The following is a 144,179-nucleotide window of genomic DNA, read 5'->3' on the forward strand; positions in this document are numbered from 1 at the left end:
TTAACACAAGACAGAGTGTACCTCTTTTCTAATTCTAATATGCTGGCTTTTAATCAGCAGTGGTTTGACGTCTGCTGCTGAATAACAGTGAAAGAAGAGAGTTGCAGAATCAGGGCCCAAGTTTCTTAGCTATTGTATCTGGGGACAAAAGAGACACGTCAGGTCACTTTAGAGTAAACAGTGGGGTTGGAAAGTGAGGTGAAATGGAGAAAATGTTTTGGATCTTCATCAACCCACAGAAAAATCTCAGCTGTTGAGTCAGCAGTAGAGAGGTTTGCACCTAACTTTAGCCCTTTTTTCCTTCCTGCTGTGCTGGCTCAGCTGCATTTGGATGTACCATGGAGGCTTTTCTCAAATGTGAGGTTTGTGCAACTGTCTCAGATTTTTCTACTTACTATCTGCAATTGCTGCCTCTTATTCCCTTAAACAATAACCTTCCCTACCCCACAATGCACATATATATGTGTGTTTATATGTATCTACATCAGCTCCCCATGTGCAAAGACAGTGTTCACACTCCGGTGTGCCGGTGTCTAGACAGGTCAGTTTATAATTGTCTCTAAGTGCTGACTCCTGCAAATGGGAACATTGTTTATCTGCTGCTTGGTGACAGTCAGAGATTCTTCTGAAGCATCATAGAAAATCAAATAAATTACTTCAAATCTTATCCTTAGTGGTAGAATGTACATTGATCAGTGTGAGGAGCCAACACATCCCTGTCGGCAAGTAATAGCCTCTGGGAAGTAATTTTTTTGAACCAAATAGGTGAACAAACCCTGTAAATGGTGATCAGTAAACAACAAAATTCCCCTGTACTTCAATATCAACAAGGATACCATCAATTCTCCTGCTGTTCATTTTTACCATCTCTATTATTCTGTGTTGTGCTGTCCTTGCCTCATATGGTGGCAGTTCATTGTGTCAGATATTCTTGCTTTTCAGTAAAAGTAAATAGATTTTTGATTTAGGATAATTTATGTTTAGCAATAGAAGAGAGTGTTTTATTTTCTCCTTCTCATTAGATACAATTTTTTAAGGTGTTTGCATTTGAAGAAGAACTTTTTCCTCTCTCTTCACATCCTCCTGCCTGTTCAGGCACTTGAGTGCCTTCTCATTTGAAATAGCTTCTTGTTTTTTTGTTTTTTTTTAAAAAAAAAGAGGTCTTAAAGGCTAATAACCCCCCAAATTACAATTATCAGTATTTATCAAAGTAAAACGTGGTGTCATGCTGCATTTGATACAAAAGCATCCAGCTGAATATTCTATTAGACAGGTCCTGTGAAGTTAAAAAGAGGACCGGGTTGAGTTATCTCACCATGGGAGGAAAAAGGCATGCACAATCAGATATTTAACACTCCTTTGCAATTATGGGAATTTTTATTCTCTCCCTGGTAGGGAACATAGCATTTTACTGCAGTGTTTCAAGTTTGCCTCCAATGGTATCTGATAGAAGTGCTTTTATCCCCTGAAGATACAGTACAAAATACAAATCATCATTGGTTTTATCTCAGCTGGAGCTGCCTATTTTCTAAATGAGCTTACTCTGTGCTACTGCCCATCAGGCACATTTTTCATCCTTCATCCCCACTCTTTTACTATAGCTGGGTTTAAGTCCTTTCTTCTGTCCTTTGTTCCTTCAGCTCAGCGAAGTAAACAGCAGGATTGATCTTACACTGCATTTTGGTATTGTTCCAACTGCTCATCAATAGACATGGGCTGGGAATGCACTGACTGGAAAAGAAGGGCAAGATTGAAATTCACTTTTTGTTCTTTGTGCCTTTTAGTGTGCAGCGGAATGTCCCTAATCTGAAAGCTGCTACACTGACTGCCTATCAACATGCAAATTAATCATCAAGTGACGAGTCCCATATTTGCTCGAAGTAAAAGTCTTTAAAGGTATCTGTGCAGAAAAAAGTGGGGGCGCACCCCCCCAAGCAAAAAAGCCTTTTTTTGTTTATTTGTTTTTCTAATGTAGTTGCCTGTGACTGGTATGGGGAACAAACATGGGTTTTGAATCTACTCCCTTGTTTAGTCAGAAGCCTAATGCTTTGGAAGCATCTAGGTAGGGAGGGAATCTTTTGGTATCCTTGTAAGCAAGACAACTTAAACTAAAGATTACCTGTGGTTAGCAGCAAAGCAAAGGAGGGATTGCAAACAAAAGCAATATCATGACTGCAAATTATTTGTACCTGCTTTCCTGGGGAAAGACATTAGAAATAAACTTACAAATGCCGAATGCCATCGTTTCTCATTTTTTTGAGCACACAATGTTTCCGCTTGTAACTTTTCCCTGGGGTCTTGAAGGATTATAATTGAATTCGGGGCTGTAGCAAGAATATACAGTACTACTCTGTTTTAATATCCATTGACTTTTATATGGCAGTTTGATAGAATGTTTGAATGCAGGAAAAATGTAGGTATTCTTTATGGAAGACTAAACAGCTGGCAGAGAATAACTGAGGGCTGGAGAAGAGCTGGCTTACATGTATGAGAGCTGTTCTAGTGCGCTTATCTGGCTGTTGAGGAGCAGTATTTCAGACAAGGTTTCACGTTCCATCACTGTTGGACTGATATGCCTATAAATACATTGCGCAAGAAATGGCGCCAACCTGTGTCCCAAACTGAAGTAGTTCAATTAATTATCATAGCACTGGATGTATTTCATCTTCCTGTTCTTACTAGTTCTGCAGGATGTATTCTTCATCCTTGCCTGTGTGATTAGTCCCAGCCACAGAGCTGTAGGTATTCTGAAATCTCGAAAACTTTATTTATTTATCTGCCTTGCCCACTATATGATCTGAATCTCTATCTGCATCTTAGAAAGGAGGAAGAAATAAGAAAGGATTGCATGCTGGTCTCACACCAGAGACCTACCCACATCCAAAGTTGCTCATAATTTTTGTGTTAGCTTACATTTCTTTCAGCCTTCTTGTTCTGCACCCAGGGGTAAAGTATCCTTTGCTATGTAGATAGGGTTGTAATTTTCATTCTTTCTTGGAGGCAAAAATGTTTCCTCCTTGTCTATCTCTGGAGGAATCTTTCAGAAAAGGGGAAAGGAAAAAAGAGAGAGAAAACCAGAATGTTTTATGCTGAGCTAGGTCTGAGCTGTGAAGTACATGTAACAGTCCCAAATCTCCCGCAGTCGGGGGGTGAACACTCTGCCTTGTGCCAGGGTGCCTGGTTTCTGGGCTTATGGAGAGCCCCAGGAGGGGAGGGAGCAGTGTGGTGTGAGATGGAGGTATGAGCAGGGAGGCCAAACCCAGTGAGAGGAATTAAAGTCCCAGACTGGACATGGATGTGAAGGAAGGTGTGAGTAGGTGTTTGTCCCTATAATAATCTGTTAATAGCTGGGGCTCTGCCTGCAGGCTCTGAGCTCACCTTTGGCTTCCCACTGTTGCCTGGGCTTGCTGTCACCCTGCTGCATGGAAGCAGTGGTGGGTGCACAAGTGGGTTTACACCTGGGCAGCAGGAAGAGTGTTGTCATAACTAACCTATTACGGCACCAATTGGGAGTGACTTCCAAGCCAGCTGAGAGCCTGGCTGCAGGGGCTGGGGCTCTGCCTCAGTGCTCATTGTGGGGGCAGGCGGGGCTGAGGGAGAGAAAATCTGAGCACACTGAGGAGAGTCTCTCTGTGGCTCTGGGGCCAAAAGAATTAGTGCCTTTAAAAATATAAAAGAGATTTCTTCTTAGCACAAGAATAAAGGCTCCTGAAGATTTCCATGGGAACAAATTCTAGTGTTTTTAATTTGTAAAGCAGTGGCATGTTATGCCTTTGTTCAGTTTTAGGGGTCTTTGGGGTTGTTTTCTTGTTTGTTGTTTTTCTTAAGTGGAGTGGCCAGCTTTCTCTTACCTACCACCAGCTCAAACCAGCAAAGTTTGCAGCGTCTCTTTTAAGCTGGAAGTAGCTCTCTTCATCCTCCCTATCCCAGTGTTGTCCTTTGGCTGGGCTGTAGCTGAGCTAGAATCCTAGCCTCCTTCCCAGTTGTCAGCAGGTACTGCAAGGTCCGTATGCAATGGGGAGAGCTCCTGCTCATATGTGGATGTGTGGGCTGTTGTGGTGGAGCTGCATCCCAGTTCTGCCTGCTCAGTGCCCCACTTCCAGAGGGCACCTGGCTGCTGCCCAGGACAGCTGAAGCTCTTCTCAGCTGTAAGTCACCTTCTATGCAAGACACCAGGCTCTTGACTCAGCATGAAAGGTCACAGGGTTTGTTTGCAAGCAGCCAAGCCAGGTAATATCTGTACATACACAAACACAGGTGCATGCTGATTTTCCTCCTGGGGGGGGTTTCAGGCAAAGCTTTGGTTGCAGTAGCATGTCTGTAAACTGATGACATGCTGGGGAGGAAGATGTAAGCAGTAGCATAACCAAGACCTGCATCTAGGCTTGTTGGAGTCCATCAGTGCTTATAGCCAGGCTTGAGGTTTGAAATGGGCCTCGGTCAAGGCTCTGACTAGTCCTTCCCAGCAAGGATGTGCTCTCTGCTGAGAGAAAGCTCATTCAACAAGGTTGGCAGGACAACAGAGTGCTGACACGTCCATTAAAATTAGTGAGATGTCCTTCCCTCTGCCTCTGCTGCTGGCCTGATCCTTGTGAGCTGTCTTTGTCAGGAGCACCATAGTGATAGGAAAATCAGTGCTGCATATTAAGAAGGATGTCACATAAAGCCGGAAATCTTACAGGATCATTGCCTATGCACTCTTTTGCTTTCCTTTAAGCATATGGGTCATGCTCTAAGAATGGTACTCCCCAATTTAGTGCTCCCACTGAGAATCTCCAAACCATGAGCCGCTTGCTCCCTCCTACTTTGCTTCCCTCTGCAGTGGGATGGAAAGGAGAATTGGAGGCACGAAAGGTAAAGATCATGGATTGAGAAAATAACAATTTACTGGAAACAGCAATGAGATAAGAAAATAAACAGCAACAGTACTAATGACAGAGGGTACAAGAAAGAGATGAATGATTCCCAAGGAAACCCTCTGACAACAGACAACACCCAACTGCTCCCTCTCCATGCTATGCCAACTGGAAGAGACCCCTTTTCCCTGGAAGAGACTTCTTTTCCCCCAGCCCCGGCAATGACATGAGGTGGTATAGAATATCCTCTGGGTCCTGGCCATGTCCTCTCCTGGTTACTGCAAAAATTAACCCTGTCCTGGCTGGAACCAGGACAGTATGTTGGACTAGGAGAGAGGCAGGCATTACTAAACCCATCCCCAGATAGGAGTAGTGGGAGTAATGAGCAGTAATTTTACTGTCTGCCACTGTTTCCTAGACGTTTGAGTGAAACAATGACGTTAGATGGCTTGTGGTACCTGGCCTCAGTGCACTGTCTCTAAGCCTGCCTGGTTATATACTTTCTTAAACAACTGCAGGCATTTTCCACTTACTTGTGCAGGGTCCTTGTTTCTGTAACCTCTGAATTTTGTGCATGCCAGTGGCATGGAGCTTCCTGGCTTCTCTCCGAGATGCATTAACCCAGGAGTGCTCTCAGTCGTTACAGCTCAGCATGTGGGTATTGATCGTTGCTGCCTGTCCCGGAGCCAGTGTGGATGAAAGCAGGTTGAAGAGGGCATTGCTAGCTTGTGAATGAGTATGGGTGACATTCTGGCTCTGTGACATCAAACTTGTCCGGTGAGAAGGGGTCTTCTGCTCTTTTGTATTATTTTGTGAGTGTTGCCATGCTACTTTTATGCAGAAAACACTGACTACAGGTATCTGTACTCATGCTCTCTTTTCCCTGTGATTGATTGTGTGCTGAAGTACTGTCACTTGTAGATATGTGTATGTATATAAGTGTACACTTACCCCATACAGGGGTGAGTGTCATCCTGGCTTGCATGAGAGTTGGATTCATGCATGCTTGTGTACCGGTCCTGTGATTTTCCTTTTGAAATTTTATAGGTGGGTGGGAGCTTTTTCTCCTCTTACCTGCATGTGCTGCCTATCCCTTTTCCCAGGGAATTGGGCAGTGATGGTGAGGGTTCAGCATCTTTAGATATAAAGTCAGAAAGGGAATCCTCCTCAGTTGCTGACTTGCTGAAGCTGGTCACATGCTGAGCCAGTAAGTTTTGCTCTTCACCTTGATTGACTTCAGAGGTCAGTAACTTGGGGCCAGACAATTGCCTGGGATGTCACATGATGTTCCTGTAGCTCGTGGGAAACTTAATTTTACAGTCGAAGCATTTCACTGATAGTAGCACAACTTTTTTCAGTTAAACAGGATGCTTTTACAAGAGCAGGGCTTTTGAAAGCAATGTGGTGCTTTTTCTTTGACTTTTAGGAAACGCTCACTGTGAAGGCTCAGTGTTTGTAGAGTAGGTTGGCCTGTACATGAATGCAAGAGGTCAGGTGCTAATGGAATCAGCTGGAGCTGCATTCAGGTTCCCTGTGGCACTTGGCCTAGCTGGTCTTTAAGAGATGTTTTGGAAGACTTGTAGCAAGTGAGAATGATAACTGTGCTTAGACAGCACAGGCAGGTAAGCTCACTCTCTACAATTTAGTTGTAGCTGGGAGTTTTCCACCAGAGCAATGTGTTGGGTCAACCAGTCTGCTGACATCAAAATGTTTCTGCAAAAATGTGGCTTTTTATTACAACCTTCCAGAGCTATGAGGACTGTGAGGCCTTCTTGGTTGCTCTGCCTCGTCTCATGTCAGTGCCAGGCTGCATTGGTAGGGTCCAGAATGGAAGCTGAGCTGCCCTGGGAGCTTGGATATTAGGCATACAGCCTCTGCTTTTAACTGATGTTTTAAAAATGTCAGGGTTTTCTTTTTGCATGTATGTGGGTTTTTTGTTTGTTTGTTTGGGTTTTTGTTTTGTTTTTAAATACTTTCTTCAGATCATTAGAGGTAGAGTGGGGGAATCCTACAGCTCAGCACAGCTTAAAGCTAAAGGAATCTAGACAGATCCTCTGACTCCTTTCTTCCATATTAGCATGAAAGGTTTGGTTATATTTGACTTCTGCTCATTGAAGTTATCCCCAGAGATGGCACGAATAGCCTTAAATGTTACCAGATCAGCCATTTAAAGGTCACTGTCTTCTACAGCCTGTCACCTTTTCTGGGCCTCTAAGGCTATCATTTGTGCTGGAGTTTTCCAGTGTGTCTGGGATGAGATAGTAACCAGCACCAACCCAACCTACAGCCTCACAGGTGAGGACCAAGGATTCAGCTGTGGTGGTCTGCTGTGATGAATTTAAAAACCAGACAAAAATCTTTTGGCAAAACTAATTTTCTTCTAAAAGTGTCCTCCATTACACTTACCCCCTCATTTTTATAATGGAATGCACACAACAGTACGCATATTGACTTATGTTTTCAGTCAATATCAAGATTTATTGTCCCCTGAGTTAAATGAATCACAATATTGACCTCATTGTAAGCCAATACCAGCTTAATGTATTTTTTTAAAGTATTTTGTATTCATTTTTAGTAAGAGGGCCCATACAGTAGTCTATAATATTCATTTGTATTCCCCTTCTTGCTCTTTCCCCCTTTTTTTTTTATTTCCTCATCTGTCTCTGTTGATGGCTATCACAGCAGTAGACACTGGATTCATTTAATGAATGAGAAATAAAGATGTCCAATAGCTGGTGTATCTCCGTTACAGAGACTGAATGAGTCATTTCCACAATCAGCTTGCCTTCAGCTTGAGCCAGGAAAAGCAAGGTGCAGTGCCTCTAGCAGGCACTGATATAAAATCAATAGCCAAGTGTTGCTTGTATCTTACCACTCCTTTCTTTCCTTCTCTCTCTTTCCTTCTTTCTTTCTTTCTTTCTTTCTTTCTTTCTTTCTTTCTTTCTTTCTTTCTTTCTTTCTTTCTTTCTTTCTTTCCTTCCTTCCTTCCTTCCTTCCTTCCTTCTTTCTTTCTTTCCTTCTTTCTTTCTTTCCTTCTTTCTTTCTTTCTTTCTCTCTTTCTTTCTCTCTTTCTTTCTCTCTTTCTTTCTTTCTTTCTTTTTCTTTTTCTTTTTCTTTTTCTTTTTCTTTTTCTTTTTCTTTCTGCATTTAAATTTTCCACAGGAGGGGAAAAACCCAGTACTTCTTTAATATTGAATTCCATTTATCTCCATAAATTGGTTATGGTATACGATCTAAAGGACTCAGCTGTTTTTAAAATAGGTTTATTCCTTTTCCTTTAAGATTATTTCAGATTATTTCCACACAGTATAGGCGAGTTATAAGAAGACTCATTTTGCAGACTTCAGTGAGAGCTGCACATTTGCAGTGCATCGTTTCAGATGTGGAATGTTGAACAAAGAAATTAAATTTATATGTATCACCTAAATTATTTCAGATTCATGGTTCAGCAAAGAGTTCAGATCCTAATCAAATATGTAGTTTGCATGGGCACTACACCTTTTCTCAATAATAATATGGCAGTTCTATTTACAATGCTTGACTAGATTTTGTAATAATGCTTTTACTGAAATTTACCTTTTGTTTTTTCTGCTGCAGTCTTGGCTGCCCATTAGACATGTGCACTCTTAAAGCAAAGGTAATGATTGCAAGTAACTTTTCTTGAGAGAAGGGTTGAGAGAGTGAAATCAGGGCTTCTGTCAAATATTCCTGCCTCTCAGACTTTTCCTATGACTACTAAAAGACATGCTCATATGGGGGCAAGTAGATCTATATTCTGTATTAAAAGGAACAGTTTGAATATCGAGGTCATGAGAAATTATCTGAAAAGCTGCCTCGCTAGAATTGCCCCAACTATCATCTCATCAACATCTGCTGCCTCTACTGCGGCATGAAGGAGAAAAACACCAGCAGAAGATGTAGAGGAGGAGAAAGGGTTGGGAGAAGAGGACTAAGACATTATTGGAGCTGAGCCCAGGGTGGGAAAAGGTGAAGGAGCATCCTTCTTTCATGTGCTGGTCCTGGCCAAGAAAGGAGGAAGCTCTGAAATGCCTTCTTTTGCTCTGGCCTTTGTAACAGTCCATCAATGGACTTCAGGGTGTTCTACAATGCAATCCCCTGCAAATTAAGAATGTAGAAGCAAGTAATAAGCAATCTTCCCCATTTTGTTGACTGCAGCTTCCCCACTTGTCTCTGAGCAGAGCCTGGATCTGTGAGAATTTGGGTGACTGTCCAGGGGAAAATCAGTAGCCCCACTGAAATAGTACTGAGCTGAAGCTGGGCCACAAAAGGCTGCACTTCAGTCTTGCCTGAGCTTAATTGACACACAGTGTTTGTTCTAGAATTGAGATTTTTAGACAGCAAGGGAAGAATATCAGTTTCCATATTGTTGAGGGATGACTACAGGTGGATGCTGTGTCCCAGCATAGAACACCTGCAGAGCTGGGAATGCAAACACTCCAACCTGTATGAGCAAATCAGTCACGTGTGTTCCCCTGAACAACATTTCTCTGATGGGCAACGTGGATTCGCAGACGTGCCCCTGATGCAAGCCCTGCTGGAGTCCCTCCAGAGCCTTTGAACGAGACCCAGATCTTCACTTAGCCCACACTCACATGAGCCAAGGCTGCCAGGGTGGTGCCTGAAGCATCCTTAGGATAGAGATTATTGGTGGGGTCACAAGAGTGCGAGCGTGCATGTGTGTGCTTTGAGAGAGGAGTTCTGGGGTGTTGGAGAAACCCTAGGCAGCATGAGAATTACTTGTGGTTTTGTTTTTCTGCACTGAGGGTTGCTGTCTTGTGCTGAATGGTTCTGTGCTGCACTCTGAGCTCAAATCCTGTAACTGGTGTTTTGCTGGGCTCTTTTTTTGTTTGGTTGTTTTTTTAATGACAAAGGAAAAATTCCTGCTTTGAAAACAGCATTGTGCCTTATTTTGGTCCATTACTAAGAATAGGTTTAGGTTGTCCTGTTCAGTGATTTCCACTGGTATTACACACCTCCAAGCCTGCTTCATGCCCTGATGGTGGTGGTTGTATTATTTTAAAAGATCTGTAATTTTGTTTGTTATTTGGAACATGCTCTCTGTGTGCATCCAAAGATCTGAAAAAAAAGGACAAAATTATCTTCTAATATGAGTTTTTTGCTTCTCCAGTCCTTGTTAGGAGGAAGTGGGAAACCCAGAGGGGAAAGCAGTCTCCCCCAAAGAAGTTTTTACTCAGACTTTTATCACTTTAACTTTCTCTTTTTTTTTTTTCTGTGGAGTTGCTTGTCTAAAATTCTTATTCTGACACTGTGGGTACAGTAACATCACTGCTTCTGAATTTTGATGCTGAAAATAGGCGGATGGGGAACACATGAGAAATTGTTATCTGTAAGGCTAACTTCCTGCTGGAAAAGTCTTGCCATCTTGCTGTCCCAGCGTCTTTTTTGTTTGAAGAGCTCTGACTCCCTGAGCAGCTACTCTTGCTTTGGCATGCATTCTTATCTGGAACCAAGTAATCCAGAAAACAGCCAAAGGATGATGTTCTACCCTCTAAATCCTTCCTCTCTTCTGGAAATACCGCTTCCTTTCTCCTTGGTTGGGTGAATGAAGACTGAGAGAGGAAGTAGATACAAACGAGATATGAAGTTCCTCTGTTTGTTTCTAATGTTTTATTTTGTTCAGGACAGAAACCACAAACTCAACGTTCCCAGAAATAATAAAATAGAACAGAGAAATTACACAGGAAGGGAAAAAGGAATTGCTTGGAGATGACTGCCCCACCTTATGTATTGGGGGTGAGATACCAGCTGTGTAAATCTTTTTGGCAGAACTTCCCCATTTCAGAGGTAGGAAGGAATTCTTCCTCTCCCTCACAGCTTAAAAACTGCAAGGTGAAAATATAAATACAAGTTTATAATTACATTTTAAAAGTTTCCTTCTGAGTCATGACATTCCTAAGGCTGCATGAGCAGTGAAGGGTTTCCTTGAAGCAAAGAAAAAACCAAAACAAGTGAGAAGCTTGAATAGTCAAGCAGGGAGTGAGCTGTGGTGATGCTGACAGAGAAGCTGTGAAGGAGCACACTAGAGAGGGCATAGAGAATTTGGATTGTGTATCCTACAGCAAAGAGAGTAGATCTCTGTTAGCTGTACATTAATTGGTACAGGAAGGCAATTAGATGCCAAAAACGGCAAAATGCTGGGCTTGTAAATTCAGTTTTCTGTCCAGAGGTGCGTCTTTGAAAAATCCCTGGCTTGTTCAAACTTTGATCTCATTGATCAGATGTTAGCACCAGGTAATTAAATGATAAAATAGAAAGAGATAGTCCAATAAAAGCTCCTTTTTTTCTTAATGATGATGAACTTAACATTCTCAGTAGCTGTTTTCAGGCAGAAGAATTACATTTGATATCTGGTCAATAGTGCATTTGCTTATTAATAGAGTGAATGATTTAAAATTAAACAAATGACCATTCAGATATTTATTAGTAGGCATGATAATGCCTGTAGTTCTAATACAGTGCTTAATTTATTTTAAAAAGTATCCTTCTCCTACTTTGTAATGTTTCTGTAATGTAGATGTTGCTTTACTGGGAGAAGGAATGGCAAAAGAAATAAAGTGGTTACAGCTCCATCCCTTTTATACATTGCTTGCTTGGTCTGGCACAAAATGCCCTTTTTTATTTGTGGTTTTTTTTTTTTTTTGTACTATACCACCATCTGTGTACTGGGGGAAAAAATAATTTTTAATCTCAAGAAGGGATTTTTAGAGAGGAAACTAACAGGAGGCAAAAATAGCCAAAACCATCAGTTCTTCTAGGTGTGGGATTCAGCAGAATAAAAATATTCTGTGACTTTTGGGATTGCTGAAATGAAGTGAGTTCAAAAAGGCAAATACCAGTCTCCCACAGACTGAGTTAAGCTTTGGGGGGTTAATGTGCAGCTGATGGCAAGCTGAGAGGGGAGGGGGCCCAAGGTGCTGGGTGTGGTGCAAGGGCATGCAAAGCGCTTTGCAATTTTGAGATCCTTGAACAGTGCCGGCTCATCCCTGTTCCACTGTGGAGGTCTGCTGGAAAAAAATGCTCAGGAAGCACTCGGGGGCATCCTGTGCAGCGGAGGTAGAGGCTCAAGGCAGTAGAAGTAATACGAAAGAGTTAAGTGGAAAGCTTTTTCAGTGGAGATGCCAGGCTGAACAGACCTGTAACACAAGGTGTGAGTCTGTTAAAGGAGATAATACCACGGGAGCTGGGTCATGCCAAAAAGCATCATTCCCTCTTTTGCCCTGCCTGTGTTGAGTCCTGGTTCCCCTTTGTGTCTCTGCTGTGATGTTTAGAAGCCCCAGGAAGGGCTTTGCCCTCCTGCAGAATGCAACCAACGCTTTCAGTGAGCGCGTGGAAGGAGTTAAGCATGTGAGTTCAGCCTGAAGCTCGGTTTCCTGGCTTATGTTGGTTGTTGCCAAAATCTTAATGTTGTTTTAATGCATTTTTGTGTTCATGAATCCATTTTCCAGAGCTGCCGATTGCACACACTAACCCTTTTTATGTGACTAAAAGCCAGCTGTAGTATCCTTGAAGAATCAAATGCTCTCATAGCTCTGGAAATTGCTCTGGGTGTGCATGGGTGTTTATTTGTGTGTCAGCTCTTTTAATCTTTCTACTGAAAACCTAATATACTGTAACTGGGACATTTTCAAAAAAGAGAACACTTCAAAACAATTCTAAATATAAATTAAATCCATTTCCAAATGGCTTGTTAAAAAATGCAGATGGTTTATATTTATTATATCATTTTTTTGCTTTATCACCTTGCAAAATTTTACAGCATAGAATCTTATTTAATGCGGGGGCATTTTAAGCAGCAATATTAGACAGCTGTACGTGCGTCATACTAAGAGATTTTTACAGGATATTAAAGTTGGTTCTGATGTAACCTGGTGTTTTGAGCAGCATTGATTAGGCATTTTCCATGTTTGTAGGTTTTTTTTAAGTAGGTGTTGTTTTTTTTTTTTTTGCCCCTCCCAAAATAGCCTTTTAGTCCTTGATTCCAATTGTTCTCAAGGTGTAAGGGAATTCAGGCCAGACTGATTGAGAAACTGCTCTCTGAGCTTATATGAATAACAAAGCGTGGCCCAGATATTATCTCAGCTGAAATTAGGGGTAATTATACTCTATAGCAAATTATATACATAGTTAAAATAAATAACAAAGCACAGTGTTCATATTCTGGTGATTAATTTTTTTCCCCCAAGTTCTGTTTGCCTTTACAATTTTTCCATTGCAATCAACATGCGAATATTGCTGGGTAGCAGCAGCACCTGAATAAGTGCCAGCCCCATTTGTTTTTTTTTTTTCTTCTCAGCCTCCAACAGGCACAAGCAGGTTTAATGCTAACTCAACTCCAGCTCCTCTGCTGGTTCTCACACCCTCCAGGTCAGAGCTAAATCCCCTATTAATTAAACAGAAATTATATCCGAAATAAATCACTTGGCGCAAGAAACCCACGGTGGAATTTTTTGAAAGATGTTTGCAATAATTAAACATTCTGTGACTGGTGACATTTTAAATAACTCTTAAAATACCAACCTGTGTTGATATTTAAAATAGGCTCTTCAGTGGAAAGACAATGATCCCATTGAGCAAATAAGATAAACCACGTCATCGTATAAGAAGGGGAAAAAAAGTCATCCAACAGCAACAAAAAACTCCCAAATGTTTTCATATGGCAAGAGTCATAAAAGTGCTTGGAAGATGGAGGTTGGGGGTGATTTTGTGGATGCTTGTGAAGGAAGAGCTGATAAACTTTCAGTATCTGTGCACTCCATCCCCAGTTGTTGAAGGGTGTGAGGTGGGTTTCCGGGCTTATGGGCACTGGTATGGGAACAGAAGGGATCATGGATTTTGGCTGGTCTTTTAGGGTTTTGCTGTCTATCACCTCATGCACTGCACCTTTCCTCCTGACCTGGCAATTTCAGGGGCATTTTGTGCAATCAAGCTGAAGCCCAAGTATTTCATCATTGTCCCCAGGCAATGTGCCACTTGGGCTGATGGGAGCTCGCAGCAGTGCTGCTGCACACTTACACGGGCTTGCCTCACCCTGTGCCCACTGGCTTTGGAAAACATACAAACAAAAATAATACCTCACCACTACCAAAAAAATCCTGCCGTGGTTCCCTTCTCCCAGAGTATGTGGGGGAAATAAATAGTGAATCTTGCCTGAATGCAGGAGGAGAGGAGGTGGGGGAATGTTGGTGTAGGAGCAGAAGGAACTGTGTGCCTTGTTGGTGGGGACTGGTCTTTGTGGTCAGTTGGAACATCTCTGTGCAACGCCTCTTGCAGGCTGGAGAGAGGGAGAGGATTGGGTGTCTTGCCAGGTTGGGGATCAGTGTAGGTGAAGTGGCTTTTGCACTTCCTTCTTGTGCTCATGGCCTGAGTGAGTGTGGCCACCAGCTGGGAGAAGGCAGAGGAGAGCGGCCATGCCCTCTGCCCTGAGAAGGCATGGAGTTTTTCCAGACCTGGGCAGACCTAGGGACCTCTCCAGGCCTGTCCTTCCCCTGCCCTGGTCTCTGTGAGCTCCTGCAGTCTTAGGGCAGGCAGGGGGTGCCTTGAGGTTAAGTGAAAAACCAGCATGGGAATGAGAAGGGTCTTCCTGTGGGAAGTACAGGCATCTCACATGGGTCTACTGCTAGACTTTCATTAAAGGTGCAACAGGTTATGTAGAAGTGGATTGTATCTATACAGTGACTGAAGACTGTCACACAGTATAGCTATACTCTAATTTCTTCAAGATGCCTCATGTCCGGCCTCTTTTCCAAGCAAACTGTCACTGCTGCGTGCTCTCTTAGCTGCCTATTGCTCTCCATCTAGGTGGACCATGCCCTTCACCTGTAATCTCTGCCTAGAAAAGGACCGTGTGTGCAGCCAAACCTACTTTCTCAAGGAAAAGTCAGAAAGTCCTGTTTGTCTTGGTTTAGTCTTTTTTTTTTTAACTGCATTTTACATTCCACCTGGATTTTATAGCAGGCAATTTCAGTGAGAGGCACAGGAACCAAGAGACTTGGCATGTCTTTACTTGAGGAAAAATTGTCTTTCCTACTGCTGCAGCAGTCTGGCTCCATGTCTGGAGCTTCCTTGTATTTTGCTGGAGCTTCTCTCCTGGCTGCTTGCAGGGAATGCAGCTGAGGAGTGCATGGCCAAGGAACACGGGCAGCGTGCTGCTCATTTGGAACAGTCGAGTGGCAGCTCAGACCAATGGCTCGTACCTGCGGGTTGGATTTGTAAGCATTTGGGAAAATACAGCTATTCTACCCAAACCATGGCTTTGCCAGTCTAATCCTGTTTTCTCCTTGAAGGATTAGTTTCTAAGATTGGGACAAATCTTTCTGGGGGTAGAAGAGGAGGAGTAAGCAAACACAACTGTCACTTGGAACAAGAATTAAGAAGATAAAACGTGAAGAAATGCTGACTTAGACTGATCTAGTCGCCAAACTGTAGTTCAGGGATGTGAGCTATGGAGCTGAGGCTTGGACTACAGAAGCACCTGGACAGGTAAATACAATAATTCCTCTCTGTGCTGGTGAATGCATGTCCTCCTCCTGGTTTAAGGCCTGAAGGTCTGGCAGTCGACGGCTTGTGACTGAGGTTACAATAGTGCCTGACAGCTGTGGCACCACTGCTCCAAGCTTCTGATGGTCTGGGAGGGTTTTCAGGGTCCAGCTCTGCCACTTGTGTTGAAACCCAGCCGTGATGCTCCTCCTGCTAGGGAAGGTGGGCTGGGGAGAGTGGGTCGCCTGCACCTATCAAAGTGTTCTTTTACTGTTTAATAGTTGGTACCGGCAGATATAAATTATTGCTTGTCCCAGTTGCTTGATGCTTTTAGGTGGGGGGTGAGGACTGTATCCTGAGTGACGGCGTGGTGGTTTATTACTCGTCGTTGTTAATTATTCGGGAAGCTCTGGTTAGGCTTGCACTGTGAGCACTACCGCAGGGCCGGCTGCGTGACGGCGGAGAGCTGCGGGGCGTGGGCGCGGCGGGGCCGCGGAGCCGGGGCTCGAACCCGCGGTCCCGCTCCGGGCCGCTGCTGCGGGTGGCCGGCAGAGGGCGCCGGGCCCCCAGGCACGGGGGGGAGCCCGGGCGGGGGGAGCCCACCGGGGCTGCCCCGAAGCCTGAGACCCCTGGGACACCGCCCCCTTCTCTCCCTGCGCCCCTTCCCCGTGGGCACGGCGCAGAAAGGGGGTGGGGGGAAGGATAAAATAAAATTTTAAAAAATGTAGGGAAAAGAAATTTAAAAAAAAATCCCAGTTTTAGCCAGACCAAACTTTTTTCCCGTGGATGCATCACCCTCCGCGAGGAGCGGCGTGGGGAGCGCTCCAGCACGCGGCCGTGGGACCGCAGGGCTGCCTGCGTGGGCTGGGGGTGCACAAACTCATCCTCGCTGACGTTCACTACGAGGCCGCGCAGGGAGGACTCACCATTCTATATATTCGTTGGACCAGGTTTTTGGCACGTTGGGGCACTTTAAACTTGAGCGGATTCATGTACAAATCAATTCGGAATTGGGAAACCATCACTTCCCTTATGTATACATCTCTCCTGCATTACCAGTTTTCCAGCTGGGAAGGCTGGCAGGCAGACGGCTTCAGAGGTGGTTGCCAATGCTGATTCATGACCCAACCCACAAAGGATATTAATATGGTACCATAGGAACATTTTTCCCTCAAAGACAATGAATGTGTAACTTCTGTGATGCAAGTGGAGGTCAGTCTGATGCTGCTCTCTTGCCAGTAAGTTATACAATAAGTTTATAAGTGTACTTGTTGGACAGAGCCAAAACCTCAGAATCGCTTTCAGAGCCAGTTTTTTACCCCATTTGGTTTACTGTGAGCCCCTGGTTTTTTGGCCAGCTATAGTCATACTATAAATTAATTTTATTCTGCAATTTTAGAAGGCACTATAAGGTTTAGGAATATTTTTTTCCAGTTGTCACGTTTCTAAATATGCTGTCTTTTTTTTTGCCATATTCAATGCCAAAAAGCACAGCTTAGGAATGTAGTAGGAACAGAGGAATTGCCACAACAGTCCATCTTGTCAGTCTCCTGTCTCTGTTGGCTGCCCGTGCCAGATGCAAATTCTTAAAGCAACTACGTAAAAGAAGTTCTCCTAAAATAAAAAATACTGAGATGTGGCGGGAGGGTAGGAAAATAAGAGTTGCAGGAGAGACTGGGCAGAAAGCCTTTCTATTTATTTTATTTATTTATTCATTCCAGCTACTTACAGATTTGTTTTACAGAACTTTAAGCTGATTTTCATTTTGCCTTCACTTGCTTACTAGTCCTCAACATATGGGAGGTAGCAAAAACAGATCACGGAGCTTCTTACTTTCTGTTTCAGGAGGAGGGAGCTTACTTTCTGTGTTAGGAGGGGACATAAAAGGCTTCAAAAAATGCCAATGATTTGTCAAAGATCACGGGAAGATGCAGCAGATCATTTAGCAGAGGCGACAGCGAGGATGCTTTGTGCAGCGCAGTGCCAGGAAGCAGGATATGCTGAATGTATTTACAGCAAGTTCATCTAGCCTGTCTAATGGCTAGTTGTTGTTTGAAGTGCTTGCATGAAAGCACAGCGCTGTGTGAGCGCTAGAAAATTCAATGGTACAAGGGAGTTATTTAGCTTATGCCCTTGAGATTAATCACAGGCTTGGTAACTTAACTCCAGAGCAATCTCTTCCTGCTGTAATGTGACTTACTCAGATAGCAGCTGAGCAGCCAAGGACTGGGCACTTCGCAAAAATCATGTCAAATATTTTTGAAGTGGAGTGGAATGCCCAGTTTCCGAAGAGCAGCTTTGCAGCCAGCTGAGCAGCAGGACCTGCTCCCTGCCTCAGTTAATCCGCTGGAAAACAGTGTTCCTTATTACCCTCGGGAGCCTGTCGGCCTTCAGTGGTGACGAGGCACATGAGGGAGAAAGCTGGAGCAGGTACAAATCTCGGGGACGCTACTGTGAGGTGTGAATGTTCCCGCTGATGTCTGTGGAATCATTTTTTATGCTGCAATTTAGAGTGAAATATTCTCCAGGTGCTCAGTGTCGAGGATTGTGACCTGGTCTTTTAGTGGGTTCATTAGCTGGACAAAGGGGACTCTTATGGCATTTCCTGGTGCTCTCGTGTGCAGGAGGCTTACTGGAGACTTCAGACGAGCATTCAGTGTGAAAGAATACAGACAATGCAGTGGATTAGAAGAGGCTTGTGTATAAAAGTTACTAACCCTATGATGGGTCATATTCATAAAGGATTTTAGGGATCAACATATTCCTCGCCCAAGAATCTTTCCATCCTCACTGATAAGTGTACTGGATGAAGGACATCATTAATTTAAATGAATGTCTTGTGCTTATGTCTGAAGCTTATCCTCGTTCACTGATGAGGAAAATAAATGCTTTTTTCTTCTCTTTATTGCAGCTCTGCGTGGTGTGGGCCACCAATATACAAGGAGAGATTTTTTCCATACACATGTCCCCCCAAAATGTCGCCCTAAATGATCAAGAGGAGAAAAAAATAAAAAGGACATTCCACATACATAAAATATGTAATTAAAATGATGAATTATTGTAAGATGGAATATTAGCCTTTTGACATTTTAATCTGAGCAGGAGAGAGTGAGAGAGTGCATTTGGAGCCGCTCAATTAAATTTAGAATTTTTTCCCCTCCATTGTTATGAATAAATAGAAAGATTCTGTAGCAGTCTGCGGAATTATTAATTGCAAGTACTGTAGAAGGTGCATGCACCGTATCATGAAATGGAGTATCATTGTTAGTGACTATATTTCTTGGTAATTAAGGCCCAGACTAATGATGCAAGTTTTCTTCAGCATGATTTTCATCTGATTATGAGGCTGCTTCATTAAGAGCACTCAGACTAACGAGCTGTAGCTGTAATAAAGTAATTTTCTGTCTTGTGCTCTGATTGATAAAGAGTTTCTATAGCTAAAAGGAATTGAAAATATAATTATAATTAGAAATGGTTGAATAAAGTTATTACAGGATTGCTGAAGGGTAGTGCAATTGACACCATAATGTTTTTTGGAAGTGTGCATCTTAAAATTAGACTTTATAAAAGGAAGGGGAGAAAAAACCCAACCCGCAACCCCAAACCCTCTGTGCTAATAAATGGGCAGAATGTTGCTGCTTCCATAAAATGAACTGCTAGATTAAAGTAAAATGAGGTTTTCCCACATTGTTCAGAACAAGAAAAACATATGCAGGAAGAATGCTGTTGCCTTTCTTCCCAGCATTCCTCTTAAGTGAAGTAAAGCTTATGAAAGTGCTTTTTACTCCATTTATAAAAATTTTCATGCTGCCATATGTTGCAAAAAAAGATCTTTTTGATTAAGCTGATGTGTTTTGAAGCATACGGTATAATTTCGGTGTTTCCCTTTAAAAATGTGCGAAGAGTTATGCGAGTCTTTTCTGTGTATTTGCATACAGTAACTAGTGGTCTTTTAATACATGTTTTTGAACAGAGTGGTTTTCCTTTCTTTCTGTCTTTTTTTTAGTCTCCTTGCATTGGCCAATATCAAAATATAACTGGGTCAAAGACAAGGTCTTTCTTTTTTTCTCTAGGGGAAGCAAATCAACTTTTTATCCCAGAAACCTTATTCTTTTTTATGATGTTCATATTATAAACAGCACAAACTCTGTTAGAGCAATCCTTTGTGCGTATGTCATAGGATATATATGCTGTATTGATAGAAAAAACTATAATAAGGGTTTTATTTAGAATTAGCTGATGCACTTTAGTACTCAGAAGTTGTTTGACTTATTTAATTTGGAGGCTTTCTGTATTGCTGTATCTCCCTCTTTGGAAGTCATGCATATATTTTAAGGCTACAGTTATGCACATTTGGTTATGTAAATCTGTCCCATGCAGACTCCAAGGAACTTTATTGTATTGTATTGAAACAAACAGTAGATCATCTAGATGTATATTTATGCTAATTAACTTAAAGCCAGCATTTTGCGTTGATTGCCCAGTCATAATGCTTTTTGGAAGATTTTTAGAATTTTTGAAAATCATTCTTAACACATTATATGGTGATAAAAGTGTGTTATTGGAATACCATTAGCAGGAATAAAAAAAGAGCACAATTTTATTGGTTGTTCATTGAAAATGTTAGCTGTGATTAGTTACATAATCCTACATTAACCTGTAAATTAAAATTCCTTGGTGCAATTTGATGGCTGATTTAATTTTGTCTTTCTTTGTTTGCCGCAGGCTAATTCCATTATGAATTCTTTATACAGCCTTTTCCCTCAATGATTAGCAGCTTCTACTCAAGTTCTGATTACTATTGTACACTTAGCACTACATAAAGCTGGGGATTAATATTCCCCTGAAGAATTGTTGCTATGGATCTGCTCTATTCCTTCTAAGAGATGTTTCTGCAGCTTCAATTGTCCATAAATTATGATCTCTAGTGAATTATCAGTGGGAGTGAACTAAGCTTAACAAGCTGAAGAGAGCACTCTAGTTCTGAAAGAAAAAGGAAGAGAGAGATAAAAAGATTCTCAATTATTAATTGCAAGGTTTCCGTAATACAGAAGTGGTGATATTTTTGCTATCTTCATTCCTGTGAGCATGTAAGAAATCAGGGTGAGTCAGAAATACTGAAGTCCTTACCCCCTCCAGCACTTAGAGATTAAACTTACAGGAGGATTTTAATTATGTGGAGACAGAGGTGGAAAAACCAGCCCCGTCATCCTGGGTTTTAAGTTTGTATTTTGGCTCTTCTCATTTCTGTTTCGCCATCTCTGTCCTGCTGGTATAGTTTTCAGTCTGTTGATAGGACTATTAGTGGCCTGGCTCAACTGCCTTTAAAATATAGTCAGGATTAATAGGGGATTTAATTGCAGATGTCTGAGGAGCTTTCATATTTGGAGAGGTTTTATTAAGAGACAGCTATTCCAGTTCAAGTTTGTGAGCACTTTGCTATGCTTCCATCTGTTCCCCTTTGTTAGGGCTTTAAAGTCATATTTCTCCTACTGATTCATGGCTGTTTTCCTTCTCCTCCCTTGAAAAATCTGTCTTGAAGGCTGCACTGCAGCGTTATTCTTTCTTGCCGGGTATGTTCGATTTCCCTAAATGAGATGATCCTGTCCTTCTGCCTTCCAGCCCCAGCCAAGCCCCCTCTTGCTCAAACTTTAGGCTGCAGATTGTTGGGGTTAAAGACTGCTGCAGACGTGAGTTTGTGTGTGCCTCGTTTTCAGGGGAGTCCTCGGGGGGCACACAGCTGGCTCTGAGCCACTGTGCCTGGCTTCCGCCAGGCTGGGGAGGCAGTGACCTGGCATCACTGCCCAGCAGAAGCAGAGCTGTCTTGCCTTTACTCAGGGTATTGGGTCAGAACATCTTTGGCTATTCCATGCCAAAGGGAACACAAATCTCTAGACTGATGGTGTGTTTTAGGTTGTCTTGAGACCCGAAGGCATTTTTAAAAATTTTCTTTATGCTAAAAGCACTGTTGGATTGCATCTGCTAAGCTACCTCATGCATTGTGGTACACTATCTATAGTGGTAAATCATATTTAGTAACACACAATGTTAGAGGGACTCTGTAACTCTAGGAGTTACTGTACTTTCTTGAGGCCTGTCTGATAACCTGCCCTAACCCAAAAGAGTTGTTTAGCCGCTGGAGCTGACAGTGTTTCAGACCTATTTCAAGAGAAAAAAAAAGACTTCTGACACGTGACTAATAGAAGGTGTTTTTTCATCTCCTTTTTCAGAGCTCCACTTGATAATATTCAGCAAAATCTGTCTATGTTTGAATTAAAACCAGCAGCTGAGTCCAACTGGTGTTTTGTGCTAGGAGCTAGTGACAGAAAGAACAAAGGTGGGTTAGTTAGGTTACTGGATCTGAATTCTGTGGTCTGCTTAGTCCACTTTGTGCTGCCTACTGAAACTGCTGGGGACGCCCATCAAAGAATTCACTGTGGAAAACCACAGTGTTGCCTGTTGTCTCAGCCTGTAACACAATCAACAGAATATGGTGTTTACAGAGGAGTTTTTGACTATCCCCAGGTGCTAGAGTTGGGGCTAAGAAAATTGAGGAGATTTTAGGGTGGTCCCTGCAGAAGGGCAAACTTCTTGATTTTTAAAATTTTTGTTTCTTTCTCACCTCTGTGTTCTCTGGAGTACTGAAAAACTTATTGTAATGCACAATTTGGCCTTATAGTTTCCATTCAGTCTGTCGTGTTGAATAAGCACTTAACAGACTATTCTTGAAGAAGCTGATCTTTCCACTCTCTTGTCTTCATAGCCTCCTTTTTCAGTGGCTTCCTCAATTTAATTGAGAGCTGTTGAAATTTTACTCCTTTTGCTAGGACTTTGACCTGCCTGGTGTTATTTGGGGGTTTTTGGAGCTCTGTTGTGAAAAACAGCGTCTCACACATTTGCCTCCTGAGTTCCCATCACAATTTTAAATTTGCTATGTCTCCTTTAGATAGCTATTTTCCACCCTGAAGATTACTGCCTTCCTACTCTGTCTCCTCCTGTGGTCAGGAGCTGGTTTTCCTTCTTTGCTCCTTCCCTGTTCTGTTGGATTCTTTTCCAGGTGGGACAATCAGAACTGCCTGCAGTCCTCTAGACTTGGATGTGTCGTGAGTTTGTCATAATCACATTTTCTTGAATTTATTGGCATTTTGTTTTCCAGTGCTGAACAAGTCCTTGTGGGCTTTGGATGGGGTAGTCCTAATATTTGCTCTCATGTGCAGACAATGATCTTTCTGTTAATCCTTCTATGTTGACAGTGAAGGCAAAAGAATGAATGTAAAAAGTTCCTTCATGTGAGTGTTTGTTACTCCTGTTAATTGATGTTGTTATAGCAAGGGTCTTCACTTAAGCCTCAGGCACAATCATGTCAGTGAGTTACTTACTGACATCAGTGCCATACTAGGCTGTGGTGGCCATTACTTCTTTGCCTTTAATTTGGCAATGGAAATCATCATTCTCCTGACTTCTCTGTTTTCCAGCTGAGATTCTAGTTATAGGATCATCTCTAGCACATCACTGATCAAATACAAGGAAGTGAAAGAGACATTAGTCTCTTACTCATTTTTGGGGGTTGGGTCTAGCTGTGACTGAAGCTGGCTTTGCTTCAGTTTCAATTCAGTAAGATTTTTACTAAGATCTGGATCAGTAGAATAGGTGAAATCTTGGTCTGAGCTTGTTTTCAGTTCAAGTTTATTTCTCCAGCAGGGATAAACCCCTTAAGTTCTCTGCTTGATCCTCTCTAGCCATCTTCATTTGAGTGCCTGATGTCTCTGCAATGTTATTACTGCCTCTCTCTCATCTCCCTGAAGTGCTGGCTTCTCTCTCTGCTCTGCTGTATTCAAATGGACTAAAAGTGGTGAAAGAGGGCAGCAGAGATCCTTTCTAATAGTGTATTTGCCTCAGCTATGAAAAGGAGAGCTCCTAAACAGAGAGTGTTTGTAGCAGCCTGGTGCAGGGCTGGGGATGATGCCAGTGGAACTCCAAGGGAGGAAGTGTGGGGATGGAGAATGATGCAGCACAAGGCAGAGATGCTTGTGTGCACTTTTGAAACCAAGTCAGCACAAAGCTAGGTCAGTCCTGAATAAAGTAAAGGTCTCAGAATTGTACTGATGATAGAGAAAATGGGGTGCAGCCCCAGAACGCTATAAACATTCAGGTCTAAATGTGTGTATCTATTCTACAGGTGTGCCAAGCCAAACTGAGCACTGAAAATGATGTTCAGTGATCTTTTCCAACCCGAAAGGTTCTCTGAATGTGAAGGTAAGGATGACCTAAAAGAGGGGGAAGTGTGAATAATGTTGGAGAGAAAGCAGTGAATCCCCTTGACTCATTGCCGGGGGGGTGTCCTCCAATTCCATGGAATACAGAATCCATTAAACACTGGGCTGGAAGGTATCCCTGCTGTGTGTGTGGAGTTAACAGCAATCTAGGTAGAATGGTTGGATGCTTTCCTGTGGCATGTTTGCCCAACCCACTCTGAGGGGCAATCGGTGATGGAGGTTATGTAGCTGCTCTTTCTTTTGTGGCACTTCTTTCTCGTGCTTTGCAGTGTTTGCTGTAGTCCTTACCTTTCATAGATGTGTCTTGAACCTCCCAGAAACGTCATCCCATTGCTGCTCAGCTGCATCCACTCTTGAAGTCGATGCAGTGTTCCTGTGAAGCCCTACTGACACTGCAGAGAGCAGGGAGATTATTCTGTGTGTTTTGATACCTGTTTATCTCTTCCAGCATTATGTTTTCTCTTTTCTCGACAGCAGAGCCATGTGGACTCTGATCCAGTAACCCCTAAACATGTTTCTGGAGAACTGCTGTTTAACCACATGCCTCCTGTGTTTGAGCAGTTAAATACTCCAACATCATTTTTTCTGGTCCTGGTTTAATTTTGCCCTATTTTTTTCTGTCTTTTTCTGTGATTTATCAGGGGCATTTGAACCTTCTTCCTTCAGCTCTCTGCTACCATGAAATGTGCTAAACTTTATACAAATGAATTTTTCTCTTCCTTGATTTTAAATTGGGCCATCAAATCATAATTATTCTTCTTATACCATGAGCAGCTGACATACATTGTTCTGTAGGTCCCATTGTCCATGTAACCTTAAAGGAAAATTTTTGCTCCTTTGTTGATGGCTTTAACTCTTCCTACGGGAAATAAACCTGGAATTTCAGGGCCAGAGGGCAATTTTTCATGTTTAAGCTGTCTTGCCTAATTTGCCATTTTATTTGTTTCTAAGTCAGATCATAATGACACTGTGGCATTTTTAATTAAGGGTGTATCTTCCTGTCAGAAAAGTCATATGCCAGTGAAAAGTGACTCCCTAGAAAACTTCATCCACACCCTTGACTGTCTTTCTCAGACATTTTTGAGTTTAGAGATTTACTTCACCTCCCCTCCTGTCCTCCTTTCTAGCAGTGTCAATGCTTTATGAGAAATCTACATGGCAGAGGTACTCCTTGAAAGTTTCTGGTTGAGCACCAAAAAATATTTAAGCAATATGACACAGGAGCCAGTGCATTTCGTAGGAATCATTGCACACCTCACATAGAAGTTAAGGGCAGCAGCCCCTAAACATCTCAGTGCCCAAGAAGGGCACAGACTTGCTGTACTGAAAAACAGTAATAGAGACAAGAAAATGAGAGAGTAGAGGCAACCTAGGCAAGATGATTTACAGAGTGTTGTAGAAATAAATACGCTGCCAACAGCTTGTCACATGCTCCATTCACGCATTTACTGAACTCTGCAGAAATAGATGTGTTTAATCAAAGAACTGGAACTTTTTAAGATCTGTTGGCAAGTGAACCTCTGCCAGATCTGTTTTCTGGACATAGAGCTATGTCCATAGCAGGGTGGAAAATATTCCTTGATTCGAAGATTTACAGCAAGGATGAATTTACCTGTCAGGTAGATATTACACCACATTTTCACATGCATAATCCAAAGATTATATGTCTGAAAATGAAACTTCTAAACTTTGATTCTGAAATTTTATGGGCCTTATAAATGACCTATTTGGCATAGAGATGTTTACTTCTACTGAATCTCTTTCTCCATAGATGGTTTAACCTAAAGGTGAGGAAATCTTTTTGTGGAATAGTACCTCTAAATGAGAGTGGATGATTTGGAGTGCATGAAAATATGATAATTCTCATTATTGCCTTTCCTTTATTTTTATATTCAGTAGCTCCCACCCCTCTCTGCAGCAGCTCTGATAACCAAAGACCTACATGCTGATTGCTGTGGACTTGGTGCTAACTTTCATTGATGAAAATAGGCTCAGCGCCAAAAGTCCTATGTGAATATTTGCAATTCCTGTTAACCTCAGCAGTGCGTAGCACACATTAAAATTCCTTCTGGGACCTTCACCATCTTTCCTATTAAATTGCTCACTTGTAATCTGGTGACTAGTGGTGTTCCCCAGGGCTCAGTATTGGGCCCAGTCCTGTTTAATATCTTTACCAATGATCTGGATAAGGGGATTGAGAGCAGCCTCAGTAAATTTGTGGATGACATCCAGTTTGGTGGGAGTGTTGATTTGCTGGAGGGCACGGAGTCTCTGCAGAGGGACCTGGACAGGCTGGATCCATGGGCCAAGACCATTTGTAGGAGGCTCAACAAGGCCAAGGGCCAGGTCCTACTCTTTGGCCAAAACAACTGCCCTGCAGCACTACAGGCTGGGTGGCAGAGTGGCTGGAAATGGGCCCAGTAGAAAGGAGCTGGGGGTGTTGGTTGACAGCAGCTGAACATGAGCCAGCTGTGCCCAGGGGGCCAAGAAGGACAATGGCACCTGGCCTCTATCCGGAATAGTGTGGCCAGCAGGACCAGGGCAGTGATTCTTTCTCTGCAGTCAGCACTGGTGAGGTCACTACTCAAGTGCTGTGTCCAGTTCTGGGCCCCCCAATTCAGGTAGGAAGTGTTGGAGTGAATCCAGAGAAGGCCAACAAGGCTGGTTGAAGGGTCTAGATGATAAGTCCTGCAAGGAACGGCTGAGGGAGCTGGGGGTGTTTAGTGGGGAAAAAGATGGCCCAGGGGTGACCTTATCACTCCCTACAGCTCCCTGAAAGGAGGCTGCAGCCAGGCAGAGGTCAGGCTCTTCTACCAGGCAACCAGTGGCAGGATGAGAAGACATAGTCTCAAGCTGCTTCAAGGTGGGGTTCAAGCTGGACATCAGGAGAAATTTCTTGACAGAAAGGAGTTTTAAACATCGGAATGGGCTGCCCAGGGAATTGGTGGAGTCACTGTCCCTGGAGGTGTTCAGGAAATTACTGGACATGATGCTTGGTGCCATGGTCTAGTTGACAAGGTGGTGATCAGAGGTTGGACTTGATGACCTCAGGGGTCTTTTCCAACCTAAAAGATTCTGTGGTTCTGTGTAATGGCTCCCTATTAAATGTTAATATATTCTGCTCCTTTTTATTGGGTATTGTTCACCATCTATTGTCTTTCTCCACTTTTCAGCTTCTGTCCCTATATTTTCATATTTAAAGATGAACTAAGTAATGATCAGAATCTCCACGGACATACCAACAGAATAAAAACCATTGTGCCTCTTCAGACCAAAGGTTCAGCAAATCCAGCGTCCTGTTCCCATTGATAGCTGTAAATGGATGCTTGGAGAAGATTAAGTGTGTAAGTGTTGAGATTGTTTTGTCCTTACCAGTACTCTCCTAATGCTATAGTACTTTCTGATCAAAAGATTTCCTGATCAATATGTGGTATGTACACATGGAGCTTTCACCTTGAACCACTGAAATATTATGTAGTCCTGGCATCCTTTGCTCAGGAATTGTCCAGGTGGCTCTTCGTACAACAGAGGTGTTAGACCTCCTTCACTGTGTTTTAAATTTTGCTTCCACAAGCTTTATTTGATGATCTAGTACTGGAAGATTTGGTTAATAGTCCTTCCCTTCTGTCCTCTTGAGGTTGTGTGCAATTGTTTAGGCTCTTACCACACCCAAAATAATTTCTCTTGCCAGACTGAAGTGTCACAGCCTCTTTTGTTTTGCATAGAAACATTGTTCAATGTGCAAGTGTGTGTGGGTGAAACCTAGCTTTCTGCCTGCGGTGGATGGCAGATGACTGAGCCGTGCATGAAGGCTGTTGCAAAGGAGGTGGCTGAGTCCAAGTTTCATTCATTCTCATGCCTGTCCACTCCAAGCAACTAATTTCTGGAATTAGTGAAGTGTTTGCTGTTCTTTCCCTCAACATCATCACAGTGTTTGTTGTTGACCAGTTCTCCTGCAGAGAAGCTGAGTATTTTGTTTCTGTTGTGTTCCTGCTCTGAGCTGGCATAGAGGAAAGAATTGTGGACAGTCAGCTCTTGGGCTGATATCAATCAGCACAGCCCTGTTGATTTCAGAAAAGCAGTACAGCTGGGTTAGCCAAGTCTTTTCATGTGCATGGGAACTGCTTAGTTTCCTATCGTAAAAGTAGTTAAGAGTGTGCCTGACTTTAAGCATCTTCCAAAGAATAGTGCTGAAAAGGAATTGATGCAATAAACCTTCTCCACAATACTATATTCCTCCTCTGATGTTTCAGTATATGCAGTAGTCAAAATGTTTGCACATGGGTTATTATTATTATAACCCCCAGTGAACTTGTCTCCCCAGCAGGAGCTCAGATATACAAGATAAAGTTAATTGGGCTCCCTTTCAAATGGAGAATTTAGACCTCCTTCCGGCTTTTCAGGTAAAGGAACGTGTTTTGGACTGTTGTTATCTCTCCCTTCTCCCTTGAGCTATGCTAAGTCAAATACTGTAAGCTGATAAACATTATTCTAACGTTGGTAACACTTGTATAAACTCTAGTGCCGTTCCCTTCTTAACACCTCCCACTTCCTTGCATCCGTGTAAATTCTTTGCCCCAGCATGGTGCACAAAGGTCCGATACGGATCGTGTAACATACCCAATACAATGAACGCTTTCTTTCCATCTTTGCTGGACTCTGGAACTCTTTTGCTTTCCTTCTGTTCAGCGGTGAAACCCAGGCCAGCTTGCCAGTGATTTATTGGGTATTCAGGGTTTCCAGTGATTTACATTTTCCATCTTCCCTTGAAAGCATTCGTGCTGCTTTAGGAGGATGTGGTGTTTGGCTTTAATGTAAAATATTCTTTGCAGTGATTTGACTTCTGAATTCAATAGTCTTACCTTCTTTGTAGGAGTTTTAAAAGCAGTACTACCAGCTGGATTTGGGCTTGAGAAAGAATAAAAGGAAAGTTTCTATTTGCAAGCATATAAAAAACATAACAGTTTTGCTTTGGTTTTTCTTTGCTCTGGAAAGAGAGGAAGAAGCCTTGGTTTGACAGACCCCAGTGAATTCGTTTGGAGTATAAAATGAAGTCCATCTTTTCATAGATATTCATCTAATTGGAAGATGCTCTTTCTCTTCTGCTCAGGGTCTAGGCAACAAGTAGAACTCTTCCCTTCCATACAAAATCATTAGTGAAGGATCAACCTTTCTATTTGGGAGCATTTCTAGGAATATTTATGAAGAGATTGCATCCTTTGGTTAAAAAGTACGATCAGACCATTCCTTTCTCTCCCCCTGCCCCCTGTTAATTTCCAGGTTAGTTGAATGAAAGTTGCCATTTAGCCTTTGGTTCAGGGAACCTGAAGACACTTGTTTTAAGGGATTCACCAGCAACTTCTAAGTCTTGTCTTTTGTCTTGTCTGATGCTTCAGGCAGTCAACTGCCACAAGAAAACTCCCCACCCTAAGAAGAGCTACATTCCTAGGAACAAAAATTAGAGCTTCCTGCTGCAGTAATTAAAATCATTTTGGTTTTCCAGGTAGCTGGGTGTCTACAGGACACACCTCCCCTTTGTCTGGAAGGTCCAGCTGACCCCAGCATTTTGAACTGCTGGGGAAGTAATGTGGGCTGCAGAATACATGACTGAGGCTGTGCTTCCCTTTCCCTTCTGCTGAGGTGTGTCTTCCCTACAGGCACTGCATGCACCGTTGGAGAATGATTTATACATCCCCTGAAAGCATAGGAGACCAAAATGGCAGCTACAGCATAAGGTTTTGACCCTCCCAAGATACTGGCAGCCTTGTGGAACTGGCTGTCCTCCCAAGCTTTCTCTCTTTGTGCCTGAAACCTCCCAAGCATAAATTGGTTGGGCTCTGCTCCAGATACAAGGCACATCTTTCAGGTGTGACAACTACTGCCCTGGGTATGACTGTAAGACAAAGTTAGCTGCTGGTGAACCTCTTCTTGCAGTCAAGAGTGGTTCAGTCTCTTTTTTGCTGTTGACAGACTCGTGAACATAGAGTAGAGGGCGTAGCAGGAGAAGGAATAAAGGGAGAAGGTGGAAGTTAGTACCATGGACTAGTGCTGTTCCACAGTAGCATTTGCTTTCATTGTGAATCCAACAGCACTGAAATGAAACCACAGGAGAACATGATTCTCCCTCTGTGATGGTTCACCTGCTGCAGTTCCACTGGCTTTCTCCAGCCTCATGGCTCAAGCAAATGAAAAGATCACTTAGGGCATAATGTCAGTTTGTTTTATTTAGCTGTAACATCCTTGGGCCCAAAGTGAATATCTCAAATCCATCAGACAGGATCACTTGTGATAACTTTGAATAAAGCTGTTGAACTTAAGCTCCTGTAAAACCTATAAAGCAGTTTGTCTTTCTCTTAATATCATTGTTGCATGCTATAATTTTAATTGCAATGTTCTTTCTTGTGAGGCTTTTAAGGATTACTTCTTGAAAGGTGTTGGAAAGGTGAGAATGACAATTAAATCTTATCTCAAGTGTAATTTTATGGTTATATTGTACTATTCCCCAGAAGTATGGTTTTGAAATCGTTGTGGGCTGTGAGCAAATTTCTGGGGCATAACTGAGAAGAAAGTGTTTTAACATGACTCTTTAGCCCAATTATTTCTATGTCTGCATTGGAATGAATTTTCAGCTTCTGGAACGTCTTTGATCATTTCACTAGTGTCATTAAGTGATTATAGTAAAAGAAATAGTCCTATCCTTAAATGTGCTGTGTTTATCACAAATTGTTGGAAACTAGAGAGCTGAAAGGATTCTTTCTGAATTTCCAGAACCAAAACTGCATGTGTGTTCAAATGCAGACTTGCATAGGCATCTGAAATGTGCCTTGTAGTGACTTCAGTCCTGAGCATGACTTATTCTTTCTTGGTGTTTCAGTTAGAATTATTTTATTTTTCAGGCAAGATTATTCTCAGCTATCCCAAAAGAGAAATGGAGATTCAGTTTTGTGGTTATTGAAATTATTTGCAAGTCTGGATGAAATTCAAATGTTAGTTTGGGCTGGGTAAAAGGACAGAATCTTGGGAAAATGTAAAGAAAATGTTTTAATGTTGATCTACAGAAAACTTTTCTTTCTTTTAATAACATTTTTTCATTCTTAAAGAATACATTGTTTTAAAAATACTTTTGGTGCAATGTGACGCTTGCATTCTACCCCCAGAAAGATTTTCTTATTTATTCATTTTTGCTGAGAAAAATTTGGTTTCTGGTCATCGTGAGCCTATGCATTTTAAAACTTTCTTTCATATTCATGTAGCTGCAGTTAAATCTGCAAGGTTAGATCATGGGGATAATTGAATGAAAGGGAGAGTCGGAGGACATTGCCTCTGCAGAAGCTTCTCACAGCATGGGGCTTCCTTCAGATAGGGCAGTTTGTTAGTTCATGCCTGCAACCAGCTGGACCTTGAGCCAAATCTACCTTGAAGCCCCTCCACCCTGTGGTCCTGACAGTGTCACTTCTTTGTGGGTGACCTCTTCAAACTGGAGTCAACATTCATGACCAAGCTCAAGCTTTTTTTCTGTGTGCAGTCTGCAGGGGCAACTTAAAAGCTGAGGTTAAAAGGATGACTGAGCCCAGCAAATGCATCTGCAGCTCCTGAGCAGAATGAGACTTTTGTAGAAGGATTGCCAACAGGAGATCCTCTGTCTTGCTGTGAAGGAACTGTCCAGGAACTAGCAAAGATGGATGGTAAATCTCAGATCCTGATCCTAGAAATGATCAGACCGTACTGGTTTCAGAGCTTACTCATCTGTCAGAACTTACTGGTTTCAGACTCAGCCCTGGGCAGTATTCCTCTGAGAGCAGGAGGAAACTTAGCATTTTGGAATGATTCTGCTTGCACACTTTGGAAGGGTGTATCGTATGTACCTGCCTGTGAGCTCAGCCTGAACAGGTCCCAGGTAGAAGTACATTTGGAGAGGCAAAACCCCAGGAATTATTCCAACACTTCTAAGCATAATTTGCACAAAGAACAGGAAACAAACTGAATGTTTCTGCTAATAATATTTAAGCCTGCATAGTATTACATTTTCATCAAAAGCTCATGTGGAATGTAATTTATTCTAACTTTTTTCCTTTTCTTCTTTGTATTTTAGATAGTTCCAAGATACTGTCAAAGTGCTTTACAAATCGAGGGGGTTTTAAATTATTTTTTTCTGAAGGGATTTTTGAAATTATGTGTGTCTAACTCATATTTTTTAAAACTTCCTAATGAAATCTAGGTCTAGACAGAGGTTGATTTTGTAGAAGTTAGGCCATATTTCTTTTTCCCCCTTTGCAATCTCACAATTGAATGACTTCTTCCTGACATTAACAGGAATTGCACATTCATAAGGAGAAAAGAGCACATTCCCACCCTCTTGCTTTAAAATGTATCCAGGAGATAATATGAAAGGCTTTATAGTCCTAATGATTTTTTTTCCCCTAATGTTTATTTTAAAAAGTGTTCCTCTGCAGGGGGTTGATCCAAAGCCCATTGAAGTCAGTGGGAATTTTTCCATAGAATTCAATGAAGTTTGGATCTGGTCCTTAGATAGCTCCGGGAGGTAGCCTGCTCATTTTTTGCAGCTGTCCTTGGGGGTGTTGGAGGAGAGCTGCTGCACTGGCAAGTCCATTCAGTGTGGAGCATGCTATTGATTATAAAGCATAACTCCTGCAAAATTTCAGCTGGAAGGGAGTGGGAGGTTCCACATAATAATCAATAGCACAATATGAGACTATATCAAGGAATTGGCTTTTTAACAAACACTTTTTAGAACAACAAAGGAGATGAGATGGTTTTCATTTAAAGGGCAAACTCCCCTTTATTCTTGAGATTCCAGGCAGATTAGCCCTGGTATGTCCTCAAATGCTGTACTGAACATATTTGTGATGCTTTCTGTTCTCTTTGCAAAAGCAGCACATGAAATGCTTGCCTTTCTAAAAGTACTGGTTAAATTGAACTTTCTCGTTTGCTTTGTAAAGCTGCTCAGTATCTTGTGAGCCAGAGATACTCCAGCAAAAACCAGAAACAAATAGTTCAGAGGGAAGCAAACTGAAGAAGGTGATGAACCTGTACAGTATCTACTTCTTCCAGTTCTATATTTTCCCAGCATCTAGTGGCATAAGAGTCCTCTGAAACATCCATTTTCACTGCTTATTTGTTCAGTGCTTACTTAAGTGTGCTAATGAAGGGAGATTCATAAGGGCAGGTAATGCATGTGTACTGTTAGAGTGTATTAAGGTAAAAATCCTAATTTAGACCCAATGTTAATCTTGAAAGAGAAAGTTGGGCTCATTCTGTTCATGGCAGCTCCCATACACATTCCAGTCAAGGCAAACCTCTGTAAGAGTTTGCATGGAGCAGCTGGATGGAGAGGTTTACCAGCTGTGCGTAGCCAGATCTCTGTGCCTGCAAGGAGTCCCATGGATTTTGGCCTAGCAGGTACTGCTCAGGTTCAGCACCAGGTATGTAGCTGAGGGGAGAGGACGGAGGACATCTAGAAATGTATTCTTGTCTCTTATCCCAAGGGTTAAATGAACAGTTTGGTTGTGGTGCCATTGATACTGAAACTATAATTAGTCAAACGCAGTGGTGATTCCATCCAATGCAGGGTGGAAAAACCCATTTGTTTTTCTCTGCACTACTTGTTTTGTATTGAAACATAATCACACAGGGCCATGGATTTTTTCCCTTTTCCGCTACTCATGAAAATATGTAACTAAGGCCCCCAAACATCTGGAGATCAAGGTGATATGGGAATCTGAGGCTAAACAGCAGTTAGAAGGCAAATACTTAATGGTGATAATCTTCTCAAAATTAATTGTATAAAACATGATAGTCAGACAAGGCCATAGTTCAGTTCCACGTGGTGCAGCTGCTTCTCTCGGGCAGCGGGAGACAGTGTGTGAGGAGGCATTTCCTGGACAGGTTCTCCTAGCTTACACCAGATTGTTGTGATGGGATTTTCTGAAGAGCTAGCCTTTATTTAAAACTCATCAGCGGGGAGCTTTTGTCCCTTTGTGTCCTCTCCCATAACTTTTCCATTCCTTCTTTGGCTGTTAGAGTTGTTGGTGTCCTGGGGCAGGACCACCAAGGTGAGAGTCTCCCTTTCATCTTGTACCACTTCCTTTGAAGTTCATTTGGTATCCCTCAATTCAGGGTTGGAAAAGATTGACCATCCTGGTCATCATCTTCATGACAAAATTTTATCTCTTTTTCCAAATATGCGAATGTCAGGAGAGTGGGAATTGGAAGGATCAAGTTTAACACTTTTATATGTAGGCTTGTTCTGAAAAAAAGTCATTATTTTGAAATATTAGTGATTCTATTTACAGAAATCTGTAGTAACTGTATTACTAACTTGGACTTTTGTACTAAAGTTTCTTGTAACTTAAAACACATTTGTTTTTGAAATTTAGCTCTTGGGAGTTTATTTAGTTTTGACTGAGAAACTGTTAAATTCCTTATTACTGTCATTTTTTTCTCATCTGATAGAAAGATTGTCCCATTTTATTAATGTTCTTATTTGTCACAGCAAAGGTATATACAATAGATCTGTTTGTATCTGTTTTGTATTTCTGCTTCTTAAGTCACCCAGCCTTCCATAACAAATGTTCAAAACATTTCTTCTCCTCCTCTCTCTCTTTATCTGTCTTGGGTTGAAACTGAATAGAGCTGATTAATGGTTGTGGGAGTGTGGGGTGATAGGAGAAAGGACTGTGTGAAACCTCTAATTACTTTAATCCCTTTTCACATAAAATTTGGAAAAAAAAATAGACTAATTCCCAAATGTAAAATGAAGAAAGCCACTGGCTCAGAAACAGAAGAGCTGCCCATAGGGCTCTGGGTGGATGGATGCAGGAGACTGGCTTGGCCTGGTGCTCCACCAGTGGAGTGGTGGGGTGGTCCTAGGTGGTAAAATACTTGAGTAAGTGCTTTCGGGGAACTGGTGGTATTCCTGCTGGTCACTGACAGTGGTTGACATTGATTTATTAGAGGTGGGTTTGGTCCTTGGGGCAGGGGAATACAGGTAGATAAGCACAGGTTCTGGACTGCATTCTGTGTTGAAGGTTACCAGATTACCAGGTTCTGGACTGCAGCAATGATTGGAACAATGCTTCCAGTGGTTGTGTGTGTTCTCCAAGTCCCAGTGAAGATACATGTGTGCAGATGTTGCAGAACAGATGTTGGTCAGTGGGGTAAAGTATTCCCCAGTGAAGAGAGGGTGGGTGCTGCAGTACTTCTGAAGGCCTTGTGCACCTTCTACGTTTCTGCCCTGCAGCTGAGAGGGCGTGCATTGTGCTTTTTCCCTTGATATTGCATGCTTTTAACATCTACAGTGTCAGTCTCACCTTTGTGTGCATGACATACCATATTTACTGTATGTCTGCCTGTGTATGTAATATATAGTATCTGTATATAATAGGCATGAGGTATGTTTTGGATTTAGCCTTTCCCTAAATTTGTTTCTGTATCACACGTGGCTCTCTGTTCCTGTATGTGCTTGGCACGGTTGGCTATGTTTTTATTTCCCAGAGATGAGTCTTTTCCACCGTCACTGTGAGGTGTGAAGGATCCTTGCTCTCAGTTGTGTTTAAATGGATTTAGGGAGCCAGTTGGCATTGACTGTTCTGGAAGTGTGATAAATATTTACTTATACCTATAGATACATTTAAGTCTCACTCCTAAGACCCTTTTCCCCCCTCCACTGAAGACATAAATGCTTTTTCTTTTTTCATCAATAGTTCTACAAAAAAAGGAAATTTATATTTAATGAGGGCCTGTCTCCTGGTGTTTACAAATTCCTCTGCGACGAGACTACAGCACTAGCACATGGAGACATTTATACTCTAATAGGATTTACCTTTACAAATATCTGAAAACCTTTTAAAGCAGAGATTAAATTGTTTAGCTCAATATTTAATCTGTTACTTCCTCTTTAAAGATGCCCAGTGGAATTTGTCATACACTGAGCTGATAACACATAATATTGATCAGTCATAAACATAAAACAGAGAAATCTCAGGAAGTCTTCTGCAATCCTTTTCTTTTTAATTAAATTTTGATCTGAACTGCTTTTGATTAATTTTCTTATTTGTAAGTATGTGAATTCTGGGGGCCAGCAAGTTTCTTAAGTTGCCTGGCATTGGTCTCTGGTGAGTGGCTTAGCTCGGGAGCAGTATGATTGCATTTTTATGGTTTTCAGATATTTAATAGCTTCTTCCTGTCATTTTCTGAATGAGTGAATAAGGTTTAGCCCTCTGGGAGCCAGCGCAGCATCAGAGAGTGGAGAAAATGACTCGAATCTGTGTACTTGACTGATTGCCTTAGTCTTAATTGTTCTCTTAATTAGCTGCAGTAGCAACTGCATCTGGGGAGAGATCACGGTATTGGTAAACAGCTCCACCTTGGAGCCCTGTGTAATGCCTTTTGGAAACATGACAATGAGCTCTGCATCTCCACTGAGACACAAACCTGCCAAATCTTCTGCCCCTGAAGTCTTTGGTTTCCTCGTGTGATCTGTCACTCTTGTCTGTGAGATGCAGGCCCCCAACTGTTTGTTCTTAAACAAATTAAGCTTTAATATGCCAAAAGCCAGCTTTATTGAGCAGAATAAGGGAAGGGGAAAACAAAAGAGTGTCGGTAGAGGGTTGTTCAGACAACTTGAGGGTGTTATCCAGATTAGAAGTGGGAGACAGATGTGCTTTAGGGAGTCAAGGCAGGCTTGAAATGTTTTATGGTGGGAAACGCAGGCAAACTGAGGTCAGAGAAGATGTCTCCTGTCAAAGCAACCTTCTTCCTGTGGGGGTCAGTTTAAGCCTTCAGTGTGAGCTGCTGGCACAGCCCAGCCACAGCCTCCAAAGGGAGCTATTTGGCATGTCTGTGGAATGAAAAATATTGGGTGGTGGTGGAATTGCCCACCAGTCCAACTTCATTTCTCATACACTCAGTGATTCTCTGAACTAAACTCTGGGACTTGCAATGAGAGGTGTGAGGTTTAAGGTTGTATTAAGATTAGTGTAATTCAATCCCTACTTCAACTTTGTAATGTAGTCTTGCTACAGCACAGAACCTGCAATAATAGGCATGGTGGATCACTAAAGCCGGTGGGTTTTAAGGATATCTACTAATTCTTAGGTACTTTCATTGCTGAATAGGTGGCCCAAGATTTAGACTGAGATTAAACTGGGTTTTATTCATCACTGCATCCACACTGTGAGTGCCCATTACAGCATGTATGGCATTCCATGCAACAGGGCACTGGCAGTAGGAAGTGTGAATTAATGGGATTTTTAAATCTGACTGAGGCAGGTTTGGTTTTGGAGACCAAAAATGTTTTGTTGTTTTTAATTAAATTGCTGCTTCTTTAATCCTGCAAGCAAATAAACTTACTGTGATATTGCAATATTCCCTTTTCAATAAAGAGCGTATTCCTTTTCATGTGCCTATCCAAATGAAGAGAATACTGCTGGATTGTTTAGTTTTGGTGCTGCCAAAAGGAAATGCATGGAAAGGCATGAAAAGGTTTGTTGCTGTGTCTCACCTGGCTTTCAAAAGGCCTGTTTTTAGACTAGTGAGTATCTCTTTCATAAAGGCCATCAGTGCCAGAAGTTGGGTGTTTTCTACCTCTTACAGAGGTTTAGCTCATAGCATCGTCTGTTGTGTTACTGTAACTCAAACCTGTTTATTAGCAAGATTACACTTAGTCTGCACAGTTCACCTGATCCCTAATTAGCAGCAATTTGTGATTATTTTGCATTGTAGAGGTGTTAGATTTGGAAGACTTTTTCTGCAGGAATATTTTAGACATCCTTCCTCTGGAAGCTTCTCTGTGCTTAGATACTCTTTGTAACTCTAAATCTTCTATTGAACCTTTGACTGAACTTTAAGCTGTGGAAAGAAGGCAGGTTCAGGTGAATGATGAGCAGATAATGTCCATGGGATAAAAAAGGCCGTTTAGTCAGGTTTGTAGTAGTTAATTCTGAAATTAGTAGTGAAGGTTAAACTACATTTTATTATATTAGGGGCAATAAAATTCTGTAGGGAACTATGGATGCTGGAATCCAGTATCAGCAGTGGTTAAAGTTTTATGGCAAATTAACTCATCCTATGAAACAAGCAGAAATTAAATCTAGGTAGCAAATTCAAGCTATTTATTCTAAGCATGGATTTACTATTTTTAGACTGCTGTGGAAAACTGAAAGGGCAAAACAGATATTTAAAAAAAGTATTGTTGAAGTGAAAAAATGAATGCATTCACTGTAACTGTAGCGAGTATCCTTCTTGCTGTTCTGCGAGCAACATAAGCATGAATGCCATTTGCAGCTGCAACAGAGAGATGTGAGGTGAGAGAACATCCAACTGGGCATTAGAATTTGGAGAAATGTGATTCTAAATGGGTCATCCTTTCCTTGTTACTGCTTAGCCCTTCTGATCAAACATAAGACAGGTGTGAAGGTGAGTAGTAGACACTGAGGGAATAAATGAGTGGATTCTGTATCAGGGCTCTCAGATGAAGTTTTGTTATATGGGATGTGTAAAATAGAGGTGAATGAAACATCAAATTCTGATTTTTATTAAAAAAAAAAAAGTTAAAGTGCTTCCTCCTGATACAGCACCCGGTTATTTCTGTGTGTATTCACTCTTGAAAGACACTTATGTCAGCTCATTCTCTCATGGTGACTAATGATAATATTAATACTCTACCATTTAAACCGAACCTAAACCCTCAGAGCCAGTGAGCAGACTATTACCACAACTGTACCAGTATAAATCCAGAGTTACCCCTGCTGACTTTAGTAAAATTGGGAATTATTGGAGAAACTTGTAGCAAGATCTTAATGTGATCTAACGTAAATACCACTTTTAAAAGCCTTAGTTAAAAGCCATGGGTTACTGAGTAATGTCATCTAAGGCCCAAAGATAATTAGCAGCAATACACCTAAAACTCTGTTTTCTAATTTTTGCTGTCAAACTGAGATTGCAGTTTGCTTTGCATTTGTCCTACAATATTTTAAAGCTAACTTGGGCAAATTCCACTTTGAATTTCCTATTCCCAGGTGGGTGAAGATGGCTTTTGTTGGAATTAGACACTTGTGCCTATTAGAAGTTTTTTTAATAAGGTGAGATTAAAGTGAGATTTAGAAATAGTTTGCTGGAGATTTCTTGTTGCTTCATTAGCTATGTGCCTTTCTCACATCTCTGTCTCAAGATGCCCCTTTGTGTTAAAGAGGATGATTCAGAAAAGTTTTGTCTGCTCTGTGAAACAAAAACCATCTGTGCCTGCCTAGTTTCCTGGTTTCTCCAAGCCCCTTCTGGATGTGCTTGTCTGCGCTGCTCATGGAGAATTATGCATGAAATCCCACAGTGTCTAGAAACCTCAAGGGCCATAATCATAAAAAAAAAAAAAAAATTGACAGTCAACGCTTGATTATTGGGAATGCCAGATATGTTACGAGCATAGCCATAGATTCTTTCCCTGCCTGTGGTCTGGGAGCAGCAGAGCCATGTTTTGTGGGTTGCTGTGCTGCCTGGTGTGGCTTTGGGGTGTGTTCAGGGATCCCCACGTTCCACAGTCAGCAGCATCACAGATGTTCTTTCTCTGTTGAGTGCTCACTGTATGTGCCAAATAATGGGTCATGCAGTTAACCCTGTTCTTTTTCTGGATTATTTTCTACTATGTTATTACACAACTTATTGAGAGTTCACCATAGCTGAGAGTGGTATTTCTAAACCAGTGTAGTAATCATAAATGTTAGCTGCAAAGGCAGAAGGTGTAGGTTTATCAAGATGGGAAGTTAAAAGCTGCTCTTTGTGATCCTGTTTTATAAACATGATGCTTATTGCTAGAAGTTAAAGTCCCTTACTCTGGCTTTCAATCTTACTATTTGGTGTTCGTCTTAAGCCCTGATCAGCCCAGTGTGTTTATTCTCCTGCTCAGAGAAATTATCTTCTTTACAGACCTGGGCAGCTGAGGCAAAATGAGAACAAATGAGCTCAAAGTTGCCAAGTTCACCCAGAAGGTTCTGGAGGGCAGGGAATGCCTTGAAGGGCATGCTAAGCAAATCCATACAAAACACCTCTTTCCTATCCCAGCTTTTAAAGAGAACAAAAAGCTGATCATATTCTCAAACCTGTTTTGCATTTGTTTCTGCAAGTAAGGGCTATAAATATGTGCAGTTATAGTCAGATTTTCTCAGGGAGTCCATTAATCGCAGGTATCTGAAATTCCTCTCATATATCACTGTGCTTCTAAAACACCCAAAATTTCACTTTATGGTAAAATAGATTTGGATTAGATTATGGTTTGAATGACCTCAATATCTTTCTGTCATGTGTTGACTACTTCCAGTAAAATTATAGGTAGTGGATACATTTTAATTTACACCATGGCAATAGAATTAAGCAGATTTTTGGTTAATCTTCATAGTGACTAACTAAAAAAGAAAGATTCAGATCTGAGTGAATACTTAAATCACAATTAATAATTTATTCAATAAATTGTTTGTGCAGATTGCAGAATTCTCTGATTTATTTGCTGTAGGAAGTTGCTCACAAAGTTCTTCAATTAATAATTAATTGTTTGAAGATTGTTCATAAATACTTAGAAATAGTTTGTGAGTTTCTGATTTGCAATTAATATTTTATAATTGTTAGTCTTTTTTAGCCTGCTGTCTGGTTGGACAATCAGCTTTCCTGATTAATAAATGTAACTTGTGAATATTGCAATTCTGTATTGAGGTAGGCATAGAGATGACTTTTTTATTGTTTTGTTTGTTTGGTTTTTTTACTTAAAATGTGGTATTTTCAATATTTGATCACTTGTGCCATTCATGTCCAGGAATCAAAGTTTGTCTTTGAATGCCTACTCATACACTCAATTTCCATGTGTATATTACGCTGAGGAAGGATGATACAAAAGGTCAGTTAAATCAAAACCCGAAATGACAACAAAGGCAGCCAAAAAAATTAGTAAATCTCCTTTGCTGCATTGAAATGCATAGTCATGGACAGATTCCCCCCACTTGCCACTGTCTATTCAGGTCTACAAGAATCATATTCAGGTCAGCATAAAACTCTTTAATTGTCATTAATTCACAGGTTGATAACAAAGGTGACTGAGGTTTTGCTCAATGCTTAAAAATGAAAGTGTACTTGGTAACACTTTGGTTTTTTGGTGACCTTTATGTGTCTGGAGATGAAAATCTGGCATCACCGAAGATAACAGCAATCATCATGACTTTCGGGCTCCTCTTGGGTGCAAGAGTAAGGACTGATTATCAAAGTCATGTAATAGCTAAATTTATGTAACCTGCACAGCCTGGGTTCTGAGAATCCAAAGTTTTTTACTCAAATACTGATTGATACAATTTTTTTTTTTAAATATATGCTTAATGCCAATAAACTTTGCCAATGGGAGCTTGTGGAGTAGGATTTCCTTTGTCTGTGACAGACCAAATCTCCTGGGTCTTCGAATGTGCCCCAAAAAGATCTCAGTTCCAGTGGTGTTGATCAGAAGCCAGAGTGTTTTCCTAAGATTTAATAGGAAGAAGAGGTGTATTAAAAATTGTCCTAGGTGTTTGGAAAAGATCTCCATGAATTTGGGCATAAGAGACTTCTCAAAAGAGTTCTGATTAGCTTCCTACTAAACCAGAAGAAAGATGTAGCATCTTTTTTACATCCAAATTTTAATCACTCGTTGAATACTATTAATTTTAGATAAGAATGACTTAACCTACTAATGTCAATCTTCTTTATTTTGTCAAGAACTGATTTAACTCACATACTAATTATATAAACAACTGTCCACTCTGGGCCAAATTCCATCCTTGACTGAAGGTGCATTTGGGATACAATGGCCCAGAGCTGTTCAGTGTAAATATTCCTGCAATTCTGAGCATTACCTTTTTTTTTCTCCTGACTCTCCATTGTATTATTTTTGGAAGGGAATAATGTCAAAAGCCTTTAAAATGTATATATATTATTTTAGTAATTATGTTATCAAAACCCCTCTGGGATATCCTTGCCTCTCTCTCTTTAACACACTACTTCCCCAGGTCTCCCTCCCCCTGCTCTCTCTGGTGTTTTTTTCTGAGAAAGCAAAGTAAAAATTAAATAATAGTTGACATCATTTGGTTGGACTTGTGCTCAGATTCTCTCTATTATTCATGTGATCTTTCTTATTATTTTTCTTTTTCATTCACTGTTATATTTTATTTACTTTAATGAGCTGGATGCTGGGCTTCAGCCTGGGACTGGAGAGAGACCTGGCTTGCTTTCAAACTATTGTTTCCCTGTGGTTGAGATTAACGTCATCAGGATTTTCCTCTCTGTTATTTATTAAATCTTTTTCTTCCTCTCTCCCTCCCTGCCTCATGTGTGAGGAGCACCTTGGTGATGGTCATGAAATAGAAGATGCATAAAAATGGTGAATAGAGGTTTGGAGTCTTTCATTCACACCTTTGTTTATGGAGACAATGTTAAGTGTAGCAGATCTCCAATTTTATTTGTTTCTCTTTTCAAGTCTGAGTGGGAGTTTAGCAGAGGAAATATGTACATTTAAATGGCACTTGTGTAAATTCCCTAAATTCTCATTTTCTGTAGAAATTTCTGGTCAGCAACAGCTCTGTGCAGAGGTAGCCCTCTCTAATAAGCCAGTGTATATGTGCGGTGCTAGTAAAACAGTGACAGAGGGCAATTAAAGGCCTCCATATCTCAGCTGCAAAGGGCAGAATGGAATTGAATTGCCTTTGCAGATCCCGTCTGCAGAACAAGTGTGTCTTTTTGGTCAATTTGTTGAGCTAAATATGCACTTGAGGCTGTTGTCAGGTGCCTTAGATCCTCCCACCTGCTTTTTGCTGGCTCTAAGCACTCAGAGGTGCCTATCCAGGAGGAAATGTTACTCAGTTTTAGACAGAATACAGGCTGTTGTGGTTTTTTCCCATAAAAGTATAATTTTGGAGAAGGAAATAGTTAAGCCTAAAATTTTGGTGTTCAAGGGATAATTTTTGTCTGAAAGCAATGTTTTCAGTGTGTCTGACAAGGTGGAGCATCTCATTTTTGGTTGATGGCCATGAAAATTAAGAGGATTTATACCTGGGAGTTCAGAAAATATTTCAGTTTTGCTTGTTCTTGAGATAGACTAGATATTAACAGCAAAAGGAGGCACATGGGTTGAGTGCAATAGCTGGAACAAGGATTCTTTCCTCTGCCTGTGCATGCCTCTTTTGAAAGGTACCTGTCTGTGCTGGCTTTTTTTATTTACTGCATCAGCAGTCTTCAACACTAGAATAAAAGGACAAGCTGAGAATGTAATGAAGTCCATGGCACAATTTCTCTTCAATGAAGACATACTCAAACGTTTTTTGGCTTTTTTTTTGTTGTTTGTTTGGTTTTTTTAGGTTGTTTATCACATAAGGTTCTCAGATGGGTTCCAGCATCCAAGTTGTTTAAATCAAGACTGTTTTTTCTGTTTTCAAAGAACTTGGTTCCTAGGGAATCTACTTAAGCCTATTCAGGGGTGTTGAAACACGTTCCCTTTTTCTGTTGAACTACATTGCTATCTGAAATTTCAGTCATTGTGGAAGAGTATTTTTGATTTTGTTTGCATTTCCTCAGAGTTAGTCTTCATCCTTAACCCTCGTTCACCTGGAAAGGTGTTTGTATTGATCCCAACATGTGGGTCTCAGACTGTGAAACTTGGGAGCTCAGAGCTGACCTTTGAATGTCTAGTGAATCCATCCTCATTTGTTTTAGCACAAACAGGGACCTGAATGTCTGTTCTCATTTATTCTTTGGAATCACCCATTTTTCTCCAGCCACTACATCTGGGATAGATAATCTTTAAACTCTTCCCGTCTCTGAAAAACTCTCTAGGCTTACCAGTCCTGTGGAATAACATGAATTACAGATCTCTAGTTAAATGTGCACTGAGTTGGGGCTATGCTGTGAAGGCACCAACCCCAAAAGAATTTTAAGGCTTTAAGAAAATTCAGTCTAATCCATGCTCTGGAAAGCATCTCAGAAGGACTCTTTTGAAGGGTTGTTTTGAAAGGGATGACTCAGTGGAAGATCTGTCAGTTGAGGCTTTCCTTTGTGAAAACTCCTTTGCAATGTGATTCCACAAATGTTGCTTCTGCTTGCCATGTTAGTATAGAATAACTCTCTCTGATTCTTGTGTGTGAAATTACAGATAAGTTGATCCATAATAATTGATCTATACTGCAGATGGACCAAATTTGCTACTCAGGAAGCAACTCAAGATGCTGCCCTAAAGTTTCTGCCTTCAAGAGATACAGTTAAAGGGAAAAGCATGGTAAGGCTGTTTGTGTTTCGCTAAATACACATTGTCTTGGGCTTGGCACAATGGAGTTCTCAGGTCTTAATGGCTTTGCTTTATCCTGACTACATTTGCCGGTGTCTTATGGGCACCTTCAGTAGTATCTTGAGCTAACCAGGTCATGCACCAGAGTGGTCCATTTTTTGGCATTAATTAATTTAAGGGGTGCAAGGGAGTGACTGCAGCAGCAGTTGTAGAACTAGTTCATAAAAAAATGCCATTTGTGCATTAACTCTATTTGTGGATAACAACCTGCCATCCATATGTTTCTGGCTTATCCTTGCAACTCATTTTCTAAATAAAGTTGGAACCTAACTAATATGGTATTGAGTCTCTTGCTGTTTCGGTTTGTCAGACTTTCCAATAAAAGGCCTGTGTATGATGGCTTCATGCTTTTGGTATGTGTCAGAAACAGTTCTATGCATATACATTACGAAATTAGGATTTAATTTTTGTTGTGTAGCCATAAAAAATTAGATTATATAATTATTGTGTTTTCCTTTCTTATCTTTTATATTTTTAATATAATTTTTGAGGATGCCACAGGGCACTCCTGCTGTGAATTAGCTGCAATAAACTCTCTTAAACAGATAAACATCAAAGAGCAGTAATGTTTTAAAACGAAGCAACCTGCATTCAAAATCCAATTGCTTTATGTTGTAGATCTTGAATGCTTCAGCTGCTAAAAGTGGATGGGGTTTCTCAAGGGCACAGAGGAGTTGCATTACTGGGATTTTAATGCAATAGGGATCATTTGAGTGAAGTTGCTAGCAAAATACATACGTTTTCATAGGAACAGGCTTCCTTCTATTTTTCTTCTTCCTTATGGAAAATATCAAGATGTGAAGAAATTCTCTGCTACCAGGAATCCTACAGTTGTATTTAGACTGTTCTTATTGAAGGGGTTCACAAAATCTTGTGGACTTCATGGTGAATTCTTGTGGATAATTGATTAGCTGCAAACTTCAGTAGGAATATTAACTGAATAATTCCTTTTTAAATAGTTTAGAGGGTTTTCTGTAGTACGGCATTCATGTTGAATCTAGAACTGCTACTAGAATTAAGTACCAAGCCTAGATTCTGTTGAAATGCTGTCAATATGACAAAAGGTCCCAAATTTGGATTGTCTGCATTCTGGACACCTACATCATATAGCTAGGGCACTCTACCTCCTGAGGCTAAGGCTGCTTGGAAAAGCCACCTCCTGATGGTAATGTGAATACAGGATCAGAAAAGCAGGCACCCATGTTGCCCAAAAAATACTCTGTGAAAGTTAGTAAGACCTCACACACGGACTCTTTAGGGTCTTACCATCAAGGGTTATGTTTGGCCTGAGCTCTTCAAGATTCTCCAGTTTTCAACACGTCCTTGGTAACAGTTGTGCTTTGCAGGTGCAAAGGTAAAAATATTTATATTTGCGTACACAGCTGCATTTGGTTGCTCTATGCTTTTGATACTGCTTTAGCTGTGTTGCCTCTTTCATATAGTTTTCTGATGATCTGGGGTCCTGAAACAATGGTTGATAAATTGGTACTTTGTTTAGTTTTAACTTGAAATAGATATGAGGCTGGGGCAAAACCAGAGCTGAATAAAGCTCCCTGTTTCTTCTTTTCTTCTTAAAGCAAAACCTGTGTTGAAAGATCCAACCTCCCTGATACAGTAATTACAGGGTGCTATCCTTAGTGATGTTAAATAGCTCCCTTTAGTGTATCTGTTTGATCTTGAGCTGTGAATTCCCATTCTCTCGTGGGTGTAACTGTAAACAAGAGGATTAACATTGCTTCAGTGATGTTTTGCTTAAGTGAATCGAAGTTGAAAGGGTGTCTTGAATATCTGTAGAAAGCTTTGTGTGTTGCAGGATTCCTGTTCTATATATATGCACAGTGCACCTTTCATGGTAAACTCCAGTGATGCCTTAAAGTTGGAGTTCATTTTAAGCTTTTTATATTTTGGTTGTTTTTGTGGAGTTTTGTGAGTGGGATGCTCTGTCTGTGGTAGTGGGTGACCACAAAGAGGCTGTGAAGTTCCAATCTATTATATCCATCCTTTCAGCTACATAATTTATTTCAAGACCTATCATGGAGAACAGATTTTCACCATAAGATATTTGCCAGATTTTAGGCTTTCTTATAGTGCAGTGATGGCAAGTAGTTACTACACCAGGGATGTGGGTCTGTAGGTGAGTGGAAGTCCTAAACCACTGTCTTCTATTGGTGCTTGGAATGCAAGCAGAGGAATATTGTTTTTTGACAGGAAGATCTGATGGCATCCCATGGCTTGGTGCCAGTGTGTGTTGTCCATCATATCCATAAGACTCCTCATACGTTGTTGCTAACCCAGTGCAGGACTCTGAAAAGGAAAAAAGAAAATGGGGAGAGAAGAGTGTGAATATTTTCAGTTCAGTCCCTACCTGACATGGAGAGGCTTCTGTGTCATTGTCATCAGCTGTGAGAAAGGAGAGGAAGGAGCAGCATCTCTAGAAACTTGTCCTTCCTCTGCAGGGCTCCCCCCGCTGCTCTTCCAGCCTTCAGCAGCCAAAATCTACTGTTAGGGCACCCTTTGCACATGCATTTTTTTTATCAGGACTCTAATTAGAAAATACAGTCCTCCTCCCTTCCCCCAGTTATCCAAGTAAGAGCCTAGTATCTTGATTCCTCTTTTTTAACCTTAACTCAGCCAGATTCTTACTGTGCATGACACCTCTCTGTGACATGATTGATGTATTGAGGGTTTCCCTGTTATCTCCTACCTTCATCTGATATGACACTCAGAGCTTGTCAGTGCCAGAAGTTACATCTGCCTCTTTAGTTGTGGCAGGAGCCCAAACCATGTCTCTTGGATGGAACTCCTCCATGATTCCTTTCCAGGTTGTCAATTAAGTCTGTTGTTTTCATTTCAGCACGCCTGGTTGCTCTGATCTGAAGGAGACGCTCTGCTCTGCTGGGAAGCAATACTTCCGGGAGGACAGCAGCAGTTATGTGGGCCCTGTTTTCCTGCCTGAATCCTGCGGAGGAAGAAGTGTTCATGTTCATACGCTATTCGTTGTTTCAAGATTATTTAAGAAACCACTGCTGTTGAACTAGCAGGGGATCTTTCCTTCAGTGACCTTTGCCAGAACAGCTGATTGGTGTGCCCCAGCTGCAGGCCATCATTTTCTTGGGAAAGTTTTAAGATTGTCAGAAAAATGACCATCGTCTTTCCTAGCCCTTATTGACATGGATGGGCTTTGCTGGCCTTTCCAAATCCAGTGTGGGAGGGGTTGTTTGTTTTCCTTTTAGATGTTATCCTGCCATCCTCCTTTTTTTAACAATGCTGTATATACATGAAGACTTGCTGCGTATTCAGTGTGGCGCATGGATGGAATGGATGCTTTGAACTGCTTTTGCAACAATGGATTCTGCTTGACTGATAATGAAACCATGGGACAGACCTCAGGGAGGTGAGTCATATGTTAATTTATTCTTGACGTTTCCTTGGTATGTTAAAAGCTGTGATCTTTCAGAAAAATCTCTTATTTTATTATATTTTTTTTTTTAAAGCTACTTCCTGGGGCCATGGCAGATGCTGTTTTGGAATGGCACCCAATGAGTTGTTCTAATGTAGTTCAGGGCTTGGTTGGCATTCTGCTATTGTGCGAATATTTTTGGTACTTCTTTTACCGCAAAGATATTTTATTAAGAGTGGCACATTGTTATACACATGTGGTGCTATGGAGCTCCAGAATATGCATGGGACATAATGTTGAGCTGCAGAAACACAATAGCAATGAGTCACTGAAATCCCTTGTTGGTCACAAGAGTTTGAACAACTGCAGTGATAATCTTTTGAGACAATGTACAACTCCAGTGGTATTTGCTATCTGCTCTGTGGTCTCCCTCAGTTAACTGCTTGATTGGCTTGGCTTTGTGGGTATCCTAATCATGTTGGCACAGTCACTTTGATTAACAGAGACATGCAACTTGGAAATCTCTGGGCTTACACCGACCTCAATAAAGTTGTGTGCTTTTTCTCTTTCCAAATTTCAGCAGCTTCCTGAGGGCACAAGAAATGTTTTGCACAGCTTTCCATGATGGCTGGTGAATATCAAAATGTGGGGTTCAGAGGAGTCCATGTGCTTCTCTGTAAATTGGAGGTTCAGAAAAAGGAAGAGTAAATAAAAAAAGAAGGAAGGGAGGAATGCAAGATTCTTAAATCTGTGGGGTTTTTTTCATGGCCTTTCATATAGGTCCCAGGTCACTTTAAGCATTAGCTTTAGTCCTTTCTTTGGTAGTACAAGAGAGTAGTCTCATCAACATGACTTCATTTGTGCCTAATCTGGCCAATCTTCTCCTGTTACATCTACAGTATATTTCTAGGCGTCATGCTGAATGCTCTCTTGATCTTAATTAATTTCTGTACTGTTCTGTCTTCTGAGAGAGTGGGCTTGTTTTTACAGTCAGGTAAACAGCCTTGCAAGTCCTTTGGCAAAATGAGGGAAAGCTTAATTTCTGTTATGCCTCAGACAAGAAGAAATAGGTGTTTAGTATCTCATATTACACTTACGGAAACTGAGAGTATATGAAATCCATGTGATGGTTTTACTAGTGGTTATTCCTCTGCAAGTTGACTATTTTCCCCAGTCTTCTGCTGGTGTTTTTTAAGGAAATACAATATATTCAATGGCCATCATCTACTGCTATGTGGTACTTGAATTACCATCACCACCACTGAAGGTAAGGAGGTCTTCTAAATACCCTTCAGTCAAACCAGAAGGGTGTTTAACTTAGATACTGTGAAAGGTGAAGTGTCTAGTGCTGAAATTTGAAATGAAATGCAATTTTCGAGGGAGACATCCCCATCTATCCACAGACAAATATTTTTAAAATATGTTTTATATAGGGCAGTGCTCCCAGCTGTTGAAAGTGTTGTTTTAACAACAGAGAGTTTGTAGATCCCTGCAGTTACATTTAAGGTAGTTTCCAGGACCCGTTTGCATGGTCTCCTTGTTTCCAAAAACCTCAAGCCTGTTTCTTGAAACCCTCTCTCCTCCTTAACTCAGCTCTGCCTTGTCTCACAGGGGTTATCAGGTCACATGCGCATTTCAGGGGAGTCATCCTTCAAACTTAAAACCTTCCCATCCCTCTCTGTGATGTTGTTGTTAGGGGTCAAACCTCATGCTTCCATTTCTCATTGAAGAAAATGTTACTTAAAATATACCACAACACCTGCTGCCTTGACCCACTTTGCCTTAAGCCCTTTTTTATAAGATTTTTTTTTTTCATTGTGGTAAAGAGATGAGGGATCCTGAGGTCACTGTGCCATGTGGGACACCAACTGAATGTGCCAAATAATGTGAACATGAGTCTGCTCACAAGTGAGTCATTTCCTGGTGTTGAAATTTCACCCATTTACATTTATCCTCCCATTCCTCAAAGATTTTTCAGGTCTTTAAAAAAATTTTTGTTCTTTAGTTGGAACTTACAGTAATAACCTCTTGTCCAAAATAATTTTATTAGTAATTACTTTACTCTAAAAAAATTAGAATCATTCTAGGAGTAGAATCTGCATTTTCAATCTTACAGGAAAAGGAAGGGAATCACATTTTTTAGCTTGTTTTGCCTCATTAGGAAAAAGCCCATTTCATTTTGTCTTTTTCTCTCTCCTCCTTCTTTTCTCTCTTAATTCACAGGAACATTTGGACTTATAGACATAAGTAATTTAAAAATAATTTTGGTTTTTATTGTTATAGAAGCTGCTGTCTTATCATGCATATTAATTTGACATTGTTAATCCTATACAAACACATTTCTGGTACTGGTTTCTTAGGAATGCAAGTCTTTAAAATGTATCAATGTAAATGGAGTTTGCTAGTCTGATGGTGTAGTGCATATGTCATTATTTCACTTGACTCTCCTGAGACACCACTTATTGCATATGACACCTTCTTTTGTGTTCTAAATTATTCAAGTTGGGGGAAATTTAAGCGCCCAGTAGCTATGAAAATTATCTTTTTTTCGGCTACAAGCTGGGTTTTTGCCTATGAGACATTTATTCACTTTGAAGGGAACTGGTGTAACACTATAGAAGAATTTAAGACATTCGATAACATAAGCATCTGTATGAGAAGATGATTGTTTCTTTGTGAAAAGATCAAAAAGAGAGGAGAGGTTTCCTTTGTTTTGTTTCTGCATGTTTCCAAAATGAACTCTAAAATAACGTGAACTGTAAAACAATATTAAAATTGGTGGTGGTGGTACTTGATGCCCTCATACTTCTCTGCCTGCTGCTGGCAATACTTCCTTGCTTAAGTTAATGGACCATTTACCTTGGTAAGAGGAGTGTTGAAAGACTCCACCTGGAATGCTTCAGAGCAGAAACCCCGCGAGGATGCTCCCTTCCACTCTGGGCAGGAGCCCGTCTGCCATAAGGAACAGAAAAATCCTGGGGGAATCCACATGCACAAATTCAGAGGATTTTGTAAGTCGCTTTTGTCAATTGAAGCTGGAATTGCCCCTTATTTTAACAAAGAATATTCTCCTGTTACTTTGGCTGGGAGTTGAGTGTGCAATTTTATCTCAATGTCATGCTACTGCAGATGCCGGATGGGAAAAGAGGCCTTTAGATGGAGTCGAAAATACTGCAACCAAAACACTGGACAGCTTGGGCTGCTGAAAACCTTTTGCACGAAGCCCTGGCTCCCTTAAAGTAGCTGGCAGTGCTCCCATTGAGTTCAGTACAGCCAGGATTTTGCCTTATATATTTATTCTGATTTATGAAAAGCTCAGTCATCACGGTATCTAAGCACTGAGATACGGTATTTAGTTACAAACAATCATTTTAAGAGTGATGCCAAAATCTACACATGCATTAGACTTGGAGATTAAAGAACATGGAGCTTTGGTTGCATGGTGCTTCTCCAGTTTTAATTATTGTTCATTCTAAACACTGCAGACCTCCGTGCTGTCGGGCACAGAGGGGCTCCAGACTGAGACAAATCAGAAAGATTATGTGATATAGTAAATAGCTATAAATTAATGGATCTTGCTGAGGTGCCAATAACTACCTCGGTTTCCCTGTCAGCCCCAGAGGAATCAGTAATTCCTCAGATTTTAGCCAGCCATTGCAGGAAAGGATTTTAATCTTCTGCATTTTTTAGCCAAAACTGTTTACCTTGCAGTAATTTGTAGAGCACTGTGTGCTCTCCACTCTGATGTTGCATTACAATAACTTGCTGCAGAAGAAAGCTGGTTGAGTTCAAGTGAAATCTATCCCAAGGAAAGAGTATCCAGAGCAGCTGGTTTCATTTATATATTTTATTTCTGAAGCTCATGAGCATTCCAGTGAGAGATGGTATAATTGATTTAAATCAAATTATGAAACACTATACTTTTTATTCTAAAATCCACTTTTCTGGCATTCAATTCTGTAATGCATCACTCACAGGTAATGCTGGTTGAAGTTGAAGAGGCTAAAAAACACTCCTCTGCACCATGCAGTCCATTGCTGCATGTTCTTGCCTCGGAGCTGAAGTCAAAGTTCCTGTTTGTAACAGAATCATCATATCATTAAGGAATTGAGGCTCCATTGCTTCGGGTGAGATACAAAACCTTATTCCTTGAATTTCTTAGTAATAGAAATGTTCCTAGGTTTTGGGAGGAACATCTTGGTTCAGTGTTTTCTTTCAGCTGATATAAATGTATACAGAACAAATACAGGGCAAGCAGAACAGAGCTGTTTTCAGAAACGGATAACGTTGGACATTCATTGCAGCACAGGTTAACCTGCATTTTAAAGGTTCAAAATATTCAGTGTTCAATTGTTCACTCAATTTTCTAAGTGTTTGCTGAGGTTGAAGGCCTTGTTAGTGTGTTAAAAGCTTGCCAGAGTGTTTGTTTTCCCTAATAACTTCTGAACTGGCCGATTTAAACCAGATTTTATGGAGGTTATGAAATTCCTATAAATTTTCTGAAAAATTTTGGCTCAGAGGAAAGAAGAGGGAACAACTGGTGCTACCAGTAATGGAAAGGCTGCAGCTGGAGCTCAGCCGCTCCCTGCTTAGGTTTGGCCACCCAGCTTGGCTGGCTGGGAGAAACATGGAAGTGTGGTGCACGTGTGCAGCTCTGATCTAGGGCCAGCAGATACCTGCCCGTGCAGGGCCGTGGAGGAGGGATCAGCTGTGAGCGGGTAGATGTGTGTGCAGAGGAAATGTGTCCTCCATAAGCAGCACAGCACAGGAACAAAGGTTCTGGAGAGTATCCAGACAAGGGCAACAAAGCCGTGGAAGTGTCGGGAGCACAGTTCTGATGAGGAGCAGCTGAGGGAGCTGGGAGTGTTTAGCCTAGAGAAAAGGAGGGTCAGCAGAGACCTTATCACTCTCTACAACACCCTGAAAGAAGGTCGTAGCCAAGTGGGGGTTGGTCTCTTCTCCAAGGTAATAAATGATAGGATGAGAGGAAATGGCCTCAGGTTGTGCCAGGGGAGGTTTAGATTGAACAATAGGAAAAAATTTCTTGCAGAAAGGGTTATAAAGCACTGGAACAGGCTTCCCAGGGAAGTGGTGCACATCCCTGGAAATGTTCAAAAAATGACTGGATATGGCACTTGACATGGTTTAATGGTGAACATGGTGGTGGTGCTGGGTCGATGGTTGGACTTGATGACTTAAGAGGTCTTTTCTCACCTTAACAATTCAGTGATTTTATGTGAACCTTGCACAAATGACAATGTGATGACACACTTTACAGATCTCTGTAATTTCACTATTTCCAATGGCTGGTTTGAAGCAGCTGCGGGAGGATGACTGGGGACATGTGCCCTGACCTCACTGGCACCATACTGCTGCATACAAGCACGTTGGAGCTACCTGTGACTCACAGCCTGGGTTAAGATACAGGACAGCAGATTGGAAGGTGATATTGCAGCCTGAGAAACAACTGTACCTAGAGGCAAATTGCTTCATTAGGAGGTGAGTGTTACTAGCTTTAAGGAGCCGGTCATTACAAAACACCCATGACAACGGATTTGTATTTATTTACTGGCAGCCACTCAAACTGAATGTGCATCTCTGAGCAGTGTCAAGTTTCAGAAGTGCTGGTGCTATTCCATAGAATCCAAGCCCTGGCTGGTGTATGTGGACATGGTCATGGTTCTATGTTTTACGCTTCTGCCCTTTGCAGGGCCTATGGGTTTGGGGCATTCGTTTGCGTGGACAGGCTGGTAAGCAGGCAGGAGATTCCAGCTTTCAAAAGCATTTTGCTAGAAGCTGGTAAATCAAATGCTTTGTGCTCTGAACTTACCCAAAGCTTGATGTGGGATGAAGGCCTTTTCAATGCTTCTCCTCTGTTTTTGTTTTCCCTTCCAGTAGGAACTTTTCTGCCAGGCTATGTCCACTGTAAGTCAAACTTACGCTACATTTCTCAGGTGCTCAGTTTAAGTGTGTTTGAGAACCACACAGGTTTTGCTTAGTCCTCTAAGAGGAGTCCCTATCAGGGATGATGTATCCAGATTTCTTTCACAGCCCCTCTTGATGATGTTGGACAAACATTTATCCTGGACAAGGTGGTTCTCAGCTCCTGTAACTCAAATCTGTACTTATTCAGAGGGACCTTTCAAATAAGTGTCTTGGTGGTCATTAATTGTATTAGCTATTCCTCTCTGCTTAAGAATAGACTGAGACACCTGTTTTAAAAAAGGTCTACAGATATAAGTAATCCATTCTGATCAGTGCTTATGCCATCACTAGCTGGATTTGAACCTGCTTCCAGTTCAATATCTGATTGCAAATGCTTTGAACTGTCTTTCAAGGTCAGTGAAGTGGCATCATAAATGAAGTATAAAATGTATCATACCAGTGGTTTACAACAAGCCCACAGCACAGCTCAGCTGGTTGATGGGCCATCTCTGTTTATGTCAGCTGTTAAAAACTCATGCACACAGCCACTCTAAATACTGATGCCATCAAATGTGGTCAACACAGACAGTTCATCCTGTAAAGTGAGCCAGAAAAGGCATTAAAATGCTTAGTCTATTACATACTTCCTTATTTTTGTCATTTTGACATTTATGTGTTGTATCATTGAGTCTTTTGAGAAAGAAGACCCAATTCCTGAAGCAAACTGAACTGAGATGTTCAGTTTATAATGCCACAGCCGTCTGGTTTGCATTCAATTCCAATTGACCACCTGCATGCTGTTAACCTCTGTAAGGTTACTGTGATCACAGTTGTTGTTGTTTATTTAAAAGTTTTGTAGCTCAAGGAAAATATTAGTAATCAGTTACTTAACCTACGCTGTTTACTGATCTCATTGAACTTGCAGATGCAGCTTTGCTGGCCAGTGAAAACTGGGAGTCGTTTGGTGCCAGTAATAGCTTGCACTTATTTTTTAGGCAGGAATAGGTTGAGCAATTAAAAGAATTTTTTTTTCATAAATATGCTCTTTGTCTGTTGGCTATTTGTCTTAAATGTCAAAATCCAAAATATAACTTAGAGCATGTGGAAGGTAGCTCTAAATAAGCCAAACTTCCACAGAGGCATGCTTGAGTTTTGAGTGCTGCTGGTTACACATGCAAACCCCCAGAGCTGCATGTGAAAACATACAGGAATTGCAGAGGTAATTCAAGTGAACAAGACAGATGCATTCATATTAATGTTCTCTGGACAGGAGTACTTAAATTGCTGTAATGAAGCATTTTACTAAATGACAGCATTCAAAAATTAGGAATTACTTCTTCAAAAGTACCAGCATTTTTTAAAAATATGCTTTTTGTCAACACCCACCTAAGCCTGTGAATAGAGACCCTGTTGCTCCTTCAAACCACCCCTTTCCTCCAACAAGAGCAAAATGCCAGGACTTGGTGACTTTTAAACTGTGACTTCAGCTGCATCTGTATTCCTCCAAGAGCTTAGCACAAGATCATAGAGTGGATGATCTCCAAATAGATGATGAGTGTTTGGTTTTATTGCAAGCATCACCTAACCTTTCAGTTTGAGGACACTCTGTTGGTGTGGGCTACTGGAAAAGCTTTTTCAGGTAGGACTGATTGGGTGTATAGGGGGTAAGGGGAGACAGTTATTTCTGCCTTCAAATTCTTGAATTTTAATAACAAATCAAAGGCTAAAAGTGGTTTGGTCTATGATGGTAAATATATATTCTAGCTCCAAATCCATTTCTCTGATGAACCTGGGTTTATCTGTCATCCTGGTTGTCCCTGACCATAGTGTGCTGGGCTAACTACTTGGACTGAAGACTATGAGGATATGTGATGGCCGACCAAATAATACTGCAGCAGCAGTTCTAATTTCTAAAAGAAAGGGAACTCAGTTTCCAGCTAAAATTTAATAACACTGAATGTCAACACCTTTTTCAAAGAGACTATGTAGTTGAAAACCAAATTTTCTACCAAAAAGCCATGAAGTAAAACTTTCTGCCAACCTCTCTTAACCTCTCTACTACTTTATTGGGTTTTTGTTTGCTTGTGTGAGTGTCTGTGGGGACACTTGGGCATGTGGATTCAAATGAGCTGTTCAAATAGATTAAACAACTTTAAACCCCTCTGTGGTCTTTGGAAGTGAATTAGATTAAAGTGAATTAGAGCTATTTTAATTCTGAATGAGTGAGTCCACATGGGCTTAATATAGTTGTATATAGAAACCCACATTAAAATCACATCCTTAGTTAACTCAGATTGTTTCCCGTGTAGACAAACCCATCCTGTGTCTGTTTAGCAGGGCATACAGAGCTCGCTTCATCCGTAACTTGCGCTATCGACAAGCAGAGGAGCTAAATCAAAAATGATTTCGTACCGGTACAAATGGTTCCACAAACAATCGGTCGGTAATGCATCTGGCCTGGGATGTGTCCAGAGAAAGAAGCTGGGCCTGAATAGCTTTTAGCTCTCATCATTGAAATCAACAATCCTTGCCAGAAGAAAGCCTTCAGCATTAATTCCATAAGCTATAAATTATTACGGGGCTCTGATTCCTTGGAATGAAATGCAATAGATAGATGGCAGAGAAATATTATTAATGGATGGTTTACTACGTTTCTAACCGCACTGACTTCATGAGAATACATTATATTACTATCTGGAATAGCAATACTCGGGATTTATTAAAATGACTGAATACACATTGTTAGCTAGGATACCAGGCTATATTGGAAACATAAAGTATTCTGCATCAAAGCATGTAATCTACATCTTTCCTTTTCATCCTTAATTTGATTATGAACTATTACCATGCTTTGTCATAAAATAGGAAAGTTGTACGTTTTGATGGTTTCTCAAATGCTGATTTTACTTTCTGCACAAATACTTTGTATCTTTTCAGCATAATTATTTAGCAGCCATTTCGGGTTAATTATTGTCATTAACAATATGAGTCCTATGAGGGAATATCAATTAAAATATGCACAGCTGAACTTTCAAATGAGTAAATAATTTAGTTTTTGAAAATGACTGGAAACAGCAGGGTAACAGTCAAAAGGGGAACAATTATTTTAATGCTTATTTGACAAATGAGTAATTTTTACAGCAAATTAGTTTCTTATTGTAGCACCCCTACTGGTAACAAGAGAGAAACTGTTAACACGAGTTTTAAAAATAAAACCTGCTAAGATATGCATGCAAAGTTAAGGAAATCATTTGTATGAAGAAAAGGTGATTATGATACACATTGTTAGCTGAAGAATGTTGCCATGGGAATCTAATTAGGGATATAAATCACACAAAATTGTGTTTATATATAGGGCTGGATACATTAAAATCATATGCACAGTTATACATCAATTTCATTCTTTGTCAAAGTATTGAAGATAGACCCTCATTGCTCTTCATTCTTGACCCCACTAAATAGAGCAATTGAAAGTTTATAATTTGATGGAATTGCTTATCACAGTAGCAATGGTAAGAAAAGTTAACAAATGAAGCATGGAATTCCAGGTGTGAATATATGATGTTCGGTCATTTGCATAACAAAAAAGAATGTAGAAAAACTTCACAAGGTGATTGAGTTTATCCCTGTTTTGGGGAAAGTTTTAACATACACGTTGACTTTTTAGCAATGCCACCCTGATTGTTTATATAGTTATTTGGGAGGGGCAGGGTGAAAAAGTAAGAAAAAGTGTATAGAAATCAGAGCTATTGAAAATGTTTGCGGTTTTTCCAAAGCACTGAGAAGGTGTTTTGAGGCCTTCTATATGAGTTAAAATGGAAAGGGAATTTCAACAAAGATGTCTTTTGTCTTTCTCTTATTTGCATGCTCTGTTTCATATCTGATTTTCATGTTCAGCGTGATTACTGCCTGTAGTCAGCCCCAGTGCTGCTGATGGTTTCCCACAGCTATGATTTGGTGCAAGTGGGTAGTTTATAGTGAAACACTGATTACCAAAGACAATTCAAAATTTCTCTTAGGTTTCAGTGACTTTTTTTTTTTTAATCCCTCTATCGAGTGTGTCAAACTGCACTGCTTAGTTCCACTGAGTGCTACTGAGACTTGTGCCCAAAGGAGTTTCAGTGAAGGTGACCAAACCTTGTAATGATACTGGGGCTTGCTGGACCAGGGAGTGCAAATCGGGTGGCCCTGGCATGGTAAGGAATTAAAAGAAATTTGGGAAAAAAATGCAATGACAATGAAAAATGGAACTTGCCATTTCTTGACAGGAGTGGGGAGTTGTTCCTACTCTCACCAACTGGTCAAATTCAGTTTTAAACTTTGTTACCACCAAATGTTTTGCACTCTGTCCGTGCTAGTCCAGAGGCACATTTTGGGACCTGATTCTAACTTGCTAGGAAGTAATCTTCCTTTTCCACATGACCTCTGTGCAATAAAGGGAATTGCAGTACCCCTGGTGTGGTTACACACTTTCTGTTGACATCCACAACTGAGCATGTAATTAAGTGTGTAGATTTAGTGCTGTCTCATTCGAAAAGCTGCTAGAATTGCAATGTCGCTTTGACAGAGATATTCCCTTACTGGGGTATATCTTCCACATCTTTTTTTTTTCCAGTGATGTAATGAGACAAAAGAGAAGAACCATATAAGTTGTTGAGAAACTTCATATTGTATGCTGGAGTGGCTACGGCTGTTGAAGGCTGGAGTCAAGGAACGGCTGTGAGCCAAGGAACAGCCTGTCTGATCTGTTTTTAAGGAACCTTTCCAGTATTTGTGTAAACATTTATTTCACAGTAGAGCCTCTTTAAGACGGTTTTACCTTTTTTACTCGTCCACTTCAACACAGCATTCTCTCACCCCACCTCAAGCCACCACACAGTTTCTCCCTGAAATCTCACAGCACAGAAATTCCATAGGAAAACACAATGATGTCATTTCAGTCAGACCATAATTTTCCAGCTGTTGGAAGAAGGCACATTGTGGTGTTTATTTCACTACTTATAAAGATTTGTGGCAAGGAGGGAAATACTTTACTTCCAAGATCATTGTTCAAGCAATTGAAACTGTTCATCAGGCGCTATGTGCCAAAGTGGGGGGAGGCAGAAGGGATGATGTGGGAGAGCGACTGCATGCATGGCCTGTAGGTAACTGCATGGATGAAGCCTCAGAGGAATTAAGGGATATTTTTCATTTTTGTTCTTGTGGCAAGAAGGAAAGAGGCATGGAGTAGGCAGCTTTTCAGCATATCTGTGCCAGTGTGAACTTTTGCAATTCCCATTACTGGCTTTGCATTTGACAAGGCTTCACGTGGATCAAGCAAGCTCTCACCTGGGCTGGTGTCAGGTTGTCTCTTGCATCTATCATGAACAAGCCTTTGTCCTGAGCTGCTGGCTCTGCTGTAAGCCAGAGCTCTATAGGTGGTAGAAATGGCTTATTGTAACATTGGTCAATGTAGATTTGAAAGCCTCGTGGCAAAGATTTCCAGCGTCAGCTGGGAATTTTAACAGCTTAGATTTTACTGAAAATGAAGATCCTTGGAGGTTGCTTCAAAAACCCAAACCACCAATCAGTCCTGAGCCCTGGAATATCTCCTCTGTTCAGAGTGGCAAAGCTGCATTGTGTTGTATTAGTGGCCCAAGTGCTCCTCATGCTTTACAAAAGCCCTTGCATGTGTGACAGTCTAGAGACATGCCCTCTCATCTTTGGAGATGACCAGCTGTCCTCAGGCAAATGAAGGGGGAGGAAGCAGGCAGGTATCTGAGAGACCTCACATACTTTGATCCACTCATTTCTCATTAGTTAAGTAGCATAGGGGAAAGTGGGGTGGCTCTGACATGTGAAACTTTTGGGACAGTCCCTCTCAGTACTTCTGTCAGGAAGTGTTAGCCAAGCTCGCCCTCCAGTTCATCTGAGAACTCCAGAAGGGCTGGATGCAATAACAAACAAAAGCCTTTTGGATGCTGCTGTTGTTCATTTTTTCACTGTGTGGGTCCATTAAAGCACTGCTGCCTTTTGGGAACTCAGCTGGAAGAAGAAAACAGGCCTGGAAAAAATAACTGCATTATGTGAGACCACTGGCTACTGCTGGAATTGTGTCAGTTTGTAACATGTTAGGCAGGTTCCCTGTGCATCCGCTGTGAAGCTTCTGCTGACAGGACTTGAGCTCTAGCAACGAGAGCAGCCAACAACAGCAAAAAAAACCTGTGGGCTCTTGGATCCTGTGTGATCCCAGAGGTTGTGGGCAGCGTAACTCAGTAGGAGAGAAAATGAAACTGTTAAAATATTCCCCTGATGTGCCCTGCAGTTTGTAAAGACAATCACCTGTTCAAAGGTGGAGGTTTCTTAGGTGGAGGGAAGATGTGTAGATGAGTGATAGACAAAATAGCTGCAGGTTTGATTTAGTCCCCAGATTTTTCATTATGGTCAATTCCACATAATTTAACTTCACTCTTTCCCTGCTCTATGTGCCTTTTCTGTCACGCTTGGCACCACACCTACCTCTCAAAATGCCAGTTTAAGAGAATAAAAGTAGTCTAGCACAGAAATGTTTGCTAGCTGTACACACAGTAGCCACCCCTCACAGCCTATTGAAGCATGTACAGAAGCAGAGCTGAAGTTTGTCATTGATTGGGTCTAGAAATTGAAACAACCTCTTGAACCTGACACATAAGTATAGTCACTTCAGCTTTTAACCCTGCTCCCCATTACCTCATCATATTTTACCATGAAGGAAACATATACTATAATGTATTCTTTGTCAGATACAGTCTGTACCCTTATGTAAACTGCATTTTCAGTCCTCTTCCCATGCAGACACATTCCCCAACAGGCATTCCTCAGACATGCCAGTTAACGCTTTGCTGCTTAGCAAATCTATCGGATTAACACAATTACAGTAAAAGCACGGGACAAAATAAATATTCCCCAAAGAACCTTTAGGAGGATTTTGCCATTTCTTGGTTAGTAAGAGATGATCCCTCAACAGACACCAGGCTGACCCTGCTTTCGTTTCTCTTATTTCATTTGTCCCAATGGAGCAAGAAAAATATATCACTGTATGGGCAGCAGGAGAATGAGCAGCCTGGTATTATCTGTACTTTTTGATGCAGTCTGCAGGGAAAGCTGAGAGTCAGGGGAAGAATCAGGGAACTTTGTGTTCAGCCAGATTCCAAAGCCTTTGGTGTCTGGCCAAATTTACAAAACTTAATTGTACATTTGTATTGTGTGTTGCAATATCTTGGAGATTTGCAAAGTTGTTCTCGTGGATCCCTTTCAGGTGCTCAGCTACTCCAGACATTCCCACTAAACACGTGCACAGCTTCCATGCTTACAGTACAATGTCCAGTGTCCCCACACTCCCTGGTATGGTGGTCCCTTACCTGTCTAGTCATCCCAAGGGAAACACAGAGAGAGGCTGAGTTGCTCAGTTGGTCAGCCTGGAGCTGTTCTGAGGCATGTTTTTCCCCAGGGTGTTGGCATCAACTCCTGCTTCCCCATCAGGAACGTAGCAGAAGTGGGTGAGAGCTCATCGTACCTGCCGCAGTGTTCTCTTCCAAAGTGCCCTGAGGCAATGTTAACCGTTTTGGTTGTTCATTGTTAGTATTTTCCTTTGAATCTTGTTGCAGCGAATGGCAATGCTGCTTTTTCCTTACAGAGGCACCAGTGATGTTTTTTTTCCCACCACTCTTAACTTCTTGGTCCAGTTGAGTCATTCAAGCTTGGAAATCTCCAGTGAGTTTGGATCTGAATGTGACTGGATTAATCTGTGCTACCGCCAATACTTCTTTAGGGGATAGGGGGAGAGAGAAAGGGAAAAAATGAAGACAAACATTGAATTTATAGCACTCCAGATGTCAGAGAAATGAACATAAAAGTGCAGATGCCTTATAGTCAGGCAGACTGCTCAAATGTATGCAAATGGGTGACAAGTTTATGTGAATATGGTTGAAAAAAAGAAAAAGTGAGGGAAAAATGCTTAAATAATCCTGTTCTCATTGCGGTAAGTCTTGGAAATTGGGTTTGGTGGAAGTCAGAATTGTGATGGCCTAAAGAAAGCCAAAGCTCTGGTAAATGTGGCCAGCTGGATAGACTTTGATTGGTCTTAATGTTCTTGGACATACCATTAAAGTAACATAAATTCATACGTTCTAAGTTATGGGGCCTATTGATCAAGCTTTTCCTTGCGCAGCAGTATTTAGATTATTCTGCAAATCATCTTCATGGCTAAGTGTGAGAGATGGCTACAGTGTCTTCAGTTAGGGTGGTGTAAATGTATGGATTTAAGTGAGAGCAGATGTACTTGCACGCACATTTCACATAGGAGCTTCTCGATTGTTTGGGGGTAACAAAAACAATTCTTTCTGTCAAATGTGCTTCCAACTTGTGAATTAATTATATCTGCCTTCCTGCAAACTGTTTAAGAGCAGCTGGTCTTCCTGGCATTTTTATTAGCACGCGAAGAAGCTTCTCCAAAGCATGAAATGCCAAAAGGAAAAGCCTCTGGATAAGTTCTACCATGGATACACAGAACTGAGTGGTGTTTGTCTGCAGCCAGATGAAGGAAAGAGCCAGTGGTCATCAGTCTAAGGCATCCCTCTGTGCAGGGCCTTGATTAACTTTCTGTGCCTTTTTGCTATTGGATAAAAGCAACTTAAAATTATAGTCGTAAGCAGCCATAATGTTGAGGAAAACTGATACAGTCTGGATAATCTGCTGCTAAACAGCTTGTGTGGGTCTGTGTCCAAACCCCATTTCTTTAAATAATATTTCAAGCCAACTAGCTTTTCTGGATTCCTTTGCTTAAAATGCAGAAGGGATTTTTGGATGGCAACTGCTATTAATGTTACTAAGCATTGCTCGGGTGTGTTCTTTGTTCATTTGTGCGGGAAAAGACCTACTGTATCCATAGCCCCATGATGCAATACTAGAACCTTTTAAAAAGTTATTAAACAGGTTGTAAAATCCCCTTTAAAAATATCCTTCGATTTGTACAATTTTTAGAAATGGCAAAGGACAAAACCACATCCTTACCCCCATTAAACTCCTGAACACCCCTGCTACCCTCCCCCCTATGCCAAAGCCTTAATTTACAATATCTTGGTTTTACTGTATAGGAAAGGTGAGAAAAACAATACAAGTTATACAGTACACTTACAAATACCAGCTTATATGAGCTAACACTGGCAGTTAACATCTTAGATTTTTCTCAGCAATAAGCTACATCTGCAGAACTTATGAGTTGGGTTTTATAAAGTTCACAATTCAAAAATGTCTCTGTGCTAAAGGGCTTTGGCTTCCTAGCTCAGGGCAAATTTTATATGCTACAGTCTGTAACCATCTTTGTTTCTAGAGACATATATGCATGGATCATGGATTAAAACATTTTACTATGTGCCATGTGGGTTTTATTATCTGAATAGATCATATCCTAAACAGGTCAACTGCCTCTGATTTAAACGCATGGAGAATGGGAAACAGCATTTATTCATGCAGTGGGTTTATCATGTGGTACTGCAGCTATTCTTCACTCCCAGCCGCTACCCAAAAGGGAGAGCAGGATGCTGGGCATCCGAAATCAACATCAAATCTAATCCCACTTCATTTCAATAGATGCAAGTGTTGGTATAAAGAAATAAGTCTCAGCAGTCATTGTGATAAGGCATTATATATGAGGCATTGTATATGAGGCATTATATATGCCATTATAGTGTTTTTTCTTGTTCTTCCTGTTTATAAGATCACCTCTTTGACAAAAGTTTGGCTCTGCACCAAGAACCATACTAGACACCAACGAGAATGTGGTATAACTGCACCCAAGAAATAGATGATCAGGCGTTCCTGGATGCTCCAGGAATCTCTACAGATGCTAAAGTGCATTGTGTACAGTGGAAAACACAAAAAGTGTGAGTATTCAGAAATCAGAGGGGGAACAGAAGAGTAAGTAGGTATAATATCTGTGCATGGAAACGGTTGTCTCTTTGGGACAAGGCCAGGAGGGGTAATATTGCTACTACATATTTATTGTTACAATTAACTACTATTAAGTATGTTTCAGTATTGTATTACTCTTTTCAGTGAGACCAAACTGACTATTATATAGCTGTGCAACAATTTCCCAAGGGAAGTACGGGGAAGCTATTTACTGATTTGCTTAAATCTCTGTTGAACAAAGCAGTGGAAAATATTTTGTAGGAAATAATGATCCATTGGCAGGAGGCTGGAATAGGTTACATAATAGAGATCGTATTTCTGTGACAATGAATGATTCTGTTTATGCAATATTCATTGCTGGTCATGTACCCTAGACTTCCTTTATTTTTATCTCATCCCAAAATGATAAGAAGATAATTCAACTTACATTTTTGCCCAAGCATTCTAGAAAATAGTTCAGTGTTTCTTGTCTAAATTTGTGCATGGCACTATCACCATGCACAAAAAGTCTTGCTTCTCCTGGAGACGTACATGTTTTTCTGCACTGAATTCTTAACAGACTGTAGTATCTATCTGTAAAAAAGGGAGAAGGGAGATGGTCTTGGGAGTTATGCACTGATCAGTGTAACCTTGATATCTTAAGAGGTATTAGATACTAGAACAAATTGTTAAGCAGTCCATGTGTAAGCATCATCCAGATAAAAAGGTGACAAAAAGAGAGTCAACACATATTTGTCAAGAACAAATCATGTTAAACCAATCTAATTTCCTTCTTTCCCTGGCTTAGTGGATAAGGCGAAAGTGGTAAATGTAATACATCTTGATTCAAGCCGGGATTTTTGACAGTATGGGAGATTATATGCTCTCATGTAAACTGGAGAAATTTTGGCTGGATAACAGGGGAGGGCCTGATTCTTTAAAAACCCCACTCTGAGAACGCAGTTAGCAGTGATGACCTGCTGAAAGAAGAATTCACTTTTGCTCTTGAAGAGGCTTAATTTTGGGCCTGGTTCCCATCAATATTTTCATTAGTGGCTTGTATGATGGGATAGAAAGTGTAAAATTTAGACTGAGGATACAGAAGTGCTTTAGAACACAGGACTAGAAGAACAAATGAACATGATACATTGAGAAAAATATATCAGTATGATGGCACTCAGATTATAGAACGGCAAAGTAATATGTGTCAGAGAATCTGTAACTGCAAGGGGGCTTGGCAGCAGGAGAAAAGATGGAGCCTTAGTGCCTGGAAAGTGGAACAGGAATAAAAGATGAGATATTAAGGGAGCAACTCTTAGTGTGCAAGACATCTCTGTCCAGTGGCAAGAAGTCAGCAGCTGGATTTTTGGACCTGTGTTTTTTCAATTCTTTTTAAAGTGATGCAGACAAGTGGGATGTAATCTAGAAGAATGACCCAAATGATTTGAGACTTAGAAAATATGGTCTGTGCTGAAAGATTGAAAGATTTGTGTGTGTTTGTCTAGAAAAGGTATGTCTGAGGAAGGGTATAATTCTTGTAGGAAACTGCTGTTAGAAAGGGGATGCAGATCTATCAGTCACCGTGGCTGTGGAGCGTAGGATCGCAAGCACTGTATTTTCACACGTGTTTAATAGAAGGCTCTCTGTAGAAATGAAACTGAACTCAGATTTAGCAGATCAGTGCTTTTCTTGCTCAGGCATGTGAAAGGTGTATCACACACTTAGCTCTCAGCACTGCCACAAACCCTGATCTGTGCCTGTTGCTCTCTCTGCCCAGATTGCCATCATGTCTCTGTATTTAATTTGATATCTATAGGTGCAGTGTGTCTATAGCCTTGCATTCACCTGTCAGTGTTTTCAAGAGGGTGGAGTTCCTTAGGTGTAGATTAACCTAAAGCGTAGATTAAAGATGTGAAAAAAAATCCAGAGACTAGCTTCACCAGTAGCAAAACAAGGCTTTTGGTTGTTTAAAAACTGTCTGTATGGATAGGTTTGTTAATCACTGGAATAGGTTACCCAGGGATGCTGCAGACTCTCTTCTAAAGGTTTTGAGAAGTTTGATGGACATATGTCATGGCTGCAAGTAAACCTGGTACTGCTTCTAGGTAACAAGATAGACTGGATGCCCTCTTAAGATTCCTTTTAGTCTGATGTCTGTATGATTTCTGTGACATGATTTTTTGGAACAATATAATATATTTTATATCCCTGCAAAAAAAGCATAGAACTGACATAATCCAGGCAGTTTTGCTTTATGTTGAGAGATGAAAGTGTACGTAGTCATTCATAAAAGTCTCAGGAAAATAAATGCCTGATTTGACTTTAAATATAAATGAACATGGCAAGAATGATATGCTGAATAATGACCCTGCAAAAAAAGAACTAGCTCAGTTCCTCAGTACTAACTATCACAGGGCATTGATTATCTATCATGTCTAGTTTGTGTGATAACGTAAGAATTTAAATTGTAGCCTCACCCAGAACAAACACAGATGCGTTTTCTCTAGGTGTTAATCTCCCAAAGGCCCACAGTCTTGTAATATAAACAGACCTTGGAGCCCCAGCCTGGTTCACTCTGTATCAAATAAGCTGTATTAATATCCTGGGTCAAAACTTCCTTCAGGCAGCCTGAGGGCAGCAGCCATCCAAATCCATGTGCACTGACACCTTCCCAATGACAAGCCTCTCGGTGCTGGACCCTTGATTTATGACTTGTATGTTTTCTATTTGTGAGAAATGTAGTGTTTATTTGACACATGAGGCTTCTGATAACTCTGCTGGTTGTTAAATTTCATCCTGCTTCTGCGGGGAATGCTTACCCTGCTCCCCCCCCCCCCCCCAAAAAAAAAGCTAAGGAGGGAATGAAGGGGAAGGTTACAAGTAAATCTAATTGCACTCCTTAAAACACTGTTTTGAGAAAGGGCTCTGGAGTCAAGCCTTCTCATTCCAGCCCCCGCTCTTTGCATTTTCTTTGTACTAGAGAAGCTCGACCTGGCAGTGGTGAAATTAATAAAATGTTGGTGTGAAACTGTTCCTTTTTTTTTTCCTGATTCACTACCATACAGCCCCTGGCTCTTAAATTGGAGTATGTGCTTACTAAATCAGTGATTTGGGGTGATCTGTTGCAACTCTTCCAGGAAGGCTGCTTCCATTTCTTCCATGCTGGCTGTAGGAACTACCTTGGGCGCTGCTGGAGCCTATTTTGGGAGGGTAGCTGTATTCTGGTGCCTTGCCTTGTTTGTGCTGCAAGTGGCCTCTGAAGGCAGAAAGGCAGAGGGCAGTCTTTGTCTTCTCTGCACAAGGCCTGAGAGGCTGTTAATACATGGCACATGTCCACGGAAAACAATAGCTACATGAGAGATGGCTGTGTCCCATGGGTGGCCTTTCAGGAGCAGGGAGATTTTGAAAGAAAGATGCTGCTGTGCCCAACTTCCCTTGTGTACATGCTGCTACCAGAAGCTCCCCCTATGACTCCCTTTTCTTCAGAGCTGAAGCCAAATCCTGCTGCAGTCCATAACCAGAGGAGCGTCCTGCTGACTTCTACGGGAGACTTGTCTGAGGGTGGCATGAAATGGTTCCCAAATGGCAAATCCTTTCAGCTCCCTTCTTGTGAATACTGTGGCTTAGCTCCACTCCTGGTCTGGAATATGACCCCACCCTCACCGATTGCTGGTTAACCCTTGGGAATCTGCTAGTCTTTGTGGTGGCTCCTCTGTCTGTGGCCATGGTGGGAAGATGGGGATTGCTGCAGGGTTCAGTACCAAATGTGAAGTGTTGCAGACTTTCTCTATTTATCATATCAATTCTGTGTTGTTTTACTGAGTCTTTGCTCATAATACAGAGTGGTTGCAAGCCCAGAAAGAACTCCAAGTCCTACCTGAAGATAATTTATATGAATTTTAAGGAAAATCCTTGAAAGATTTGACCCAAAGAAAAGCTTGCACTCATTTTTATGGTTATTTTTGGCACTGCTTGTCTGACTTTGAGATACATGAAATGTCAGGTCTGGTCTCATGGCTTCAGTGAGGGACCCCAAGCATTTGGGAAGCAAATTACTGTCAGTTAGGTTTCAGCTGGAATAATGTATTAAATTTTCAGAGTAGGCTTTCTTTGAGCACAGTGTTGACAGCACGCTCAACTCGTAGCACTTGGAGTTAGATGGATATTTACCAAAGTAACACATCTTACACAATTTAACAAAAATGGAAACATGCAAAAGCCTCAAAACAAAATACTTTTCTGACAGATTGGTAGTTACTGTCCTAGTGTGAGTGAGTTTGCTCCTTCCTCCATTGTCAGTGTTTTTTCCCTGAGATCTTTGCTATTACACCCCCAAAATTTCCAGCCTTCTAATTACACGAAGGCATAAACAAATAGAAATAAGAACAAATAAAAGGCAAGACCCTGATGTGTTTTCAGTTGTACATTGCTCCTAATGAAAGTCATGTGTGCAAAAACCTCAGTGATTTTGTCCTGGCTCACTGAAATTAAACAAAGAATGATACCTATTTATAATCCTGAGAGTTCTGCCAGTAATATATTTTATCGCTATGGTTGCAAAAACACAAATAGCCACTAAGGAAGTATTTTTCATAAAAATGAATGAGCACAGAGGGTTCCATGGAAAGAGTTGCTGCTTGTGGTGGAGTAGTGGGGAAATGCGAAGCAAGTGAGAAGTAGTTAAAAGCAAAAAGGGACTTTACTTTTATTATGGTGCTGATATTTACTGTTCTCTTTCATTTCATCGGCTTGGTTTGCAATAACCTTCTGTCACTTACATAGGCTAGTTTTTATACTTTAGTTTCAGCAGGGAAGAAAAGCGGGATATTTAAAATAATTTTGTTTATTTGTAATTAGAAAGCAAGTAACTTAATTTCTTTTTCTTGAATTGAATTGATTGCATTTAATAAATACAACAGAGTGCTTACCAAAATGTTCTCAAAGTAATGTAAACCACATGTACCATCCCACAAAGAAAGGACATCAAAATTGAATTTCTGAATGGTTTTATGTAGATTAATTTATTGTGGCTAAATGCAACCAGCCTCCTTTTCTGCTGCCCCATTGTGTTCAGAGCTCACTGCATAATATGGTCCTAGAAGGGAGTGGCTGGAACACCATAATCGTGATAGAGTGAGGCTATAGGTGAGAGCAAAGCAGGAATCCATCCTCAAACTTTACCCAATCCAGAAAATGCCTATTGCAGGCAATATGCTATGTGTGACAGGTCTGAAAAATGTAATAGCAAGATTCAGACCGGGTGCCCATCCGTTTCAAGGAGCATTTGCAGAGTTCCTTGGTGGTGGCAGTTATTTTGGGAAGACTTCTGCAAGCTGTTTGAAAAGTGAGACTCCAATCTTTACCGGGGCATTCAGGGTATGAACACTACTCATCACCAGTGGTAATAAGCCTGAAGGTGTGGTGTTCAAATCCTGTTTGTCACACCTTCAAGGACTCCTCTAGATGAAATTTTCTTTACACTTGTCATCTTCTAAGAAAAAAAAAAGTGATTTGTTCCTAGGGAGGGAAACTTTCAAAAGACATTTACAGCATTAAACCTTTCTTTTTTTTTTAGGTGTTGCACCCCTTTGTCTCTTGCAGATGTGAAGAGCTGGTTTAGGTCTGGCATCCTCCATAACCCCACATTAGTACTTGCCTGTCTTATCAGGTGTGTAAAACTAGTCTGCCTATTGTACAGTGAGCTGTGACTGAATCCTTTATTTATGACTTCTGCCCCACGTTGCATTAATTAGAATGCAAATTAAGTGTTTCCTGGAAAGCTGCTGTTTACTTCTGGTATACTTTACATGTTTCATTAGTCTTAGGACCCTGACAGTTAAGTTATGTCAATTTAACAAGTTATCAGTCAGCAGAGCTGCTGTAATGGTACGTACACATGCGCGTGGGCTTTGTGGGCTGCAACGGGATGCAGACTTGAGTTTGCCTCCAGCAAAAGGCACTTAAGATATGTTGCCTTGTCTTAGCTATTGGGCTCAGCTAATTAGAGGTAAATTTTTTCCAACAGCATAGCTTGATCTTGTGCGCGAGCCTTTAGTTTACACCAGGGCTTCTGAATTTGACTTTGTAACATGTTTTTAATGGAGAACCTCTCTTTCACTAGAGAGTAGGTTATTTGGCCACTGCACTTGATAGTGGCTGAACAGTCTGTATCCCTGAGTAGCAGGACATGAGAATCATTGGTAGGCACCTTAAAGGTTATCTAGTTCTAATCCACCTGCCGTGGACTGGGATGCCACCTACTAGATTGGATTGTTCAAAGCTCCATTCAACCTGGCCTTGAACACTTCCAGGGTTGGGGCATCCACAAACCTCTCTGGTCAACCTGTTCCACTGCTTCACCACTCTCTGAGTAATGGATTTCTTCCTAACATCTAATTTAAACCTGCTATCTTCCAGTTTAAAACCACGGCCCCTTGTCCTGTCACTATTTTCCCATATAAAAAGTCCCTTTCCCTTCCTTTCATAAGCCCACGTTAAGGTACTGGAAGGCTGCAATCAAATCTCCTTGGAGCCTCCTTTTCTCCAGGCTGAACAACCCCAACTCTCTCAACCTGCCTCCATAAGAGAGGTGTTCTATCCCTCGGATCATCTTCAGTGATCTCCTCTGAATTCAGTCCAGCAGGTCCACCTCTATCTTGTGCTGAGGACCCCATTAAGGACCACATTGAGGTGGATTGCAACTGAACAGACCACAAATTACAGAGGGTTTTTTTTTGTTTTAATAACACAGTTTAGCACAGTCTGCATTTTCATCTACGACCCTGTTTACCAGCCTTTAGGAGCTGGTACTTACTTGAATAAAGTGTCTGTGTTCAGTGCCTCTCTAGGCCTGAGGGCAGCTGCTGAGGTTTGGCAGTGTGGCTTGTGCGAGGCTCCCTCAACCTTCCTGGCACAGACCCACAGAACTTTGTGAGGACTGATGTCCTGTGTGAAGCTTCTCTTGTCTCTGCTTGCCTGTAAGGTGGTGGGTCTGGAGGGGAAGCCACGTGAGGAGTGGCTGAGGTCACTTGTTCTGTTCAGCCTGAAGAAGAGGAGACTGAGGGGAGACCTCATAGCAGTCTGCAACTTCCTTGTGAGGGCAAGAGGAGGGGCAGACACTGATCTCTTCTCTGTGGTGGCAGTGACAGGACCCAGAGGGAATGGCCTGAAGCTGAGCCAGGGGAGGTTCAGGTACAATATTAGGGAAAGATTCTTCACCCAGAGGGTGGTTGGGCACTGGAACAGGCTCCCCAGAGAAGTGATTGCAGCACCAAGCCTGACAGAGTTGAAGAATCATTCGGACAATGCTCTTGTACACATGGTGGTGTAATTCCTGGGGAGACTTGTGCAGGGCCAAGAGTTGGACTGTGAGGATCCCTGATGGGTTCCTTCCAGCTCGGGGTGTTCTATGATTCTGTTTCTATAGCTGTGCAAAGTGCAGAGTTGAAAGGTTGCATTTTCTGTTTTGTAAAATATTGGGAATTATGTCACTTTGGAGGAAGATCTATTTTGAGGGCATGGTTTAAGAGTGAAAATGGTGGTGTTGCTGGGTTGATGGTTGGACTTGAGGATCTTAAGGTCTTTTCCAACCTTAACGATTCTATGATTCAAAAATAACTGCTACCTTCTTAACCTTTCAAGGTGCTGCGATGAAAAACATATCTCTGAATGTGTTTGAACCCCAGAGGAAGAATTTTCATGCAAGAAAGAGCTTACACCAAAGTAATGAAGAATTTGGCCCCTGGCACCATTATTTTCCTCGGCTCCCATGGTGACAGAAGGGGGTAGAGGGAAGTAACCTATCCCATTTCTGTTTGAAAATATTTAGCTTGAGTGATGTGAAGATTTCAGTAGATCTGTGACAAGATCAAAGACTATAAATTATTTAACAGTGGTTCTACTTTTGTGGAATTATTTAAAGTATCATAATTGCAGCTCAGCTTCCCAGCCTTCATTTTCAAGTCTGGAATTCTGTTGGGAACTATCATAATCACTGAAGAGTATAATATTACAGGCTGGGTATAAAAATATCTTTTTAATGACTAGCAAATTAGTGAAATGTCTTGACCTAAATCTAGACCAAACAGAAGACAGTGTTTTTATGGAGGGGTAAGAAAGACTAAATTGTCACCACATTGTTATTCTTGTTAAATTCTCCACTACTTAAAATGTCAGTTGATTAGATAAAATTTGTAACACTGTGCATCAATGCAAGTGATGAAGGGCTGTGTGTTACATAGTATCTTGGCATTTCTGCACTTTTGTTTTCCTTTTAATGGTAGCATGTGCATTCTGTGACTGAAACTTGGAAAAATAAAGGCTATTCATTACTTTAGTACCCTGTGAACAATAGAGATCATGAAAGGCATCGCAGGGAACTCCTCTGTATGTTGGCTGTTCAAGAAGCAAGATGAGCCCTTGGAGGGTTTTCTCATAGGCTTCAAGTAATTGTTGTGTGCATGATCTGCCTGGCTAAACTCTTTGTGTCTGACTTAAATAAGATCTAGAAGACACAAGAATGTCTCACTCCATACCATGTGACTCATAGTGTTAACCAAGTCTCTGTTAACACAGAAACAGGAATTTATTCTCCAAATTCTGGTTTGCAAACGACTTAAGGAACCTGAGCCCTTGTGTTCCTGTGCGCAATCAGTTTTCAGTGGCAAAATCCTCAGTTTGATGAATTTTGACAATATACTGAAGATACCATGGAGATCTCTGCAGGTGAGCACTCTATTTCCAATTACGTTGCCAATTTTCACCGCGATTTGGGGCAAGTCACTGGCCTTTCTGCTCTTCATTGCCCCCAAATCTAGCCAGAAGTAACACTGACTGGTTTACATGTTAAGCATTATGGTGCTGCAGCTGCATTTGCAGTGCAGAGTCTCTGTAAGGAGGGAGGGAAATAAGAGTGGTGGCGCAGACAGGCTGTCTGCATTTCTGCCTTCGAGCCAGGGTACAATGGATGTTTCTGACACAGAGACCACCTTAGTGTCCTGTGTTCACGGAATTCCTTATGCAACGAGGCTGCAGTCTGTAACTCTGAGCACCAAAGTGAGCAATAGGAGCCCAGGGACAACACAAGGCAGGAACAGAGGTGGTCTCCATTGCTGCCTTTCTCTCCACATGGCCAGGGCCCATGGTGCTCTGCATTGCAAAGACAAATGACAAATTTGTTCAGCACCTGGCTGCAATGAATGTGATTAGTCTTTAATTAATATTAATTAAAGCATGAAGCATGCATGGGCATGAAGGAGATTCATAAATTAAATGGAAAAGACTGTTACCTTGAGAATTTGTATCCTGGTAGGACCTGTGTAGCAGGTTGGAAGCCATCTACAGCGAGGTTACACTCAGTACCTGCATGGGTTGTGGATGCATGTCAGACGTGGAATGTTCTCCCAGAAGACAAACACAATGTGAACAATCATTTTTACTGGCAAATGTCATCTGTTAGATATCAGCCTAGTTCTCTCCAGTGACACAAAGCAGACTGCACCCTCGCTGTGTTGAGCATTTAGTTTGGCTGTATGCAACCTAGGGCTCTGGCTCAGCTACTCTTTCAGGCTGCGTGTTGACATGCACTGGGGATCTGGAGTCTCCAAGGCGTTTAAGCAAGATTGTATCATGGTGCAGCCATTTCTTTCACTTCTCCCCACTGAATTACGTCCTCCTACTCCTTGAAAATATGGTAGAAATTGCTTGAAGAGTTTACTCATTTTGTTACCATTCCTTGCTGTCTAGTTTTGCAGAAGTTGTGCTGACAGACCAGGAAGGTCTTAGAAAAGGACATTAGGAGAATGATCAGAGACCTGGAAACCCTACACACATAAGCTCAGTCTAGTTAGTTTATCTAGCACCATGATCTAATGATTCCTAGATGTACTTTGAATGAAGAGCTTTTTGATTAGTGGATAGATTTTTCCTGTCCCAGGAAAAGGCTGGACAAAATAGGAAATGAGGATTTTGTTTGGGTATTTTTATTTTGTTTCTATTTTGTTTTGTTTGCTTTTTTCCCCCCTTCAGTTGTAAGAGTGATTAACCCCTGTTTTCCTGGGTGTGTGGTGAGGTCTTCATCACCTTCAGTCTTTTACACTTAAGCTTTTCATTTCTGGAGTCAGGAGAGGGTTTTATGGCCCGTGGTTGTAGGAGCTCATGGTCAAGCAGACTTGATTCTTCCAATTGTATGTGACTGGCTGCAGTGACTTTTCTGGTCCTTTCCAGAACAGTATTCCTAGGCCTGTGTCTTCCAAAAAAGCCCCATCCTTTGATTTTCAAGAAGGTTGAAAGTTTCAGTGAAGCAACCACTGACCTTAGATTTTCCTGTGTAAGAGCTCAGGTGTCCACAGTCCTTCCACGTGGCTATAAATCTTCAGCTGTACAAACTCGGCTTGATAAGTGGTAGAAGTCCTCTTCCACTGAAGAAGCTCCAAACCCCTCTCTTTACCAATAAGATTTTGCCAGGAAGTCTCTTGGTGAGACTGTGCTGTATGCAAGCAGGCTTTGGAAAGCTTCCAGATACATTCCACACTGTACACAAGCTAGACCGGGCTGAAATCTCATCTAGTGTGTGTCCTGGAATTACTACTCATCCCTCTTTATAATAAATGAGTGCTGTTTGGCTATAATCTTTCTAAGCTGTAATGCACTGGCATCCTGGAGTGCAAGAGTCCTATCTTAGATGACTACATTCAAAACATACCCTAGGGACTGTTAGAGAAATTTATAATCGTCCCTTTAGAATCCCAGGATTAAATTCTAAGTGGCAAGCAAATAAATGTTTCTCCCTAATGCCTATTTATTTACTGTAGATCAATGGAACATTCAAGGATGAAATTGGTTTTCTCAGAGGATTAAAGATATATTTAAAATAGGCTTTATTATGAGAATTAATGTTGTGGATTCTGGAGGGGTGAAGGGTTAATGTGAGCCAGGTTATCATAAACAGTTCCATTCTGAAAGAATTATTTAGGGGTAGGAGAAGAGAAATTAAGTTAAAGGACACCTAATTCTGGTTCATGGGTTTGACATCCTGACATAAAAGGAGTCTTTGAAATTGTCTACTGTTGGTGGGAACTGGGCAAACAATGTGGAAATGCATTGACACATGACATGTGGGCCAACACATGGGATTGCAATACCTGTTCAGGGCAGGACCTGCTGTTTGTCTATTTTTGTGCCTGGTCCAGAAGAGCAGATGACATCTCTGTGCATGAGAGGCAACCTCAGCAGCTGCAGAGCCCAGCTGCTGGACTGCACCCCACTCCTACATCCTCTGACCAAAATACACCTGGCCATGAGGCAGAGGTGCCCCCTGCTCTTGGACTAGCTGTGGTAATTGATGCTGTTTTCCTTCTCGAGTTTTTACTGGGCTCCTCATCTGTCTGAGTTTGGAAGATACTTTTGATTCTGTATTGCCAAAAGGAAAAAGAACAGCAGCAGCCAAGAGTCCAGGGCGGTTTAACTGAAGTGCAGAATGGTTTAGATTTCTGTGGATTGGGGCACTGATTGCTGCCACCTCATAAAAAAAAGTAAAGCACTCTCTTTTCGTCTTTGGGAAAAAACCAAACCAAAACCCCTGAAAAAACAATGTTAGCAACCAGAGAATGAAAGAACAGCCCATGCAGTCTGTAAGAGAGGAGTTGTTAGACCACAACATCAATAAGTGCCCTGGTGAACAAAAGACCTGTGAAATGAAAACCTAATGTTGAAGATATATTGTGTTTGTATAGAATGTTATTTTCTTCCCTCTCTGGTTGTCATTCTCTGTGGTTTCTGAGTGAGTTGCAGTGTTCTCAAAGATTGACAGTATTGCAGCTCTGTTGACCAAGATGTAGATTTGAATGTAGCCTCTACTGATGAGAGAATGAAGTGTATTCTGTATTGTATACATGGAATCTATAAGGGTGTGCATAGATTGTCTAAGACTATTCTATATGCTGCATGTAGCTTATGTACCCTTCCATTTTTTTAATATTGTTTTCCCTGCAGTGCCTGAATATGTATTTTTTTTTTATTTAGTCCCATTTCTACTGCAATCTTTATCCAAGCTGTTCGTTTCTGTGCTGTGATGGTGGTGACACCTGAATGTTTCACTTTCAGGGCTGTGAAATCTTCCTGTTGAAGCTGTGTGTATGGTATTGCTTTCTAGTGCACAGGCAGTGGAATTTGCACCTTGTGCTTCCAAGGTAGGGAAGAGTCTGTTACTAAATTTCACAAAGGCTGTAACAATACATGAACATGGCAGAACATGAGGGAAAGTTCCTTTTGATTAATTTTTTGGGCACAGTCCTTTTTCTCTGAGTTAAAACTTGTGTTCCGCAGGAGGCAATGATTCCTGCCAGGCTGCTGTGTGCCACTCCAGCCAGGCAAAGCAAAAAAGTTAAATGTTGTTGAGTATCTGTGACTCACAGGCTTCGTGTGGAACAGAGGGATGGCAGTGATCAAAGCAACTATGAAAAAGAATAACTGGGGCATTTGGTTAATGATGGCTGAAATCTGAAGAGGAAGGAGGGTGAGAAATTTGGGTACTAGATAGTGAATAGGAGCCTGAAGGAATGTGGAAAATATGTACAGTGGCAAAAAGAGATACTGCAGAGGTCTATAAATGATGCAGGGAATTGTGAAGGCTAAGATACAGTTGGGGGGTTGATTATATATATGCGATGGACTTAAAAATTCTTACAGTTGTCTGGAGAGGTTACGTGAAAAAGAAAATTTGCATGATGGGACTAAAAGGCATTGCTAATTGATAACTGTAGGCTCTGCTTTTGAAAGGCCATGAGAATTTTAAAAGATGGGAGGGATGATTGTGGGCTTTGCAAATGAACTCTCTGTGTCAGGGGGAGGTGAAATATTCTTCTACACTTTGTTTGAGGACTGGAGTTTTGGGGTTGTTGTCAAGGAAATGCTTATGGCAGTAAATTGCATTTTTCTAAACACTCTTTAATTTAAAAACCCTTTGTCCCATTTGCTGTATTAGTCTTACAGCTCTTGCTTTAGGCTTATATTAAAAGTTGGCAGTCTCAGCTGGAGGAAAATTAGGGGATAGGTCAGATTCTAATTAATTTCATGCTAATTGTGCCATAATTTGAAATCCAGTGGATTAGTTTTCTGTTGGAGAGCTGAAATATATGGAAAGACAAAAACGAATAAGGACAATTAATCTCTGTAAAATTGCTTGGGATGCTCTAAGAAAAGAGGGTTTGTTGTTGCTTTTATTTTTTGTTTGAGGTGTTTTAAAGGCGCCCGTGCTGGGGATTATATGGAAGATTCATTTCTGCTGAAAAACACCTTTTTGTTCCTGAAAAGCCTAACAGAAATACCTCAGTGGCTGGCTAAGCTCTTGCTGAGGGTTCCGTCCTCATAGGATGAGTCCTTGAATTTGGACAGAGTTCCTGTTTCCCCACCATGGGAGGGTGGTCCAGACCTTTGAACTGAATGCCTGGGAGGGAGAAAACATTACTTATCCTAGGATCATAGAGTGCTAGGTTGGAAGGGGACCTTGAGGATCATCTGGCCCAAACTTTCTTGGCAAAAGCACAGTCTAGACTAGGTGGCCCAGCACCCTGTCCAGATGAATCTTAAAAGTTGTCTATTTATTTCTTTTCTAGAAGTAGACAAGGCTGGAATGGACAAGGGATGGATGCCAACCACTTCTCGCTCTCTGCATTTCCCTCCTGCCGAGTCTCCAGTGGCTGGTTGGAGAGCTTGACTTGGAGCCAGACTGGAGGGAGTAATTTACTGCTGGCCTCTAATGGCTATAAATTACTACACGCCCTGGGGAATAGCGGCTATAAAGGTAGAGCTGTGACTCAGAGGTGGGTACCATGCTCACCACCTCTAATGTCGTTCTCTTACACACTGAGCACCAAGCTCTGACTGACATCAAAAAAGCTGCCTCTGTGTTTCCAGGCTGGTCCCATACAAAATATCTCTGATTATTGGAGTTTTCTCCATACGTATTGTCAGTCTACTAAAGTTCAACAACGTAATTCTGAACCACTGGGGAGCAGTGACTTCCCAAGAAATCATCTCTTGTTCTGAAATCCAAGGAGCTCCAACTCAATGAGCAGGCAGGGGGGAATGGCACCGGTTTCACCACTGAACTTTTGTTTTGCCTTCTGCTTATGAACACCAAGCAGAAGTTCAAATAACATTACAAAGCAGAAAGTTTTATGATTAATTATGCCTGGTACAGGTATAATTTAAGCGTATTGACTTGTCTGAAGCAAGTGCCAGACGGTGCAATAGTGGAGACAGGAAGTGGCTGGTCGAGATTGCTGAACCAAGCTGGAATAAGAAGTCAGGGAGAGGAAGCGCATCATCATTTAACTTTGCTTGGCAGCTCAGCGGAAAACTGATGCAATCGCTGATGGATGCTGATATCAAAGGGAGAAAAATCATGACGAATTCTTTGTGCTTTTAAAATTAATGTAAAGCTAATCAATAGCTTGACTTGGTGCAATATAAAAATGTAGTACTGGGACCTCCATTAAAATGATTTTTCTTTAAACCTATATTCTGGGATTGCTATTAGAGAGGCTTTAGAGATAATAATTGCAGTTAAAAGAGAGCTTTCCAATTCCCACCAGGTTGTTGCATTTCACAGCAGCTAGTCTGTAGCTGTGCTGGGAACTAGGTAATGTCAGCCCTTGAAAGATTATGTTTTCTTTAGCATTTTTTCTTTACCCACCAGTGGGTCCCTAGAAATATTTAAGATAGCACTTAAATGGAGTCAGGGATGGAGAGGAGAAGAAACCATTTGACTCTTACTAGACTCACTGTGCTGAAGGAGATCTTGGCTGGTTTTTTTCTCCCCCCCCCGCCTCTCTCTCCAGAAAACTGTGACCATATGTGCATCTATGATCCAACCAGCTGCCTTAGGTTTCTGATAACAGATCATATTGTAGTGAGGGCTCCCTTACCTCTGATAACCCATGTGTCTAAAATCAGAATATGTGTATTTTTCTCAATTTAGTTGGTGTGTTTTATCACCCTGTGTGCACATTCTTCACTCTCTCACTCAAGCTGGTCATAACTGTTTAATGGTTATGAGTGTGCCATCTGTAAAAGTGTTACATGGTTCACCACGGTCCTGCTCAGAGACATCTATTCCCCCTAAATTGTGTCTCTGTGGGTGCCGGTCACAGAGACACCACAACTCAGCACTCCTGGAGCCGACTGGTGATTCATGCCTCCACAGTTCCATGGTGCTGGCTGTGCAGAAGCCAGAGGTGAGCCTTCTGCCCCACGCATTTCTCCCTTCTCCTTTCCTGAAATGAGCTGGGCGTTGTGAAATCGCAGCTATGCAAAACTTTTGCACAAAGAGTGAATGTTGTGCAACTAGGTGAAATTTGCATAGTGTGGTTTTGGAAATGGCTTTTTTTTGTTGATGCAGGGCACTATTCCAGGTTTTCTGGTTTTACTTTTCTTGTGTGAGTAGCCTCTGCTCTGGGAGAGCTGCAGTGTTTGCTGGACTTACCTTTGGGGAATACAAAGTGGGTTGGTCAGGCCTGCCTCCTCTATCACCTCAAATATGATCTGAGCTTCCCCATCATCTTGGATTAAATCTCAGCTTCCCTGTGCTGGTCTTCTGACTCCTAGTGCTCCTGTAGAATTTGCAAAGTCTGAATCATGGTTCTGTGGCAGCTTCTCAACTACATTTTTCAGAGGTTCTAGAGGAGATGCTTTTTGGGATTTGGAGTTCCTCGTTCTCAGCAGCTGTTGCCAGGATTGGTATGGGTGAGATAAAGTTGCAAAATGTTTTGGTGTTGCATGCTGCACTTCTACTGAGTTGGTCCTGAGAGCTTTTTAATGGTAAGTTACAACTTCATCAGGAATGCTTACAGCATAACCTCACTGTAGTTCCTTTTTGACAGCTGTGGCCACAAATATGATGTCTCCGTAAATCTGTTTTTCACCTTAGTGTGAATTGTTGCATCTACTCAGGCCATGACATTGCTAATAACCCATTATATGAGGCCGAAGCAAGTCCAAAGAACGGGAATACTCTCCTTTTACTGCCTCGGTGTGACTCTTAAACATGGCATGGGATTTGTGATTCAACTCTTACTTAGGGCTTCATTTAGATAGATGGGGGCATGGGAATGAAGGGAACCTCTAATGCTTAACATGAGCATCTGGATGGGATGGTAATGAGGTTTCACTGTGGGAGAGATTTTGAAGGCACAGAGATGGCATTGTGAGTTATTCTGAAAGCTGCCAATTGTTGTCAGTATGTTGACAATTATTTGCAATTTGTTTTGTTTTGGTTTTTAATTGTGAAAATGTTCCCAGAAGCTTAGTAAATGAGGACAAGTTCTAATAAATATTGAGCTAAAATGTAAGAGCTCACATGGTGCAGCTTTGGTTACAAAACCTACTTCTTGTAGTTGGTGTCATTTTGCCCCTTGAAGGCCTGTGTTCAGAAGTGGTGCCTCTAGTTGTAGTATGAGGGTATTTATATCAACCTAAGTGCGATAAAGCTTAGAATATGCTTCTTTTAAACTGCACATGCAGCCTTGCAAATAGATTTAATCCCACTCCAGCACATGGCTCTGTTTGTGAACATAGGCTACCAGAAAACAACAATATATTCTGTATGGTATTTATAAGCTCCATGCAAAACTGCTGAACCAAAAAACCTACAATTAAGATGAGGGTTGTGCTTGCAGAGGTGTTTTGTAGTTTGTTTTCTTTCATCTCTTAGACATTTTATTTTTCCAAGATGATGGACGTTTTTGAAACTTCTGGTTGTCCATTGCATTCAAAAATACTTTGTGAAATACCACCTTGAGTGGCTCTAAGAGATTTCCTCCTCTAAGAGATTTGTGCATGACCAAGATCAAAATTAAGTGACTTCCTTGCAGTAGATTAGTTAACTATTCCCAATAGTGTAGTGGGGATATGGGAGCTCCGGGTAACCATCCCACAGCCAGTTTCTAAAAGCCAAGTGTGCACTGATAAGGCCTGAAACAAATGGAAGTTTTTAACTTCTTGCTCACATATTTACATGAGTCTTATGGAAAATGTGGAGCTTGTTGCCCTTATGTTATTTGCCTGCTAATAACATCTCTGTTCTTGTCTATGCAGTGAAAGATAAAATAATGAGCAATGAGTGGACTAAAGACTTGAATTCCACTTGATTTCTTGATGGCTCCAAGGAGCCCTCCAAATGAATACTCCAAAAGAGTACTGCTTAGAGAGTAAGTTATCCCTCACTGTGAATATGAGTGGCAGAATTTAGGTCTTTTGATTCTGAAAACCAATGTTTCTAATTCTGTGCATTTCAATTCTGCAAACTGTTTATCATGGCTAGAGAAATTAAACTTGCAGGGATGGTAAGTTTTGCTTTGCTGCTGCTAAACCTGGTCCTACAAATACTTTTTAAATGCAAAAATAACCCCTGCTGACCTGTGCAAGGTAACACCTTGATTTATACCCGTCCAAGATTCAAAGCATTCAAACTCATTTGTGGGAAGGAAATACATTAAGGGAGGTTATTAGGAATTCCTCTCCTTACGTGTTTTTCCATGTCTTCTGTGGTCCATCTGTGAAATGGACCATAAGGGGGAAGCATAGGGATTGGGAGATCAGCATAGTGGGAAGACAAAAACAATGAAACCTCAATGAATTGATGATGAAAGGAAGGGAGACAAAAAGACTCCAAAGTGAGCTGTGGGTGAGCTGGGGGAAAAGAAAGGAGAACATAGTGTCCGAATGCCCAGAGGAAAAGAAAGGGCCACAGAACTGTCGGCTGGTTAAGCAAAAAAGAGGAAACGAATGAATGGGGAGAACAGCAATAAGCTGATGCAGTTCGCAGCATGCAGAATTAGAAACAGAGTTTGCAGACAGCAACAGAGTACATTTTGCCTGTTGTGTTTTTATTGAGTAGGACCTTGTCCTGCTTTCAGCTGGGATACAGGTCATTTTTTTCGTGGTAGCTAGTACATGACTGTGTTTTGGGTTTAGGGTGAGAACAATGTTAATGCGCTGATGTTATGGTTGTTGCTGAGCAGTGCTTCTCCTGGGTCAAGGACTTCTCAGTGTCTCCTGGTCAGCCAGCAAGGAGCAGCACAAGTGAGGGAGCATGGCCAGGACAGCTGACCAGAACTGGCCAAAGGGATATTCCATACCACAGAGCATCATGCCCAGTACATAAACTGGGGGAAGCTGGCTGGGAGGGGCTGACCACTGCCTGGGCTTTGGTCAGCGGGTGGTGAGAAATTGTGCTGTGCATCACTTGCTATCTTGCATTTTTTCATTTCTCTCTCCTTTTTTATTACAATTATCATTATTATTATTAGTGGTAGCACTACGTTTGGGGGTTTTTAAAACTTTGTTTTAATTATTAAACTGTTCTTATCTCAACGCATGAGTTTTCCTTTTTTTTTCTTTCCCTGATTCTTCTCTCCTCCCCTTCCCCCTGGTGGGGGGAGTGAGCAAGCAGCTGATTTGGGACTTAGTTGCTGTCTGGTCTAAAACCATGACAGACCTTAATCTCTGAATGGTTTACCTGTCTTCATAGTGGACCAGCTGGAGAAATTGGGTGTGATTCAGAGTGAATGAGAGGGGCAACATCTGGCTCTAAATTTGCTGTAATCCTTCTGCTTCATGTCAGTGCCACAGAATAAAGTTTTGTATTAGGGAAATTGGGACCTCCATTAAAAATGTATATCACGCTAGGTGATGTATTACTCTTCCAAACCCTGGTCTCGAACATCCAAAAATAGCTTGCCATGGACATGTGAGTCAGGTCATAGACTCTGGTGAACAATATTTAGTGTTCCATGGGGATGGGGAGAAATGCTCTGATGAAATCACCAGCCTTGAACTAAGCTGCTTTTCTTAGGTGGCTCCCCCAGACCTCAGTAAAAATGTGTCTGTGCAGGTTCAGCCAAGCTGCCTGTTGAATAGTTTGGCCAAATGCAGGAAGCAAGATCTTTGACCTTCTGCAGTGTCCTCATTGTAGACGCATGCATATAATTTCCAGTAATTTAACAGGAGCTTTAGTTTGAAAAAGATTTGGGTTTTATTACTTTCATTCATCATCATTAACTCATGCCATGTGGCGGAGAGGAGGGAATGACATATTTCCGCAATTAGATTCAGTATTTTGCATGAAAAAATGAGCTGTTACAGCAAATGCTGCTTTTGAAATAGGGACTAAAAGCAATGGAAACAAAAGTTGTGATGTGTGCTTGGAAGACAAGAGTTAAAAAAGGATATTTTTACTATGAAGTCTTCTTTAAGTTGTGGTTAGAAATGATTTAACCTTCTAACCTGTTCCTATTGTGTACTTGGCTTATGTTCAAGAAATGTTTTTATCCAGTACCTTGATGCGCTTCTAATTTGTCTGTTACAAATGTGCTCTATTTCTGCTTACTCTTAAAAGGTGCACTGGCTTCATCTGCTGAAAGTACCTTTGTGTAGGGCTGCTTCACTGTGCAGGGGGAGTGTGAAATTTCATTTGATTTTAAGTTCGTGTGGGTTTGCTTTGCTCGAATTTTGATTTAGCTGAGCCCAACAACTTAACACAAAACACAGGTAGGAAAATTGTATTTCCCATGGTGTGGAATGAAAAAGGGATCAGTTCTTAGGAGTGGCTTGCTTCTGGACTGAGGTGCACTTTGAGCATTTTGCTACACTTCATTTTTTAACCCTTTGCTGAGCAAGGGCCTGATCCTGTTCTCCATGACGTCGAAGGGAAGTTTGCCATCATGGGAACAACATGGGGCCTGATGTAGGTAATGAAACCCAAAAGCGGGCGAGTTTTATGTGGTTGAATGTTCCTGCCAGCATTCCTCATGACTGTGTGTGTGACACATGCTCCCTTGATAATTTAATGAAGAATATGTCTACAGCCAAACATGTATTTTATTTTACAGAGCATACTGCATTTTTGGTAATTTGCCTTTTCTCCTTGTATGCATCTCATTCTTGTGGATGTTCACATGAGCCAGTACTCCTGATAGCTTTTCTGCTTTCCTTCTTGGAATGTTGGTTTTCTTTTCTGCATGTTCAATTACATGTACGCATTCATCTATCATTAGTTCCTCTTCACTGGAGGATATTTTGCAGAGCTCTTTACGCAGCATTCTTAATACTCTCATCCATGATCTGGATTTCTTACTGACAGCAAAAGTTCAATCCTTTTTACTGCTGTTTTATTCATTTTATAGCTTTATCTAGATAAACTACTTTCAAGTTTTATAGTGGAAGTTTAACAATTTGGTTGAATTTTTTCCTTCTAATTCAATTGTGCATTGAATTCTGTTCAAATTTATATTTATTTGTACTGGTTTTAAAGCATTTAAAATGTAAGGTCCTCATTTATCAGGATTTCTCTACTGATTGCATTCTTACATTGTTGTCATAATTCTCACTGGATTTTGTTGTTGTTGCTCTCGCTCTTCTTTGGAAAAATGATTCTCATTGTTTGATTATGCTTGCCAGCTCATTTCTGTTTCAGGAGAAAAAAAATGATCCTCTGTGTTACTGCACTCTATTACCTATGTTAGTAGTGAGAGTGTACGTGTCTAGCTGTGGGGGGGGGGGGAGATGTGCAAACCACTGTAGTCTCTCCTTGCACCAGCTGCCCTCAAGACTATTTTTGCTAGAATATCCACCATGAGAAAGACATTGAAAATGTCACCTAAACTCAGTTTATAACATATTTTCTTGTGACCTCACCACAGGCATGAGAGGAAGAATTCAGACCTAGTTTGATTTCTTTCCTGCATCTCTGGAAGAGTATGATGCCTGCCTGGCTCTCTTAGGAAGGTTAAAACTTGCCCTCTCCACAAAGGGTGTGTCTGGGGCCTCAGTTCTTACTCCTCATTTCAAACATACACAGACGCCAGTACAAGACTATTGGAGTAAAAACTTTCTGGTTTGGATATATTTTCATAATGATATACTAAAATGTGTAAGTGACAGGCATAAGTGACAGAGAAGAAACTACACCAATAATTTATTTCTTTTACTAATAATTCATCTGGTTATTGATCTAGGTTGAGTTTGGCTCCAGCTCTGCCCTTCAGCAGTTTTTTGTAAACAGGTTTTTCTTATCTTCGTGAGTCAGGGTTTGACATTCCCACTCTGTGCCATAAATTACACCTGTGTCTTCACTACTATGCTAATGCCTGGGATTTAGTGACAAAAGGAAGGAATTTGAGCTTAACTTTTTGTCTTGGAAGGCTTTGTCTTTTCTATTACTCGGGCTCCACACTGACACTTCTTTCTCTCTACCCCCTTTAGTGCCTTTACAGAGAGAAGAGCAGAGTGAAACAAATTCATTTCCCACCTTTGGAAATCGATGTTTTAGTCTACCTTCTTAAGTTTTTGGGGTTTGGTTTTAATTAAATTTAAAGGTAAAATGTGGAAGGTTCTCAAGTATACTCATGTAAGAAATGTATCCATAGAAGCAAATAGACTCTCTACACTCAGGGAGATTATTAATACGAGGCGAATTTACTCAAGAAATTCTAGGATCAGGCCCATGATATGGAATTTGATTTAATTCACTCATACATAATGATTACCCACAGCTCTGAGCAGATGCAGTAATGACTACAATTACTTGCAGATCATTTTTTACTATGATTAAATCTGTACATTATATTATTCTTGAGGCAGCAGTTTTTAATATTCAGCTTGCTCCCCTCCCTCATCAACATTGACTGTATACAAGCTTAGAGGCAAATCCCCAGTTCAGCAATGAATAGCTTTTTGCCAGGAGCAAGTGTTGGTTTGTGTTGGAGTCCTTTGGTGTATGCATCTAATGCTCTGAGTTCAGCTTGGAAGCATCAAAATTGCATGTGTGTGTGTGTGTGTTTGTTTTCAAACGTATTTCAATTGTGAAGCCCCCCCTGCCCCCAGCTTCAAGAGGGAACTTTCACAATAATGTTGAGTGTGTAAATGGAACTCACCTGTAATGTGTCTCAGTGACTGAGGACTGAAGCAATGGAGTGACCAGCAACCTGACCTAGAATTTTGATCATCCCTTGGGAGTTGTCAGCTGACTCAGGTTGGTTTTGCTGGGGCCAGCAGATTTCTGCGTTCCACTCTTGGTTCTGCCCAAGTCTCTTTGCGTAAGCCTCGAGAAGTCTACAAGACTGCTTTTTAATTTATTCTTTAGTGAGATCAGGATAGGAGTTAATTTGAGAGCAGAAAGACTTGAATTGTGTTAGGGAATGCTGAAGATATGCAAAAGGTCTTGTACTGGTGGGCTTATGAGAGAACAGGACTTTTTGAACAGGGCATTTGCCAAGTGTTTATCATTCATGTGTGATATTTGTCTCATCTTTTAGATTAAGCTCAGCAAATATTGCAAAATGGAGACCAAATGGAGATAAATACAACTGAACATTAAAAAGTCACTTTATAAGCTTGATTGTTCTATTTTTGGTAGAAAAATAATTTTGGTAATTGGAGACCAGGTTAGAGAAAATCAGAAGGATATCATTGTCTGTGGACTAACTGAAGATTTTCTAATTAGGAGAACAAATTTCATCAGCCACCTCCTCCCTCAGTATTTCCATCTCAGCAAAACAAGTCTTGTCAAAAAATACTCACCACTCTTGACTGTGATTCTTTATCCACATAGGGAGGATCACAGGCATCTGTCACAGTTTTTGTCATCTGTGTTTGTTTCTGGATTTTTTTTTTGATGAAAGGCATGACAAAACCTCTGATTATGATGAGGCAATCTTTAAAAGCATTGAATTGTGGTTGGGAGGTGAAAAGTTGTTTGCCTGTGGAATTTCTACTCAGCTGGGTGACCAAGAAAGAACCTGTTAAGGAACATTTTGTTTTGTGTTGCTTCACGGCTAATAGTCTTGATTTCTAGTTTGCAGTAAATTTTAGGAATGCTCTTGATTGCAGGAGATGACCTAAAACAAAATTCTGGAAAATAGCTACTCACAAACACTTCATGTTGCAAAAACCATAATTTTAAACCACTGCATTACCCTTAGGGCAATGTGATAAAGGAGCAGAAAGAGAAAAAAGGAAAAAAAAGACTGATTCACAGTAAAATGCCAAACTGTACATGTAGAAATCAATTCTTTGCATAAAGCAGCTAAAAGGAGTGCCAGTACTCTTAACAATTCTATTTATCTTAATGATTAGCTGCAGTAACACTCAGGAGCAGTGGACTCTGCATTGATCACAAGAAAATGATGCATATTGCTCGATGCGGATGAATGATGTTCCGGAGTGACAAGTTGATGTCTTCAGATTGAACAAAGCCCCCTGTGTTTTATAAGCTGGCCTCTGGTCAGAAAGGGTTACTGTGATCTGCAGTGTCTTGAGGTGTGCTAATAGCAAGGTGGGTAAGAGCTGACATGATACTCAGGGTTTGGTTTTATAAAAAGTCATTGACCACTTTAAGGGACACTCTTAGCACTCTAGGCATAACTGCAAACTGGGAGGCCATTTGTCATAAAGATTATTACTAGGTGGTTAAGCACTTGAAAGGCTACCACTTGATGCAAGACCTTCCCTATAAAAGCTTGGCTATAGGTCGGTAATTTGCCAATATTCCTGGGTCAGGAGAAAGCAGCTTAAGACCAGAAATAATAATAGAACATTTTAAAGCTGACAGTACAATGCCAGAAATGGGGGAAGTATTAATAATTTTCATGATAAAAAGACCCTATCAGGTTTAGGGGGAGGAAAAGAGTCACAAAGGAATCTAGTTGAAGATTTGAAGAGATACTTCAAAGGGCTTCATTAATATAAAGGAAAGATTAGCCCAAGAACAAAAGAATATGAGAGGAGTTTGCAGGTATAAAGCCGGCAGAAGAATTATAATAATGTCATACATGGGGTATTTGAGTGAAAAGCTAAAGAGAAATTAAAACAAAGCTATCTTTAAACTTTTCAAACCAATAATGTCATTAAGGATATCCTCCAAAAGTTAAGATGAGGGTTTTTTATGGAATGCTGCTGTAAAACTTATTTTCACTTTTGAACACAAATGCAGTGCTGGCACGAGGAGGGATAAAAAAAGCAGCAGAGGACTTACAGCCACTTTCGTACACAACCTAGGGCCAAATTCTTAGTTCTTTGGGAATTTCACTGCTTTTGTGAGACAGCAGCAACTGTAATTTCTTCTTTTATGGCTTAGAGTGTAGTCCAAGAGCTTAATAAAACAACGTGTAGGAAAGCTCATTTGCTTGACTTTGTATGCAAGTTCACATTTGAAACTGAAGAGCAAACAGTGCCATGAGATACCCATTGTGGCTCATGAATGGAAAATGAATTATGTTGTTCAAGTATCATGCTCACTTGCATATTTCCACGTTGCTGAACAATGGCTTACAAAATACTGCACGCAGCATGCCTATAATTTTGGGTTGGAGTTGAAGGGCAATTTAGTAATATTTTGCCCAAAGGCTCCAAGCAGCATTGACACAGTTTTGGCCCCTTGTGATGATCCCTTTTTGAAGACACAATAATGACCTGGTTTATGTCCCAGGGAGCTTACAATCTAACTGAAGATCCAAGAATGCTGATGATAAACAGGAAGGGAAAAAATAGATGAAGGGAAAAGGCCAATATCCATTTACCTACTGGTAGCAGCAGTACCCGTCCCCTCTACTGCTGTGCTTCCATTTAAGCGCTGTTCAATGTGTGTGATGTCCCTACTACGGCAACAGCGTGTATTAATTTGGAGGCTGTACAACTTGGGTTGACTGAGCTCTTCAGTCAGTCTGGATGGCTAGAATTTCTTTTGGATTGAGGGAAAAGCGTGTGTCTAGCACTCCTTGTGCTTGTACCTTAGTTTTTAGATGCTTTATTCCATGTCATAGGAGAAGTGTGCAGGTAAGCTGTAGCCCAACGCGTTGAGGCTCTGCTGCTGTCAGATCCTGGGCCATTGCCAGTGTGGCTGGTGGGAAGGAGCTGCTTGAGACGATGTCTGCCCTTGGATGGAGGGGGAGGTGTCTTCTTCCCAAGCTGCTGGGAGTCCAATGCAAAAGCTTGTTCATTTCTGCCAGAAGGCAAAGGCTGTCCTGTCTGCAGAATTTAGGTTAACAAAATATCCTTCTGGAAAAAATGAGCAGTTCTGTTGAGTAGACCCTGTTAATTGACTTCTTTTCCCGGTGCGATCACACTTTTGCAGAGAGACACTTTTATACCCACATGCACCTCATTGGCAGCTCTTGTAAATAAGTTTGAACTGTTTTTCTCCATCAACATCCTGATTTCTGTGCAGGCTCTTTTCATGTCTTGATTATTTTAGCCCACTGTTCATTGTTTGCAGAGGTACTGTATACACAGTATTTTTAATTGACTATCCAAATGAATTACTGTTGCTGATTTGGTTACACTAAACCCTCTTCTGTTATCAAACAAATTTGCTGTCAAATGAAAGATCAATGTTATTATACCATGTCCCACTTCATGGATTAAAAAGGGTATTTATTCTAATTAAACTATCAAGAAAAGCACACAGAATGTTCCAAAAATGGGCAGCACTTATAGTCACAGCTGTTAACAAATGTGGTACATCTGATTTGAGATTAAGATACAAAGGAAGAGAAATTAGAATTAAATAAATTACATAGGATCTTAGGACCAAGGTTACAGTAAAAGACAATAGTTTAAAACATGCCTATAAGAGAAGGTAATTTACTATGTATGACTTAAAAGCATAAAATCTTTCAATGACGCAGTTCTGGATCAACCACATAAAATGATGATGATGATTGCCATTATAAATGGTTCTGAGGATGGACATGTCTTATGTACTTTTTTTGCTCTTGTGAGTAAACGTGTGGGTAAGAATTCTTCCAAGACTAGAATGCATGGCTATCAATCATTTATACTAAGTGCAGACAGTCCTGCTCACCTGTCATGGCAGAAAGTGCATTTATTCCTTTTCTGAGAAAGCTGCAGTAAGATCTTTCTTTTGTTGTGGAATGTAGGCTTACTCTGTCACTACTGAACTTTTTGCCATTTGAATTGTAAGGAAACAGAAAATACTCAGTTGGTTTAACTTGGTCTCGCAGTACACCACACAGAGCTGTACATTGTCTTTAGGCTTTCTTAGCTTTACATACAGTCAGATAAGTTTTGGCTCCTTCTGTCTAATGCTGTTTCCTCTAATGGTTGAAGAAATGGAACATTATACTACCTAACGTGTGGGGGTCACATTAATCACAGAAAATTCTTTTAATGTCTCAGAAGTAACTGTCAAACTGGACATACTGAATCTATTTAAACTAAAGCATGCCATTTTTTATCTACAGTGATCTTTAATTCACATAAAAGGGTCAAGAAAATGTGATTAAGTGACAGTTTTAAAATGTACTATAATATTAAATAGCTTGATTAAGTGACAACTATAAAATGTAATACAATATTAAGTATCTGGCTATGTCCCAAAAGAACTTTAAAGTATTTTGAATGGTTTGGGAATTCTCTAGCCCTTCATGAGTTACAAAAGAGCATTTTTATTAAACGTAAACAGGTGAACTCAGGAGAAAACCCAACAGATAATGTCTTGTCATGGTGCAAATAGTGTCAGTCCTGGCTTCAAATTAAAATGACTGCCTTTCCAAACAAGATCCAAAGGAAAAAAGTAGGACTCCTTCTAATGGTGCCGCCTTCATGGGAGCACAGGAACAAAGAACTCTCTGACTAAGGATGTACACAGATTAGTCCAGTGGGTCAAGTAAACATTTTTATGCTGTGTGGCTAAATAAAAAAATCCATGTGTTGCATTCCTAGCTCTCCAAGTCTGAAGTATCTGTACAGTGACGTGCTTGTCACTCTGGGGAGTAAAACCCTCAGAAATCTCCAGCAAATTCCTGTTTGGCTGGTATGCCCTGTACTTTGTTAGGAGTCTGTGTGTGCCATTGGGCTTGAAAAAGAAAACTGAAGTGAGGGAAGTGCTTTAAAGGGTGCAACTTGATCCGAATACGACCTTTGTGACTGTAAAAACATAGTCTTTGCACAGAAAAGAAAGGTGGTCAGTGGGGAGAATGTGATTTTCAGTATGTTTATGGAGAGCTGCATTAGTGGTTACCATGCTGGAGAAGCTAAGAGAAGATGTGTTGCTCAGCAGTTCACTCTCCAAAGTACAGAGTGCTGGAAGTGGACCTGGTGTGCAAAGCACTGAGAGATTTTGGGATCACCTTTGTGAGGAAATGTCATCGCCAGTGCTGTGTGAGCATGAACAGGCTTGCATGAACTGGGGAATGCTGTTGTTTCACTCACCTCTTTGTACCAGATTTAGCTTTTAGTTGTCTCTTTTCAAACAAAAATTGATGGTTTCACATGTGTTCACTTCTGAGTTTAGCACTGTTTGGTATTTTAAATTCCCTTGGAATTTTAGTTTCACAGCTTTTCCCTAGGTAAAGGTAGCAAATTTGCTGAATTTGGGCAGGGGCATTTTGAAATTCTAATCTGTAACACATCTAGTCATTCAGTTTCATCTGTTCTTGGTGCTTCCTGGGTTTCCCTGAAAGCATTCAAATAGATGTGAAGCTCAGCAGTTCTCACGCTAAGATACTTGAAGCAGAGTTTGAGAGGTGTGGGGTGCATTGATAGGAAGTGTCCACAAACAGGGTTATGGAGTTTGCTTATTAAATGGCATCCAATTCTGGGTTAATAGGAGCTCCAGCCCCTCTGGTGAGCTTCTTTTCATGTGTCTACTGTGTGGTTCAGGGTATACAACCACTCACTCTTCTACATGGATTCATATACAGAACAAATATGAATGAAGAAAAACACTCCCATACTGTGCTGGCTCTGACCAGTCCTGGAGTTTTCAAGTCAGATGCTAAACCAATTTTAGCATACATTTTCCAATTTCTTCATGCTGAGCAGTGCCTTTTGCATTTTCTCAGGGGCTATGTGGAGAATGGGTATGCTTTTCCTTTAAATATTGTGAGCCACTCTGGAGTTGCAGCAGTATCTGTCACAGATGAAAATACTATAACTATGTTTCTTTGTAATCCATTCATTGGTTTATGGACCCCAGATCCTCAGGAGAGGGTCACAAATCCACATAATGTTCTTACATGCTGGCTTTTGCATTTGGATCTCTGATGTAGCTGACAGATGTGCAAAATCCCATCTAGCCAGATATCTCCCTTCTGACTACACAATCCGTGGAGATCGAGAACACACATTATTCCAGCTAAAGCCTTGAATCTAGGCTAATAACTTTCCCTCCTGATCTGCTGGTTTCAGATACCATCCTATGAATTAGGCTTCTTAAATGTTATTCTTAGTAAGTTTAGGACAACATATAAACTTTGCTGTTTCAGAAATTCAGTAATTAAATGATTTGTCAGCTCACTAAGTGATAGATCATAAATGAGACTTAGTGCACCAGCCACTCTGCTGCAAAACCTTAAATACAAACTTTTATGTTACTGATCTGAGAAGCAGAGGAATTGTCACAGCAGACCAGGTGTGAGATCTATCAAGATCTCTATGGACTGTTTAGAAATGTCCAAAATCAGAGGATCCAGAAAAGGGTTAGGAAGTTAAAATTTTGGTCTCTGCCAGTCAGCATTGGGTTTCAGTTTTAAAATTTAACTGTTGTCCTTTGTAAGAGGAAACCCCAAGCTTTGTGCTGGAGTCTCAGAAGCACCAGCAGAGATGTTCCCATCTGTTGGTTCTGCAGCAGGCACAGTTACCTCTGGAGGTTGAGCTCCTGGGTAGGGTAACTCCTCCAACGTTTGCAATTAAACATGCACAATTTATATGTCAGAGACAAGGTAGTTGGCTTGTGTGTGTAGGAGTCACCCTGAGCATCCACCACCTGCGCTCTAATTTTAGCAAGGATAAACATTGGAGTGGAATTGTTTCTGACCTTAAAATATTAATTTCCACAATGGAAAAACCAAACAGACCAAAGAGAACGCAAAGAGATTTTAGCAATTGCGCTGCTCCTAAGTAAAAAAAAAAAAAAAAGAAAACCAGTTGTCTCCAATTCTCCTTAAAGCAAGAACCCATGCTTCGGCTGAGATGAATGGTTTATAAATGCTTCAACCAAATACACTAACAGGATATATATACACATATTAATTTTATAGGTAATATGCATGGCTATTAGAAAATGCTGCAGTCACATTGGTGGTGTTCTGTGGGGTGTTTTCCATGGTCAGCTGATTTTCTCTGAGGTGCTTTACCCACAGAGGGAGAAATTGGATTTCTGACACGCTGGTTCATTTTCACACTCTCTCTCCACCTCCACTGTCCTTGTGGAGATATAGGTGGTCCTGTAGAGGAATAGCTGCTTGCTCCAGGACCCACTGGAGTTAATCTCAGTATTTCAAAAGGTAAAAGTTCCATCTAGGTGTCTCATTCTGGATTTTAAGGCTGACTAAGCAATTGCAGCTTGTGAAGAAACAGCATCAAGATGAAGAAGGAAGCCGGCAGAGCACAGCTCTATTCAGGACTGGGTTTCCTGAGGATTGTAAGGGAGAATGAGGACAGGATCCATGTGTTGGGACTGACTCCCATTAGGTGAGATTCCACTGGGAATTACTGAGCTGTTCTGATCGTGCAGCATTGTGCATACTTCCGTATAGGAAAGCAACCCCGCCTGTTTCTTTTGCAGCTGATGACACGTTTGTTGGTAGCATATGCACAGCCTGGATATTTGCTTTCATGATGAATCCAGGCAGTGAGTAAACACCTACCAAGTAATAGCCACCCCCACCTTCTTCCAATCAAATAGCTGTCACTTAGGTCTTGTGTTTTCTAGGCTTACTAGGCTGATGTTGAAAATATGAACTCCTATCCTTGACTAATTTTAAAGCAAATTGAAATCCGTGCTGGGAACCTGATGTGCTTGCTTTAGCTGACTTGCTAGCAGCATGTAAATTATTTTAATTACAACTTGTGTTTGATGCTCTACAAGACTTGATCCTGCAATGCTATATCAGTCCAAGAGCTTGAGATTGGCTTGCAGGGTGATGCTCCCAGATTTGTGTGAGCCTTTAAAACTGAACTGGGCTGGAGGAGCCTGATCCAAAATGTTTTGAACTGAAGGGGAAAAGCAATCTATCGGCTTGGATTTAGAGTGAGGGATTTGTTTTGACTAAGTCCATCTTCTCCTTCAGTACTTTTCTGGTTTCTATTTTATGTATTCCGAGTTCAAATGGATCTGATAAAATTTTTCCCAAATGTTCTTCCTCTGGGAATTGACTGTTTGAAACATGAGGGATATTTTTTCTGACTGGCTGCGTAAGTCACCTGCTGGTGTTTCTATTCTGTCATTGGTTGTGTAGAAATATTCTTCCAAAGTAAATAATGGCATTTGCTTTAACATTTGTTTTCTGCAAATGCTTGTGCCAGGAAACCAGATTGTGTGGCTGAAGTGAATGAGTATTTTTATCCGCATTAGTCACCCAAATCTAATTTTAAATCTCTAAGGAAGAGAGAGGTGGGAGTTCGTCTGATTTGTGCTAATCTTAGTTGAAGATGTATGTTAGTGCTCCAAAGTCAGATCCTTTTAGTACCTTGCTTAATAATCAATAAATGGGCTAAAACATAGTTTGAAAAGATTTTTACATTGGCAGTAACAAATTATTTTTAGTATATTTTTACTGTATTTTATTTCTTTTTACTTCTTGTGGGTGCTATTGGCCAAGGTTGCTGAAATGACAGTGGTGGCTTTATTAGAATAATAGAGGCTGGGGTTTCCAAAGGGACCCAAGAAAGAAGCGCCTCCCATTGAAATTCTATGGAGTAACCTGTATTGTCAGGATCTTGCATTATAGTCTGTTTTGTGAATGCATTTTTGAGGCTGTGTTGTACTGCAGACATAAATATTTATGGCTGGGGCTGTGATCCTGCCTTTACTTATGCATGTGTCTAACTTAAACACGTGAGTATTCCCCTTGCCTCCAATAGGGCTATTTGCATTCATAAAACTGGGGATGCATCTGGTATTTTTTCATGGAATTGTTAATAATTGCACTGTTTGAAAGTGCAGATGCATTTTTGTGAGAGAAAAACTACACCTCTACCTGGGAAGATGCAGTTCTGTATCAATTGATGCTTCTATGACCTTCACTTTTATACTGCCAGGACAGAAATCCTGAGCTGCCTCACCTCCTCGGACACACTGACCATTTATTCATTCCCTCCTATGAATTTTTTATAACTGCTGTCTTTGTAAGATACAAAGCAAAGAGACAGATGCAAAGTTGGCCATCAGTTTTCTAATGGAGCGAGAGCATAATTAATCAGAAATAACACCTAAGAATAACTGGTGCAGAAGGGTATTTCCCAGGGAGGTAACGTAGTCTCCTCGGGATGTAAGTCAACTTGTATTAATCACATGATAAGATTAGTGACAGTTTGCCTTTGCAACCTTTTGGACTTGTTAGCCAGCAACTTTCTAGCTAATTATTCGGATTTGTGGGGGATTTGATTTTTGATAAGGGTGAATGGAATATTAGGCCAGAGATCAAAAGTCAAACAGAAATGCTGGAAAACAATTCTGATGGTGATGAAAGACAAATTATTTGAATGGAGACAGGACAGAGCATCACCAGAACAGCAAGTGTTGTGTCCCCTTGACAGCTCTGACAGGATCATTAATGTACTGCAAGCAGGCATCAGGGCTGAGCTGGGGTGTGAAAACTGTGTCATGTTTACTGCCATTAGTGAATGGCACTAAATGGGGTCATAACTTTCACTTCAGACTCTTGCAAAAGATATCTTTTGGAAGTTGTATGGCTGAAAATGGTCTGGAACCTGGAGCTGTTCTAATTTCTTTTTTAGTGGCTCTGTGGTGATGCCATAAATAAATCCAAGAATATGCTAGTGTGCTGATGATATAGTTTTTGTGACTCGGATACCGTGTCTAATGTCTGTGTCTGTCTTAGTCTGGGAGCAGTCTTGTGTTATTCATTGTTTGTCCCACAGTATTCCTAGCAGAGAGATAAGAGATAAGGCAGTACGATGGGCAATCACATCTTATCACATTTTGCTTTTTTTTATAACGCCTTTTTCTCAGAAGATTTTAGTTATGGTTTTCACTGTTATTCACAGCTGTTAGCAAGTGCTTACAGGTAAATGTGTGTTTTGAGCTGTTTTCTGAAAATAAAAAAAAAAGAGAGCCTTAAGCACATGCTTGAGTGCTTTTCTGAACCCAGGCCTAAGACAGGTTTGATTAGAAAAAGATGATGCTTTGCCCACATGTATAGTAGTGCTTTTGTTTCCTCCTGAGCAGTAAGCTGGACATTTGGACTTGGTTCACTTGGTGCTAATGATACATGACCCTGCAGGCTGTGGTCTCAGCTGGCTTCCATTTTGAGTTTGCAATTTCCTCAGCAAATTTTATAATGGCTTTTTGAGTTGGTGATGAAATCTTACTTCTCTCTGTACCTATCTGAATGTGAGTGCTGGCCATGGAGAGATTAGCACGTAAGGAGAGATCGTGCCTTTTTCTGCAGAATGTGGGGGTACGAAGGACAAATTGAACATAGGTATGTTTTTGCACTCTTCTGATCTACTCCTCCTTAGGAGAACCTTCTCTTTTCCACTTTACTTTCTTTAAAAATCCCACGTGGAGGTCTCCTTTGCTGTGTGCTCTTGGTTGTCCAGCAGTCATCTCCCTCTAGTTCCTTATCATCCAGCAGTGTATTCCATTTCCTTTGCTGTAGTGTTTGTGTTCCTATCTTGTTTCACAGAAGCCCTGCCAACTGACTTTCCCAGCTGCTCAGGGGCTCTGGTGTGGTGCAGCTAATGCCGTCATTCACTTCTGCTCGTACACAATTGGACACTTCCCAGTCTTTTCAGAAGAGCTTATTTGCTACCACCCACAGCATGATGAGGAGTGTGGTAGAAATGCTTATGAATTTGGATTAACTTCCATGGTACAATGTGCAGGACATGTTGGACAGTGTTCTCACAAGCCATGTTTTTGGCAATACAGGTAAGAACATTTTCTTGAGTGATAGAGAATGCTAAATTGTCAGGAAAAAGAAGTCTCTTTCCTGTATTGAATTGGTTGTGCAGAAGAGAAACTATTCAAATGAAGTGTGGTTTTTTTCCCTGTTTAATGTGATCCAGGGATCTTGCTGGTTCTCCAGTTTGTTGGGTGGTGGTGCGAGATTATTTGAGCCAGACCTGAATTTCTACTCTAGAACCCAAATGGTCAGGCCTTCTTAAAAACCTGTAAGACACTGAAGTTGCACAAATTCTGTTTTTCTTTGGACAAGTCTCTGTTCCTGCCTTAAATAGGAAGTGCGTCCGCTTTTTTAATTACTGTTGTAACCACCAAAGAAAGTTTTGAGTTCCCATACAAGTAGGCCAGAACTAATAAGAGCCATGGGCCTTTTTCAGGCTACACTGATTTTCTCCGGTTGGAGGCTGGATAGACCTTGTGTCTGATTTTGAGAAGCTCTTAGCTTTTCTTCTTTGACTCAGACTGTCTGATTCTCTATATCTGAACAAATTCTGATTCGTGTTCACGCTCTTCCCATTTCTCCTTTGCATCTGGTACTTGCTGGAATAAACAGTTGATGAACTGTGGTACAATAAGTGTACAGATGTTCTCTCAGCATGCCAGCTGCATTTATGATTCTCCTCTCCATAACTGTATATCTTGCACCTTTACTACACTTGAGATTACTTGTAGCTGTTGAGCCTGGTTTTATGTGGGAGAGCTCCTGTTGCGTAGCAGAGGTTCATGTCAGCTTCCTGGGATTTTTCTCCTTAGGTTAGCAGTGCTTCACAAATTCCTCTCTAAACACAGAATTCCTACAAGAGCATGAAGCATTTTGCAGAACAGTGGGCATTAGGAAAATTGGAGAGTTGAGGCTTTGATTTAATTCTTTATGTGCCCTCCACTTGTGTATGAAAACAGATGCCATCCATGCCATATACTTACAGGAATATTCACCCTGTTAATACCCTAGTATTCATTTTCACAGCAAGATATTCTAGCCTTCTTATACACAAAACCCCTAAGAACTAATTTTCTCCTTAGAATTATTTGACAAGCTCATCAGTTGTGCAATGATTTTCTTTAATGTTGGGTTTTTTTTTTTTTAATGTAATTCCTCTCTGGATTTTTATACCACAAGAGGTAGCCAAAGATCAGGTATTAATTTCCACCCAAGAATGTTTGTTTATATCTTCCAGGTAAATTAAAATATGATTCAGTGCATCATCAAGCTGTAAATTACAATACTAGGAAATGCTAATGGTTTTATAGGAGCCAGGACCAAAATTTATATGAAGACTGTTGATCTGTTTGGGAGTGTTATGTTAGGCTCATCAATTTATCTTGGGATGACCTAATAATTACCTTCATCAGGGCAAGGCTTGTACACCTTAAATTCCTGCTTGCTTTGTTAGTTTATACTGTAAGCTGGTTTTGCCAGCACTTCAAATACAGCTGTGTTTGGGGGGAGTGAAAATAGGACTCTTAGATGGGACTTTTAAGGCTCAGGGGCTTTTTTGATGGGGGAGGCATGTGTGGAGGAATCCTAAAAAAAACTCTCACAGGAGGAATTTCCTTTTAATGTATTTCCATGCTATTAAAATAGAATAGACTAGTTCTCCTGAGCTGTGTTTAATTTAGCTGTCGTGGTGTACAAGCACTGGAGATGTTATAGCCCAGACTTTTGGATGTAGTTCAGACTCCATGTGAGACATGGGTGTCACTGAATTTCAGGTAACTGTGCCCTAACCTTCCTGTTCCTGAACTTCCAAGGTCCTGGTCCCTTTTGCCTGCCCAGTACAGATCCCACCTTTCCTTCTGAAGGAGACATCTTGTTTGGTCACAGACAAGGCATGCATGGCAAGAGAGGCTAAGAGATACTTCACCATCCCTAGTTGCTGATAAGGGGCAGAACTTCATAGGACACCTGAGAGGTTTTATCCAGGTGGCTGAAAAAGGTTTCTCAATCTAAATAAGCAGACACTTGTACTTTGTGGATGTTCACAGTCATGATTGCTAATAACTAATTATTTATTTCATTTACAAAAATTTAAGACCATGTACAGTGGGTTTTTTTTAATATCTCCAAGGATGGAGATGGTTCAAATTTCTGGGCAACTTGCTACTGTTTAACAACAAGTACAGTAATATTGTTTCTACTATGTTTAAATGGAGCTTTCTGTAACTCAAAGTGCGCCAGTTGCCTCTTGAGCACGTCTGAGAAGAGCCTGGGTTCATTTTCTCCCTCCAAAATCCCCATCTGATATTTATGCACATGGATAAGATCCTTAGTCTTCTCCAGCCTGTGCAACCCAAGCTGCCTCAGCCTCTTTCCATGACAGATGCTCCGGTCCTTTAATCACTTTAGTTGCTCTTCACAGGATTTCCTCCTGCGTGTCCATTCCTGTCTTGTATCAGGGAAGCCAAATCCATTTCCTGCAATATCCAAGTCAATGTATGTAAATTAAAAACCACACAGTCCTCTCCTTTCCAAGTAAGGTGCCCTGAGTTTTCCTGAGGGTGTTCCCAGTGAAGCGATCACGAACACTGCTGCCTTCACTTGAGTCCTGGCTGCAGCAAAGCACGGGAGTGTCCCCTCCTCCCTTTGCAGCAATGTTGGCTGCAGATTAAGTGACCTTTTTGAGTGTAACCAGAGTATTTTAGATATAAAAACCCTGGGCAGAGTGCAGTGAAAGTGGAAAAAGCTTGCTAACATAAAACCTGCTATATTGAAGCATGGCTAGAGGTTAATGCAGGTAACACTGACCTGTTTTATGTAGAGAATAAGACTAGAAAATTTTGGGGGCATCCACTTGAGTTAAAAGGCATGAAATCATGGAGTCAATTTACTTTCTGAGCATCTCTAGATCCTGCTGAAGGCAATAGGTTTTTGCCTAAAAAAAAGATGTATAACTTTTGCCAAATTGAGTTAGTCTCATCTCACTGATACGAGTTTCCAGCATTCTGCTTTGGGATGTCCTTAAATGTGTGAGGTTTTTGTGATGGTAGGGCCACCAGCAGTGGTGTTCTGTAAACGCTAAGCTTTCTAGCTGTGATTTTATTTATTTACTTATTTATTTATTTTTCTGATGAGCAGTCAACACCTAATGGCACATAAATTGTATTTGCCAAGATTCGGCATGAGACGTGGCTGGCAAGTTAAAATGTTTGACCTTTAGGGGGAAAGCAGGCTTTATGGAAATCACTTGCCTTTAAGGGCCAGCTGAAATTTTTTTAATTCAAAAACTTGCTTTGCATGGAGTAGGTGATATCCTAAGTAGATAGGTTTGGCACAAACCAGTGTGGCTGCCTCATGCCAGTGAGCTCTGCTGTGTAAATACTGTGATTTTCTCCAAATACTGTTCAAAAGCATAGGGGAACATTCTGGTGCAAAACTCTAGAAAGAGAAGAGCAAAAGACTAATTATTTTGAAGAGAGAAGGATAACTAATTGGCAAGGAAGCCCAAGCTGCTGGGAGAACACGTGGGGGCTGGTAGCATCACTGGCAGCTGCAAACTTTTCCTCATTACCACTCGCCCTGGTCTTTCCTTGTTTGAGCTGGAAAGCTGCTGAGAGTAGACGAAGACTCTGCAAAGTACATGTGGTGTCAAGTCTTCATGAACTCAATGTGTCCTGTTAATCCTCAAGCTAAAGGGGCATGCTGGAGCAGGAGAATCCCTTGGATGTGACATCCTTTTTAAATCTGGTCAAGACAAAGAGCAGCACATCCCCTCTTAATTTTTTTGCAGCCCTGCAAGGGGGAAACCTGGTGGCTGGAAATTTTTGCTTAGCAAAGACGCACAGGGGCTGCCTGGATGTTTATGGGTGAGCACATACTCAACTATATGAAGCAGAAAAAATCAAGTAGAGCCTCAGCACCCACACTTCCAGAAGGAAAGTGTGTTTGTAATGGTTTCTTTCACTCATTTAGTGATGTGAGCTCCTACTAGCTAATTCAGTTTGGATATCTCTCCCCTTTCTCAGATGTTTCAGAGCATAAAATTGGTGGTCTCTGTGTCAGTTATTGAGAACAGGACTTAAAAGGAAAAATAACATTTTTCATTTGGAAATTTTCTTTAATTCCATTTCCCGTTAAGTGTGGTGGAGGGGGGAGAGAGCCTGCACTTTTGACTGGTTAGTGACCTTCAGCAATTTACATAAGCTATTTCCTCACCTATGGAATGAGGATAATGATACTCTAAAGTCTACTTAAAAAATTGCATCAGGGCTGGATATTGTTGAACTACTACTTTAGTACAAAGAACAAATCTTTAGTATAGCAGAAAAATTTCTGGAGATTTAGAAGTCAGTGGAGGAAAGTGAATCTTCAAAAATGTGTTATTTATAAAAATCTTTAAATTAAGACAACAGGGAAGAATTAGAATGCTCTTAACTTTTTTTCCTTCCTCTTTTCTTCCCCCCACCCCCCGATGTTCACTTTTCAACATGGTGTCGAAGTGGGTTTTGCTTTTGTCTATATCGGTTCAACCTCCAAGTTCTCAGCACTGCAGAAGTCTCTATTTATTCCAGAACAACTCTTTGCTCTGGAATTTTTGTTTTAAAGTCATAGGAATGTGTTGGTTCTTGCAGCATGCTGGGAAAGCTTATTTGGCAAAAAGCTATAATTTCAGCCAAACTTGAGATGACAGCACTGGCGGTAAAGTTGTGACAAAAAACTTGACAGAAACCAGACAATTCTAAGCTGAAGTAGATATTCTCTTCTTATTCAGAGTGGCACATAAGAAACTTCATAGCAAAGGAATGTTGCCCAAATTCCAATCTGAGGCATCTGCTGATTGCTCAACAGGTGGTGTTTGTACCAAATTTGAGAAGGGCCAACTATCATTAGCCTGTCATTAGCCTGGCAGCAGTTGTGCTTTCTTAAAATTCAAGCTTCTGAAGTCAAGATGTTATGTGAAAATCTTATCTTTCATTAAATCCTGAGGTCCCAAGGCTTTGGAGCGGACTTGAAAATGTGAGCACCAAAGACTCAAAAAACCCCACAAAAAAGTAGAAAAAACATTGCTTTGTTTCCTCATTTAAATGACAGTTTAATAAGGTACTCTTTGAACTATTAAGGAATCCAAAGGATTATTTTTAACACTCAAGGCAGTCTGTTTGGGAATTTGTGTGCGTGTATGTCTCATCTCATTTAAGTCAATTATTTACTGTCTTCCCTCCTAACTTTTCCCTGTGTTTGGGTAAAGCCATCCTACCCTGCTGAGGGTGATGGGTATGTGTTTTCTCACTGAGATGTACATCTCCACATGCCAGTAGCAGGAATGGTCTTTCTCAGTGTTTCCACTCCAGTCTCACGGAGAGCATCTGTTTCTTCTGGACAAACTATAACTCGTTCCTATGAGTGCTGACTAGCACTTGGCTCTAGTAAGAGCTGCTCTTGTGCTGCTTTTCTACTTCAAAGTAGCCCTTGAGGTGGCATCGTGCAAGATCACTATCACTATTGTGGAACATCATCCCAGAGTGACAATATCAGGTGCTGTGGGAAACCATATAAAAGCCAGTGAACTATTCCTTCAAATACTTGGACTTCTTTAAGCATGTCTAGGCTGCCAGCAGCAGATTGTCAGCTCCCCCGGAGACAGCTCCCCTGGAGACAGCACTGTTGAGTTACTCTCTGAGACAATACTCTTGGCAGAAGCTTGAGGAGCAGTATAGTTGTCTGTTAGGGGGATTCTTATTGTCTTAGGGAGATGATCTGAGCTGCCTTGCCTGGCGATGTCAGGATAAAATCCTACATACTGTCAGAATGCCTTTGGGGGCTGTCCTACTTCAGCTCTATTCCTTTCTCCTGTTGCTTGTAGCACCCCTTCCTGTCAAACTGCTGTGTCCAGTAGATGCAGTTAAATGAGATGCAGCTTTTCCAGAACCAAACCATGCCCAAGATTACAATGTTAGCTGGTGATTCTTCATCATCTGCCTGGAAGGGACTGGAGACACTTCTTCAGTGTCTGGGGAAGTGAAAATGTGCATGCCTGAGAAACACGGTAAAAGATCACATCCTGAAATCCCTAAGACCGTTTGGGAAGCAGCACTGTTGTTAAAATTGGTCCATAGGATGGTCGCATTTCATGAGCTGCATCTGTAGAGTTTATTCAACAAGCAGCTTGTGATGACATGGCTGGTTTTGGTAGGGCTTGGGCAGCCCTTCCAGCAGCAGCTGTCTCCATCCTCTTCCCACCTCAGTCTTGCTGTTGAGACCAAACTCCTCGTTGCCAAATCCATTTTGCTTGCCACCTTGAAATGTCTCTAGCTGTCCCATAGTCTGAAACTGGCCTAGTGTTTTGGCAGAAGGAAGTAGTGTGCCTAGTGAACTCTTCCTGATGGACACTGTATTTATAAAGCTAATCTCATTTCCTTCCACACCTTGTGTGGACGATAAGATGCCCTTGTGTTTTTCATTGTGCAGAAGAATAGAAACCCCATGCAGGTGTTTACCTTGCCGTTTCCTTTCTTCAGCAGAGATGCTGGTTACATGTTACAGGCCAGCTCAAAGATAAGCTCTTGCTACTCTGTAACTGACTGAATGGCAGAGTTCTTGTGCTCCCCACTAAGTGTGTACACACAATGTTCCGTGTCTGACTGAAGTACAGGTGTTCATGTCAGAAGGACCTGCTTTCAGTCATAAGTTTTGAGTCATCCCAGCTTTTCAGCAGGAGAGTTGTGCCTGTGGCAGGGATTGATGAGTCTGGGCTGGGTCCTCAGGCTTCCAAACAAGCTGTGAAGATATTGGGTAATACCAGTGGATGCTCTCCCTGAAGAAAGGAAAATTTAGGGGTAAGCACATTTATTCACCCCTGTTATGGGTTGGGGTTTTTTGTTTTGGTGGGGTTTTTTGTTTGTTTGTTTTCTTTTGTATTGTTTTGTTTTAGCATTCCCTTGCCTGGACTTGTAAAGTGACATTTAGGTTGTGTTCAAATCTGAAGAAGCTGTCCCTGTATAGCTCACTTTCAGGATAGGTTTTCAATAGGTTTCACAACAAGAGCACGATTTCCAAAGCACTGCTGGGTGGGTTTTCAATGGGACTCAGCCAGCCTGGATGCTTAGCTTGGTGACTATCTGGGTGCTTATTTGTCTCCAAAAAGGGTGTCCTGGATGTTGGTAAGTATCCTCAGAAAAGTTTGGAAACAAGTTGATGGGTTCACTTCTGTTTTCTATGCTGACTACATCTGCAGGTTAGCGCTGAGCAAAGCACCTTCTTTGAGCCAGGGATTATGGAATATACAGATAGAGCTCTTCATCCTTAATGGTTTTGAGTGAGGTCATGTTTAACATGCTGGAAAAAGAAATTCCTTTTTGGCATTGCCAATTCTCCAGTATACATGAGGCTACTTCTTTTGCATGTTTTGCTTGTGGGTGTCAAGCAGTGATGTGTCACTCCTTCATAAATGAATGTATATTACATCTTGCTGGTCATGGACAAGTGCCAGCAAGTTGTATCATTGGGCAAAAAGGAAAGAGAGAATGTTTCAGTGTGTCAGGGTTTTTACTTTTGAAAATTTGTTGGAGTGTTTGCTGTGTTAAGCAAAGACCAAGCTTCCTCCTGAAAAACAGATTTCTTGGAACCACGTCTGTCACCATATAGCTGATGTACTGAGGCAGATTCCCTCTGACCTGTCTGTAGGCAGCCAAACCAAAATTCTCACAGCAGCATGGAAGTGAAGATCCTTTCACAGAGAAGGGCTTCATGGGCAGCACACATGTGAACACATGCACATATTGTCCTTTCTTCATCCCTGTGGGGGCAAGTGGGCAGGGGTGTGCATTAAATTCTCCTATTGCGTTTTGGATGTGCTGACTGGGTGAGTTGCTGGAGATGAGATTAATCACTAGGAGTGGTTGCAGCAAGTCAGCATTGCATCCCCTCCTGCTGGGTTTTTATTTGACTAGTTTGCTGATCACAAGGCACCGCCTTTTGCCTCTCTAAGAAAGCTGTGCAATGCTATCTTATTTTATCGTGCGTTAAATGTACAGATTGTTTTATGAATCACTACTCACTTCTCATTCAGTTTCTCAACGAAGTATAAGCTGCAATACAACCTGTGAAATACTTCGCTGTTAGCAGAAGATACCATATTTGTGAAACTGGTCTGGACTCCTTTTATGACATACTGAGTCTTAAGCTCATTTCTTTTGAAGTTCCTGGGTTTTCATAGTTTGTAAGGATTAAAAAAAATTAAAACCCCATGATGTAAGGAAATAACTTGTGGTTTCTTTACAAATTAATAAGCTCTAAGAAACATTGTATATTTCTTTTTTAAAGTGTTTAATAAAAAACAGAGGAATGTGCTGCTGCACTGATGACCACAGTGGAAGAAAGACTCTTTTTCTCTGTTTTGCTGTGGTGAAACTCTTGGGGCTGGTGCGTTCTTAGGCTGATACAGTAGCGTTGTTTTGGGTTCCCACTCACTGCCTGGAGCAGTCCCACATGGCTGGGTACAGAGTAAGTACTGCCTGTGGAGTTGGAACATGAATATGAAGCATGCTAGTATCAATTAGACAGTGACCCAGAAATTCTTGGAAGAATGATTTTTCAGCTGTATCCTGTCTCCAGGGCTTACAACCCTAACGGTAGCTCCTCGCTGACTCCTATGTAGAAAGCTGGAACAACTGGGGAGTGAGCCAGGGGAAGATGAGGGGGGACAGAGCTGAAATGCTGCTCCTGAGAGAAACAAATCATTCAGGCAAAGGCATAATCAAAGCTTTCGGATGAATAACGAAATAACCGTTTCAATTATATGTGCCTAGGTTTGTATTGGGCCCAGATGTCATCTAGACAGATGTACTTGCAGTTTGCTTTCCATAATAAGTGTTGGATTTTTGGAAATATTTTAATGACATCTGGGCATTTTACTAGGCCTCAAATTCTTGATAACTTTCCAGGTCATGCAGCCACCTTTGCATCATCTGGCCTCTCAACCTCTTCCATTCTTTCAGAGTCTTATGAAGAACATTAAACTTGCAGATGCAATTGTTGTATAATAAAGTATTGATTTCCTAAGGAACCCTTTAACTTTATGCTTTCATAATTAGCATTTACAAGGCATCCAAAATTAACCATGTCTAGCCTTACAAATTAATTACAAGGCCCTTTTATTTCTGAAATAAATATCAGTGCCTGTGTGCTGAGAAGAGCTGAGCATCTTGTCTAACTTCACTGAGTGCCAACATATGATGTGTCTAGATAAGACTAGTGTAGAAGCAGAGTATTAAAAGCAAATTTTTGTCTTTCATATGCCATTTGATAATTGCCTTTATTTACTCATTTCTTTCAGGTACTTGGCATTGTCTTCCTATGTGTGTCTTAATATTTTTCCCCTGGTAATTTCTATTTTCTGCAGCAGTGGCTCTTCTTGAGAGTAGCTCTGGTCAACTTCAGGCATGAAAGCAAATAAGGCATTTGTTGCTCAATTAGACGTTTTCTCTTTCAATGGTATAAATCTCAGAGGGATGTTATGGTTTAGTTTTAGTCTCTTAGAGGAGTAAACTCCCTGGCAGGTACTGTCTAATCACAAGCCGTCCCTCTCCAATTCTGTTGTTGTAGATGAAATCTACAAGAAAGAGTTTGGTACCCCATAGGTGCTGAAGACCTATGGAGGGGCTTTTCTTCTCTAGGTAGAATGGTGGTTCTGCAACAGTAGCTGCTGTTCTAATGTGTATGGTCTTCCACTCTCATTAGTTTGGGCTCTGAGTTCCTCAGCAACCCGGAGATCTGTTTCTCTTTGTGCCCACAACTGCCCCACTCTGAGCAGTTTGTTCCCTGCTTCCCACATAAGTGTTGGTGAGACACAGAAAAACATGCTAATGCTTTTTATAGGGTCATTTTTCAGGCTGTCTTTGGACCCCTAAAAAAACTCAGTTGTGGGTTTTTTGGTCTAAAACTGAACCAGAGACAGGCAGTAGTGCCCTCTTTTCTTAGCGAAGGAGGAACCCTGTTTCAAAGACCTGCTCAGAAGATTTTACTTGAACAGGATTAAGTTCCATGGCCCAGAGCAACACAAGAAAAGACCCTATGAAAGGATGTAGGAGTGGTGTGGGGATTGAGAAAATTTGAAGGATGCTTGTTCGTGCTTCTTGGGCTAATAAAATCATGAGAGTGGAGGAAGAAAATATTTTTCATTTATTAGTAATGGGTTGAGTTTGGCTCGTAGCAAAGGGAGGATGGTGAAGACTCTCAGGAGAGAGAAATCAAGTGGATTAAATGAATTAACTCACTACATCTGATTGGAGGGGGTTGGAAGGAATCCCCCCAAAAAACAGTACAGGAAAGAGAAACTCCTATAACTTAAAAAATACAAAATTTAAATTGCAACTATTGACTTCCAGGGAGTATCAGGCTGATATTTGCCATAAAACCAAAGCTCTGTTGAAATTTTAGTCAATAACCATCTCATAACACCATCCCAGGGTATCCAGATTTGGATTATGCTCAGATACTTTTTAGTGCAGATTTATGCAAAGTTTTGTCATCCAGAATCAATTTTCAAAAAGAGATTTGAGCAGGGGAAGTAGGGGAATATGCATCATTTGGAGGGGATTTTTCTATTTTTAGGAGCACAAGTATGGTATCATTTCAGTTGAAGAAAATCTTTGTATCATCCTTCATATCTACTGACCAAGCCACTGCCTTTTACACAGATTTTAAAACTTTGTGTTTAGCTGCAATATCTGTAAAAGTGGAAACATCAATGTCTGATGCCCTACGTGTCTGGTCAGAAGTTTGTTTCCAGGAACAGCTTATACTGCACCATTCAAGGTGTGGGTCAACTCAAGTTTCAGAAAGGCAAATTTTCTGTGGCAGGCGGGTGTTATCTGCTGGTATTCCAAAAAGGGAAGGTTCTCTACCACAGCCTTCACCTTTTCCTGTTGGTTTGGCGGTGCGTGTTTCTTGTTGGATAGACACAGCACAAAAGCCTCTGCACCAGGCTTTGATAAGTAACAGTGACAGAAAATACACGAGACTGCCAATCTACCTGTTCGCTTCCTGACACTTACACATGGAGCCTGCTTTTCCTGACAATTTTCACAACAGAATTTGGGTCTCTGTTGGGTTCACAATCCATTTGGATCCTTGGAGCAGGTATTTTTCTGCCTGTTGTTATCCAGGGGCTCTTCCCAGCTGCGGTGAACTCAAGAAGAGTATCTATGAAGGTATTGGGGTCTGCTGAGGCCAGACGTTCTTGGAAGAGCCACAGCACGCCAAGTACTCCCAAATGGAGATGTGTAGCTGAGACCTGCACTTCTGTTGGCTCAGGGACCTCTGCCTAGAAATGCTGAGTTTCTTGACTGGTTTCCATTTTAGGTGAGTGTTGAAAAGAGAATGTCCCAAGGGGTATGTGCTGACCCTCGTACAAGGGCTGATCACACAGGTGTGCTGTGAATGCGTTACTGATCTATCCCACATTCTTGTCTTACTGCAGTGCAGATTTCTGTCTCTAGTTTAAGTGTCATCCCCTTCGCTGTGCTTGGCTTGTGACAGGGGAATAGGCATCTCTGGATGAGAGCTGGCCACTCCTGGGTGAAAGGCAGGAGCACTGACCTGTGTGCGGTGAGTGACAAAACCCTCATTTGTGCTGCTGCTTCAAGCTGATAGCAGGTATGGCTGTCAGGATTAACCCTGCATTGCTGAAAATTCCTTTTAAAAAATCACTTGCAAAGTGACAGTGGGCAGGGTGCTCCTCTCTGGGTACAGGTAAAGCTCTCAGGGTTGTACAGTAGTTACTGCATTAAGAGCTGACTCTAGGATGGACACATGCACACACACATATATTTGTCTTATCTGGGGTGTGGAAAGAGGGATTACTTAGATTATCTGTTCAGAATTTTTTTCTTTTGAAAGGCCCTTTGTTTGGAAGTACCAGAAAGGATGAGACAAACTGGTTGCCTTCATGGCCCAATGAGCAAAAAGAAAGCAGTACTCCTGTTACCTGGAGACATTCAAGAAGGCAAGTGCAATTAGTCAGTAGATAATTAAGCTGAACATAATCAGTGTAGTGGAGACAAACCACCTTGTTCCACAAATGTAGCAGAGCAGGAGAAGCCCTTTTTTAGAAACTGCATGACAAGGAAGGGAGAGAAGGCAGAAACTGCTTGATCAACATTATTCATGCAATGGCCTTGGCAAACAGAAGCTCCATTGGGGCCTTTTCTTGCAGCCTTCCTCCTGGGAATGCTGTCAAGGGAGGGAATGTTTCAGATCTTGTTGTCTTCACTGTGGTCTTGCTGAGGCAAAAGCTTCACTGGTGGAAGCAACTTGGAGGGCTTGCTATTTTAGTCTAGTAACACTAGGAGTGAGGGTATTCAGGAAACAAGCAACGCCCAGGAGGATTGTTGATTGCTCTTGGTCTCACCCCTGTTCAAGACTGCCCCAGTGCTTGGTGCAGGTCTCAGAGAGCTGTTCCTCAGGACCCCTCTGTTGCCCATGGAAAATCCCTGCCATGCCTATGGGGTGGGGTGCCCAGCTGCAGGGGGGCAGTGGAGCTCAGCATTTCCCTCTGCCCAAGGAACCCATAGCTGTTTGCGTCAGGAAGCCCGATGGGTCCATCAGGCTGCTGGCTCTGTAGCAAGACACACTTCACTTAACCTTCAGGAACATTTATAATTAATGCTTAATTGATTTCCATAATGCAAGATCAACACATTGGCCTCTTCCTGTACATCTCTTCTCACATGAACAGTCCTTAGTAACCTTATTTTGTCTTTTCTGTGAGGTTTAACCTCAGGCAAGATTCTTGATGAACTTGCTGCTCATAAAAATATCCAAATGTTCCTAGCACAGATCAAATGCTGGCCTCAGGCCCCTTGGTGTTTCTTTTCCAGGAAGGGTGGCTTCTTTTTATCATAATGTTAGGAGTCTGTGTCTTTTCCAAGACTCAATTTTCTTTCTTGTATCTGCCCCTCTGGGGAAAGGTCATATTCACTTCACTTCACTCTGGTTGCCAGATTTTGAAAACTTGGTCTTAGAAAAGTGATCCTGTGTAGGATCACCTCTGACATTCTGTTCATATCAATGTTGAGTTTTTCTTCTCTTCTGTACATCTGCAGGAGATTTACCCACTTGGAACTGAGATTGGAGTATTGTCCCAGTAAAAATAGCCTGTGCTAGATTACTTTCAGCAAAAGTTGCCCAAATCAAGCTCTCCAAACTTCATGTGAGAGGTTCTTGTTGAACCCAACTAGAGATTCCTCAAAAAATCGATGATCAAAGGAGTCCAATGAATGCTGTGTCAGCCACCTGCCTTGGCCCTCAGTCTGGGGAGGAAGGGAGGACTCCCCATCTGAAACAATGTTTTGGCTTTGCTTCATATCTGAGAGAGTGAGGGCAAATGCAGGGGCTGAAGGAATTTGGAGAAAGACATTAATAAAGGTGATAGAGAGCAAACAGCCTTGCAGGAAACAAAACAGTTCACGGTGTCAGGGCAGTGGCCACTGTAAATCTGTCTTTGCTATTTGTCTTTGCGCTTTTGAGGTGGCTTTATTCAGGCCTCACCTGTGTGTGTCTTCACAGAACAGGTGCAAGATTGTATCATCAAGATAGAAACAAAGTGTTGCCATTATCTCTATCCTTTTAAAGCATGAGGTCCGAGGTTAGAAAACAAAGTCAGCAATGACCTGCAATGCTGCTTCACGTTATCTTGGTCCAACCATTTATTTTAGTTAAGCAAAGATCTGGTTGTTGTTGGAATTTCTGTAGTTGTGCCTAAACAACATTACTTTCTACACACCTCTGACAATTCAGCACCCTAGTTATGTGTTGCCTCTGTGCCTGATTTCTTTCACTTCTGAGGTGAAGGAATTGGTAAAAGGGTTAGTTTAACCTGAGCATGTATTTTACATTTTGTGAGTTGCACTTCTATTTTCTCTTTCTCTTTTTACAAATGACAGTCTGGTGATACCCTTGACCTTCTACCTAACACCTTTGCAGACAGGACAGATTTTGATTGTCTGAGGAGGGAGCTGGTCTTCTAGAAATCATGGACAGAAGAGGAATCTACCATATTAAAAACCCACCAGTTTCTAGAGCAGGTAAAGGGAGAGGACTTTCAAACACACGTGTGCTAGAGAGAGGAGAAACCAAACTCCTGTGAAGCTCAGCAGGAACTTTGCTCTCAGGAGGGGAAGCATTTTCCAAGTCGCAGTTACAGTTCTTCTGTACTATCTGCTGCTGTGAAATACTTGGATACTAATGACAAATAATGATGGATGCTGCTTCCTTGAAGTGGGAGAAGAAAAGCATTGCTGGTGGATTGTCCTGTTTTGTTAATTTCAAACATCAGTTAAATCTTAGTTTCAGTAAAAGAGTGTAATTCACTGAAGTCACAGACTGTTTTGTGTATATCAAGTGTGATTTGATAACTAAAAAGAACAATTTTCCTATTGGCCCTTAAAGAGAACCATGAATTTTATGTTAAATGCTCTTTTATTCTGTTTGTGTGAGCATGCAGGAACACATGGGAGCCTCAAGTAGGCATCAGGAACACATGCTGTGAGGTACTGAGATACAGAAAGTGAAAATAAAATCTTTCCCAAAAGAAGCTTGTGGTCCAAATACATCAGTTTTGAAAATTGGCACATGTAAAAAGAAATTCCAAAGAAATCTACATAGTAAAGAGAAAAAAGGGGCTAGTGCAGACAATTAACTACAGGATCTGTGTGATAAATCTTTTATCTGAAGTTAGCAATGTGTGTATTGAGTGGATCAAGATGAACATGCTACTCTTATAGAAAACTTGTACATGTGAAAGCTGTCATCTCTTATTAAAAGACAAATGACATTGAGGCATTACATAAATAATGGAATCACATGGCCACCTGATCTTGGTTATTTCTTAGTGAAGGGTAAGACATTTCAAATGTCCCTTTATTCTGAATTGTAGAGCTGTAATTCTCCTGAACTGTCAGCACAAGTTGAATAGCTCTAAAGGCTTGGAATGAATTCTTAGTCTGTTTGAAGTCAGTGGGAGTGGTGTGCCTGGCTTAAATGAAGCAAAGGTTTTCAACTTCAGTGCCTGGGAAGGGGTGCCTCTGGCTCTTGTTTGCTAAAGGAGATGTCCAGTCACTGTCTGGAGAATAGAATTTGCATCTCTGTTTTCATCTATTCATTAGTAAATTCTGCTAAAGCAAAAATTTAGTCTGATGTTCTTAGTTTGGATGACCTGCCCAAGCGGGGCTTGGCCTTTAGGAGGGGATGCTTTGTGCCATGAGTGGCAGAATTAATGAACCTGGATTTTCTCGTTATCCACATCTGCCATGCTGTTATGCTGCAATGACACTGGCCTATGTGGCTGCACCTCTGGTTGCTGTTGGGTGTGTGGTCTACCTGGAGCTCTGTACACACAAACTAGCAGGGGAGGGGACTCTGCTGCTTGGGTGACTGCTCCCAAGCAGCATTTTTAACAGCTGAGCCTGCTGTTCTCTCAGGAGGCAGGTGCTGATTCAGACCTTTCTTATCAATCCAGCTGCTTTTCATGACATTTTTAGGAACTTCCTAATCCCTGAAGTTTGTATCCCTCTAGCAAATCTTGTTGAAACTGGTCAACAGATTTAGAAGGTATTGATGGGGTTAGGCAGACAGCAGGAAGGCATCAGCTCCAGTTTGAGTGAGGGGATAACAAACTAGAAATGGCGCAAATTGTTTCCTCTCCCTTTATTGAAAACACCAGGGAATTCGGTAGGGACCAATCAATTTCATATAGGTGTTGATTCAAAACTTCGATTAAATGCGATAGCCATTCTACACAAGTTATTTAATGAAGAAGAAAAACATTTCATAGAAACCTAGCATGAGTATTGTTACAGGTGTGAAAAACAATCTGTTTCCTGTGCTCTGCAATGGGCAGCAAAAAAACTTGCTTGAATTCACTCTATTTGAATTAATTCTATAGTACCTGTTTGGAATCCAGGTGGAAGTCCACACCATTTTGTCAGAATTGACCACAGCTGGTCACTGAAGTCAATTGATTTGTACCTGGGGACACCATATGTGTTTGTGGTCTTCTGTCTTTCAGTGGTGGTTAAGGTCTGGACTTTGGAAGAGATCCAAGAATTCATAGGACTTACCAAATGTACAGGAGAACATGTTTGCAGCTGCTTAGCATGCCCTCCTGCCAGAGTTGGGTGGGTCTGTGGCTCCATTTCTCACCTTTCTCCTTTGTCTGGAGGGATAGTTGAAGGTGTTTCTTCCCAGAGCTGATAAAGGTTGTTTGGGAATGATTTGCATTAAAAAATCAATCAATTTCAGTTGAATTTTAATGTGAGGAAAAAGCTGTGAGATCTAGGGCTGGAATTAAACCAGGATATATAACAAACAGAGAGTTTGGATATGATCAAAATAAATGAAACAGTTTGCATATCAAGTTTTATAGTCAGTAAAGTTTCAAATGACAGATTCAGTCTGATTATACAGACATTATATAGTGGCTGAAAATTGCCTGTATGGAGAAATTTCCTTACAATCTTAAACATACTGTGTTATATTCTGGCCTTAGCTTATGGAGTTTTAAGTAAGATTGATTTATTTAGTGTAGATTTACATCCAAACAACAGAGATAAGATTCTCTCTTATTTTCAGTATTGGCCTAACCTCTACCTCCTCACACCAATTATTATGTTGACACAGATGCATCTTTGTTATTCTGCTATTTGAAGCAGTTTTCATATATCTCTCTGTGTCCTTCACCTCCTTTTCCGGTAGAAGTGCCATTTGGAAACAGAGTTTCTTCTTTCCTCATGGCTCTAAATGCTCTTTCACTGCTTCTCTCATCTATTACTTACTTTTAGCTGTAGTATTTGAGGTAGAATTACAAAATTAACAAATAGGATATTCTGAAAGGGATCCAAGGACCACTTGTACCCATCTACGCAGGACAAGATGAATTCAGCTGAATAAGGATGATGGGGAAGCCTGTGGCTAAATCTAGGGAAGGAAATATGCAACTATTCATTTTGATGGATGGTCTTAACTTGTCCCTCTAAAAAGGGCTTTGAGAGTCTGGATAAAGAAATCAGAAGTCTAGAACACCATGATAACCTTCAACAACAACACAGTAGCGGGGAGAAATCTGTGAGGAAAAAGAAAAAAATGGTGTGAAGTATTTCGGAGCAGTGTTAAAACTAAGAGCATTCCTGCTACCTTTCAGTCCTTCACATTGCTTTCTCCAGCTGATAGGTATTCCATTGAATTTGTTTTTTTCTCAGACTTAGAGGAGTCTTCAATGACGTTTCCCACATACTGCATGCCAAAGGCAGATCGATCCTCATGTTGTTCTCCATTAACGACATGGTATTGAAAATATACAGGCATGTCAGGTTGATTTTTTCCAAGCATTTTCTTTAGAATAATGAGTGTCTTCTGTGTTTGCATACCACTGTGTCTCTGTTTATGTATGGTTTCTAAACATAACACTATAAACTTTTTTTCCTCTTCACAAATCAATGGTATTGATGGTTTCTCTTTTCATTGTTTTTCCCTTCTCTTTTAGAGAGCTGTCAGCTGGCCAAAAAAAAAAGGACCTTGTGCATTGCAGCATGTTTCTTTCTTCATGTCTTGGTATGTTTGTCATTATTACATAGTAAAGAATTCATACTTGCTGGCTTAATCTCTATTTATTAGTAGTACTTCCTATGGGCTAATTAATTCCATGTTTAAAAACCCAATGGTTAGTGATGATATGCAAATCATTAGAGAAGGTATTTATGTATTTACTGAATTCTTAAAGAGGAACTTCTCTGTTAGAAAAGGGAAATTAATTTCTTTTTTGCACCCTTGCTCTCCCCTGTTTTCAGGATTTCCAGAATTATTTATTGAGAGAACCTTATGGGGCCTGAACAGGGAAGAAGTTGAGACCCTGTCTCTGAACCAAGCTGTTTGCAGTTTCTCCATCATTGGGTAGTTTGTTTATTTTTTGCTATGTTAGGGCTGGTTTCCAACATTTTATCCCTAATTTAGCACCAAAAGTGCATAGTGGGGTTGGCTTTCCCCAGGCTTTTGTGTGTGTTTTTGCAATGTTGGCATTGGTTTCCTCCCTTGTCTTATAGAGCACTCAAGAAACAAATGCAGCTTGTCCAAAATACACGGATGATAACTTTCCCAAACATACACATTTTGCTTTTATTCCCACATATGTTTTGGCACGGTAAAGAGCTCATTTGGCTTCCTATATATTTGAGCAAGGAGGGAAACTGTCGTTTCTCCCTTCTATTCTGTGTTTTTATTTATTAATCATATTGTTCTTTCAACCCGCATAAAGAAACCCCAAGCACTATCAGAACTGGCAAAGATTAAAATCAGTGAGTAATATCCTTGCTACAATAAACTTTACCAACCCCTAGCACAAGACATAAATAATACAAAAGGCCCTCTCATATTTTGAGGAACTGATATGAAAATTATAATAATTGTACCACAGTTAATGGTGCAAGAACTCAGTAACACTTCAGGACCTCCATACTGGATTTGATTTTCAGCCAGCTGGAGCCTTTCCATTAAATCAATGTGGTTTAGACTATGCCCCAAAAAGAGTTAGGTAAAATTTTCATATTCAGTTTGGGCTTTTCCTCCCTTTTGAACTCATTCTTAGCAGCTGAGCGAGAAACACTTGAAGGGGTAAATAACCACTTGAGTGGTTATGAGATGACATGGTTGCATTAACTCTGCGTTTAGAAAATCTGTCTGTGTTCAGGTTTGTGCCTGGAGCCCTGGGCACAATGCTCTGATCTTACAGGGGAGAATGAGCCGGCCTCTCACCATCAGCCAAATAATCTAATAATTGCAGCTCTCTGAACACTGAAGCAGATCCAAAGCCTCAAATTAACCAAAAGGAGGTGCTAGGGGGACAGGTGAAAATAGCCATTTACTTTTCCTCAGGACTGCAATTAGTTGAAAGGATATTTTCTCCTATGTGGAGTGTGTGAATGGATGATATGAAGCAATTGATTAAGCCTTGCCCCTTGGATCTAAGCACTGTTTTCAGATTGGCTTGTGACCCAATACAAAATCTGATTTAGAGATGGGAAGTTAACGAACTTCATATAATCCAGGCAGGTGAGTTTAGCTGATTGTTTTGTTTGTCTGTTTTTTAACACTGAGTTTTCTCTACAGCAGTAAAATTCAGAAAAATGGTTCAAACTCTGAAATAGAAGTGTCACAACAGTCAGGTTTGTTGACTGTCTCCACCAGATGTGAGGCTGAGCGCACATTGCTGTTGGTGTTCAATTCAGCAGAGAACACAAATTAAGGATGAGGTTCTTCAAAGACTTTTTATTAGCAGTAGAGCTGAGAGTTACACTTGAATAAAAATTAAGACTCGAGCTGGCACAATTTGGAGCTGACGCCAGCGAGATTTAGCAAATGGCCATGTTCCCAGGCTGCTTGGGGCATGATGTCTAGTGGCATATGGAGATGAAGGACTGGAAACACTAAAATAGCCAAAAGAAATCCACTGGGCAGTGGGAAAGTAGTGCCTGATCCTTATACCCTTGAGGGACTGTGGGTTCACTCTCCCCAGTAAAAAGCTGGAGAGGAGCTATCTCAAGGACAAGAGCTTAACTTCAGATGAGGCTTCTTAAGCTTTTTCTTTTTTTTTTTTTTTTTTTTAATTTTCTTACAGTCAAGTCTTATAATCTTCTGATTTTGATTCAAAGAAAGTTACCTTTTAACCCTGTGATTTAAGGGAAAATCTTGTTGAACACAAAGTAGAAAGAAATATCTACAAAGTCAGGATTATATGTAATTGGTATGTATTATAAATACACAAATTCATGTAGCTTTGCATTAATTTCAATAATTCATTTTCTGCTACCAATGTCAGAATTGGAAGGGACATTCTAACCAATTTCTCTGTTTGTGTGAAGTCTGGAAAAGAGAAGTCTGGCAATTGGTAGAATCTTGCCTCTATTAAATTAGGGATAAAACTCACTGACTTCAGGGAGTTGAGATTTCAGCCTGAGAAGCAATGTTTTGATTTAAAAAAAGATAATAATTGAAATAACTTTTGAAGCTTTATCTGTGAAAATGGGACAACCAGGAGACTAGAAATATATCACAGCAGGAGGTGACCTTTCTCTTATTTATCCAGGTAAAATAATCTGATAAATAATCTGAAATAAGTATGAAGAACCACCCATCTTCTGAAATGACACACAGTATCTTGTGAGACTTTCCTTCTATGAAGGAAGGCAGAGCACCCCTTGAGATAGCAGCTGCAAAGGATATCAATGCACTTTCCTCTTCAGATGCCACACACATGAAATCTTTGTACTGCTTAAGAGTTAACTGGTTCCTTGTTTTGAACTTTATTTTGGTTGTTCTATAACTGCAAGAATCTCATTAAAGCTTTGATGGGCCCCTTAACTGTCTCTTGCTTCAGAGGAAAACATTTTCTAGGCAAAGAAATTTTAGGCCAGGAGTGTGTTTTATACAAAAAAGAACTTCAGTGAAGTTGCAGAAACTGGCTTATTTGTATGGTTTATAGGTAAAAGGCTAATGATTCCAAATAGCCATGACTTTGGAGTCAGGCCCAAGAAATCATGCTAGTAGTGAGCATCAGAAGAGGAGTTTCAGTTCTTGTTGTGCATGTTACCTTTAAATCTCATTTTCCTAATTTCTCTAATGACCATTTTTGCTAGAAACTGCCTTGCAGATTAAATAATCTCATAATCTGCATGAATCCAGGATCCTGTGCTTTAAGAAAGATAGCTCTCTTGAGACCTCAAAAAACCAAAAATCCTTGGAAAATCCTCCTGCAGAACTGTTGATTAAAGGAATACTCACTTTGAAGTTCATCATACGCGTAGCCTGTGTGAGAAAAAGGATAAAATGAGATTTTAACATTCAATAACAAATTGCTATTTGAGAAGAGTCACTTGACAAAACTATTTCATATTCATCATTAGGAATTAAACTCCCCGAACAAAGCCCATTTGTTTCACGGTGTAATAAATAGCTACTGCAAAATATGAGGATTTGATTTAATGGGAACTGCACAGTTAAAATTGCCTTCAAGGAAAGTCATGAACATGGACATGCGCTCAGAGTCTTCAACAACTCCTTTTCTCTCTTCAATTTGACCTGTTGCAGAGTGATACTGGATAGTTTTCACCAATTTTACCCCCATTATAGAACTCTATATGCTCATGAAAAAAACAAACATGACATGAAAGAGAGATTTCCCTATTCTGCCCAGCTGAGCACTCGGAAAGCTTGCATGGGAGTGTGAAACACTTCTCGTGGATATATTAAGTGCGACCATCTGTTTGAATTGTTTTGAAATGCCTTTTTGGGCCAAAGCCTGCCCTTATGAGGATCCAGTTTAACATGAAAGTCTCAGCAGTTCCCTGAATGTGAATAAGGCAGCAAAACTGAGTCCTTTCATGCCTCCCAATCATGCCCTTTCATTTAGCTACAGTAACAGAATCAAAATAGAGCTCCGAAAATTGAGCCTGTGCTTGTCTTGATGACTCCTCACTCACAAGCAGTTGCACTGGTTTCAAGGGTTTTTTCCTCCACTGACTCTGATATTGCATTGGGCAACAGCAATGAGTCGAACACAGTTTGTGGGCAAACACAAAAACAGTGACATTTTTTCTTTTAACTTTGTAGTACTTTTTTCTTTTTTTTCCAGAAGCCTGAAAAAAAATTGAAAAAATATGGAAGAAAAACTTGTACATAAACTGGTTTATGTTCTCTGGGACCAATAAAAAGCCCCTTAGAATACTATATAAGGTGATATTATTACTGCCACACTTCAGAATTTCTGTCTGAGCTAACAAATACATTTTGAATGAAGTTATTTTGTCAAAATTTACAGCATTTGGCAATTACAATTCCTATCTGTTATAAGCCAAACTTTATTTTTAGTCCTTAAAATTGTGTTAGTGAAGTTATAATTAGCATATATGCAGGAATAGTAAGTTAATTTTTCTCCTGAAACACCACTTTTTTTTGTATCTCAAATAATGACGTCTTCATAAACTAAATTTTATACTTTAGGTTTGATTTAGATTTACATGTCAAAATCAGTGATGTTTTTTCAATATTCTCTTTTCCTTTTTTTTCCCCCTCCTCTCTTATATCCCAAGGGAAAAAACCCCAAACCAACCCCAAAAGTTAATGTGTAGCTCATATTTGTAACTTTTCCCAGATACTGTTATTCTGAAGTGAAGAATGTACTCTAATCACTTTCCTATATACACCAAGTATTGCTTTCTTTTGTGATATATCTCGAACTGCTCCGTCCTTAACTCCATGTATGGTTTCTCCCTATTTGCCTGGATTTGTTTGCCTTAGATGAAGAGGAAAAATAGACTGAGAGAGGCAATTTCAAATTTTTGGCATTCCTGGAAGCGCTATTCATCCCTTGCAGGGCCCGTGCAGTTGAAGCCACATGTGCTGGTTTCAGCTGGGGTAGAGTTAATTTTATTCCCAGTGGCTGTTACAGGGCAGACTTTGGTAGTGAAGCCTCCTTTTTCACCAGTGTTTGGAGTAGAGCAGCATTTCATCACAGTCATGTGTTGTATGTGTGTGAAGGATCTTGGATAAGTTTTTGAGCTGCTCTGGCACAGCTGTGTCTGAGCCCTCACCACTTACCTGCTTTCCTCCTTTTCTGACTTGCATTACGCCATTTCATTTTTGTACCCATTACTGAGGGTGCAGTTTAATATATCCAAATGTGATAGAGATTAACCAACAGTGCTTAAAGGAAGGAAGGAATGACTTGGAGAGGGGCGTGTGTTCTGGCATTGAATTAATTCTTTGACATTGAATCTATTCTTGAATTTTTTTGGTGAAGAGTAAAAATAAAGATCTGGATCTTTGTTTTCACTAGAAATATTGTGTCCTGACTTGCCACTCTGACAGCCTGAGGACCTTCTGAAGTCTGAAAAAATGGAAAGTTCATCACCAAAGTCTGAAACCTAAGATGCAGCAAACTGAACTGACCAGGCTGAAAGGTGACGTTACTGCTGGGACCAGTTCTGGAGCAGCAAGGCAGGATAGCTTCTATATTGAGAAAGGTGAAAAGAGCCAAGGACCAAAGTCAGACAAGAGTTACCTGGATGAGAAGAGCAAGTTCAAGCAGCTCTTCAGCTTTCTACTGAAATGCTTCCCAGAGTCCTCTTCTTTATACTGAAGTGCAAATGTTGTTGCATCCATGACAAAAGTTTGTAGGTAGCAAAAATATCCTTATCAGCTTTTCAGCTCCCAGGTGCATGGATTTATCTCTGAGCCAGCACCACCCAGAGGTGTTTTCTGTAATCTGCAGAAGAATGTGTGACAGGGTGCTTGTCCAAGTGTACATGTTCTATTGAAACAGATTGGTTTTGTCCCAGAACTTTGTTTTTGCAGCTCACTCTTCTCTGTTTGTCACTGTTATGCCAGACAGCATCATGCTGGCCATCTCTGCATGTGGCTCTGCTTTTCCTGACATGGACTGAGGATTCAGGAGGTATTTTTGAGTTATCTGGAGAAAACCCACCTTGGGAGGCCTGTGCAGACTGAAGTGCTGAGGTTGTGCCTGTCCAGTATAGTGTTTCGTTCACTGTATGTTTCACTGGCCCAAAGTTATTGTTCTGTAGTAAAAAGAGACAAGAATAGACTGAGATCACCAAGCAGAGCTCTGGGGTAGCTAAGGCTTTTGCCCAGGCAAGCCTGAGCAGTATCCTTTATGGGTATCAGACAAACTCCTGGCACCCTGTATCTGCAGTTTCAGCTGAGAGATTGTGGTGTCAATGGGACCAGCTGAGCTAGAGGCAGAGAATAGGCAGGTGGGTTTTGTTTGCTTATTTCTGGTCAGCTTTCTTTGTCCAAGCAATATAAATACACATATGCTTGTTCTTTGCAAAAATAAATACAGGGGTACATCTTACAACCCACTTGGGAAGCGGATCTGGTCCAGGATGTGGCAATTTGTTATTAGACATGGTCTCTTCCTTGAGTGCTTTCAGCCAAAGCTCCTGTGCTGGCTGATCTCTGAAAAGTTTTTTTTCCTCTCCCAGTCATAATCTTAGCCCTAAATGGAACAGGACTTACCTCTTGCTTTGAAAGATGCTGCCTCATTTGTCCTTTGAGACTGTGCAAGCAAGAGTTGCTGCTCCAGCTTTCGTTCACTCCCTGGTCCTGAAATAGTTTCTGGATCTGAGTCATCTCTTTTCAAGGTGATGATAGGGATGGGAGCTAGGACAGAACTTGTGCATGGCGGGGATGGGAATTTGAGCCTGGGATGACTGTTTTAGTTGGCAGATTGTTGTCTTGGACCTGCCTACTTGTCTGCTCAAGCCAAGATCATTGCTGCATGTGAGGTGTGCACATCTTGACCAGCAGTGGGGCTGAGCTCTTTGGCTCCCTCATGAAGAGATGCTCAGTTTTACTCAACCTGGGATGTTGGTGACTAAAATGCTCAACTGCTCCCAAATTACCGTGTTTTTTCCATAAGTATGAAACAAAAAAATTATGCTGAAATGAAACCTCATGGTGAGATCACTACATTGTGCCTTGCTTGAAAGAAGATTTTTTTTTCTTTGCGTGTGTGTGCTGCAAGGAAATAGGAGGGGAAGTCCCAGAGAGAAGTAAAACTTCAGCAACAGAAATTTTCCTTTCCCAGGTCTGATCCCTAGGGGTAAATCTGTCACACCCTGCATCTGAAATCAGCAGGGTTTGTACAGATCCATTGCCTGTGTCTGAAATCAAAATACTGTTGCACATAGTCCCAGGAAAGATTTTGCCTGACTCATTTGGCCAAATACAGTATATTCTTTAGTGCTTCTCACCCTGTTGAGATTTGCTAAAGTCTGTAAAGGAAGCAGAAGAAAGGACTTGCTTTTAAAAACGTGTTGACTTCCTTCAAACCATCTGCGTTTCTGGACCTTCAGAAGGTTGAGAATTTGTTTTATACAACCTGCTTCCCCTCCCAGGTGGGCTTTAATAAACTCCTTCAGCTTTAGACTCCAGCCCCACAGCTGAATTTCATTCAAACTCCAGGTTTCTCTCTAGCTTATGTACAGCATAAGGACAAGTCATGTGCATTCACTGTCTCTTGGAGGGTGTTGAGCACTTCAAGTTGACTGGCAACCATCCCCAGTCCCTGGCCAATGTCATCCCTCTTGTAAGAAAAATACAGCATAGGAGAAAGGCTCTGTTATGAAAACTGTTATTAGAGAAAACATTACTTATTCTTCAGTCTTAACCAGATTATGTAGGGTTTTGAATTTTCAGTAACAATAATTTTCTGGTGTTCCCCATCAGGAGGCAAGGACTGCTGTCAGCTCCACTGGCATTGATCCAGCTTTCATCAGAAGAGGGATTCTGGACTGAGAAGGAGAACTGAATTTTTATCATAGTACTTTAGTTCCTCTACAGTTAAAACTAAAAAACAGGGCACTTTGGGAGAGCTCCAGGGTTTGGGTTTTTTGTATGAAGCAGGGAAATTGTTTTCTTCCAATTCTAACATAGCCTGTGATACTTAAATATTTTGTTAATACAGTTGGTCATGTGTTTAGTTGTTGAGCTGTCACACACTTTTTTGAGGCTTGAGTTAACTGAACTCACTAATTTAAAAAACAAAGCAAACCTTTAATTTAATTTTAACAGTGCACAAGTATATGGATATTTAAGCAATTAAGAATTTCATATTCTTAACTCTGTGGGCACTTCTCTAGAACAACTGGTTATTTACTAGTTGTGGGCTGCAGCGAGATTTTCTGTTAGGGTTAAACCCCATTATAAAGCCTGAGCTCATTACATAAATTACCGATTCACAATAAGCTGGGCATGTTATCTGTTTGCTTGGTGGAAGCAGTTTGCTGAAAACCATCTTTAGTTCCTTTTGGTGAGAGCGTGGAGCAATACTTGACACCTTGGCCTGGTTTGGAGCCAGTCCTTGGTCAGTGCATGCCACCAACAGGAGCTGCATCCGCTTGGACTTGTTGCCAAATCTAGTTCCCACTCAGCTACCAAGGGTCACCATGGAGACATTTTGTACTAGAACAGCTCATTTTAAATATTAGATTTCAGCCTTTGAGCACATATTGGAAGTTTACGGTTACAGTTACTTTAGAACATCTGCTTTTTCGTAGGAGAGGAAAAAACACTTCAGGAAAGTTAAAAAGCCTAAATGACAGATTTGGCATTGCATGTTTGTTACAGTAGTAACTAGTTGCTTAGCAAAGAAGGGTCCATCTATAAATACTTTAATATTATTTAATAAATTATGGTGGATTTTAAAACCTACCTAATAATAACATTAAATGTTTCTGTGTTTAACAGGTGTACACATTGTTTTAACAATAACTCCAAGTTATGTGCTTTGCAACAGCTTGCTATGGCTTCATCAGTTAGGCATTTAGTATGCATTCACTTTATTTATTTCTTCAGGAAAAAAGGAATTCTTTCTAGTGAGATGCAAAGGAATGTAGCTGCATCTAATGACCAGTTAACAAATAGGATCACATGTTGAAAATGTTGAAATGTAAAGCTGTATTGACATATAGGTATAACTCACTAGGGCTTGTCTTTTGCCACCTTCCTCCAAGCTCTCCTAGCAACATGACCCTGGATAAGGCGGCTGTACTCCTTCAGTCACCATTACCTGCTGCATGAGGGCAGTACTGCTGGCTGGGCTGGGCTGGGTTCCTGCTGTGACTGGGGTGATAGCACAGCTTTAATGAAGAAACAGAAAAATAGGCTTGATCCGTGGTACCAGGAGTGGTTGGGACTGGCAAGTAATGTATTAAAATGAAGATATTTTGTATCAGGACACAGCCTATTTTGGTAAGTAACAGCTTTTCCAAAGCAGACCTCTACCTTCTTCCCTTCCCACAAGTACTGTGCTCACCAGGCTATGAAGGGAACTGTTCAGCTCCTCTTTGAGAGGCAGCATCTGCTGGAAGGATTGCAATGATGTGTTTTCTGGTAAGCTCCACCTCATGAGTGTCAGGCACTGGCTGTCTTCAGCATCTGTTTGTTTCAAAGGAATCTGAAGGTGGAGTTCAGTGTTCTGCTATCAGCAGGTAACATGTCTTTATTGATATATTTATTATAAATATATAAGTCTGATACTTATGAGAAGTTCTGTGCATACAGAGAAAGCTCTGCCTGGGAGATTTGTTTCTTGTTTTTTTCCTCACAAGACAGAGGCTCACAGTTGACATCCATTCTTAAATCTAGGTGAAATCACTAATGCCTTAAGAAAAGGGAAAAATCAGGGAAGTGATTGTCCTTTTTCAGGGAAGTGATTGTCCCCCTGGACTCAACACTGGTGAGGCTGTACCACCTCAAATCTGGTGTCCAGTTCTGGGCCTTTCACTTCTAGAAAGACATTGGGGTGCTGGAACATGTCCAGAGAACAGCAACAGAGCTGGGGAAGAGTCTGTAGCACAAGTCTGATGAGGAGCAGCTGAGGGAGCTGGGGCGGCTCAGCCTGGAGAAAAAGAGGCTTGGGGGAGACATTACTGCTCTCTACAACTCCCTGGCAGGATGGTGGAGCCAGGTGGAAGTCAGCTTTTTCTCCCAGGTAACTAGTGACAAGACAAGAGGAAATGGCCTCAAGCTGCACTAAGGGAGGTTCAGGTTGGATACCAGGAAAATTTTCTTCACTGAAACAGTTGTGAAGCATTGGAACAGACTGCCCAGGGAGGTGGTGGAGTCACCATCCCTGGAAGTGTTCAAGAAATGACTTGACATGGCACTTAATGCCGTGGTCTTGTTGACAAGGTGATCAGTCAAAGACTGGACTTGATGACCTTGGAGGTCTTTTCCAACCTTAGTGAGTCTATGATTCTTTGAAAAGACAGAAGTTTTTTCTGAATATTTAGGACAAGAGTTTAATTGCAGATTATTTTTGCTGGAATCTTTCCTTTGGGTACCTGAAATTACAAGATGTTCTATTCTGATGATTAAATAGGAGAGACCAGCCAGTGATTCCCAGATCATGACAGATAGCAATTTCTCTCACTTTTAATCCCGCTGTGGTACTCCCAATGCGATACTGGAGGAGGAGTGCACCTGTGTGGAGCTATCACTAACCGAGTCTTACAGCACCTGAAACATCCAATTCCTCCTCTAGCAGTCACTGTCTGTGCTGTGAAGGTGGGGTATGTGTCTGAGAGCTCTTAACTGGATATGTGCTGCACACTGGCAGGTTTCTGCCCCACCACAGCTGCTAAATAAGGAATTGGCTCTTTCCACGGCCAAGTGTTTACTGAGGAGGAAACCTGTGGCCAATAGGAAGAAGACACAGAGAGACTCATTGGGTTTTTGTCCAGTTTTTTGCTCCCCAGATATTTCCACAAGTTGAACACTACTAACTAGACACCAAGACACCAAATAGTTAAGGCAGAGGTTTTTGGAGCATGGGTAACTGATACTGGCCTTGCAAGGCTGTTGCATACAAGACTCCGTGTTTAAGTGCCTGAATGGGGGATGTTGGTGCCTTGCTTCAGGCGTTTGGTTTGCAAATGCTTGGTGTTGGGTATTTGCCAGGAATAGAATTGGATTTTTTTGACTTTGTGGTTTAACTCCTAGGCAGCATTTCTTCTTCTCAGGACACTGTATCCTGTGCTTATTCGTATGGAGAACAAGCATGATACTTCCAGAGGGAAAATGATTTTTAGTGATGAATGAGAATATGTGGAATTTGGAATTGTTGCATTGGACTTTTTTTGACTGCTGTTGAAGAAGGAGTGTTTTATTTTCTCAATTCATCCCTTTCTTTGGAAGAGAACTCCCTAGCATGGTTCCTTTTGCTGAGTTAATGGATGACTTTAGGGTTTCTGAGCCAGACAGTGTAACTGCCCAGCCTGGTTTAGGACCTCCTTGTGCAAAAGAACAGAGCAGTTTCAGCTGTCCAGGGGAGGGTTACCATCTTGCCATCCCGAAACAGAGCATGTCAGCCAGCCTTCTCTGTCTCTGAAGTGGCAAGGAACAGATAGGAAAAACTCTATGGCAGGAAAGGGAAGGACTCCTCACATCTTTGCTTCTCTTCCGATCTCCTTGGTTTTAGCACGATTTGGGAAGATGAAAGAAGGAAATAAATTGGACTTCTGGAAAATGATTTGTGCCCGGGATTGGCAGATGCCTGGCAGGGATGCTCCTGGAAAGTTGTCTGTGACAGCTCTGTGAATATGGAGCATATTCAGAGCAGACTTATCTTGAGAGAATTTTGCTGGTATAAGTGCAGAAAACATGCCTGAAGTGAGGGTCTTCTACAGAGTTAGAAGTCCACCAAAAAGAAAAATTGGCCAAAAGGGAAGGGGGATGCAGCAACAGGCTTGATACAGGCAATCCTTCCCCAATGCTCTAAGTTATTGCTTCAGAGCATATGGTTGTGAGAACCTCTCCATTAAATGGTTATTGCTTTCTTTTTTTCTATACAGACAAATTGTTTTTCCCCCCTCACTTCATTCTGGGAGACAGCCGAACTGTTTTAACTGAAACTTTCCCAAATAACTCAGCCCAAGACAGAGACATTGGCTAGGAAAATATAATACCAAGCACAGAGAGTTTGGCAATGTCTTTAGTAAATGAAAGCCGAATTTCTTAATGGAAAGTGTCAGGCACCCTTAACCATAAGTAGTATTAAAATGCAGCCTATAATTATGCAAATGAAGAGGGGACATCTTTGCCAACTGGACCCATTTCCCAAACACAGCATTCACTTTTAAGAATCTGGAGTAGTCGCATGATATTTAACAAGGTGGTTATAAAATGAGATTTTGAATGTGGCATGAGCTGCCACTTACGACAGTGAATAAAGTCTTTGTTGGGAAATGGTAGGTGAAATTCAGCCACAGCAAGTCCTGGAGATCTGGGACTGGGAGGGGCTTCAGAAAGTTTGGCAAGTATTTTTCTACTGATAGTAGAAACTGATGATCTTCTGACTGTCATAGTTTTTGTAAGCAAGGTAGGAGTTACAACTGGTGTGTTGTGAAAGGCAAGTTTGATGAACAGAGCTTGAAAGGGGTAATCACTGCTGCTGGGATTGGGATTTTGCGCTGTGTGCAATGAGCAGACTAGGAAATTTACTCCTGTAAATATAATTTGACCTCTATGGGGTTTCCTTCTCCTCTAAAGGAATAGAAATTTGCCAGAAGTGGAAACAAGTAGTTCTAATGCAGAGAGTGAGCTGAGAATGGTGGTTCATATGTCTCACGTATGTGCTCAAAATTAAGGAGCTAAGAAAAGCAGCAACTGTGTTCTTACATTCTCTGTACCTTCTTGGGCTATGGAATGGGGACTGTCAATGTCCATCTAGACTTTTTCACTTAACTAGGTTTTGGTGACTCCCTTGTTCTCTTCTGCTCTCTTCCTTTGGCACACTTGGATGCATTAGATGTGGAAAAACTAATGCTGTTTAGTTTGTTCTATGCTCTTGGGATCATCTTGCCTAGGGTTTACAGAGTTGCTCAGAATAGATGCTCTGTAAACCCTCTGGGCCGTGTGTCACATGGCAGTCGGCCATACACCGTGACACAGATGGTTCCTGCCAGTCTTTTTTTCTACAGAAGAGAGATGCCAGCATTAACTAATCCATAAAGCTCCCTCATGCTGGGCATCCACCCAGTTAGAGCGGTTTAAACCTCCATGGTGTCTTAAACACTCTTGTTGATGTTGTTGCCTTGGTGCTCCATTTCCTCCCAGTGCTAGCTCCAAGCCTTTACTGGAGTGCGGGTAGATGGCGCAGCACTGGGTGACCGGCAGAGATCACAGTGGCAGTTTTATGTTTGGAGTACAGTTTTTGCTCTGGGAAACAACCCGCTGCAGTGGAAGGGCTTCTCTCAGATCTGCTCCTCTGGCTGTTCTTTTAGGGTGCAATCCTTGCTAGTGAAACAAAGAGTATCCTTCTTAGTTGTTTGCTGTCTGGGATATGGTGGTGCAGGCTGTGCAGTGTTTTTTCAGCGTAGGTAAAGCTAGGATATGCCCTTATGGCTTCTGTCTGGAAGAAAGGCCAGCCAAAATCCTTCGAGAATAAGTGTCTTGTGGGGGAGGATCCCTGGCTGTAAGGCATTAGTACTCTGAGCTTGCTGAGGGTGGGGAACAGCCAGAGCACTAAGCAAGTCAATCACTTGGATTTCTAGAGGGGCAAGATAGAAATTACTGAGCAATTATAAGAGGTGGCAGATGACAAATAGAAATGCCTTTCTCTTAATTTTTCAGCAGATGATCTCATTTTACAGCAGATCCTCAGCTGCTGTAGATCAGACTACTCCCTTGAAGCCTGTGCCGATTTGCACCTGCTACAGAGCTGGCAGTGGCATGCTTGATTTTAAAAAGGAAATAATTGTGCTTGTAGTGTAAAATCAGCTTAGTTTTGGATTAGAGAAGCTTTCAGCATTTCAGTCACTCTGGAGGTTGCATGCACCACATGTTTGTGAAGTTGCAGGCTGACACACACAAACTTCTTTCCTGTATTTCAGGTGAATCTGTATGTTCATCTGCTTCAGCGGCTGTTTTGGAAAATTCTCAGACTTCTCCCTAAGTGTTTTTCTGCATTATTTATTTTGAAAGCAGGGGTTTTTAAAAGAATTCTTACCAGACCCATTTGGCCCCACACCCTGTCCTTGAGTTTAACTCATGCAAGTCTAATTCTGTGATATCAGGCAGGAATATGAATACTGTGAGATATTAGATACTGTTGTCTTATTAAGTTGCAGTTTAAAATCTGCTAAAAGATAACATTTTTCCCCAGAATAGCCCCTCAAAAATTGGTTTATTTTCTGGTGCAGAGAATGTAATATGGGCCCCCTGTATTCTGTGATCTCAAGGTAATGTTTTGTCTTCTCTCTCCTCTCTCTTTGCCTGTTATAACCCACAATTATTTTTTTTCTACATGCAGCTGAGGAGTCAGAGATGCTGCTGTTAAGACCACATCAGCTTTTCCTAGGGTGCAGGTGTATGCGTAGACAGAATACGGTCAGCACGTCATGCTGAGGGTTACTTACAACATCCCTGTAATGCAGATGATTTACATTGGCCCAGGGGAAGAGTGAACTGGAATCATGAGGAGGCTCTTAAAGTTAACCACGTCTCGTTCAAGGCAGAGAAAAATATCCGTACCATCTGATAGGAGAGTGGTGGTTCAACTCCTCCAGCTTTTTTAAGAAGGCAAAAACAATACACTGCATATTTACATGGAATCCCCTTAAGGACATCTGTCATGCTGGAGATTAAACTAAAAGTCTCTCCCCAGTTTAATGTTATGCCTTCAGGCAGCCTAAACCCAATAGATTTAGTTACTCTGCTCTAGATCCTAGATTACTAACACAGGCAGTTTTTATTCTCGCCCTTATTTTCCAGAAGCGTAGAACCTTCGCTTGTAAATTACTGGCTTTGTGTGGGTTTTCTAGGCCACTTCCACTTATGTTTTGGAGCCTGGCCCTGTGCTGGATTTGTGGTTAGTGTTTTTTACATTGACTTCTAGCAGCCACGCTTCCCTTGCTTCTGTCTCCATATGGTGCATTAGGCAAGTTATTGAACTCATTTCCTTCCCTTCATTGTGACACACATCATAGGAGCTACGTTTCCATCCATCACCTTTTATCCAGAAGTTTGCATTGCCTTTAGGACTTGAACTCTAACTACCACGAAAAAAACCTCCCAAAACCAAAAAAAACCCTCCAAACAAAAAGTACCCCCAAACCCCCCAAAAACTGGTCAAAGAGCAGAGAGGAAAGCAACTATTTGAATGTTATTATGTTGACTTCTAAAACCAAGTTTGCTTTCCTTACTCAAGGAATTACTCACTTTTGCTGTCCTGCTGCCACTGAGTCTGCAGCAAGGATTCATTTTGCTCAGCCTGCTTGCTTGTTTGCTCACTGTGTGGCCTGAATGCTTGGGAAGCTTGGCCACAACATTTGAAAATACATGTTAATTTGTGGAAGAAGAGAGGATTCCTTTGAAGGAGGAAGCTGCAGAGGTTCAGAGGTTTCCCCAGTGGAAGTATCACTTGGCCAGTTGACTTTACAGCTATAGATGTGTCTCCATTAACGTAATTGAAGGAAAACAAACAACAGACATTTCAGACACCTTCTGCAGGATGAAATTTCCAATTCCCAGTTTTCACCGGTTGGTTACAAATAAGCCAGAATTGAACAGTAACTCTGTCACCAATGTCAAAATTCCCCCTGCTTGAAGGAGAGGATTTTTATCCAGAGCCTGTTGGCAGGTGTCTGACAGAGAGCAAAGGATTATCTCCTTTAAGTGACCGTTTATAAAGCCAGCTTTACTCATTAGATGTAAAGTTCAGTACTCTGCCAGCAACTTTCACATTTGTGAGCTGAATGTCCCATCTTGTGGCAACTCCTGCATTCTACAGTGTTCAACTTGCCCGTGTATCCTTAAGGCAAGTGTGGCAATAAGTGAGGCAAGTGTGAACGCCACTTTCTCTCACTGTTTATCCTTGATGCTTTTAAGATACTGTATGGTTGCAAATCCGATGTATTGTTTCGCAGTTTCTGTGCATGTTGCTAAGTCCACAAGTCTTAGATTAGACACAGCAATCTCAGATCAGGCTTACCCAGTTAATTACTTGACTTCAGTCATTAATAATGACAGATGAACATTCCTCATAACCTGTCTTCCAAGATGCTTCCAAATGAGCAGCCCCTGGTCAGTGTTATGGCTCTGCCACAAATACTGTCATTCTTTCCCCTTGCTGTCTGGTTAAACTATGAAACTTGAACCTCATCAGGCAAGCACAGAATTTGCTGGGGGCCTTGAAACACCTCATTAGCTATATAAGGGCTTTCAAGGCTCTTAACAGATTTCTCCATTAAACTCATAGATTTCTCCATAAATTCCATTTTATATTTGAATCCTAGTCAGTACCACCAACTGTGGCACCATCAAGGAATAAATTAAGACTGCTAGGAGGCTCTCCTTGCTAGTCCTTCCTATTAAATCTCAGATGAACTGACTTGCGGTAGGGTAGGTGCTCATATGCCCAACTCCATGCAGCACCTCCAGAGCTTCTCTCTTGCAATCTGACCATATTTTAAGGGGGTCTCTTGCATTCTGTTGGTCCAGCTTTCCCCACACATCCAAAGGGCCCTGTCCTCCCATCACCTTTCTGTACAGTGCTGTTGTGTGGCTGGTTATACTGCTATCCAGAGCATATATGCATTAACCTCAAAATGGTTCAACTGCATTGGATTTGAGTTTAAATTGAAACAGCAGCAGCAAAGCTGTGCATGATGACTCTTCCTCAGTGAGCACCCAGTAACCACCCAAAACTAGAACATGAGAGGGGCCAGTAGGAGTCTGTCCACTGCAGAGCCCAGAGAAAAGGTTGCAGTGGTGAAATGCTGTCCATGTGATCTGTGCCAGAGGACCCTGGGCTAGTGCCTACATGAAAGTTGCAATCACAGAGCTATGTAGGGATGAGGACACATAATCCTGCATAAAGGATGGACAGAACAGAGTTGCCCTGGGTCTGCGAGCCATTTACCTGGATGGTGGGTCCTTCTCTGCCTGAGCTGTGTGCTGGATAGAAAGACAACACAACCTACCTTTCACCTCTCAATTGTTTATAAATTGCACAGAAACAAAGTTTAGTATGCTTATCGAGAAGGAAACAGAAATATAAGGATAGTGAGAGTGATGTCCCCCTCATGGGTATCAGCCCACAGAGCTTGTGGGCTGCTTAGGGGAAAAATAAGGTATCTTATAAGATACATATCAGGACAGCTGCACTCAGCCCCCTCATCCTTTCCAGTCTGTTTTTTTGGTTCCACACTAACTTTTTAATATTCAAAGCCTCCTATGGCAAGACATTCCCCAGTTCAGCTAAGCCCTGTCACAGCACTGCAGCTGCAGATGCACCTGACAGCTCTGAAGGATCTCTGGCTTTTTGGGGGGGCTGTGCTTCTGTGGCACCCACATTTCCCAGGTGTGACCAAGAGAAATGGTCCAACTTATAAGGACCTAGCATTGAGAACAAAGGTAAGGTCTTTAACTTGTAACTGGAAATGCTGAAGATGCTCAGCTAAGGCTTTCAGAACTAAAAAGCTGTAACAAAAAGGCTTGATAACTAAAGAGGGATAATTCAGTGGTCCTGAATTCAGAGTAATGCAAACATGGTACTACATCAGAAATGAGCTGTGTAAATACCTTGTGGGGATGGGGGTGGGCCTCACCAAATCTGCTTGTATGAACTGTAGAATTTATTTTGTGTGACACAAAAATACATGGGCAGTATTTTAAGGAGGGAAAGAAAAATTTCAAGGGTTAGAGCCTGCATTTCAAATCAGCCTGCGAGAACCGTTTACATAACCAAAGCTGTGACTGTGCCATTAAGGTGGCCCCTCATGAGTTCATCCAGTTCTAATTATAAAGCCACATTATTACACTCTGTGGAAATATCAGATACAGAATATGAACCCAAGAGCAGTCCTAGAGGTTGCAGTCTTCACAGTTAAGTATTTCCTTGCTCTGGAATTCTTAAGAGAATGAGTCAGATAAACAGAAAGGACCTGGCTCTGAATTAAACTCTGAAGCTCTCAAAGTTATGGTGCTTGCATTGCTCTCTTCCTTTCCAATTACTCTAAGACTTTCTTTATCTTTGAGAAAGATTTAAATATACTAAAGAAACACCATTTTCAAATTCCAGTAGGTGATTTCAAAACCTCATTAACAACAACCAAGGTGTGGAGAGCACATGCTTCATGCGAGGGATTGGGATCACTGCTCAGTGCAAATGTGCAGAGCTTCTGTGAGTTTGGGAGCACTGCAGATTTGCACCAGCCGGGCGTGCACAGTTGCCTTTCCACCAGCACATATGCTAACCCTGGCAGAGAATTGAAGCCCAGATTGTGAACTGCTTCCTCACAAGGATGAACAGCTACTCATAAGCGGTTAAATTGACTTCACTGGGCCTCTTAGGTGAAGAGCTCCTTCCTGGGGAGAGTGCAGGGTTCAAATTGCAGCCCTTGATTTTTATCCTGCAAATAGCTGCTGGGTTTGCTCAGTGCTGTGAATGATCATCGTTTTGCAATGGGTGACCAGAGTGGATGATGAGATCTGAGACTAAAGGAATCGATACCTGCTAACACAAAAAAGAGAAAGAGAAATTCCTTTTACCTCAATTCCATTACCTCCCTCTAAAGAGATGTTCCTTCAGCTACGCAGGAGCAAAAGCAGATATGTGGTTCTGTTCCACCAAGCCATCAAACATTATAAAAGTCAGTTATATAAACATTTGAAGCTGGTGACATTTGATTCCAGGGCTGTGTGGGCAGCCTCATTTACAGCAGAGTTTTCTAAACAGGCAATCCAGTTTTCCAGGTAATTAAAAATGTTTGCACAGGCTAGTAGATTTATCTTTTGAAACCATTTTAGCACTAGTGCTCTCCAGAGTGGTATCAGTTGACACAGTGCATAATCTAGAAGAGACTAATTGCTGCATGATTTCTAATTTTTCTGCAGTCATGTAAATGAGCTGGAGCCTGCACAGGTGGAGCCTATTAGAGTGAATGATTTTGCTCTCATGTTGTTATCTTCATTTGCTGTTGTCTTATCAACTCAGAGTAGGGAATCTGCTGTCATGAAAAGCAGGCGAGGGAACAATGTCTGACTGAAAAGTCTTGTTTCATTATTTTTTAATTCATACAGTACTACCTGCCTAATGCAGTTTTCTGATTACCATGAGAGGCAGCCAGTAATGCAGTTTTATTCAAATAAGGGAAGCAGTGCTTTAATTTAAGCTAAGAAATCATCCACATTTCTTACCAGGCAACAAGGATTGTGATTCAATAATACATGAATTTAATAATGCATAATGGTAGATTTTGCAGGTACTAAATAGCAAGATCAGAATGAATTAGTATGCTATGTTGTTCTACGGGAGTCCATCTCCTTTGCGCATGTGCTCTTCCTCTGTCCCTGTTTTGCTTTTCCTTGGGCTACTTCCCAAAGAGATAGGATAAACAAATTGAGTTTTAGTTTCTGAAACTCTCATTACAGATTTTTTAAAACCTTTTTAGGCTGCATAGGAAAGACTAATAAGGTACTCTGTGCAGCTGTCCCATGTTATGCAGAAACCCAGGTTTGCAGCAGCAAAGCCAAGTCGTGCAGTTTTCCATGAAGGAAATCCTCACGAGACCTGAGCAGCAGGGCACTGCTGTGGCTCCTCTTAGAGGATCATCCCAAGATATAAGTGCTCTGCTAGTTACAGGTTTGGTGCTTGTTCCAAGCCTAAATAAACTCATAGCTTTGTGCCATTTTTATCTGTTAATATGAGAAGGTGTTCTCTTTCCTTGAGCTTCTACCCCAGCAGGTTTCAGCTAGCAATCACACTTTTATTGTGTGATGATTCTATGTAGCTCTACTCAAGCTAATTTAAATTGATCTGCCCTGGGTATTTGTAATACTACATGCAGGTTTCATGAGCCTTTTTAAGTCTCTAGATAATGGGGAGATGCAAGATGAGAGGAGAATCTGTATTTACGTCTTCTAACCAGTGTGGCTCAGTTAGGACACTAATCCCTCAGGGCTTCCTCCTCCATTCTTCAGCTGTGAAGCTGGCAGGACTTTGTCCCTCTCATGATTAGGATGGACTGCTGAAGTGTGAGTCCTTGTCCCGCACCTCCATTCATTAGGTATGACCTCCAACAAGCTGGCTGTTCAAACAAACCTCCTGAGCATCTACTGTTTTCTGCTCCTTGAAAAAGGAGGCACAAGATCCTGGCAAAAATACAAAATGAGAGTATACTTTCTCACTCTGATTCTCCTGTTTTGTGGTCCTTGACTTCTGTAGCTTCCTCTTAGAGACATTTCCCCCAGTTCCTCACCATCTCAATGCCTCTGTCTCACCCAGGTCACTTCTTGGAAAGTTTTGGGATTGCATTATTTACCATTTTTTAGCACCCTTCAGTTCAGTGAGTCCTGCATTCCAGCTGGCTGCTTTGCTGGTAGCTGTCTTTGTTTTAGTTGAGAGGGATGTTGTCACCACAGTCAGACATGAGCACCCAGACCTGGGCTCATCTGGAGGGCTGGCAGCTGGAGAAAAGAGTTTTCTGTAAGAACACATAAGCAAGTGTGGAGCCAGGAGGAAAAACAAAAAGCAAACCGTGGTCCCCATTCTGCTCTCATCAAAAGGGTATGTAGATCTCAGTTAGTTTCCATTCTGCAGCCCTCAAAAATGTTTCCTCAGTGCAATCCCATTGGTTTAAATAGACTTATTCCTAATTCACACTGTCCTCATATGTTTATAATAAAAATTCTTACCAGTGCCATTAATACCCTGCAGATTATTCAAACTGAAAGAATTTTTTCAGAACGAATTCAACTTTTGTCATTTATGCTTTTTGTACACTCCTTGCATTTCACTCATCACAAGCAATAAAATCTTACTGATCAGTTTCACTTTTATTTACAATCCAATTAATTCCCTGGCACAATGACACCTTGTTTAGGCTCATGACATTGGAATGCATTGGTCTGAATTTTTTTTGAAAAGCAACCTATTTCCATTGCTTTTTTTTTTTTTTTAAGTTGATCTTCTCCTTTTATTGGCAGTTTAGGAAATAAAACATTTTTATTCCTTAATAGCATTCCTCCTAATTCTAAAATGCCCCTGGGAAAGCTCTGGTTAACTGTACTACATTCAAATGTAGAATTATCTAATTACTGTTCCCATACCGAGAACTTCCAGAGGACAGGATTATGTTGTTTTTAGCTCCTTTGTGTTTGGAGAGTACTTCTGTATAATATCTGTGTGTATATGCTACACAGAGACGTGTGTAGGGCAGGGTGCATACATACAACAAATACATGGGTGAAGAACTACAAAAGGTGACATTTTGTTCCTTTTCTATCTAGTCTCCTTTGCTTAGTTAGTTTTCCTTTCAGCAACAAATTTTGTTCATCCACTGTGGACAGAAGCTTGCTTGAAGTTGTAAAATAGATTTCCTCTCACATTGTCCTGTTCAATAAACCTCTTGTTCCATTGTGGAATCTGTGGAAGCCTTCTCTGGGGACAAAGCTAGGATGTGGAATTCATTACGTATTGCCCAGTGCTCCAAGTGAAGCACTCCTCTGGATTCCTTCAGCACAAAAACGTGCTTTATACCATTGCAGGGGCTTTTGAGAATTTTGAAGTAAATCCAGCTCAGAGCTGGTATATCAATGGCAAATCCTCTTAGCTCTGGTTACAGGAGATCAGGATGTTATTTCAGCATTCATATTTGGGAGCTGTTCCATTAACACCTACAACAGTTGATGCGGATATATATTTGGCTGCTGTTTAGGAGGATCTGTTTGATGACTTATCCTGATGACAGGGTTTCAAATTCTGTTCTTACTTGCAGCTATGTATCTCCACGGAGGTTACTAGTTTAATATTTCCAGCATACCATCATCTCTCTGCCAAGGCAGGGACACTTAGCCCAAAGGAGGCACTCACTGTCTTGAATCACTGACGCCATATCCTGTTAACATCCTCGCATCCCTAAAATGTCCTTATTCAGAGGCGCAGTCTTTAGATGTGGATTTATTGCAGGGAATAGTACTGCTCATTAAGACCAGCCCAGGCCCTTTTCCTTCCCCAGGTAGCTCATGGCTTGTATCCCTGTCCTGTAATTTGTGGCCTGCTTATGGTCAGCCCAAGCAGTCCTTCTTCTAGGGCACTGTTTGCAGGGAAAGATGTGAGGAGGGTTTCAGAGCCACCATTCCTTCCTGTCTCGTATAAAGTGTTTGTAGGGTGTCTTGTAAGTGAGGAGCTGCTCAGCTGCTGTTGGGCTCACAGATGTGGGTAGTGGAGGGGTGACCTGGAAGCCACCAGGGAAATGAATGGTACAAATGCCATCAACAGAGACACAGCTCACAAGTGAAGGGACCCAGAAAGATGGTTTTCCCTGGGAAACCCTATTTAGAGGGCTGTTGTCAAAGCTGAATTATGGCAGTGCTGAAAATGGTATTTCATATTTTCTCCTGGTGTGTATGGAATGTGGGACAATTTTCCAGCATTTTAGTTATAGCTCAGCAATGAGTTTAAACAGATTAATACTTATCAACTTGTCATTGTTTCCCACTGCCACTGTCCTCCATCAGCTCATCTAAAAGCCTTGAGGGGCATGGAAATTTCAGCTGATTTCAAAGCTGGCTCATTGGTGGGGAGTAAGTTCTGCCAGCCCATTTCTTGCTTTGGGTCTGCGCTGAGCTTTTCAAAGGTCTATGTTCTGGATAGCAGCAGAGATAAGAAATACTTTTCTGTGTCCAAACTTCTCGTAGTATGTGAGATGGTCTCGTAGCAGTGATGGAAAGGGTTTTTGCTAGGTTGATATTTGGCCCAGGAACAATATTACAGAGCAGAAGAGGTGGTAGGGAATTAATGTTGCTTGTATGATTAGCCATTTATGTACTTTAACCACCTCTTAAATAAGGGCATCCCTTTTTAAGCACCCAAAATAATATGCCGTTTAATTGACGCTGTTATTTTCCTGATTTTCTTGAGAAAAATTTCCTGTGTTTTATATCAAAACTTCCCTAATGAATTGCCCTTCTGTCCTCATTGTCAGCTCATCCTTCTTTTTTAACCATGACTCTTCTGATACTTGATGTTTTGCATTTGCTTTCATTTTTCCCTTGATCTTGCAATTCCTGAAGGCATGCATTCAAAGAAAATCCTCAGTGTTCCCTTAAAGAGCTAGGCCTTCTGTCTATGGAAAAGACCGTGAAGATGTGGCCATTAGAGAGTATCACATCCATGAAGGCATAAAAAATGAGTTTTGAAGTAGAGTATTTTCAGTATATCACTCATTCTCAGGTTATCCTATGATTTCTGGGTGACTGTCCTATGATTCTGAGGTGCAAGAGGCTGCAAGTTTGGGGTTTTTTGTGTGTGTGTTAGGGGATGGACAGTGAAACTTAAAGTACTGATCATTTTGAATGGGGTTAAGCACAAATGGTTTGAAGTTTTCTGGTTTTGTATTCTAAAGGAGTTTAATCAGTGTCATTGAAATGCAAAGCGTTGTTTCATTGAGCTTTGAAAGTGGGAGTTGTCATGAATTGTGCTTATTACTGCAGGGCATTTGAGGTCAACACAAACATCCTTTGCTGCGTGAACATGGAGCCGTAGGTGTCTCTTGTCTTCAGAGATATTCCAGTGGAAATGGGAAAGGGATCACAGTTATGGTGGGTGGAAGATGCCCTCATGGAGCATTGAGGCTCTTTCAACTCCCCAGCATGGGGGAATGAGCTGGATTTTGTGCAAAAGAGATCAGTTTGTCTACAAGGGAAAAGGTAACAGAGGAGGGGGCAGAAGAAGGGAAGGCATAAGGTGGAGGTGAAGATAGGCTACAGTCAAACGGCTTTGGAGAGGGAAGGAGTATTTGGAGGATGTTTCTGTGTGTCCAGAAGCCTCTCTCTTGGCAGTGTCTACAGTTGGATTTAGCCTTCTGGAGGAGGGGGGCCCCATCTGGAGTCTGTGGGGCTTGGAAAACAGCGGCTGTGTCTGGGACTTTCCTGAATCCGCGGGGACGAGTAGGCTGTTTGGGTTTTGGGATTCACTTACCTCCTAATGTGTATTTCCTTTGCTTCTGGTAATTCTTTTCCTTTCTTTTGTTAGTGTCTCAGCAGTGAAATGAGGTGATCAGGAGCTACTCCTGCCTCAGATGTTCCATGGGTACACCAGGAGTGTTCTGGAACAACTTTAAGGGTAAAGCAGTCTGGAAGAAGAATGAAGCAGAGCTTTATAAAATCAATGTTAGCAATCTTTTTAAAGGACGAAGTTGTACAAGGTTTGAGTGACAAGATTCCTTCTTACAGCACAAGTCTCCATTTTATAATTTGGTCTCCAGATGGCTGTGATTACTCTCAATCTGGAAAAAGTATATTAATGAAGATTTGGGGTTTTTAAATTGCATGTGATATGAATTCTCTTTTAATTGAAGCTATCAATTTTTTTTTTTTCATTTTGTTCAATGATAAATTCAGTAGGGAACTGTAGACCCTTCCTACCAGAAAGGATTGATGTCATTTTCTCAGCTTGCCAGCTGCATCATTTGGAAATGAAGGGCAACTTTTTTTCTTTAAATATCCAGGTAGAAAAGAGAAAGACTTGCTGAAGTTAGTTAGAGCACAAACTCTATACTGGGAGAATTAGACAGTCCTCCTCCATGAGAAAAGGGTCTTTTGTACTGTATAGGAATACTTGCAGGAAAGGGAAAACCATGAATACTGGTGCATTGAGGCATATGCTGGACAAGCAGCGACTCTCCTCTCCTGGTATCAAGGGAGAGGAAGCTGTGGGAAGGAGGCTGGCCTGTTTTGGTAGGAGAGGATGAAAAAAGAACAAGAGTAATTACTCTAGATCTAGAATTCCTTTTATTTTCTAATAAAGTACACTATCTCTTCCTTTTTTCTTCTTTTTTTGAGTCTGGAACTTGCTTGATTTTGATGCCTCCTAGCTCTGTCTTCTTGGAAGACAAGAAGATGAGAGAATAAGAATGGCCCAGCTCTCTCTTGTTCCTCCTCTCATCATCTGCTCTAACAAACCATCCAGAGGGTCCTTCTTTTCAATCTGGCAGGTCACAAAGCTTCTCTTTGTGACTTTGTGGCAAGGCAGGCCCAGAGTCCAGTTCTCACTGCTAACTCTGTGTTTTCTGTCAAATTTGTTGTGGCTTGCATGCACTGTGTTCTTCAGCCAGCATCCTCAATGCAGGATGTACTTTTTTTGGTAAGGAAATTCTGCATCATAGCACATTACCCTTGTATCTAGGAGAAACAAGGCTTTGGTTGTTTGGCTACATTTTGTCATTTTAGGTGGAAAGAAAGAGAAAATCATGTTAAGCACATGTTCTTTCCATAAGTGATAATGATGGTGGATTCTAACATCTCGTTTAAAAATGTCTCCTCTCCAAAGACACCTCCCTTCTGATTAGACTGAATGACAGAACACCACATTTACTGTCTGTTAGAGCAGTCTTACCCCCCAGGCAGCTTCAGGAGTTATGCTTAAGGGACTCAGAGGTAAAGGTGCTTTCTGCGTTTTGTGAGAAGGAATCCAGCCAGTCCTGTAGGTCAGAAAGTCATTGGGAGCAGAATGACTGTGCAGGTCCAGGAGATAAAAAATTAGTTCCACAACATGGAAACACATGGCTGCTCTTGCGATGGCAATGGATCTGCCTGGAAATGTAGCAACTCGTAAGACATGTAACCGAATTGTATTGTTCAAGAGTGGAACAAATTAATTAGGCTAAATGGAGACTTTGGCTGTCATGACTCCAGTGAGAAAATTCACAGGTTGCCTTTTTCCAGCAGCTTTCCTCTTTCTGCCTGTGTGGACTGGGTTTTCTATGCCTGTTTTGCTCTCTGCCTCTTCATTCAAGTCTCTGTTCCCAGCCCCAAGAGCTAAGGGGCTCCTGCTTCTTCCCTGGATAAAGGACTAGCACCCAGCAGTGAGGAGGAGCTGAAGTCGAGGATGTGCCTTTCCAACCTCTGTGACTACTCACAGAGTCACAGTTCCTCCTCCCCGTTGAACTTAATCCCTCCTTTGAGCTCTTTTCAAGCTATTCTTGCTGTGCTGCTCTCTACTCCATCCCCGCAGTGAGAGGGATGCCATGAACAACCTGCAAATAGCATGTTCCTGGAGGGGGGAGACCCTCCTAGTTGTTCTCAGGAGCAGAGTTGAGTTTCACTGCTGTGCTGACTGTGATTCTGATGATTCCCTCATGTTAAATTGCCAGGTTGTTGGAGGAATTTTGGCTGTGCTGCTTTTAAATTTTTTTTTTTAATTTTTTTAAGTTTCTGACCCTTTTGCAAACAGGAGTGTATCAAGGGAAGATGAAGGATGTGAAGAAGTAGCACCATTGAGATTAAAGGGACCAAATTTTACCAGCAATCACAGCAAATATCTGACTTGCTTAAGTGAAGCCAATTACTGTATTATTGCCTCCTTTTGCACTATGCACAGTAGGGATGTCACTGGATAATGGTTTGCATGTAGAGTTAATCACTTTGATGCATTTCTGACTGATCCCAGCAAATTATGTTTTGGTTCCACTATATTAAACACAAGAGCAGGGGATTATCATTAATAAATCTAAGGCACAGCATGCATAAATCTTGAATAAATCAAATATCAATTACATAGGCAGTATCTGCTGACATCTGCTTTCATCAAATAATATATTTGAAATAGATTTTATTCCACTTTGTTGGAGTCAAAGGAATGTTAGACTGGTGTGCAAAGACCCTTACTCTAAAGAGTTGGGTTATGTATGAGTGCTATTGCTTGCTGAGCAACATAAAACAGGTTTTTTTTATTGCCTTTCATTTTTAGACATAAATAGCACATTGGTTTCATAGAGTAGTTCACACAGTAAAGGGAGGACTTGTATCTTTTGGGAGAAGCTATTCTGCGTGTTCTCTTTTCAAGTATTTTATGAGGGTTGGTTCTGATGAGGCTGCCGTGTACTTGCAACCTTTTCATGTCACGGCTGGCTGGGTGGGGTGAATCCGGCCTGGGATTTCCCCGTGGGTTGTGACAGGTGGAAAGAAAGTTAGTTAATGCCTGATTTCAAGGGAATTACTGAAAGGGAGGATTAGGTGTGGGCAGAGCTCAGTAGCTGTGGGTGTTGGAAGGCCTGTGGGCAGGGTGAGTATTTATCTCTGAACACATGATCTCCCTGCCAGGGGCAGGTGGGTGTTTCTCTGGCTTGTGGGAACACGCAAAGCAGGAGTTTAAGGCGATGGTGAGTCTTCTTCAGCTCTCCTTCCTCTTCCTGGCTGCAGAAGCAACTCCCTCTATTGTGTGCCTTCCCTGCCTCCCTCCCCTAGATCTGAAGGCACACGGGAACTGAGTCTGCACTGTTCCTGTTCCTGCACTGCCCCAGGGTGGGGGAGGGCTCCTCCCGGCTCCCTCCGATGATGGCTGAGCCACTCCTCCAACAGGGCCTGGACCAAGAAAGCAATATGATGTTGGCATATCAGTGCAGTGTATTCAAATATTTTGGCTTCCCCTTTACTGTCCTTTTCTTATCAACTACCTCTTCACCTCATTTCCAGGTTAATGGAGACTGTGATGTCGTGACCAGTGACATGACCTGAGGGAATGGCATAAAGCTGAGTCAGGGAGGTTTAGGCTGGATACTAGGAAAGGGTTCTTCACCCAGAAGGTGGCTGGGCACTGGAACAGGATCCCCAGGGCAGTGGTCACAGCACCAGCCTGACAGAGTTTAAGAAGTGTTTGGACAGGCACAAGGCACATGGTGATTCCTGAGGTGTCCTGTGCAGGGCCGGGAGCTGGGCTTGATGATCCTGATGGGTGTCTTCCAACTCAGCATTTTCTATGATTCTGTGACTCTGAGCACCCCATAGCATGAGAGCACACTCTCCTCCTACTGAAGAAAAAAACCCAAACAAGATAAAACAAGTGTGCTCCAAGCACTTCCATTTCCAGCTCTGCTCAGCCTGCTGAAGTTCCATGTTGGCCTTAGCTCCATGGAGGCACTTCAGAGGTTGGAAGTGCTGCTTAACAAGGCCAGTGGATCTGGAAGTTTCATTTCATGGTCTCTCTGGATAGAAAAAAATTCATCTGAAGACCCTGGGGACATACCAGACGCTTCTCCAGTGTTTTCTGTAACGCAAATAAACTTATACACAGATGTTTCCAAGTATGTGCATACACCATATTAAGTTTGAGTACATGTAGGTGGATTTAGTTTTCTAATGTTGGTTCACCATTTGTACAGTGTGCTTCTTTGTGAACAAAATTATTTCTTTTCTGTCTGGACATCTGTTGAGTGTGTTAATTCTGAGAAAATGTGCAGATATCAAAACTATATTATGTGATCGCCAAGCCAGAAGGAAAGTAATAGTTTTTCTCAGGTTTTTTTTTTTTGAAAGATCTGTCAGCCTCTAAATTAGTAATTTCAACAATTATAAAATTCTTTTAACTTATGCATTCACAGAAGTGAAAAAGCTGCTATCCTATGGATTTTTGTATTTAAATACAGCCTGCTTTCTCTTGTGCATAGTCCTGAAAGGCACTGGGAGCCTTGTCTAATTTGCAGCCAGTGCAAGTTGTTAACCCTGATTCGTGCAGTCACACCCGCAGGTCTGTGGACAGCACAGCACACGGAGTGTGGAAAGTTAAGAAGTGTTTGTGTGAAGAATTTATAGGAGTTCTGTCCCTTGGGAAATGTTTTGAAAATATCTGACACTTGATATAATCTACTGCATTCCAAATGTAAAATAAAAAAAAAAAAAGAAAAAGCTCTTTAGAAGTGTTTTTCTGAGCCCCAGGGATGTCCTCTGGCAGAGATGGTCCAGCTGTATCCAGAGAGGGAGGGACTCCACTGCAACTACGAAAAATAAATACAATACAATAAAACCCGACATACCTGCTGCTTTTGTTTTGGTGGAGGGATTATCTAAGATGTTCAGCAAGCACATTTCAGGCTTGTGTTCAAATCTGATTCCTTTCTTAAAAGAGCATAAATTACAATATAAAGCTTTAAATTCTCTTCCTATCTGCCTAGTATGATTCTCGTTGCCTTCTGTGGACGTTATACCTGTGCATTTGGAAACAGGTTCTCATTCCCCCTTTCAATAGAACAAATCCTATTACTGCTGTCGGGTATAATGATCTGAATCTGGGGGTGACAGTATGGATCTGCAGTGGTGTAATACATGCCCTGTTGCAGAAGGAGCTGTAGTTCACTTGAAAATAGGCAATGTTCAGCTTTTGCCTGTCACTTCTTTTACATGTGTTTTTTTTTTTTTACAACTCTAAAGAAAATTCAGAGTAAGAAGTGGTTTGTAAAGCAGAGATCTTCTTGCTGAGGAAGGGATCCAAAATGTTAAAAGAGATGTTGCTCTAACTCTGTAGGAAAACTGGGCCTGGCCCGTGCCACTGCACAAAAGGATCTGTAGAGGTAGATGTCTGTGGCTTTTTTCTCTCACAAATGTTTAAATCTTCTTGATTTGATATGGGTGTTGTTGTGTGGCACCTTGTGTCTGCTGCATGTACACGTGTACATGTGCCAGGGGAAAGCAAAAGCTGAGAGCAGGGAGGGATTTCACAGCCAGCATTTGCAGCCAAGTCACATTTCTAAGTGCAATGAGAACAGCAATTTAAATACGATTTTTTTTCTTTTTCTCAAAGGGAGGCATGTGCAGCATGAATTTGATCTCACTGTGTGACAGCCACCTTGCCCACAAGTCAGGAGGGTGGCCTCTATTTACATTTCATACAGTCTCATTCTTTAATTTGCTGAACTTTTTTGTCTTGCTGGAGTTTCATCACCAGCCACAGGCTACTAGTCTGGGATAGATCAGAGTTTTGAGCTCAGTCATAATGTTAGAAGATGCAAAATAGGGGAGGTGAAGGGAAAGGTGGAGGCAAGTACAAAATGCTGTTGCCAACTCCATGAGGTAGATGAGAGCAGCCAGAACTGACAGCAAGGAGAGCACTGCCCACTGCTGCTGGCCTTCATGTCTCCAGGACAGCCCCACAACTGTGTCAAAGTATAGAGATGGGGTAAGTAGATAGAACAAGAAGAGATGCTGAACGGGGTCTTCCATACAGCCCGTCCTTCAGGCTGATTCCAGCCTCCCTGTCGCCTTATCAGCCCATGAGGGCTTGACCTCCCCTTTGACACAAGCTACGGGCCCACCACCACAGTTTTCAAGGATGTGACAAAAAGTAGCCCCCAGCTTGTCACGTGAAGCAGCTCAGTTTAAGGAAAAACCTTTCCTAAAATGAGCTCATCCATAAGATTGTGTGGAATTTGAGTTGAAAGGAAAAGAAATATGCAGGGTTTGTGTAAGATAGTGGGAGATTAAAAATACTGTCATTTCCCTGACCTTGTTTCTTTTTCTGTGAGTTTAATTGGTATCTAGCAATTATTTAAAGTGGCTAGCAACTATAATGCAAGTATTTACAGTCATTAGCAACTCCTCATGTTGGAAAATAAGCCTGTTGAGTATTAAATTAAGTCAGACTGCTTAATTAGTGTCACCTCATGGCTGTCCTAAAGAAATTTCCCTTCTTGCAGGTCTACA

The 144,179-nt window shown here is 41.2% G+C and overlaps 2 long non-coding RNA genes across 2 annotated transcripts; both read left to right on the plus strand.

Moving 5' to 3' along the window:
- The first annotated feature begins 15,014 nt into the window (after positions 1 to 15,014).
- LOC121668703 lies at positions 15,015 to 47,400 on the plus strand. Its single transcript, XR_006017525.1, has 3 exons — positions 15,015 to 15,377; positions 23,554 to 23,630; positions 47,246 to 47,400. It is a non-coding gene; the product is annotated as an uncharacterized LOC121668703 (long non-coding RNA).
- A 5,321-nt stretch (positions 47,401 to 52,721) lies between these two features.
- On the plus strand, positions 52,722 to 71,964 carry LOC121668702. The gene is made up of 4 exons (XR_006017524.1): positions 52,722 to 52,911; positions 63,074 to 63,239; positions 68,822 to 68,914; positions 70,888 to 71,964. It is a non-coding gene; the product is annotated as an uncharacterized LOC121668702 (long non-coding RNA).
- Positions 71,965 to 144,179: the final 72,215 nt, after the last annotated feature.

Source organism: Corvus kubaryi, unplaced genomic scaffold (assembly GCF_017639235.1).
Source record: "Corvus kubaryi isolate FWS band 111438036 unplaced genomic scaffold, C.kubaryi_AGA036_p1.0 37386, whole genome shotgun sequence".
NCBI classification, from domain to species: domain Eukaryota; kingdom Metazoa; phylum Chordata; class Aves; order Passeriformes; family Corvidae; genus Corvus; species Corvus kubaryi.